Source organism: Syngnathus typhle, linkage group LG14 (genome assembly GCF_033458585.1).
Source record: "Syngnathus typhle isolate RoL2023-S1 ecotype Sweden linkage group LG14, RoL_Styp_1.0, whole genome shotgun sequence".
Taxonomy (NCBI): Eukaryota; Metazoa; Chordata; class Actinopteri; order Syngnathiformes; family Syngnathidae; genus Syngnathus; species Syngnathus typhle.
The window spans coordinates 8,062,575-8,206,753 of NC_083751.1; the positions used below are offsets into that span (position 1 = coordinate 8,062,575).

Sequence of the window (144,179 nt, forward strand, 5' to 3'; positions counted from 1 at the left end):
AATGGAGACCAGTGACACACTTAGGCCCCTGACATGAGTCAGCCTTCCCCAGTTATATAAGTAATGATTTCTGTCATTTCATCAATTGCAATCCGCTGCGGTCTACCCAGCCGCTAGCTCACCTGCTGGCTCACTGACCGGTGGACACAGTGGTGGTGGAACAATCCAATTCACCACTGCCTTGTTTCGTGAATCACCTTGATATTTCAGGGAAAGTTAACTGTTTGTCAAACGCAATGGCGCACCTAATCTAAAATTGGCGCTCACACTACAGACATAATGTATGTGACTACAGACATTTGAGCACACACTGTGAGAATGTACTATTTGAGTGACAGATAAGAATGGAGTGATGTGGGTCTCTAGACAATACAACGTCTGACAGCTCAGGGAATGACTCATTTTTCATCGATTTGAAGCCTGATTTCATGTATTTGGTCTTTTTTCTTCTCTGGTGTGCCAAATTTATTAAACTTTTTTTTTTCTACTTTACTGGGTCTTTCAATAATTGCGATTATTTTTTAGAGCCCATTTGCTTTGCCTTGATGACACTAATTTCCCATCCCTTGAGAAAGTATTGAAAATGGGTTATGATAGGAATTAAAATGCTAACTAGTTAATTGGCAAATTAACAAAATAAGCTTGCAAAAGGTATGTAAACACCTGATAAATTATTTCTTATCCTCCTTAGTTCCAACATTTTCCATCCATTCAGTTTAGCCTCCACCTCCTAAACAGTACATTGGTGTCGTGCTTGAGTGAAGCATTATAATAGCTCAAGGAAATGGCCCTTCTTGAGAAACTTTCAGGGAGCTGTCGAGGGGAGAAGATTAATGCCTGCCCAGGCTCTCTCCAGGGGATGGAACCCCCCTTTCTTCCCTCTTTACCCCTTTTCTTATACCCCCCACCCCACCTTACAAACTTTGCACCATCCCCAGAAAGCCAACAACGATATGTCTCATGTAAACGTAAGAATGGCTCTAAATGCCAAGCATTTAGTTCATTCTCACTTTAGTGGAAGAACATTGCTATTTTCTCCAGGGACAACAAATTGCTTTGAGGACAAAGGAGCATTGATAGGCTCATTATCATCTGCTTAATGTCTTCTTATGTCTAAAGTTAACATGATGTGCACAAACATTTACCGGGCATCATTAAAATACAAAAAGATAACCTTTTAATTGTTTAAAAGACAGGTATTATTATTTGGAGCCTTACGTGTTACAGGGATAATTAATCTAATGTTCTTTCATCCCATTTACTTTTGACAAAGTCACACCATTCATCCATTAATGACTCCGTTTTTGCCTTTCATCAAAACTTTACTTCCTGCATTTGGCAATGTTGACATGAAGGCCTCCTTCTCATTGCCTCAAATTGACATGCCCTTTATTCAACCCTCACAGTGTCCCCCTTTCCGTCCTTTGTTTTCATTCACCCATCCATTCCTAAACTGTCTGTCTCTTGTCAATTCTACCTGTAAACCAAATTGTATATGCCAGTTGATCTGTTTCTTTCTTTTGGTTCAATGTCTGCTTACACTCCAAACCTCTGGAGCTTAAGAAGAAATGTGGTAACACTAATAAAACAGGTTTCAAAATATACATTTGCTATGAAATACTTAGCTGTGAAAGAAAAAAAAAGAAAAAGTGCAAAATATATGCGCCTCAAGTACTCACAGCCTCATCAACCTTTAACCTCCCTTGTATCCATCAGTCTAATTATTAAATATTTTCTTATAAGCCACTATAACTTTAGAAATGTGAATCAAGAACAGTAAGAGTATTTGTAAGTAATTTACATTGCATTTATTTTTGACATTACACATTGTTCATTTGCATATACCACACATGTGTAATGTCAATGTACAAGTGGAAAAAACACTTTATCTGCAAAGACCTCAGCTTGCTTTGACCATGACAGACAGAAATTCTGAGTACACAAAGAAAGATCTGATAACAATTAACTCTTTTACAAACGGTAAATTTTTTTCTTGAAATCCTAGTATTGCACAACAGGCAATTTTGAACTTGTTTTAATGCAACTTTAGGCCCTTACACACAAGTCATTTATGGCCAGATTTTCTTCTGCCAGCTTGCTGTCCTGTGTGTGTGATGCAAGATGGGTAAGGAAGCCTGTCCCTTTGCACAGCTGTTGAGAAGATGGGAGATGATCGACTATTCTAGCATTCCTCTACAGCCCCCACCTCCTGCTTATTCTACAGTTTTTAGAACCGCATGGGAAGCTTCGGCAGGTCACCCTCCATCTCAGCTCTGTTGTGGAGTCAGCCATACTCCCCTGGGAGTGCTGGTTTGAACTTTCTCAACGAGAATTTGTAATGATTTAGAAACGCATGCATCAGACCACCACGGGGATGGATTCCATATACCGCACGGAAAGCAAAGATGCCTCATCCAATAAAGTGTGGCTGCATGTGTGAGCAGCATTTCCATAACCAAAGCAGCATAAACTGGCTTGTTAGTTGTCTGGCATTACCCTGTTCACCCATTGACCCCTTGCATTGGCAACTCTGAGAGAATTGGACCCTTGGGCCGCTTGAAGTTTTTCAGCTGTACACCCTATGAATAAAGAAAGCAGACTGTTCCTACCAGGATTTTACAAGATTGTTTTTAGCTAATTTTCCTCTGAATATTTCTGTTGGTGCAGCTGTAGTGGCTGTGCAACAGAGATGACAAAGCTAATTACCCAACTTGGAAAATGTGCATAATTAAACCGTCATGTTTTTGTGAATACAATGATGAAACAGACAACCAGTGGCACTTACCCTAATATCACACCATATTTATTCATTTGAAAGAAACCAGTGCCTCTGAACAGCTTTTGCCATGGGGACTTGTCTGCATTTCTGAGTTTCTGCTGTTTTCAAGCTCTCTCAAGACCAAACAAACTCCACACTCCCATTTAAAAAATTAATTCTGTTATACCTGTTTTGAATTTTATTCTGTTTGTATTAGGGTTTCAGAGGCAGGCTATTGTTAAATCTAGTACAGCACTGGCATTCTAGCCAGGGCAGGACAATGTAGTATATGTGGTTACCACGTTTGTCTTAAAGTTTTGGGGTTTAAATCTTAACACCTGCCTTGCTTTGTGGAGTTTTTCTCTCTGTGATCATGTGCGTTTCCTCCAGATAGTTTTGACAAAGACTCTGAAACTTACGTAGACCCTAGTGACAAACACACACACACTTTGAGCAGCACCATCTGAATTAACGTGGATGTGTCTCTTAAACACTAATACTGAGCACTTATCTGTCTCAGAATGCTAAACTTTTATTTTTTATGCGAATAATCCTCATAAACTGTTTCAATGCGCTTACAGGGGTGGTTTCTTTTAAAGAATGATGTAAACAAAAACCAGTTTCTCACGGGTATCTTTTAAATCTTTGTTTCTACCAAGCAGCGTGGTGTCGGCAGATGTTTTCTCTCCAACGTTTGCATTTTGAAGAGTTTTTAAAAATGACACTGTACTAGACCAATGTTTTCCCATGCTGTGACTTTTAACTAACTTTTAATTGTTTAAAGAGTGTGTTTTTTTTTTTTTACCTGCAGTAGCTCTGTCTGATCTCCGCAACACAGCTGTGCTTCCTTTAACAAATGGGGTCACAGCTTACCTCGCCTTGTGACCAGTAGGGGTCACAGGGGAGAGGTTAAAAGATCAAGTCCACTTCCAGAGAGGCCAATGTTTTGGGGAATAGCATGGTTAATGCAGTTATAGGATTACGGGGCTAATGATTAAGCTGCTGTAATGCTCTACAAACAGCACATGGCAGTTTTACACAAAACATTTTTCAGTTTATACTTCAGAGATCCACATTTGATCTTAATTGTTATACCAAAACTTAGTCTGTCCATGGCCCAACTGATTTTTTTGCTCTAGACCTGCTCTGTGCACGGTATTGATGTGTCCAGAGACCTACTACATGTATGTACTTTTTTCTTCTCACCTCAGTGACGATTGCAGGCAAACGGAATGCCATTCACATTTGATTTGGGAGTTTAATGGAATCCTGAAATTACAGTTGAGGAAATTAAATTGGTGTCAAAAGAGACGCTGTGAACGACAATTGCCTGTGAAGACATCCTGGTGTAAACATTCTTTTCGTAGGCCAGGTGCAATAGGGTTCAAATACTTAAACACACAGGAAATGAATTTCATACGAGTGTAATCTTTTTTTTTTAATTTAGTTTTAGAAGCACTTAATTTTCTTACATAACGATGCCATGATAGAGCCTGTAATGCATGCAAATATTGAAGAACAGCGGGAAAGAGAAGAATATTTGACCAAGTTACTACTACAATACCTCACACAAATACGTCAGATTTTAAGAGCTGCCAAATATATTATTCATGCTAATTTCAAAGAAGATTTTGTTCGTATTGTCAACATCAGTAATATCCTTGATCTAAATTTGTCTATGATAATGAAGAACATGCAGGCACCCGGTCTGGACATGTGTGTCTGTCACAACCAACAAAAATCATGGAAAACTACATTTCAATGAAACCGCGTAAATTAAAAGAATTGCCATGACAACGGATTTTTTTTTAAATCTATCCACAGACGGCACCTCACTGATAACCTCTGTCCTCACATCTTACTTGAATTCACTGGCTCTTAAAATGTTTTACATTAGTATGATTCTTCAAACGTTTTTTTCTGCATCGGAGTAACAAATTATGGTACCCATTTACATACAAGTGGAGCAATGAGCAATTTTAAGGGCAGATTATAATGTATACGAAATAATGAGCCTAGTTTATGAAAAATGTATTGAGGTTAGGTAAAGTGGGATCAGACACATAGGTTGTAACTGTCACCCCTGGCTGAACAGATATTGCAGCTGAGCAAACACACACATTCACACTCCTGTCTCCCGTACCGCTCTCTTTTTTGTCACCTCACTTCCACGCTCTGAGAATACATTATGTCCCTGTCCGCCAAATCCAAACACACACTGGCTAATTTCCTTGCCTCATTGATCACTTGGTGCGACTTCTCACAAAAAAGGAGGCCCCAACACCAGCTGTCTCCCACTGGGTCCATCCCTTCCCTATAAACCTATTGGACATGCAGGATGTTACTCACAAAGGGGCATCTTCTCACATACACTTTTTATATACAGAAGTTAATTTCACATTTCAAGTGGGACATATTTTCCAAATTGATCTCTATTGAATTCACGTCTCAGGAAAAACTCCACGGTTTGTTATGTATATGAGAAGTAATATGTACATATCTCCCGACAAACCTTTTTTTTTTTTAACTTGCATGTAAATGTTGGTGTGAAATTTGTCAAGGATTACTCCCGTCGTTGGATTATTTCTCGTCTTGACAGCCTTGTAGGAATGGTATGACTTTGAAGTGAGTGTGTACGCAATTTCAGAGGCACCTCTGGAAATAATAAAAGAAAATCTATCAAGAAATTCATTACTGAGATGTTTCTTCCCCCCCCCCCCCCCCAATCATAAAGACGACTTCAATGGAATTATCCTGAATCCCACTCATCTTGGCAACATTTCTTTTTTTCTTCTACACCAAGGCCTTTTCCGGTATAAAAAATCATGCAGAGCAAAGATCACTTGTAATCTTTCAAATAACTTTTACACACACAAAATGTGTCTGGAATGTGTAGTCTCGCTATGACAAATAAGCACAAATGGTCAACTGCTGGAGGTTTTACAATGGCACATATCCTTTGTACTGTGAACCAGACAGAGAGAGACTGTGTGGGCCTTTTAAAACTTAGGCGACAGATGACCCAGGAAGTGTGAAGGCATCCTGTGTGAGTTGTTTTTAAAGGGACATTGGCCAAGGTGTTTCTCGATGGTCACAGTGGAGAAAAAAAACACTTGACTGCTTTAGAAACTTTGTAGTAGTATGAGAAAATAATTAATTACCTGAGTATTATGAAAACCTTCATTATTAGATGTAATGATTTTTCAGAAGTGTTATCAGTAACAATCTCTCATATTAGCATGTGAGGTGTTATTAGCGTATTGAGTAGGCGTTATGTGATTACTTTTTTTATTTATAATCTTTTTAGCATTAAAAGACTCCTCACCAGACTCTCACTCTCAAACCTGACTCTGAATGTAGCAGGCAAAATGCACATATACGTAAACATGAATAATGAATGACTGCATAGTAAATAAGTACATGTTCAATCTCAGCACGTCTGCTGAAAAAGCATTGGTTTTATGCGTTGGAAATCAAAATATATGGTAATTTTCATCCCTTGGTTGAGGGCGCTGTAAGGAAAATGGTTTGCATGTCAATGACAAATTTGCTGTGAGCCTCCACTTTTAAATCTGCAGCTCACATTTAATTTGGTGACTTCATCTACTCTACCAGGGTTTCTCCATTTGACTGATGTCCACTCTTAATCAAAGTGGTTTCATCACTGGGATGGGTGGGCTTTATACGTAAAAAACACTCCATGGTATGTACTCCTGGCAATCCCAAAATTATAATAAACTGTGGACTCATTCATATCTAGATATTTGCTCCAGAGAAGCCATTTTCTTTCTCAAAATCCTTAATAAATGACCTAACAATAAATAGTTGTGTCTCTGAACATGTCAGTGCCTTCAGAATGACAAGTTTGTGTATAGATAAAATATTCATGGATGGATGGATGGAACTGTAACATCATGCTCTTTGAACATTGGATTTAGTTACTCTTTAATATACTACCATGCCAAAAGGAAACAAGGATACAAACAAAATAAACAAAAAGACGTTTAAGGTGTATAAAATTGTCATATGGTATCGCATGTACGTATATATCAATCCGGCGGTATGAGCATACATGAATCTAAAATAAATAAACATACGCAGTAAAAACGGTATTTATTTAAAGAAACACTCCACTGCACTGCAGTCAAATCAGCCACCCTAAAACAATTAAGACCATACACATTCTGATCTGGGAGATAAAGAATGATGGTAAACTAAGTGACTTGAAAGCAGAAACAGTGCAATATGAGAAGAGGCTTTCCAAACATTCTACTGGCCAAATGCCATCATAGCCAATGTCTGTTAGGCATTCTGTTAATAAGAATAGGATGCCTCTAGGTTGACTGTCCTGGTAAAAATGCATTTTGTACTTTCACAACTTGATCGCATGCAAGGCTTGCGTGTACATTGCAATTTTATCAATGGGCGGAAGAAACGCGATTGAATCCGAGGAGCCGAGAATTAATTTATTTTTCTACATTTGATGCATTAAAAGCCACATGGCACACCTGTACCCCCACAGCTTTGTGAGAGTACCTTTCAATTTGCCAGATTACCTCCCCCACAGTACCTCTGGCATGTTCCGGAGATATGCAAAGGGACTATTGATTGATATCTTTATTTCGAGCATCCAAAACAAAAAAGAAAAACAAAAAAGAAAACTATGACCCAATAAAAAAAAAAAAATCAACATCTTTTTTTCCCAAACAGTCCCTATCTCCCAAGTCTTATTAAGCTAATTAACTTGTCCTCCCTTCTCCAATTTAATTCCATCTAAATTAGTTCCATCGACAATTCCATTCTTAATCATTTCTAAAGGTACTCACTGTAGCTCTGCCGAAAACGGGAGCAAAAGAGAAGACTTTAAACAGTGGCTTGCAAAAAGGCAAATAATAATGAGGTTAGTAGCTGGGATAAGCTCCTTCTCATTCATGACCCCAATAACGACAAACAGTATAGAAAATTGATGGACAGAAAACAACAACTCACAATGGACTCTCATTGAAGAAAGAGAACAGCATGACTTTGACTTCGGACTGATTTTTTCTCTTCAGCCTTGGTGACGTAAGACTTTTCCACTGAAGGGTCTGGTATTAGGTCTCGGGGTCATATTCTAAGATAGCAAATCCAGTCTCATTGGTCTCATCACTCACTACTCATTTCTTGACGACCTGACACAGACGCTATGCGAAGCATGGGGAAAAAAATCTCACTGGTTGCAGAGAGCTGAGGTCATAGTTATATACTCAAGGGAGATATTTCATTGAAGGGGAACAATTCAGACTTTGCTGTTTGTGTTTGAAATGTATCTTTTGTGACAGCTGGAACTTTTCTGGCACACCTCATAATTTTAATTATTTTTGCTGTGCTCAGGAAAGCATATTTTTCTGCAACTCCCCTGATAAACAACAACTTCAATTCAACTGTTTTACAATCATTGGTTATAAACATATCATGGGCTACAGCGCTAAAAAAACAAAATAGAAAAGCAAGTCTGAGGTAGCTTTAATCTTGTCTGTCTTGGCATGCATTGACACATGAGCACACAGGGAAGAGAAAGCAACACTATCACCTTCCTTGGAGCACGTGTCTCACTACAGGAAAGGATGTGGCCTTTCCTTTTCAGGAAGGAACTCATATCTGTGATGAAAGATGTTTTATGACAGTAGTAGTCAAGGGAGTACTACACATGCCCTACTTTTGAACAACAATTGTGTTTTGGATTATTTACTCTATGCTTTATTTTTTTGACATTGGATTAACAAATCGGTACAATTATCTTCCATTTACTGACCTGTGTGGGATTGAAGGGTAATTTGCAGAGGATTTTTTTCTTAATCTGAGACTGTCATGGCTGCTGTTTTACATGAGAACTGCTTTTTGTGCCTGAAAATGACATTGAAAGCAAGCATTGTTTGACAACGTTGTGGTCAAAAAGATTCCTGTTTAAATGGAGCTGCAAAAATGCCAATTACACTATAATTTGCATACTGGGTATTTTTTAAGTAATGGTTCCACGGTCAACATTAAAAGAACACTTGACTGGAGAAATTTTGCAAAGCATATCTTTAGGTACATACACACATAATAGCCCAGTGTTATTCCTCTATTGATTTATGATGTTACAGTATAGCATGCATTAGCTGCTAAATTCCCTAATTTTTCAATGGGAGAAGGCAGGTGGCCCAAAAAAAAACCCAGTATTTCGGTCCAGTGAAAAGGACTGCCAAGTCCTTAAGGGTAACCGCAGGATGTGGCAAAAATAAAAGGTTTTCTGAATTCTACCATCTTCCTCAAACATCAAACTGCAATCATAAACTTTACATGAGCAGATTAGCTTGACCTTTGACCATGTTATGTTTTCAACATCAAGTGAACAACAATGTCCTCTCTCAACTAAACCAACAGACCATCTCAAAAATTGAAGCGCCACCTTGAGCGCACATGCCCTGACTCATGATCAGCCATCCGGACCCCTGACTTTTCCTTTAACACCGTAAAGAAGTCCCATGATGAATTAAGAAAGGTCTGGAAAGAGACGGAAGGAAGGATGTTTAAGGCTCCCTGAGCGGCAGCTGACAGAAGGCACATTGTCAGTAGGGTGTGAAATTCCTGCTGGGACGAGACCACTATCTGGTAAATGGCTTAAAGCACAACAAGACAGAGGAAACACGTCAGCCTGTCTGCCCCATGAGCCTTTCTATCCAGCCCTGGGAGAGCAAGGACTGTTTTAACCTCCCCATTCACCTCTTATGGCAACCAGCAGCATGAAGACCAGAAACAGCAAAGAGCTGACATCATGCTAATACAATAAAGTACAAGAAAACAATTTATTGCACAAATTAGTCCCACAGCTCCAATTAATTGCCTCAAATTTTCACTCAAAATTGAGATTGATGCAAGGCTATGAAACATTATTTGTTGATAAAGACAAGACACAAAACAAATAAGATAAGCAAATGTGATTATCTACAATAAAACAATCACAATGTAATCTGAATCATGCAATGAGTTGATAGATATTTCAGTGTAACAATAATAATAATAATAGTAATAATAATAAATAATACTAATACTAATAATAATAATAATCATTATAATTATTATAATAATAGTAAATTAGAACATGCTTCACCTACTAGTTCATCCCCTAGCTATTAGCATGAACTGTGACTTTTTTGGACCAGGGTCACACTACTCTATACGACCTCGCTTCAAACTCAATGACACATTTCCCCAATTACAGCCCAGTAATTAGTTTAATACATTACACAGTTCAGAGGTAGGACAGTTCTTTGCCTGCAGCTGGTCACCCCCATCTCAGACGGATAGATTCATGCAAATTTGTTTGTTTCGTCAAGTGTGAATTCAATTTGCAATTTTCTTTTTAATCTAGAGTACCTTGGCCCCCAGCACTTAGGGGGACACCACAGAGCTCCAAATGTGGCAAAGTTTTAAAGAACAGCAGAAGAGGAAATGGCAAGGGGGAAGTCAAAGCATCCTGATTTTGCTAATATTTTGATGTCAAGAACAGTTCAAATTTTAAATAATAAAATAAAATAAAATAAAATATTTGAAATAAAAAATATTACATTTTAAATCACAACATTTAAAAATGTCATACGTCTGTAAAAAAAGACCAACTGACTAATTTCAACTAATGACAGCAACGGAAGTAAGTGCTTTATTGATGATAAAATTCTGCTATTCATGAAGACTTCAAAAATATCACTAACACTTATTTTGTTCACACAGGAATCACAACATAACATTTCCAGTAAAGTGAGCCTATCATTATGGCGTCTTACGAGTTTACAGAACTTATCAACGTCAGCCTGTGGATAAATACAGAGCGAACACTACTAAGCAAAGTCATATGGCATTTTGCAACAGAGGCGTTTCAACACGTTTATTGTTTTGAATGATCTGCTCAGATATTCCAACTGCCCCATTTACGCTTGCATCAACACAGCTTTGTTACTGTCGTGGCAACCTAATAGGCAGGACTCTTTGTTTAGTTTCCAAGGAGCTGGCAGGTGCATTTATAGCTCAGAAATCCCTCATCTAAAGCAATCGCGTAAAAGTAACTAAAGACTTGATCGTCAAAATACTTTTGGAGTCCCTCATTTGTGCTGTCAACCACAACTGCATACATACATACAAACTATACGCAGAACATACTTCTACTGACTGTGGATTTGGACGATTGTGTATCATGGAATGTGTTTCGGAATCCAAAGGAGCTCCTTGACTTTCAACCAATGAGGCCACAGTCAGGTTTGAGAGGGTGTGGGCCAGGAAGTGTCAGTGCGCCCTGCTGACAGACAGCCAGTGTTCTCTCCGCTCACTGTTAAAGATGAGGCATGCAGTAGCATGACAGACTGTTATCACATGAATGTGAATCAGTCCCAAAAGCAACAGACCACAAATCACAACACTGACGGCAACATGACCACATTTTCCATTTTAGGGAGACGTAAGGGGTGATGAGTAAAAGACTCCCTGCGCCAACTGGTGATGTTCTCTCTGGGATATTTCTTATCTGCAGTTCTGTGACAACAGTGATTACTTTTATGAGTGTGCTTATAAAAGCTGAGTTAGACCTCCTGAATCTTGACACTCTTGAGCTTACCAAGACATTTTGGACAATTCCATGCTCCAATTATGTGGGAACAATGAAAATGCCCTTTATTGTTCAAGTGAGTCTACTACTACAGTGCACAAAGCATGTCTGGTTAAATTTAATGTGGATCAACTTGATTGGACCCTTTCCTAAAGCATGGAAGCTGTTTATATCTACAAAATATTTTATCACACTGAAATAGTGAATAGTGAAATAGTCTAATGTCACAATTTTCCACATTGGTTTTCCTCATACTGCCCCAAAAAGAAAAACTGTACGACCCCCAATTTATTTCTCACATTATGAGAAGGAAGGTTTGGAATCTGGCTCATCTCTTGCTAAATGTTTTGATGGCAAAGCCCAACCAGCCCATTGGGACAAAGACAGAAAGTCGCGACATGTACTCACTGTAATGTAGTGCAGATGAATCCAAGTAATCCTACCATATACCATTACATTTCATATGGACTAAACACAAGAAAAGGTGAGAGAATGATAAAGTGTGTGCTTTTGTGCATGTGCAATCTGAATATACCAATGACCATGTTTTGATGGCGGGGCGTTCAACTACTTGCGTGAATGTGCGACATGTGCATGTGTGGGCCTGCTGGCCAGTCTCACTCGTGTGCCCCCACCCCTTCCCGTGATAAGTTTGGTGGTAAAAAAAATTGGCGAGTGTGCAACAGTCTGTTTGTGTGGAAGTCTACATAATGCTGAACAGCTTTGCCCCCACCTCAACATGAAAAAAAGTCCACTTTGAAATACCAGGTGCTCATTTGGCAAATACAGGCAACTGGGGTGTTTACATTTCAGCAACTGAGAGGGGAAAAAGACCAGATGCCCCCCTTGTGCACCTCAGCAGCGTCCATACAGAGATCACTCACATCGCCATGGGTGACAGACTCGCGTGTGCATGTGTGTGTGTGCGTGTCAGTCCAGAGGGATGTAGGCAACGCTGGGTAAAGTCACTAAACACCCAATGATTACTTTCAGCAGGCAAACATGAAATATTGCAATTATAGTGTAAATTAGCAACTGGGGATGTCTATTAACTGCACAGCGTCAATTTTGTGTACCACCAAAAATGTTTAAAATGATGTGTATGCAACAGCATGAAATATTTCCCTATTGCAAGCAAAAATGGCGAGCAAAAATAGCTACAGTATGCCTTTGATATTGTGTGGTGTTCAAACTAAAGACTTTGATTAAGCTTTTCCTAACAAGTGTACATTTATTGTTTACTAAAATTCTCAAACTGAGCATATACAGGGTAGAGTACGAATTATTATTTTTTTAAAATAGGACAAGCGACTGATGGTCAAACAACTGTGCAGGCGTGCGAGTATGCTATTCAAAAAAGAATATATTCAGGCTATTTTGCAGCTGTGTTTAATGGGGTTGGTTTTAACAATTTTGTGGTTTGATAGACCTTTTGAAATCGTGGCCTAAGTCTCCAAGCTTTTTGATGTCTTTCTCTGTTTATGAATAGCACCATTGTCTTCACAGATGTTGACGCACACTTCAAGTGCTTCATTCGTCAGGAAAAAAAAAGTCGATCTAGTTGGTACATTACACACATACAAAGTCAAACAAATGAAACAATTGTTCAGTGTGGCAGCGCAACGCAGACATTTTTATCGTTACTGGCAGCCGGGACTAGTTTTTATTTGTTTTCAAGAATTTGCAAAAACTTCTCTGTGCTACAAGACACAGTGAGGTATGGGCCAAGGAAGAGCCCATTAAATTTTGATGCCGAAGCAGATGCAGGAATATATGAATGTTAATAACAAAATGCAGTATGGAGGTGATCACATTCCACTGGAATTATTTTGGCTTGCCTGTAAGACATGGTGACATTCTCGTTTCATTAGGTCTGAAACCACCAAGGCAATTTCAAATGTACCATGCCTGATCAAATCCTCACAGAATATCATTTGAATAAATATCCATGTATGCATCCTTCCTTCTGAGTGGATCACGACAAACTACTTGAACCTGCTATTTTGTAACGCCGCAGATATCATTTAGAAAGTACAGTAATTCTTGTAACCCCGTGTGTGTTTCCATCTGTCAAATTCCTGCTGTACACTGTCACTTGTGAATGTCATTCTAACTGCCATGTGAACACCATATAAGCTTGTCCGGACATGACACTCTCTACCAGGGGTGCTGCCGATTAGGTTACGAAAATTGAGATGGTTTGAGACCAAAAACAGAAAAGAAGAGAAACAACAAATGGTGGCAAATTGAAGAAAAAAAAAAATTCTGTCACTTTAAAGAAAAAAAACTCCATTATCACTAGGTGAGTTGCATCTTAGTAACATGAGTTCCACCTGGTTCTCTAAACACAGATGATGTCATCATCATAAATTGTAATGCACAGGCATGTCAGAGCCCTGCAGCAAACTAATGAATCTGCTGGTTCCAACTACTGAATCAGGATGAGGATCTGGCAACTATTTAACCATGAAACCATAACACCATTGTGCATAGTAACCTTCTTTACTTGTCGGGCTTTAACAATGGCAGCATTTTATTAATTACAGTAAAAGTATGAATATTTTAGCAACTATTTTGTCACCACCCGTGAATGTCCTTCAACGTACCTGTAAATTGTTTTCTAAGTGAATAGAACAGTAAAAATTTGCACTTGACTGCATCAGCAGGACTTCAACACAAAGTAAACAAAGCACACAAAGCGGAAATTATCTTCCGTACCTCTAGCTGGGGTTGGTTTGTATTCATCATGTAGGCTATTGTGTATGTATGAATTCATCATTCAGGAAAAACAAGACTGAATGTAGCTGTTGGCCAATATACAAGCAAAACACACTCTGCCCAACATTTTAACACTATTCCGACATTCTCTAGAAAGGTCACAATGAATGAATTACATTTTCTGAATTGATTTTTTTTTTTTTTTTACTGTTTTACTTTTGTTTATGTCTCTTTTTGCTTGGTATGCGTGATGTCTTGAATCTTGATACAGGCAGAGTCCATTTCTGCTCCTCGGGGTAAAATCGATACACAACCCATCTGGCTAATTATCAGCTTTCAATGAAACTGCTCGTAGCGTTTCAGGGCTATAAAGTTGCTCTTATTCTCCAAAGGTGTAATTGTTTTACGTAGTGTGTAATGCACAATTTCATTCTTATCTTTGACCACCCAAGAGACAAAATATTGGACCCCTAAAACAGAAACCTGAGTGAAAAATGTAATTATGCTGCAAAACCCAAACTGCAACATAGGTCCTTATTTCAATTGTTCTTAATTTTCTGCATATGGTCATTTTGTATTTTCTGGACTTTATTAAAGGACGACAACACTTGGATAAACACTGATTCTTCTTAATGTTTTTAACAGCCCTGATCTGGTTCCACTACGTTCTGTTCCTTTCATGCAAGCTCGTGATCACAGGGAGTCATCTGGTATCGAGGAAGAAGCTGATACGGACGACGCACGCACACACAACACAATGCCAAGGTAATAAGCTCTTTGGTGCATTACACATACTCCTGGTAATAAAAACTTTGCATGCAAGCACACAGGCTACACTACACAGACCAATGCACACAGGTAATAACAGCTTGTCACACACACGCACGCACACACACACATTGAATGAAATCTTGCCAGGCGCGTGTGTGCTCGCACCATGTGTTCACTTGCTGAATCATGTAACTATCTCATTTGGTGGCCTTTGTTTTGGCTTGACATCAGTAGTTAGCCATTCATCCTGGGATAAGGGAGACATTTCCTTATTCTTGTGCATATATTTGGGTTGAAAGTGGGGTAAAATTACTATTTTTCCCCATTACACAGCATTTGGTTCATTGTGCCTTGCACCAGAAAGAGTGGGCAGATGGGAGCCATGTTGAATGGTAGCCAGTGCTCAAATAAAACCATTTTAAGGCTAGCCACAAATAACCATCTCTGGGATAATTGGTGGAGGTTGGGGACTTGAACTCATTTTAACCTGACTGTCAATATGGGGAGAGACTATTTGCTGCTGCAATTTTTTCCTCATAAGAAGGAGGCACCAACGTGTTAACCTGCACTTCACTGTGTGTCCTCAAATAAGTCACCCGTATGAGAATAAAGATTACCAATACACAATGCTTGATGATTGTTCAAAATGAAGTAAATTCCTGCGCGGTTCTTTCATCAGTAAATGTTTTTGTTTTTTGTTACGAGGATACTGACAGAGAACCTCGGTGACCTACAGTAAACAGCATGTGCCACCATTTGCCACTGTTGCCTGCCCTTGAGGTTATGCAGACTGCAGGGAGCGTTGTATTTTGCAGTTGAACATGCTGAATGGTCAAAGGCCAACATACAATTTCTGGGTGCAGAGCGCGAACAGGGGCCCCACGAGGGAGACGCCGTGTTGACATTGTGTTTGAACACTTTGAGCTATGTTATCTCAGACAGTGTGAGGCTGAGGGACAATCAATCATTATGTTATTGGAGCAGTGCTGGTGATTATTCATCCCGGACCTTTGATTCCGGGCGAGGGCTTAAGGCATCCTGCATGAACCTCTTTCCTTCACACTGGACTCCATCCGTCCATCCATTTTCTATACCGATTATCCTGTTCGACACCACGGAGAGAGCTGGAGCCCATCCCAGCTGAACCAGAACAAGAGGCAGACACGGACCAATCCTCAATCAATCACTTGAAGATGGATGGCAGTTGGGAAATTGGTCCAAGGCTACTTGCGCAGATGGTAGCTTTGTTATTGTGTTGTAGGTTTAATTCCGGCTCCGGCTTTCCTGTATGGAGTTTGCATGTTATCCCCGTGCTTGCGGTTTCCTCCCACAATCAAAAGACATGTATGGTAGGGTGATTGATGACTCCAAATTATCCATAGGTGTGATTGTCAGTGTAAATGCTATACCCCGCCTACTACCGGAAGTCAGCTGGGATCGGTTCCACAACGCCCACAACTCTCATGAGGATGAAGCAGTTCTGAAAATGGATGGATGAATGTTTATTCAGAATTATTCTTTGTTGAACTATGAAAGTCTCCATTGTGTCTAGCTCCACCATTTTTGTAATATACTTTACAGTTACTAGTGTGGTGCCAGAATGACACATACCGTAGGATGTGAATCACTTTAATTAGACCTTGTATTTACAGTGGCATTGGTCGTTTAAACAGAATGCCTTCAAATATGTTCCAAAGTGTTGTATTGCGCAGATTGTGCTGGCTATCCTGTATATGAACTTGACCCCACCCGTTTAGACACTCAACAGTACAGCCAAGAAAGCCGCGTTTCATATATTATCGCCAATTAACGATCCCCTGTTCACCAAAGGTTTCTACTTTCCATATCACACTATGGAATATTGGACCGTGTTGGACGTCTAAATTAGGTTGGATGTCACAGATCTGCTTTATACTTGCACCTTCAACTTTCCACCAGTTTTAAGACTGTTTCATAGTGCCAAAGTCTGCACATACATCATCCGCACAGTGATAGTTTTAAACAAAGACAACTTGAAATGTTCACCTTCTTGTTTTTCTTGTTCTGATCTCAACTGTAGCCCACCCTACACCCAGTTAAATCTTTGCTGGAGTATTTCCCCTATAAACACATTAATTTTTAATGGCATAAGAAATGGCTTGTTGACAAAGTAAAGAACTGAATTTCACTCTTCCAAAACCCTCTCTGGAAACTCAAATCACAGTTCAATACTTCTTAGGAGGGAAATAACTACATGCCATTTGAGTTGGGAGCAAATGTAATCACTTGTCTGCCACCTCAGCCGCAACACTCCCATTTCCCATCCAAGTAGCGTGCAGACAACTGCGTGATTCTTCCAATGTTCCTAACATAATCCTGTGCTAGTGAGGATAGATTGATTCTTTCATCGCAGGTCCCCAGTATGGGTAATTACTTGGTGCACAGACTCCTCTGTATGCATACAATGTATGACTGACTATGAGTGTGTGTCTGTCAGTCAGAGTGTCATTCTGACTGGACGATGACTCATATAGTCATTCTGTTTAGAAAATGAATTTGTGGAGAAGGTGCTCTTAGGTTATAAGGATTATTCCGTAAGGTCGGGCATATACTAAACAATCGATTACAAAACACATTACATAAATAAATTGCTTGGAATGGAAAGTCAAAGGAACTTATTGAAGGGCTCAATATCCACAAGGCTGTCACATACTGTGAATTGCATTGCATTGTGACACAAACATTTGCCCGGTTCAAGTTTTTGTTTCACCTGGTTTGGTACATTGCATAGTGTTGCGCTTTAGCTCTGTTTACCCTCAAACCTTTATATTACGTGACTATTGGCAAACTCAATTTGAAGTGGTGGTGGGAGCAAGAAGCAGTATACAAAGCGCCACTTCATGACAATAAATATAGATTCGAACGCACATTGCATAAACCTGTACTTTGTATATATGCACTATATTATGTGTTTTTTTTCCAGATCTGATCATGTGTTTGTTGTGTTGATATGATGTCAAGGTATTTACTCAGCTGGTGTGTAGTAGTGTAGTAGTATTGCGTGTTCCAAACTGTACTGTGGTGAACAAAATGGAAATATACCCTTTGCTGGAAACATGATTCTGGTCAACAATGTCAGACGGTAGCTGTTCTGCTGTAGACTTTAGGGTGTTGGAGAGGAAGAATTGAGCAGTTAGCACAGAGGTGCTGATGTGCAATGTGGGGACGGGAACAAGAGGTGAGACCTCGAAAGTGCATGCGGTGTTCGGTGTGTTTGTTTGCACGTGTGTTTGCGGTGCTGCGTTTAGAAGTTGATGGCAGTCCTCAGGGGGGTTCAGTTCGAGCTGCATTTGTGATCCTGTGTTAAGTGCTCGGTCAGTGGTGAAGGCCTGAAGGATTAGGCTAACCCCCACCCAACCCCCAACCAGCAACAAAACTTCTGTGAACCGCCCTCCCACCTCCGACACATGCACATATTGAGACTCTCCAGAGCCACCCACCAGCCATTCCTATACCACCAGCACTACTACCAGCAGCACTCAACGCCTGTTCACACACACACACACGCATGCACACGCACACACATGTCAAAAGACACTCTAACATAACCAGCAGTACCATTCCCTTAATATTGCTGGAGTAAAGCGATCCGCTAACACTCACATCACATTAGTACTGCTATTAGACCAAATCCAGACATGAGAGCTAGTGTACGCGTGTGTGTCTGTAGATCTGTAAATGTTTTATACGTGCAATATCGTCAGGGTTAGTGCGTGTGTGTTTGAGCGCAGGCACTTGATTTGTAAGGGCGGAAGAGAAGTAAAAGTTTTCTGTGTTTCGGAAAAAAGGCCAATGGTCTTTGTGTGTGTGTATGAAATCGAGAACGTACGGAGACACCGATATCCTGGCACAAGATGAGTGGGAGGAACAACGGCTGAGGTCTGTGAGTGTCTGCTGAGGGCCCAGTAGGTGTAAGCATGAAAAATTTCCATATGGCAGTTAAATGTCTACCACTTTGTGAACGGTGTTCCTAATATGTGCCAGGTGCCGTGAAACGTTCCCCGGATCACATTGTGATCGCTAATCTGTGCATGTGTATATGTCTTTTCACTATATTGCTGTTTACATACGGTGACATAATCGAAAGCAGATAAGACCAAAATTGATTTGTTATGGGTCTAAATTATTAAGTGCGTTTTTGTTATTGCAGTTAGAAGATAGGATAAAGAATACGGTGAAGTACAGTATACTGTAATAATTCGCCTTTGTTCCCACGATAACAATGCAATTTTGTTGTGTTACGGCCATTAACCAAGGGAAATGTAGAAAGTTTTACTATAGCAATTTATATTAGGAACACCCTCAAACAAGCCCACAATTTATCTACTCTATAAACTAAAAAAAAACCTGGACCAAATGTAGTATTATAAAACTCAGAAGCATCAATTTATTAATGCGGATGCTTTTTTTTTTTGTTTCAAGACAGATATTTTATGCGCTTTAATATTTTTATCTTTCCAGTAGGGAATTGGATTTGACGTCATAAAATGTTACTATTTTGTATCATTGAAACAAATACTCAAAATCCAATTATAAATAAAGGCAAAAATCTAACGCTGCACTTTTGGAAGCTTGTTTTTGTTACGAGTCAGTGCAAGTTAGAAGTTTGTTGAAATGACAGGGGTGGCACTTGTAATCCGGGCCTCTAATGTCGGCCAGGCAGCCGAGACCGGGTTTCGGTGACTATAGATGGTGTGCTTTGAAGCGGCCACAGATCCTCTTACCAATAAGACACATTAAGAAAACTCTGTTTATGTTTCTACCCCTATCTAATCATAATATAGGAATCCTTTTATATGTATTTGCTCTCAATTGTTTTGTTTAAATAAATGAAAAAATCACAATTAACTAGAAGTGCATTATTATGAATAAAACTAACTATATAATTGTTGTTGTTAATTTATTATTAGTGGCCAGAGCACCTGAATATAAGGTTATAAATTCAGAATTTTTATCTTTTATTTTTAAAAACTAAAGTAAAGATTGTAAAAAAAACGGAAAACATCAAGACGAATTTGGACTTGTACTAACATTACAACTTTAAGAAAATCATGCCCCGATGTTGCATTATTTTGGTGCATAAAAAAAAAATCTCAAAATTCTATTATACAGTTTTAAGTTTCATTGGAGTTTTATTGACATGAAAGTTTTATCGCCCAACAATTTTTTTGCGACCTTTTGAATATAGCCTGAAAATAAACCACGCAAATGTTGGTTTTCGCTTCCAAATATTTTTCAGCAGTTCGTGTTAAGGCGACACACAACAGACTACATGGTTACGTTTGTCTGCTTGCACCTCCCAGGAAATGACATCCAATCGCCTTTTAACTTTACACCGACAGAGCAGTCATTTGGCCTCGCTGCAACATTTCACAGGTCTGCTTTCCTTGCAAATGCCTGAACTCTTTATATTCATTCCTTGAAATACTTCCAGGCAATGCATTCCCTTGAATCGACACCAATGCTGGCTCATGTAAACAGAAAAAAAGTTAAGAAAGAAAAGGTGGCCTGCATTCTGTAATTTGCTTGAATTAACTTTGACGTTGCTTTATGAGCAGAGTATGAGTCTCCTTTCAACTTCACTCTTGCATTCACATAGAGCAGAGAACACATTAATATTAAATATAATTAGTAATGATGGCAGCATGTGCAATTTGTTACCTCATTATTAAGACGACTACGCCAAGTTAAACCCAGCTCTAAGAGGGCAAGATCATTCAAACTATGTCAATGGTGATGAAATATTCTCTATAAACGGGAATATGCCTTAGCCATTTAGGTTTTTGTTTTAACATGATCATATCTACTAATGACTGCAAAAAGAAAATAGAAGATAAACTCCCAGGAATATGGTTTAGCACACTTTTGAGAAGGGGTCCCCCAAGCACTTAGTGATACAACAAAACAACTTGGCGAAGCGAATGAGGAGAACGGCTGTAAAGTTCAGGCCGTGGCAGATACCCTCTCACCTCCTGCTGTCAGCTTTAGCAGAAAAGGAAAACACTTTGCAGCTATATGGCCCACGGAAGAAAAAATAACGATTTTGTTATGCTTATTGAGCTGAATAACTCTGCGTGCACCCAAGGGCAGTGGTGAATGTACATTATATGTAGTTGCCAACAAAACAAAATCTGAGCATTCTCTGATACTAATATACGTATAGAAAACGTGTTTGACTTTTATTCCATTGTGTTGATTATTCATTGAGGATTATGTTTGATTTAGTAATGTCACTATCACACTCGGATAAACTCAAACAGTAACCATCACAATGTTTGCATAATATTTTTTCTTGCACGGAAACTCTCCCTTCTGCCTTTCTCCTTCGCTCTCCTTCTCTCTCTCTCTCTCACAGAGGCGATCCGCAGGGGGCGCTGTGTGTCCATGCCTGTGGACAACAGCGCGTGTGTTTGAATCTCTCAAACAGAAAGCAAAAAGCAGCGCCACTCTGCAAAATGTTAACAAAGCGTTACAATCATGTTGCAAAACATTAACATAAAAACACTCTACTGGTACTGGTCTGCTGTTGTGATTCTTTAAAAATCTTTTTGTATTATTGCATCTGAGTGCCTTTTGGTTTGTCCAAAAACAAAACGCACCGTGACTGTCCTGATTCCACATGCAGATTAATTGGATTAATTGCGGGACAGCAGTTTTGGGGATTCATTGAGAAGTAAACTTAATTTTGGCAATAATCAAGAGAACAATATGATGATGAGACTGACAGTCAGTGCCCCCCCCCCCTCTCTCTCTCTCTCTCTCTCTCTCTCTCTCTCTCTCTCTCTCTCTCTCTCTCTCTCTCTCTCTCTCTCTCTCTTTCTCTCTCTCTCCTTATTCCTCCACGGCTGTATGGCTCATTCCAGTGCACAGAGCGAGGCAGACGGTCCACAGCAGCAACCAGCGCTGATCAATCCGCTCAGGGAATAAATACCGTACCAATTAAAACCCATCTTCTGAGGTATCGTATGTCAGTGGACGCAGGCGGGTTCTCAGTTGTTTTTTTTCTTCTTGCGTGGACTACACGCACTGTAATGGTGGTGTCACAAGTGCGTCTTTCTCTTTTGTTGTGACCCAACAGAAAGTGGTTTTAGGATATTCCTCGCAGTGTGCGTTGTATATTTTTGGGGGGTTCTCGGTGACTTCAGGAGGGAAATCCTGATTGTGGAACGACTGCGCCAATGGTGTGGTCCCGGACTGGACTCCCTGCTCGCAGCTGATCCGCTCCGTGCGCAGAGGAGGACACCAGAGGAGTTCTGCTACCGGTTCCTCTGGTTCTATTAAAAGGCGCGTTGGAGATAAAGAGAAGACGACGGCTTCTATGTTTTTCCCTACCTGCATGGTGTCATTTCTTCCCATAAACGCGCACCTTTTGGCTTTTTGCTGAATGGTTCCGTGGGCATAACAAGGTTGGAACTGTGGAAAGAGCGGACTGTGCGTGGAGTGTGACCAGCTCGGGATTGTACACCGTCCCTCTCGTGGTTCTGTTTACATGAGCGCCTTATGACAATGGATTACATTCTGCTCTTGTGCAGCTTCTTGCTGCCCGTAGCCACTGCAGTTGAAGGTAAGAAATTCATCTATCCATCCACCCATTTTCCGAATCGCACAAATCCAGATTCGATGCAGGATATTTAATTTCGTTTTCAAATGAGTTACAATAAACACCTCCACTGGCCAAGTTATGTATTGAGTTGTCAAATTGCAATTAAAAACCAGGTTGAACTGAAAAGAGTGGACATCTGTTTTAGGGCAGGAGGTCTAACTTTTAGTGCGCAATTGTTTTGCGTCACAATGGGAGTTGCGTATTCTCTTTTTTGCACCATTAGCCATCGCCTGCTGCTGCTTTCTTGCTCTTTTAGAGAAAATTAGCGCCACACTGTATCTCACTGGGGTGTCGAGGTGCTGCTGGTGGTGGTCGAACGCACCCACCCCCCACTTAAAAAAACACTTTTCTTCTGAGGTTAACTGCGCGTCTTTTAGAGTTGTGTGGCCTTTTGACGTGTAGATCGTCACACATTGAAAGTGGGTCGTTGAACTATAGAAAAAAAAAATCAACTCAACATTTGGTTTCCAAATATTAATATTATTATTTAGTTTTCATTATTGTAGTGAAAGATAAAATGATAACTGAGACATAAAATCAATTTTGCGGCACTTTTCACAGATTTTTTTTAATTCGGGGATTACTTGATTAGTCGTTTTTAACCCTTGCTCTTTGGAACAAAATGTGGAAAATAAGTCTGGGAGAGCCATGAAGCGTGCTTCGTGAATGACATGAATGCTGCATTCTAGGGTGTATTGTGGTGCTGTTAAAAGTGGGACATATAGAGCTGCTGGCGAGTGCGGGTTGCCTGCATGATTGACTGACGCGCAATTTTTGTTTTGTATAATTGAAAAAGGTTAAACTCGACGTATCTAACGCAATTAAACTCAGTTGTTTTACCGAAACATAATACACAAAACACATAAAGAAACGACACCCAAATTTAATGTATTGCCTCATAATTGAAAATTGTAGATTAAACCCCCGCCGCATATAGCGGTGTGTTTTTCTCGTTTAAATTACATTTTGTGCTGTGGTAAAGCGAAAGGTACATTTTTATTGTATGCAAGATGAGAAAGTGAAATAAAACTGATACGTGTTGTCTTTATTGCTCTGTTGATATCCCTGTGCTGTAAAACTTTTTGAACTTCCAGAACACGCCCAACATATATTTTAACAATTATTTTAAATATAAAAAAAAACTATAAATAAAGGCTTTTGCAAATAAACATCTCTTATTTTTTTAAATAGTTGTTTCTTTGCAAAAGACCAACCAAGGACCTCCGAGTGATCCAGTAAAGATCAGCGGACACCAGTTGGACACCAGTGCTTTAAAACGCATGGTTTGAATGGATGAATTAAGGCTTGCTGTGCTCAAGTTAGCTCCAGATGTAGACAGAATGAGGCTGAAAAGATCTACAAAAGTATTTTTCCCCCTGACACCAGAAAGAGTGAGTTGCGTCTCTGCTTTGCAAACGGATGGATTTCACTGAACAATATATTTCGCTACAAGTGATGTCATAAATTGTGTCCCGCCGACCGGGCGTAGGGTTTACCTACAAGCTTTTAATACAGCACAGTGATTTATGGTGAACACTCTGGCTCTGTTTTCTTGTACTTTGAGAAAAAAAGAATACACTGAGACTTGCGGGGGAAGTTCAGCAGGCCCCATGCGAGACTCCCCGGGTCCTGAGGTCACACAGGCTCGGGAATAATTAATGGATTCATCTCTCCCTCTTTCGGTCTCCCTCTCCTTCTTTCCCTTATTCTTCCCAGGCCGACTTCCATTTAAGGTTTTAAGTTTCAAGTTGTCTTGTGGGCTTCCCCATTCACAGGCAGCTAAACAATAATTTACATCCACTCTTAGGTTATGGCTCGTTCAGGGTGGCTAATTTTTAGTGACCCGGGTCCCTAGGAGAAGTGGGTTTGACATTTTATCTTTTAAATAAAAATACGAAGTGAGTTTAACGAGGCATATAACAGATATTGTAAGTTGTATTTGACTTAGGAAAATATTTAGCAAAAAATATTATTATTTGAATATTATTTCAAGTTGATGGATACTATTTCTGATGGTGGGGTCTGAGTAGTGAGTTTTTGAGTTTTTAATGTTCAGCTCCGAGATGTTTTGCTACAAACAAATATACTTTTTTTTTCGTTAAAATGTAAAGGTTACAGGCCAGCGAAAAGCGAATCCAGATGATTTTAAGTGTTTCTTGATGCTACATCCAATGTTTAAATCCCTCTAATTTACAGTGGCAGTGGTATTTCTGTGTTACTTTTATGTGTTTTTATTTTATCATAATGGGCATATAGTGGGATTCAGTATCTCTTCTTCCAGGCAGCCTTTGACTACGGCAATTATTCATTTTTGAAAATCACATTTTCGCTTCATATAAATTAGACAAATGGGCGTTCAATTGTCTTTTGTAACAGCGAGGATGTATTTACGGCGCAATATGGAGTGATTGTGCACAAACAGGGAGCTTTGATGCACACGTTTATGTGTTTACGTGGGTGAGATCACACCTCTACGGGAGCCTTCCTCGGCCCGTTTACACTTGGCGAATGATTTATACTGTGTGTAAGTGTATGTGTGACAGCGGGGGTCCTTGTCAGTGTCACCATTTTTATGTTATTACAATTATCACGGTTTGAGCCAAGCATAAGCAGTGCTTCTAAATCACATTCCCATCAAGTGGAATTAAACAAAAGCGGTGAGGCAGTGCGAGTATGGAAGCATGTAATATGTAAATATATGAACAAATGAATGAATAAACAATGAATAAATAAATAAATAAATGAGCATCTATCTATCTATCTATCTATCTATCTATCTATCTATCTATCTATCTATCTATCTATCTATCTATCTATCTATCTATCTATCTATCTATCTATCTATCTATCTATCTATCTATCTATCTATCTATCTATCTATCTATCTATCTATCTATCTATCTATCTATCTATCTATCTATCTATCTATCTATCTATCTATCTATCTATCTATCTATCTATCTATCTATCTATCTATCTATCTATCTATCTATCTATCTATCTATCTATCTATCTATCTATCTATCTATCTATCTATCTATCTATCTATCTATCTATCTATCTATCTATCTATCTATCTATTCCATGTTATGAAAGAGCATATAGGCGTTGGCACGGGTGTAATTGTCACATGGAGGCTTCAACAAAGTGTCAATTGATGTGCTCCATATCGATTGAGGCGATCGATGTAGCTCAGCCTTTTAAAAAGGCAGAACTAGATGCAGGGAGGGAGACTTGCAGTGCTCTTGCAAGGAGCAATTACCAATTCATAAGGCTATTCATCACTGGTTCTGAATCAATTGGAGGGACCATTTAGCCTCATTGTTCAGCAGTCCCCCCCTCCCAAAAAAAATAGTTAATACAAGCTCAAAACCATTTAACAACAATAAAAGCAACACTAATGATAAAATGCTCCCCCTTCTTCTCGCTAATTTCCAATTTTTAATTCTTTGAGAATAATAACAATATAATACTAATAATACTACAACTGCTACTATTACTACTACTACTACTACTACTACTATTAATAATAATAATACTACAAATGTATTAATATTATTATTATTATAATGATTATTATTAATAATAATTACAATTTTTGTTTACCATGTAGTTTACTGTTTGCATTGCAGTTGGTTTCTTACCATTGTGCAAAGAAGCCTCAAATGATTTCACCAATTGGGCCAGAAAAGGGCCTGTCTAATTTCACAGTGAGTAAAATGCATCTTGAGTTGATAAAAAAATTGATGGGCATCTTTCAGGAGCACAATTTGGTGCTGATCCAAATTAGTATTGTCTAGCCACAGAAGAGGACTCGTGGTCAATTTTGTGCCATTGCTGTTTTTATTTTTCTATTGTTTATCTGCATTTGTTTTGATGATCCTCTTAAATACCAGCCAGTAGACGTGAGCTATATAGAGGTCAACTATGGGAGTGAGAGCCCTTAGTATTTAGTGTCTTCCATCCGATATGTCGCTCATTTTTCTGACAGCAGCTCTATTGAACAGATGTACGTTGATTTAGATTTGATCGGGCATGAGACGCTCAGGAAGAATGGCGGCGGGTCAGACAGCAATGTATAAGAACGGGATGATGATGTGGAGGGTATTGTGTCGTTGTAGTATTGCAATGTGGGTCAGAACTGGACCCCAAAGCAATGCTGTTGATATGCTTCAAGCTATCCGGGTGTGCAGGAGTGCTCATGTGCACAGGGCTTTACTTCATGACTAAAATGGTGGCGTGGAAAGATTTACCGAGCTGGAATTTCACATGAAGTCAGGCAACGGCCATCTTTGGCCAGCTGGTGCCTTCACACACCATGCTGGATGATAGACAGGGCACACTTTATTTTACAACTTTACTTTATTCATGCAAATTTGTTTAGGTTGTCTATTAATTAGTTTTAGTGTTATAGTTTGAAACATGATCAGTGGCATGTAAAAGTAGCTGCAATATGATATTGTTGGATAATTAAACACACTAGTGCCTATATTATTAAAACCAAGTGTAGCATGTCGCCAGCACTTGCAAAGTGTCTTTCTTTTTTTTTTTTTACATACATTTTGAGATATAAATCCAGTGACTGTGGGGAACAGCAATAAATCTTCTAATTAACTGATGAATGACTTAAAACAATTAAAAATATTCAGTACACCCTGGACTGATCACCACTCAATCACAGGGGACAAATCACAGAATGTAAATTATTATTGAGGTAATTGCATCAAAATTATACATATAATAAATATACAGTGTACATATAATAAATGTGTAATTAAGGTAGATAGTTATCAAAAGATTGTTCAAAAAATAAAAAACAGAAAATGATATTTTTCCTAATGTAATAGAATAAAATTGTCACTTTTAAGCATTGTGCATAACGAAAAACACATTGTGATTTATTCCGTCCTCTATGAGGGAGAGCAAGAAACAACTATAATGTGTTATTCATTTAAAAAGTTGAGAGTGGGTTTAACGCCACAGTCATGGTTGTGAGCATTTGGAGCACTTCTTGATATGAACTGTCCCCCAAAAAAGTTGGCCAAGCTATCCGTCTGCTACCGTCTGATGAATACAGTCCTTAATCTTTGTTCACCGGATTTAAAAAGACATCTCCTACCTTGATCATTACATCTCATGTCAAGTGTGTGTGTGTTCGTGTCGCCAAACCGCAGTTTGCTGAGAGACCTTTGCTGTGCATGCTCTTTTCCAAGACAGCCTATGCTGCGTGTGTGTGTGTGTGTGTTGACTCACTTCGTGCTGGCATCACATGGAGCCCAGGGGCCTTGCGGGATGGCACGTCTTTGACACCCACGGTAGAGCCCAAGCTCGAGAGGCCAAATGTGTCTGAGCCTGCCTACCATTGCTGCTGTCTGGAGTCACCTGAGCAGAACGTCTCTCACACACACAAACACACACGCATGCACACACGCGCTCACAATTGTCGCAGGGGAAAAAGACTGAACGCAAGCAAGCTGGGTGACACAGCATGTGTGTCAGGGGGGCTTAATAGTGGTGGGTTGTTTGAGAGAATAAATCAGTTTAGTTAATTACTTAGGTAGTTAACATATGAACTGGTTTAGTCAGAGAGCAGAATATGAAAGTTCATTGGTGATTATGGTTATAAGTGGGATATTCCCCTTTTTGATTGTACAAGCTACTTTCCAAATATCAACGGACACCTTTGACATGGTATTACGCGTTAGAGTTGACGTTTTCAAAGCGGCAATGGGCTAGCTGTACCTAAAGTGCGTGCTTAATGACCATGTGTCAAAAAAAATACACAATTTAGTAGGGTTAGTACCTGTTGTTTTTTCATCTCCTCACTACCCATGCCGTGTGACCCTCAATCAGAGGTCATAAGTGGTCCATGTTCGAACCACTGCGAGAGGGGGGGACTATGTTCTTTTTAAACATACTTGTCAAGCTCCCGGGGCTATCGTGTTCCAGTTGTGAATAAAAATACAGTGAAAGAGGATGTGTATATTTAAATAGGCTGACTGTGCAGCTTGTTGATACATACTGTGTGAAGTCACACCAGAAACACGGACAAGCGTCTGACACGGAAGTCACTTTATCATCCTAAAGCTGTTGTTTGGAATTATATAAATGGAATGATGCATACATTTTACTCTAGCTTGCACTTACTTAAGTATATGGAATTGGACCAGGAATTTTTAAACACATGTGATGTCCATTACTTTTTTTTTTTTAACTTTGTGGACAGTTGAAGCAATGCAGGAGGTTGGCGGGGTTGAGTTAGACAGGAACAGGTCCGCCTTCGGGCTCACTTCCACGGTTTCATTGCCACCCTCAGACTTCTCTAACAAATTTAACTGGCAATGCAGGGGGAAAAAAGGTCTTTGATATATTGCATTTCTTTTCAACATTGACAGTTACAGCTGTCTGGAGAGTGGCTGAAGCCATGTTACTGAGTGCCTTCAGGCGGCAAAAAAGCCACTTTACCTGGTTTCAGTTTGGCAGGGCTTGTTAAATATATCACAGGCATCGGGCCGGAACCTACAATGTCACAATTTGGTAAATTGAATATTTTTCAGAAATCTATACAATACTCTTAGTCCACATGTGTGGGTGTTATTTTACAAATTACGCTGAACAACATTTTTTTTTTTTTTTTACAAAATCTTAAATCAGGGATGTAAGTATAATTTCCAGGTTTTTTTTGTTTTGTTTTTCTCTGATTACAAATCTGGTCTTTTTTAACACATCATTTTAATAATAATAATAGTAATAATAATATGACGCGATTATGTTTCATAATATTTATGAATTAAGGGTCAGGATCATAAAAACAAATATTTTTTGTTTTGAAATGTCATCGCTATAAACTACAACACATAGTAAAATCTGTATTGTGAAAACTTTTATAGGTCTAATTAAACTAAAAAGATAATATCTAAAAAAAAATGATGAAATAGAAAAAAGCAAATACATTTTTAAATCAGGAGGAACACATTCTATTAATAGTGTGAGGCCGGTGTTAATTTGGTAGGATTCACTAAAGGATAATTAATCAGACTAAATTTGGGAAGGCACAAGCGTGCGTTTTGCGCTTTTGTGAGGAAATCAGTAGGCCTACTCATGTTAATAAGTGCACCTCACTGGTTCCTGTCACGTTTTTTCCACTTCTCATGTGCGCTGTCAAAACCATTCATCACCTGTACTTCGAAAAGGCTCACAAACTCAATGAGACCTCGTCTTCTATTATAAATGGAGGACACAAACAGCAGCAGCTTAAAAGACTCATGTTTTCAGCAATGCAATGTGTTTACTAGCAGATCTTTAACACTCACTCCAGCACATTTCAGTTGAAGCGGTACCAATCACACGTGACCTTTTGGCGTGATATTTACATAATCCCGACGGTCCTGTGGCGTTGCCTCCTGCGGACACTGCCAGCTGCGGCGGCATTTATTTAACCTTACTTCAAGTTAGACCTGAGTCTCCCTGACATGCAGACTTTAATGTTTAGGGGAGTGCAATACTTAAGAGACAATAAAAAGACTAGAAAGCCTGAATCCCCACTTACATCACATTCATTGGGCAATTGAGCAAATGTGGAAGTGCTACTTTTTTTTTTTTTTTTGCTTTGGGTGTTTAATGACTCTGCCAGTCATCACACCTGTCCATTTGGTAACAGCAGGACAGTTGTTAAACAGAAGGTGTGACACCAGTTGTTTGGACATAAACATCTTTGTCCAGATTTATACTGAATTTAGAGTTTGGAAAATGTGAAAAAAATAAATAAATAAAATATCACTTCACTATTGCATTTTTGAGAGTATTACAAGGACTATTGCATTTTTGAGAGTATTACAAGGAGTAAGAAGGATCATTTTAATTATATTTATTTTATTGTTATTTTTTTTAATTAATCAATTTGATTAGTAGTGTGATGTGTATTGAAGCCACCTTTTGGAGTGCAAAATCTTCATGCCATACATGGCCGCTTGACCATCATAAATGAGCACAAGTAAATTAACTATTACATTTATTTTTCCATCAACAACTGCAAATAACCTCAGATTGAATTCCCATCCACTCCAATTGTATGTTACGGAAGCATTTTTCAGTCGTTCATTTCAATGCTTGTGACGCGGGGATTGTCAGCATCACTTTTAACAGGGTTTCAACAATGAAGTCTAATTGCAGAGCACCAAATAAAATTGCTGCACAATACCATCTGACCCCTGCCTCAGTGCCAAGTCCAGCCACAAACAGCTTCCCTTTCTCCTTTCACACCCAACCAAAATCCCCTCTAACCTTTCATTTCTCCTCACAGACACACACATTCTCGCATATGTACATACACACACACAGAAGTGGCAGTTGCTTAATAAGGTGGCAATGACCATCCACATGTGCACATTACCTTCACTCAATGCACATGCACCAATCACTGTCCAAATTCACACCCACCTGCTTCTTAGGGTCACACTTTGTGTCCACTTCCATCCATTCCACCACTAATGAATCAATCAGCTGGTACCATTCGTTTCATTGCTGTCAGACCCCATCGATCAGCCCATTTCTCACAGTCGCAACAGAGCAGCAGGGGAGCTTGGAGATTGAGAGTGAAGAAGGGCTTTGAAATATACAGACAGTTCAAAGACTTGAGACTTTCTTATATGCTATACTCCTCCTGAATTATGGCATTGGGATGTTGGGTAGCAATGTGTATGCGTGTTTGAATTTGATGAGAGGAAAGAAGGGAGCTTTCTGGAGTTTGTTCATGGTGTCTGACCTTGTGTTTTTACTTTGGCAAAAGTTGTGGTTGCAAACTTTCAACTTAATGGGTGGCAAGAGAAAACAGGAGGAACTTAGAGAATAAAGTTCACAGCCAGGTATTCTTATTATTTGACATATATATCTACACATTTGTTTCATTACTTTTATACTTGCTGGTTGAATAAAAATAATGGAATTTTATGGCAATGGTTTATGGTTTATGACACCACGATATTGAAAGGGACCTAATTTTGCTGAATTATTATTAATTAATTTGATTTTATGTTTTGCAGCGTGCGTGTCAAATAATCAAATATAGTACAACCCTCATTTAATGTTGATAATTCAGTTAAAAAAATGAAAGCCATGAATTATGTTGATTCACTACACAGCGTAATGTCCCATAATTTTAAGCCAATAAAAATCCACTAAAATAATTTTAATTATTACATTATAAATAAAAAATATTACTTTTTAATATAAAAATTATGGTAGAAATTGGCCCTCTGAAGAGTGTTTTTGTTTATTAATCTTTATGCGTTTTATCTTTTGAATTGATTCTACCTTTTTGTGTAATGGTTTCAAAACACGATCTCTGGGTAAGTAGTGATTGCAAGTGTAACAGTAGTCAAAGTCAAAGTCTGCTTTATTGTCAATCCCTTCATATGTCAAGACACACAAAGAAACCGAAATTCCGTTTCCTCTATCCCACGGTGAAGCTTCTATATAATATGCAAAATGCTCTATTTCCCCCATTATCAAAACTGTGTTCAGCAAAAAGTGAAAAACATTATTTTGTTTAATACATAATTAATTTTTAATCGTGAGGCGGCGTTTGGTTGACGTGCAGCACGGCAGACGAGCAAAAAAATGGGCTCATCCAGAAATAAAGCTTCCTTTCATTTGCTTCACCTTTCATTCATTTTATTTGGCTTCTCTTCCTCTGAGTCTTGCCTCAAGCTGTTGTTTCCATTTTTCCTCACCACTCTTCTGCTGCAACCACTCGTCATTTCTGCCTCATCTTGTCACAAATACAGTGGGCCCTAATTATAGTATTATTGTCCTCTCCCTGTTATCTCATGCCTGTTTGATGTATTTGAGGTAAAAATTCTAGAGAGTACATGAGACAGATGCTACAGTATTTATTGTTCACTGTGTAGAGGTGCCTACTACTGATAACGGGATTCTGACTATTGCAAAACCTCTGTAATTGTAAATTGAACAACGGCAGACTGTCAATAAAAAGCAAAAGCAAATTAAATCCCCACAATTCAACATTTCCCCCTGCATCCACTGAAGGCATCACAAATGCAGGTGTACACAAATCAAATCAACTTACATCTTGGATATACGTTCTTTTCGCAAGGTTGCCCCCCCCACCCCCACCAATACATGTTCGATGTCTGTCAACATGAGCCGTGCAAAGTTTTGACTAAGTGGGGTGGAATGCAAAAAGAATGCACCTCCACACAGCAGGACAAATTGCCACAGGAGGTGTCAAGAAGTGGTATGCGGGGTCTAGTTTTTAAATGCCTAAGAGAAAAAGTGTGAAAAGAAGCAGAAGAAAGTTGTAAGTGTGAAGGGGAACACGCACTCACAGGAGTCAAATAACCCCTAGCCAGATGAGGGTCTGGGGGTCAAGTGGAGGGGGGGGGGGGTCTGGGGTGTGGTTGGGGGAGAGTTGTGGAGAATTATAATGTTTAAGCCTCCAGTGTCAAGAAGGGGATACAAAAGCATTACCTCCATTGCCACTTTTGGCCTTTCCCAATCCCCAAAGGGAGGGGTGGTGGTGGTGGATAGGAGGGTTGTGATGATTAGCGATTCAATTTGGTTTACCATCAATCAATGCCTCAAAGATAGACAGGATTGCTGCGATATTCCATCCTTGCAAACAGATTGGCTCAGCCCCTCTTGAGATTCAAACACACACACACACACACACACACACATACACTTTGTTAATTAAGCACCCACCCTGACCTTGCTTTTACTTATTTATGAATCTTTGCTACGACCAGGGCTGGAAATCCTTTGCTCCCCCCCCAATTAGTCCGTTGCTAATGGTGCTTCTTTCAGACAATCCATACAGTCCCAGTAATGGCTGCTGACCCCAGTTTTTTTTTCTATGTAAAGCACCACCCTGACCTTGATGTTTCATAAAACACTTTCTAGCGATATGTTCCTGTGATACTAAGTGCTCCACATAATGAAAAATCTATCTAAACAATTCCTCACCTATTTATTAGCCTAAGAATAGAGCAACTCATGTTATACTTGGCTGTCATTGGTGTTTGTGAAATATTAACACTTTCCCAGGGCAGCAAAAGCGCTGGAGAAGTAACACACTTTATCTACTTTGTCATCTCTTTATAGCTCAGTTATTGCAATACTTTCAAAGCTCAGGACAAGAGATTTTAGAATACATTAAGTTACTTCTCAATCACAGAATCATCAGGAAGTTTCTGATGCCGCCGCCTGTTTTGTGCCCACTACTGAGGAGGGAGATTTGTAGTTTATGGGTTAAACAAGAATTGGCTGCAAGAATGGAAACAACAGTTACTGTTATAGCCTTGAGTGAGCCACACCAGTAGATAAAGTCATACGGGTAACTTAAATCCAATAATTACTGTAGCTACAAATCTACCAACACAAACATCCTCTGCCCAAAAAAAGCCTTTTCCTCTGCTTTCAATGACGATGCCAATGCCCGGGGTCAGTTGGTCCAATCTGTTGTGGCCTTGGTGTAGTGAAAGGAGAATCCCATTAACAGTTGTCCCAAGTGGACCAGCATCCCTGGGGAGCCATTTTTAACCTCGCCACTTTGATTGGTTCACTGTCAGGGCCAATGACTAATCGGCCCAATGCTGATCCACACCCAAGAGTTGAAGCGTTTCAGACTCCACCTAACTTACTATCGAGACCTCCCAAGAGGATTAGGGTTGTGCAGGGATGTACGTGGAAGAGAAGTGATGAATGGAAAGTCATATGTTTTCCTTTTCCAGTAAGAGAGAGACAAAAAGGTTGTTGTTCACGCTCTTAAGATTGCTTCGGTTGTCTCACATACTGCTTTTGTTAATGGGCCAGTTTAGGCATAAACAGGAAGATTGTTATTTTTTAACTTATTATATGCTAGAAGGGGTGGGCAGGTGAGGTAAACCCCTTGGTGACTAATAAAGTTATTAAAGTTAATTATTTTCTTTTAACACATTTCTCTTTGTGGAAGAATTTGAACTTGTGTTAATCTTATCCACTGCATTTAAAAAAAATGAATATATCTGACTGATTTACCTATTTCATAGATCCTGTTTAACGTGAATAAAAATGACAAAATATGTCAAATACCTTCAGACTCTGCAGCACTGTAAAATATTCAGTGTAAATGTTATATATATTATATTACTGACGTTAGTTGGTTCCCCGAATGACCTTATCGGTAGTGCTCTATGCAAACATTCATGAAAATCTGTGCTTTGACTATTCAGGATAACCTGTGGCAATGACTCGTGCATAAACTCAAACGTGGATTGTGCGCTCCATAAATCCATCAGTCGATGCCTTTTGGCCTTGTGTGCCTGTGAAAGTGGGTGAAGTGTGAGGAATGATGGGTCATATCCTTCTCCTCCCAAGTTGTCAGCTGTAGTAGCACATTATTGGAGGGTGAATAATACATTAGCCTACAGCATAGCCCACAAAATATGTTGAGGTCTGGTATAGGTGACTACATAAAAAAAAAGTGTATCTTCAGGGCAATCAGGTTCAAAGAGGGATGACATTCAACTCTAAGGTTAATAATTGTATCACCTCAAAGGGTCGCGTGGGGAAACGGGAAGGGAAGGATGTTGAAATTTCACAGTTTAGGATTTTTCCTTCAAGGTGAGAAACTTCAACATAGGTACCTCACTTAAGGTTTAGTGTGTAATGTTCTTGATATTTTGCCAATGATGTACAAGGAGTTTTTTTCTTCTGAGATTTATGCTACCTCAAGGTAGCTTTGAGGACAACAGAACACCTCCAGATTAAAGAACCATAAAGCAGACAAACACCTGGCCGCTTGGCTGCTTTGAATCTAATCGAGTCACCATACACTGAGAGAGTCTTGTGCATGGGTCAGTGATGCAAGAGGTTCTGGAATTTTGATGGGATTATTTAGACATCCATCTTGCGAGGATGATGGTCTTATGAGTTTGTTTGTGCCTTTGGTTGAGAAAGATGGATTGCCTAGTTTCAAAGTGTGGAGTATCCAAAGCCAGTCTGTTTTTGTGTCTCATGCCAATGCTCAGAGGTCTTTATGTAATTGAAACGGGCCTGTGAAAACCCCCTCGCCATATGGACCCCAGAAGAATTGGTTGTCTGTCCATCCGTCAATTTCTTTCAATTGCCCAGAACATGTGCCCGGGTTATCTATCCAGTGGTTTCTCCATGTCTTAAATACATTAATATCTAATAGGCCTTGGGACCACACCAGTCCCTGACCGTCAGACTGACCAGATAATGCAGTCAACCTCAGCACATCAACATCTTGCACTGTCCTCAAATATTCTTTTTATCAAATGGAGTTTTACTGTGAGATAGTAGAATATTCAAATTTCTTGAGTCTTCACAAAACATAAAATAACGTAACTGCATCAGACTAATTCTCAGTAGATTGTTACATCAAGTAAGTCAGAATCAGAATGAATATTATTGTCGAGTCAAATCCTTTCATACTGTCCCCAAGCTTGCCAACAGTTGAATATAGTATCGTCCATTTTACTAAATATCTGATGTTCCCATTTCTGTGTCTAGTCTTGGATTTGCCAAAATAATTTCCTTGCTTTATTTTAATGCACGGTGCCACGTTGGAAACGGATGTGACGTCAGGTGGTTGACTGGGCCGTGCCTCACCCATAAAATTGAAACTTTTTTGAAGAAAGGTGAAGAAACATAATGCCAACAATAATAGTTTTTATTTGTTTATTCATTTATAAACAGGCATCTACAGCTACATTATCACTCATTGATGGCAAAACACAAATGAGAACACTTATGAGACAATGCAGGGGGAACTGGAAGATCAAACAAGCAAGACGGTAATTGTCGTGTATGCCTAGCGCCATTTTTAAATTGTCAAAGAAATTGGCAGTAACAGTGCAGATGAAAACCCTTGTTGGCTGTAGTAAAACAAGGTGAACGCAACTAAACCTGACAGTATACATAATAGGCTATATTAAAACTTGAAGGCAGGTTATAGCGGGATGGGAAGCCTATGTATTTCCCAGCATCTCTAATACTTAATAGCCGCCTACAACTCTTCTAAAACTAAGCCTTGTGTTTAATTTACCCACAATGCCTGCCGTGTGTGTGTGTGTGTGTGTGTGTGCGTGTGTGTGTGTGTGTGCGTGCGTGCGTGTGTGAGAGCGACAGAGAGAATATAAATTCACTGTGCAGTGTGTATGGGAATAACAGATTTCTATGTATGTTTTGGTACAAGCAATGGATTAGTATATGGATTGTTGACAGAAAACTTCAATTGTCAATCATTTATTGAGCCGCATTAGGCAGTACTCCCCATGCTGTTGCTGACTGGAGCTTCATTTTTGGGGTCACAAACAAGCTGCCCAGGCCATCATAGATACTCTGATAGACGAATACAGAGAAAAATATATATATTCCAGGGTGCTCTACATTTCGAGGTAAAGGTGACTGCCTGGTACAAGTGTAAACATAGCCTGAGTCTATTGTGGTAGGATTCATGTCAATCATAAGTGCAGTGATTCAATTAATTATGTGGTAAAATTATAACAGTGTAATGAGAAGTAACACCTACGGCGGTTCATTTTTTCTTTTTCTTTTTAAATTCTATGCAGCTCTACTGGATTTAATGGACAAACAGATATGAATTAGCACTGGATTTAATGGACAATATTAAGAAGGTCAAACAGATATTAATTAGCACTGCCGTAACAATGTCTGTATATATATATATTTTTTACTTCACTGCTCAGTCAGTCTGTCGGTTGGTCTGTCTGTCTGTCTGTCTCTCTCTCTCTCTTTCTCTCTCTCTCCCTCTCTCTTCACAGTTTCTATCCACGCTGGTTCATTAGCGGCCGTTTTTCGCTGCTCAAGAGGTGATTTCCATTTACGCAGTAGAGGTCTAACAAGTCAAGTTATTACAGCAGCGAAGTGTGGGATTAATTAACTTGATGGCGATTAAAAATCAGGGTCCAATAATATCTTGCAGTAGGAGAGTGGAAAGTGGGGGAGAGAGACATAGTGTGGTCAGTCACTTGTATTTACGCAAACATTTAAGGGTGGCACCCTGAAACAAAACAAAACAATTGACTCATAAATAATTATAATCTCTGCAGTATGTCACTTACTTAATGTCATTTATGCCGAACAAAGGACATTTATCTGCCAGTACTTCGAAAATGAAATCCAATTGCCTGGATAAATACATGAACTCATTTTAGTTGCCTCTTCTTTGTCATAATGGACCATAAACAATTGCTTAAGTGCAATTAACAAACACAAGCAAACTGAAATGAGATCATTTCGTAACAGTGGGTTACCATGCTGCTGCCAAACTTTTTATGGGGCAAAAATAAAGGACAAACACAGATTACCTGCCTAGTGTTTCCTGTAAATAACTTCTCTAAAAGTCCATGTGTGCAGTTATTCCTCATTGCATAACTGGATTCTAACTGGAGTGTCCCAATGGTTTAAGTGACACTCCTTTGCTTCTTTGTACTTACGAGTAAATAGAAATAGATATCTGTACATAAATATGATCTTGGCGGATGTGAATTTGAATGCCTTACATAGAAAAAACGTTTTGTGTGTCGATGCTTGTCATTCACACACGCCCTCAGAGCCCTGACTTGCCAGGTTACATTCCACACCTTCAACCTCCCTTTTGTTCTCACAGTTTTTGGCTTGAGTGCCTAATCACTGGGCAGTCAGGTAAGCTGTAACAAGCCACCTACCTTCTTTTTATTGAACCGTTGTGAGAAGATAAAATTCCACATCTCCTTAGCTTTTGTTTTGTGCCTTTTTTTTGGCCTGTAGCTGAAGTGTAATTACTCATCAGCTAAAATTCCCCACCTGCATTCATTTCCTCATTTTAATTTAATAAATGTTCTTCCTTACAGGTAACAAGGGCATACCTGGGAAATTAATGAGACATTAATAATGGAATTGATAATTACCGTACAACATCTCAATACACCACATAATTAGTCAAGAGACATCTTTTTTTTTTCCACGTCAAGCCTGTGCAAATTGGTCCAATTTTAATTCAACTCTTTGTTTATTCTATACATTTCCATTGAGAAGCAGAAAAGAAACAAGCAAACCTCAAAGACTTTTGGTTTTTGCCACCGCAGTGTTTTTCAAACTGTGTTAAAGTAATTGGAAGCCACTGGTATGTGGAACATGTAGACCGCACTGGGGTTTTGCCCCTTATTGCAGACTCGCAGGCAGCTGTTCCGGGTGGAACAGGAAGTGGAAATCTTTAATTAGATTCAACATTTCATTACTTGATGTTCTGGAAGTGTATTTGAAAGTGATCCGATACGATGGCAGATGACGGTATTAGGAAAAAAATGCATGAAGGCGAATCCACGAAAAAGAAAGCCTGAGTAAGAGAAAGAGACGAAGCTTGGTGTGCTCAGCCTTTTTCTTGTGGGGTTGAGCCATTCAAAAAGCTGTGGCTTTCATTCAATAGCCGTGTTCCAGTTCTTTCTAGAGTTCAGCCCAATGAATAAAAAGGATTTGTGTGTTCGTGCGAAAAAGAGACAGACAGACAAAGAAAGAAAGAAAATAAGAGAGCCATACATGCTATTATTTTTCATACTCTTTCTACTTGTGATAATGTTTACATTAGTAATACACTGTGCACATTAGCATATGCATATGAGCTCCAGCTCCCATGTCGAAGGCTTCGCTCAAAATCTTCTTGACTGGGCAGCACAACACTACCCCCCACCACTGTATAAAAATATGTGAGTGTTTATGGATTTGTGTTGGAGAATTATTAGAACCACAGCGGGACAATCAAATAACCATAAACCTTGAACAAAAGGGGTATTTAATTTACTCACATCCATTCTGATTATTGGATTCACACAAACACTGCAGCAAAGTGTTTATATTAAAATTCATGCAAGAACATGCTGCTTGGATATCCCATTGCCCCTTTTGTCAGCGCTGGATGTATAGGGGGGTTTTCTGATTGTGGATATTGAAGTTGGCACAGAAATAGAGTAAACAAAAAAAAAGGCGCATGTCATAGAAGCGACCACAGGGAGGAAGGTAGTGAAGTAGATGATGGCTCCCTAGGCTACGGTAATGCAATGAGAAGAAAACAGGCCCCGTCAGGCTGCATGTGAGATACTTGAGGGAACATATTGTAGATGTCTGAGCACAAACACACAGGATCTCTCTGAAGGTCTATGTATGTCAGTGTGCCAAAAACATTGTGGCAATGAAAGCCGATGATGCTTTAGGGAATAGTGAACACCTCTTGTTGTCTTATGTCTCCTTTGTCAACTTTACACGCACCTTCACCTCCCATGTTCTCTATTTCTCTTTCATTGTTTGGTCTTCTTTCTTTATTTGTCTCTTGCTTGGAACATCTCTTTTCTCCCATACTTACAAAATAAATTGTGTTTGATAGCATAAAAAAATTGCTTCCACTTTGTAACTGCGCTGCTTGGTGGTAACCAGGCAGAGGAACCAGGTAATTGTTTTGTGTCTCTCAAAGATGAAATAGAGAGATAGCTTTTACAGTCTGTCTTATAAATAGGAATGGTTGAATGGTGGTAATGATAAAGTTGGGAGTTTAGATGAGTGTTGGTTGCTTGTTATTTTGGTTTGTTTCAAGTCTTTTTATAGCAGCTTGAGATGTGCTCTGCCTGTGCATGCTGTGTGTTTGCCTCTCATCTCCGCAACGGTCTCATAAATCAATCAGAGCTTGCTGAGGTTGCACTTATTCCACATTGGGGTTTAAATATGAGTCTTATATCAGGTAATACAGCCTCCATAGGGGGGGGCTGAGGTGAAATCAACAGCTTTAGATTTTCAAACCAACACACACACAGTCTGGATTACTCAGTCTCGCTTCCTTTCTTACACTGACTAATACAAACGCATACACGCGAACGCACGCAAAATTCGACAAGATCAGTATTTCCATATGCAGATCCGCCGGGTGCAGGCGAACGTGCTCCCTGCCCGCTTGTTTACATTTTTCAGTCGCAGACAACTGAGTCATGCACCAGAAAATCAGATGATGGCATCAAGGAATCTCACGCAAAGGCAAACATTATTCAAGTCAGCCGGTGTTTGCTCACAGCAATCCAATTGCTGACTCAAATAGTATTTACTATCTGTTGAATTAGAACTTGAAGCTGAAATAAATTGCTAAGTATAAAATATGAAACTGGGGGTGGAGAAATTACTTCAAGGGTAAAAACTGCTTCATTTTGTTCCATGGAATGTCATGTAAACATCCCATGCCCGCTGAGAAAGCTGGCCCTGTGATGATATCCTGCATGTGGTTAAATACAGACCTGATGCCCTTAACTTTTACAAATGAGTAAGGCACCTTTCCAAAGTATGACGTGAACTCTTGTGAAACCTTTGATGCCGGTTGAGTGTAATTTATTGTCCAGAATATATTTTTCTTATTGTTGAGAGAAAATCAAACAGAGGATGACAACATCTGTACTTTTTGATGATGTCAGCATTAGACGATGCGATTAGTGTTCTATTAGAAATCCTCATTTTACCTAACAAGATGACAGTGTCAGACAACCTCTCATGAATCAGCACAGCGGGAATGACTCCTTTTACGCAAAAGCCTCAAAGTTTTGCGTCAACCTATGAAGCAGAATTGTACAAAATGTCATCGTCAGCCAACACATGAGAACTCTGTTATTTAGTCATGAGTGAGCAATCTTGTGAGACCAGCGCACGCATGAAGATAAGATCCCGTATGTTCAATGAAAAGGCACGCTCAGACAGGAAGACAAATGTGGAATGTCAAGGATAGAACATGAAACCTTTTACATTACCTTATCAGATTTTAAATGTTAGCAACTAAAAAAGTTGAACGTTCAAAGCAATCAAATAAGTCAAATGTTTCATTTATACTTAGACAATAAGAAAACACCCCCAAATGACAGAAATAAATCACATGGACTATATCCTGAGATGGATTTTCAACACATTTCCATCAATAGACCAATGAATGAAGGCGAGTGCAGTGGCCATTAAAACAACTGGTAATGCTTCACCTCCAGCTCTGTTTGTATATTCCCTAGTTAAACTGTCTCTAGTTATGATGAGTTATTAAACTGTATTCAAACAATGTCATTAATAGAACTGCTGGGATAATATACATATGTTAACGATCAGTTATCGTGAGCATGAAGAGACTTTTGGTTTCTTCCCATAAGAATGCAAACCCTATTGTAATTTCATTATATTGATTTGAAAACTAACATTTTGTTTGTTAATATTTTCCCCCATATCATTTTATTTTTGTATTAATAAATCACATTTAGTTATGACTAACAACAAATGTATACTAAACAGGCCCAGTCTCATTACTTAATTGGCATGATTAAATTGGAAAAGTGATTAGTGTTGCAGACAGTGGAACAATGAGGCTCTAGTTGTATTCATCTACACTCTACAGTATGAATATGTACATCCAAACTGCAAAAGGGCAGCTTATAATGAGTTAACATAAGTACACAGTCTTGCACATGGCACATCCTGACACGCATATACAGTACTCACATATACATGGAGAGGCACACCTGGTTTACAGACAGCTGGCCCCGGGGCTACCTGTTCGTCAGATCCTCTTTTCTTTGTAATTAGGGGAGTTAGTGAGAGAAGGGGATGGGGAGACCGACTAGCAGCGGGCTTAGGGGAACGAGATGAAAGATGGGGGTGGAGGCAGAGACAAAGAGGCTCATTCCATCAGCAATACAGGAAATAGGATAGACTTCATTGGAAAAAGCAATTGCATGAGTGCTTGTAATAACACAAACATATGAAAGCAATTTGCACGGTGCAGTACGTCACAAATTACCTCTATTGATTCAAGCATTTAAATTTAAACCGAGAGGGACGCTGTTGCGACTGGAGCGGTGAAGAGTTTGACAAGGGAGGAAATAATTGAGGGCAAGAGTCTTGTGACTGAATTCAAAGGGGCAAAAACAGTTGATCAGACTTCTCAACTGAGAGCACTGATACACGAGGAAGACCGAGACAACAAGGTAAGCAGGGAGCTTATTTGCTTGGCTTCAGGAGTGTAACCCTGTTAGCACAAACACGCCGCAAACGTCTTGTGTGACAGCCATTGTGGCATGACTGACAGAGAGCGCTAGTGGGTTGAAGTGTGAGTGTGTACGTGTGTTTGTAGACAGACGAAGGGGGGCATTTGTCATGGGAGGCAAGTCTGTTCAGGAATTCCACAGAGGAATCACCTCCTTGGCCCGTCTATGTCGCAGCAACCAATTACCGTCCCTCCTGTGTGTGTGTGTGTGTGTGCGTGTGTGTGTGTGCGTGTGCGTGTGTGTGTGTGTGTGTGTGTGCTACTAAATGGGAGGTTTTGCTTAAAAAAAGGCGGATTTCAGGGGGGGCGTGGACTCCTAATCATGGCTCTCTGGCCCCGTACAAAGGCAAAAAGACTGCTTGAACAATTTGAATTTCAATAGCAACTCCTCTCCTGCTCTCTTTTTGTCCCTCCTCTTCCTCTTTCTGTGCAACAACTCCTCCGTGGATGACAAAAGGCGAGCCAACAAAGATGGCACACAAAGCAATCAGGCTAATAGCGCTAATAAGTTGAGCGTGGGGTCCTCACACTCTATGTTGACACATTTCACTGTTTCTGTGGCTAAACAGAGGCTCAAGTGTTTGGCAACCAGGCGCTGCAGTATTTTAATGGAGTGGCCACCCCATGCCAGGTTACCATGTGCTCATCATGTTTGACTGCGGACCCAATTTAACAAAAGCAATCCAGAGAAAAAAAAGGCCAGGGTAAGATAATGAAGCAATGGAGGATGACGCACAAATGAAAATATTTCATGGAGTGATTATAGGTTTAAAGCCCTTTAATATGTCTTTTTTTTGTACTCATCTTGCAACTTTCATTTTTTACTCGTATTACAACTGACTAAATAAAGATGAGCCATAGTGTTGTGCCCCAGGAAAGCAGAGGGGCATCGGTAGAAATTTTAGAGGATCACATTTATTTATCACCTTGTTGGATCACATTTGTTGTTTATGTGCTTGTTAGTCCGCATACTACTTCCTGGTTCATGGAGGACGACAAGCAGATAACCAGTTCTATTCTGATTTTGAAAGTGGAATGTTCCATTGATGCCTTCGTAACTCGACCAATTTGCTGTATCTGCAGATTTAACCACAGACGTTCAAGACAGCTTCCTCACCTGTCCTCTGCAACATCCCCTTCCCTCAATTATAGTCTTTCTATTGTTTATTTATTTAGTGTCTTGTTTTAACAAAGAAATGTTTTAAGAAGCTTTGTAAATCCAAGTGCTGTCTGTTGAATCTGTATGTGATTGAGCGTGTGTGGATCTGACCATAGGGATGAATGCTTCACTGCCCTCCACTGTTATTAGCCCAGCCCTGTCATTACAGGATTAAAGAGATAGTAAAGGGGTACCTTACCTTTGTGTGTGGGTGCGTGCATGTATATACCACTGTTCTGATCTTTCCAATTTGTAGTCCTACATTTTTTCCCTTGCACAATCGCACCATGCAGCGAAGACAAATGTCACCACCATGTTTGTTCCGCTAATCCCAAGTGCTTTTGACCTCAATCATTAATAATGCTTAACTAAAGCATTCCCCAGATTACTCAAACATAGGCGTGCTAATTGAATAGGTTCTGTGAGCAGTAGGAGTTTGAAAAACATTTTCATTTATCATGCAAACACACATTGACGAAGGGAGACATTTTGAGAAGGGGTCATGTCAGAGAAAGTAAACAACAGGTGGTAAGAAGTCTAGGATAGCCCATTTGTGTGTTTTATAGTTTTGCATGATTATTCACATGATTTACTTTGTTTGCGTTTCCATGTCCTCTTAGCTACAATCACCCCACGTCTCAGTTTACAGATGCCAGATTTGGAGCAGGTTTAGTGAAATGATGGTAATATAGGCAAGCCAGAAGGTAAAGCGTACCATTTCTGGTGTACTGATGGTCTCATATTGACTTTGGGCTCCCCCCTCCCCTCAACCTGTCTTTCTGGTTCTTTGGACACACTGATAGCATGGTTTTAAAAGATTTCCAACAACTTAAACAACTCCTCTGTAACAGTGCAGGTGGCTTTGGTTTTGATAAGTCATGAATATTTACTAATAGTCTACACAGGAGCTTTTTTTGTTTGATTTATCATTCAAACCAAAATAGAAAGAAGATTATATACACTGACTCGTGGGGAGTGGCCAGGTTAGAGAGTGGTCAGCCAGGGTTTGGTTTTGCCCCATTGACTCAGAATTAGTGCTCCACTTTAGGCACAATACAGGGCTTTGCACCAAACACACATACACACTCCCGGTTGCATGCAAGCTCAGGCCTGGTGAGCTTCAACAATGCAGATGCATCAGGAAAGATGGTGGGGATGGTGTATGCATACTCCCGAATGATCCAAACCACAAAGTCAAATTGCACAGGTGTATACTTTGAATACCCCCCTTTCATTTCCCCACCACTCATTCTTGCTCCCTCGTTGTTACCTCTTTTTTGTACCATACTGTTCTGCTGTGTGTGTAATTCTCAGCAAGGTCAGCTATAATGATAAGCCTGGCAAGACGTACATAATAGTAATAATAAAACACAACAGTCAGCGGAGGTGTATCATTTCCGCCACTCAGCTTACTTACGACCTGCATAGCGATGAGTAACATGCCTCAGATCACCGATTGTCATAAAATGAGTCATGGGAAATTCTGCACATAATATCCATTGACACTGTGAGATGAAAACACACATTTGCGTTTGTTTGGGACAAATGCTGCCATGATACAAAGGGAGAGCATCAACAAAAGCAAACTGCTTTTGTGATTTCTTTTTTTGTTTTCTCTAAAGCATTTTCAGCATCAGCACAGAGGCACCGAAAGGTTGACAAAGCAAGCGGGCTTTGACTTTGTACAGCTGCGCGTACATTCTATTCACGTCAGCTCCTGGTGCCCCGCCCATAGAGACAGTTGTCAGTAACTTCACAGTTCCAGGACATTAGGCCCGAGAGGGGCAAACTAAAGCGACACACACAATCAGATTTTATGTTACTTTTTGTCATAAACCTTGTTAACTCTTGCACTCCACAGTCTAACAGCCACACATCCATATCTGTAACATTAACCCGAGGCACATGGGGGCTGTAATTCACAAGGAATTCTCAGCTGCACACACATGCTAAATTTACAGTCGTAATTCACAAGAAACTATGACTTGAATGACGTTTGTCACTTTCCTTGCTCTTCAATGCTGCAACGGGCCTTGAAGTAATTGGAAGGTCTGTTGACGGCCACTGAACATGACTTGACATGCTGTTGCACTTACCGGTTTGTTTATACAAGGAAATACATTATTAAAAGCTTGATCACTTAATCAATCTTTGATCGGCATCTTTATCTCGATTTGTATTTAATAGGTGACCACTGATTGCTTATGCCCATATCGTGTAATTTGTTGGACACCAGTGTCACATTAAAAAGATACAAAATGAGAGAAAGATAAAGGATTGGTTATACTGCTATCAGTGACCAAAAGTAGCACAAGCCCAAAAATCCATCACCGCCATTTCATCATTTTATGCTATCCTGTAGCACAGCACAGTGATAGAAATAATAACAGTAGCTTCATGCCGTGCCTTGAGCACCAGGTAATAAAAGATTCCAAATGTATTTTCCTTCTTCCCTGCTAGCACAACGCTGGCAGCATGGAAGCAGAAAAAGCAGAAGAAGCATGAAATCGGTAAATGGAGGTTGAGAGTCGAAAAGAGGATTTTCAGCAGTGTGCATTGCCTCGCCATATTGTGCTTGAGAACCGTTGTGTTTATTTGCTAGTCAAGATGTCGTTTTATCAGCGAAACCAATTGAAGCGTGTTGACTTTTGTTGCAGTCTAGAGCGGCTCCTTTGTGTCCCCCAACTTTATCACCCCTTATACAAGCCTTCTGTCGGCTTATATATCATGTCAACTTTTACAACCGGTTACTGTAAGTTTGTGTGACAGTTCCTTGTGAAAAGCAGAACCTTTCTCTACTTGGTGCTAACCACAGTTGTGTTTTTGTCCCACTCCTTTTGGTCTAATTAAGGCTTATTAGTTTAACAAGGAGGTGCAATAACATGGGCCACATTGCCCCACTGATCTGCCAGTGAGATCTCTTCTGCTCACAAACACATACAGTGCTTCATTGTCTGGACCCTTTGTGTCGTTAAAATATTAGCGTTATCTCTAACAGTTTATGACGGACCTCTTTCTGTTTTATGACGATGGTTGTAAATCGAGTGAAATTTCGATTGATCTTAACGTTTCTTTGATCTGGATATTCTGCTTTCATTTCCAGAGACACTGATGGACACCAAGTGGGCCACTACAGAATTAGCCTGGACTTCGCACCCTGAGACTGGGGTGAGTTTATTGCGCAGTCTGTTTGATGTGTACAAAGATTTATACATGTAACACAGATCGAGTCTTCTCAGTGGATCGGTCACCAATCTGTTATAGGGGCAGTGTGAGCACTTACAAATTGATTCAGCTTCGTCAAGAACCACATAACCAAACTGTAATATGCACTACAAAAATGTTATGTGGACTAATCACAGCAAAAGGACACTGTAAAATGTGACGTTTATTTGAAAGTAACTGAAATAAAGACCCACATTGCTTTAACTGCCATGGAAGCCAACATACAGTAATTCAACCTATGCATATTTGTAGGAGATCAGGTTTTTGACTGTCTAATGGATAATTGATCCACTTTCGGATGGGTTTACAAATTCGTCAAACCAGTGTAGCTCACCTGTCAGATAGATGGATCATTTGATCAGTCATTTTAACCAATTTAGTGACTTTGAGGTATGAATATGTACTATGCAGCAGATGTTTAGCTCAACATGCGTCAATATACTTAAACTATATAAATCTGTTCTTCTCTCAAGTTTAAACTGTCTTGGTATTGAACCATTGTACGCACTGGAATCTGCCAATACCAGTGACAGTTTAATTTTGTTTTTCCATGTGATTTCCACAATGGGTTAAGGAGCCAAGGAAAATGCATCAAGATACTTAAAATATAAAAGTCTGTTATTCCCTCAAGTTTAAACTGTCTTGGTATTGAACCATTGTACGCACTGGAATCTGCCACCCACAAAGTACCAGTGACGGTTTCATTTTGTTTTCCCATGTGATTTCCACAATGGCTTAAGGAGAAGGCCAAAAAAGAGTCTTGACCTCTTCTCAACCATACTTCAAAGTCTACCAACACTCCTCCCAATGCCTTTGTGTGGCCCTCTCACTGTGGCCTCCGTGCTCTGAAAGGCGAGGGCCCCCATTTCTATATTTTGTTTACACCCCAACACACTGACAGGGAAAGTCGACCCCAGCTGTTCCAAGTCAACCACCCTTCCCTTTTCTTTTACAATAAGTAACTCGCCCTTAATGAAGCCAAATTACTCAAACTGCAACAATAAAATGGCCAACCCCCTTACTATAGTCTTTGCCTCTTCACAGCCGTCCATCTTCTGCTCACTCACTCTGACCCCCTCCCCATCAATGGCAGCAAAGAGACAGCATACAAATTCAGAAACACCTCCCTGAGCAACAGATGCTCCTTTTAAAATGATCGACAGTCTCTAGAGAGACTCTAGATTTTCAAAAACATCAAAATGTTAGTTATTTGTTTATCAAATGTGCATGTTGCTCTTATTGATATGTGATTATTTACATTTGCTACTTTTTAATTATATCATTATGTTCTTGAAGTGCCAGTACAGTGGCTGAGTTGACAGTGAAATACTGAGACCAGGAAGCAAGATAGAGAAAGGTTGAGTCCGGAACTCTAAAAGAAAATCCTCAAAATAGACTCACTCACATAATACAGTACGCTATCCCGAGAGGCTCTCCTGGCTTGTCTGAGTCACAATGTCTCTGTCTTGTTTGATGGTGTTGCACAAAACAACAACAAAAAGGCTACTACTCTAAATTCCTCTTGCCCACTTCCAGCATTACAGATCCAAGACATATATAAGATTTTGTTGTTAGGAAATGTGCTATATAAATAAAGCAGTATAAATGTAAATAAATAAATGAGTGAGTAAATAAACAAATGAATGAATGAATGAATTGTAATAGCATCTTGCATGCATGAAAATATATTTGGCATTAAAAAGTGCTTTAAATGCATATATCTGTGATGTTTTTTACAGCAATATTAAGATAGTACAAATAACAGTTGCAATAATGCTAAATATTCTCTTTTTTGTAAACACATTAAATACAGTATTTTGCACTTGAGTCTCCATTGGCGCTTCCTGCTTTTAGTCATTCGATTGACCTGTCAGGTGTTTATGGCGTCATTCTTCTGCCAGACCATAGTATTAATAATCCCAGGGCCGAGCTATGTCCATCTAGTCCCCCTCCTTCACAGCCACTCAGGCCTTAGATGAATAGTCCCTTCCCACACGCATCCATATTTTACCCTTAATTAACATGCTCAGCACTTAAAAGGAAACAACTGGTGTGTGGTTGTGTCATAGTTCTAAATGTTCTTACGTGAACCTCATTGCTAAGTGCTTTTCATTTAGCCGCAGACCTTACTTTATTTATTCTTACCAGGCACAAAAAAATCCTTCTGTAAACAGAAGGTCAATGATGCTTTAGATAATGTATAATGAGAGCAACATTATTTCATCTAGAAGGATTAACTACTAAATCATAACATGAGCACGTAAAACATTTGTAGTGGTTTAAATGCACACTGCAAACAAACGACGGCTAAGCTTACTAAATAAACACGCACTGTTGAAAACAGAGCAGGTCCCCCAGCACATACACCCACCCAGACACACTCTACTCACGGGAATCGCTGTTTGAAGTGAGACCGTTTAATTGTGGTGTCCTCATTCCGCGACTGAAAATTGCATTCGATTACAGTGTCTCACACAAAGCTTTTTATAGCCTGGTTTGTGTTCATTCGTTTAATGAAGCTGGTAATCAAAGTTTAGGAAATTTGAATCCAGTTTTGTCCTTAGTAATGCATCCTTTGGGTACTGCAATAGCATCCAAAGATGGAGAGAAACGAAGAAGAAGAAAAAACAGAAAAGCATGAAGGTTAAGCAGTTGTTGGAGAATTTCAAAATATTTTCACTTCAGTTCAAGTGTAATTAGTTATGAAGCAATGTGTGTGTTCCCTCCAAACAGGTAATGTGATTATTATGGGTTAAGAAGGTGTCAGGCTGCTCTAATTGTGATAAATCTGCAGTTCTTGTCTTTTTTTATTTTTATTTTATTTTTTTTATGCTCACTATAGGACACACACTCAGTCACGGACCATTTCATTAGATACACTTGCACATCCAATCCAAGAAAGATAGTAATGTGGTTTTGATTGGCAATGAAAGTAAGACTTTGACAATATTTTTTTTTGTTTTGTAGAACTCCCTTGCTTCGGTGTTTCAAATAGATAACCTCCTTCCATTTGCAACATTTTCGTCTAACCTGTTTTGTTTTTTTCTTTCTAGTGGGAAGAAGTGAGTGGCTATGATGATGCCATGAATCCCATCCGGACTTATCAAGTATGTAACGTAAGAGAGCTCAACCAGAATAACTGGCTACGCAGTGACTTTATCCCGAGGAAGGATGTGCTGCGCGTATATGTGGAGATGAAATTCACAGTGCGTGACTGCAACAGCATCCCAAACATCCCAGGCTCCTGCAAAGAGACCTTCAACCTCTTCTACTATGAATCCGACTCAGACTCAGCCACAGCAACCAGCCCCTTCTGGATGGAAAACCCATATGTGAAAGTGGACACCATTGCCCCGGATACAAGCTTTTCCAAGCTCGATTCCGGACTGGTTAACACTAAAGTCAGAAGTTTTGGGCCACTGTCCAAAGCCGGGTTCTACTTGGCCTTCCAGGACCTTGGGGCTTGCATGTCACTCATCTCAGTGAGGGTGTTTTATAAGAAGTGCTCCACCACGATTGCAAACTTTGCAGTTTTTCCAGAAACAGCAACTGGAGCCGAGGCAACCTCTCTGGTGATTGCACCTGGAACTTGTGTCCCCAATGCCTTGGAGGTCTCTGTGCCTCTCAAGCTGTACTGCAATGGAGATGGGGAATGGATGGTTCCTGTGGGTGCCTGCACCTGCTCGGCTGGCTTTGAACCAGCCATGACGGATACGCAGTGCCAAGGTGAGTTTTACAACGTGCCAATTTGAACCGACCGAACAGTTGTTGTCGAAACACCAAAATCTGCATAACAGTCGTTAGATAAACGAACTAAATAAAAATGCTTTTCCTGTCTAATAATGCGCGACACTGTTTGGTATGAAAACTCCAAATAAAAAATACTAGTCACAACGAACTGGCCATTCTGAAAAATGATGCAACATTAATCCAATGTCTGCAAGATAGAACAATACATTTTACATGACACCATCAGCAAGCGTTTGCCCTTCTGACCTTGGTTTAAGCCAGTACACCTGGCTGCTAAATAAATGGAAATGCAGCAGAGGCTGCCTATTTATGAAAGCAAGGAGGTCCCTGATGATAGTTTCAAGGCTGATGGAGAACATAGCGAGTTCACAGAGGTTGAGAGCAAGGTGAATTTAGCCAGCCAAGGTCTCAGCTGAAATGGAGTGCAGGTGACAGCAGGAGAGGGTAGGATGAATGGAAAGTGTGTTTTGAGAGGCATGGGGGCGTAAAATTAGGCTCAGGTTGTGTAGGACAAATAGAGACAGCAGGATGAGATAAGGGGGGGAGCTGGCAAAGTTATTGATGAGGAGAGGTGATGGAGACTTGCCTGTGTATGCACACTTTGTGCATTTTCAGCACATCAGCCTCGCTGTTAGGGTTCAGAAGATGCCTTTTTGCAGAGACACAAGTGAACAAGCATTTTTCTTGCTTTACATTGAACAATCACTACAGTCAGCACATAAGGGACACTGACACAATCTAATGGAATCCAATAGGGCTGTATTATAAATTATACATTTTGAAGTTTTTATAGACACGGTGAGAGAGGTATACCTTTAAAAATATGTTTGGTCCTCTGTTGGGAGTTCAAAACTTATAGGGCTTCTTGCATCTGAAGGCAAAACTTTAACGATTTGCTCTAAATCAGTGGTTCTTAACCTGGGTTCGATTGAACCCCAGGGGTTCGGTGAGTCGGTCTCAGGGGTTCGACAGAGCCTCCACTGAGGAGGTCCAAACAAACCAGATTTCCTGTGTAAATTCTGATTTGCCAGTATGTGAATTATCGTAAATTCATGCATTGTGTTGGTTCTGTTCTTTGAACAAGGTGATGTTCATGCAAGGCTCATTTTGTGCACCAGAAAAAAACATCTATGTCTTGAATTTAAAAAAAAATATTTTCTGTGAATGCGCATATGAAAGTGGTGGGGTTCGTTACTTCCAACAAGGTTAAGAACCACTGGTCTAATTAATAGTTCACCAATTCAAGCAGGGCTTTCAAGTGAATTAGACATTAAAACTCCAAACCTTGCACTTGTGAACTAGCTCTTTATCAGGTATCGTTTACAGAAAAAAGTGACCAGTCATTGCTATTACGTTGCTCTGTAAACCAATTTATTCCTGTTAGCATATGGTCAAGGCCCTGATGACAAGGACTCAAGCATCACTGGTCCAGTCATTTTTGTGTACTCAATTTTTATTTTACCTTATAATACTCTCTTCCCGTTCTCATCTAAAGGACAGTAGCTCTCTTAGCTTCCCAATTTTTCTTCAGCGCACTTTCTACTACCCCCACCCCTCCGACACCTCATTCCATTCTAATCTGAAGGCCATTTCTCTCATTAATACACCACCCGATTTCCAGTAAGGACACGCGTGCATCGCTATTAATCGATGAGCCTCGCCTTTCCTTTCCACTCATTTGCTTTGCTATTTCTTTTTCTCTTTGCACCACACTTCCCAATTTCCCCATTCATTTTAATCAGCTTCTTAAACTCTATGTTCTGCATGAGAGGATAAGACACAGGAGAGTGAGGAAGGGGGGGGGGGGGGGGGGGTGGCGCTTGCAGGATTAACATTTTCACTGCCTCCACATCTCTCTCTCCCTTCCTTTTTTCTACCCTCTTGTCTCTTTCTCATTCTTTAGTCGTTTCCTTAGGGGAAAATGGATAAAAGGCAGAGTATGACCTCTTTTCTCGCAAGAAGTGATTGATCAGCACTTTAGAACACGGGGAAAAAAGCTTAATTTAATGGGGAAGCTTCCTCAACCTCTTTGATTTGGCTAACATGTTGAAAATCCTGCACGTCTAATTCTCTTGAGTTGAGAAATTGCTTATGATTTTCTTTGTATTGGGTTGAACTGAAATGAACCTCAATGGGCCAACCTATGGCTATGCAAGAAGCCGCCTGCTCTATGTCAAGGTTATTTTTATGTGTTTATCTAGCGCTACTTCCTTTTAACCAGTGGTGTGGATAACTTTGATTAATGATTGAAGAACAAACACACTCAGTGCTAATGTATACGACAGCCAACTGGCGGCCATGTGCTAATATTGAATTTGGGTGAAAAAGAACGCTGCAGCAGGAGCAATAAGTGGTCCGCTGCTGCGACCTCCAACCTTTTAACAGGAAGACTAAACCAAAATAAATCAAAGTCAGAAGCCGTGGTGAGAGAAAAAAAAATGCAGCTGGATCCATGAGCAACAATGAGTTGCATTCTTATTTTTGCTATTTTATATATTATTTTGAAGTCACACATATGTTAATGAGACATTTCCGCAAAGATACATAGCTTTGAAATGCCACTTCCAGTTTATGTGATTGTTTGTAATACACAGTCTAGTTTGTTTTAAAATTATGTTTAAACAATTATGCAAAACAAAAATCAATCACCAATTCACCAGTACAATCTTTGGTTCTGTCGGTCATAGTTTCTTCTATATATATATATATATTATTAAAAATGCATGTGAAATTAGTCCATGTTTGGTTCCTAGGATTACGTGATAAGTTTTCTTGGCATACCTTGAAAGACCTGTCCTCTCCCATACATCATTCCTTATCTATCATATGTGGGTTGTTGAGCCTTGAGTCGTGTGAAAGTAGGCTGTAAAAATTATTAACCACAAACTCAACCGCCGACTGTAGATAAGATGCAAGTCATGCAATCTCAGACAATATTTCCAATGTAGCCCACATAGTAAAGCATAGTTATGGAATTAAATTCTCACTAATCCTTTCAAAATGTTGTTTTTGTTCAAGGAAGATAGTGATCCATATTTCCTATTTGGAAAATGGGACATATGTTCGACCAAAAATGATTATGCATAATCCGGCAATATTCAAATTCTTTTCGGGATCAGTAAATCAGGATTAGTCACACTTTTGGTTTCCATCTTTCTTCTTTTCCATGTCAGCTTGCAGTCCCGGCACCTTCAAGTACAAGCAAGGGGAAGGCTTCTGCTTGCCTTGTCCCGCAAACAGCCGTGCCAGTGCTGGAGCGGCAAGCATTTGCTCCTGTCGAAACGGTTACTACCGCTCAGACACAGACACACCAGACTCCCCATGCACAAGTAAGTGACGATTGCTTATAATTTCATATGTAATCTTCTGTCCTTTTCTCCATGTCCCAACAACCGTTCTTTCAAAAGTAAACCTGCTGTGAGAAGTAGTCGAGGCAGCTCAATTAATTTTAAACTCAATGGATATAAGGCCTAACCTTCCCTTGTGGATTTTAGGCCATCAGTAAGTGTTATCACCGCTCGGAACAGGAGTTTGTTCCCACCAGGGCACACAGAAGGCAAACACTTCTGCTTGTTTTCCCACTGTGATCTGAAACGTTATCATCCTGGCACAGCTGCCTTCAAAGAGAAGTCTATCTTTCCTCAGTGTTTTTTACAGACTCTAACTGTGGTTTTATTAAATGCAAACATGCACACATACATTCACTGGAGACTTGGGAAGAATCTACATTTGCTAGTGTGAGCTGGTTAATGGGGGTGGTGTGTGGGGATGAGTGCCCCCCCCCCCCCCCCCCCCCAGTACAATGAGAGATAAGGTTTTGGTAATTGGATAAGAATTGCCAATGGATTCTCTCACTCACACGCCATCCCAAATTACACACACACGCACACAATTACACGCACGCACTCACAGGCCGGCAGGGAGTGGAAGTGAGTATGCAACTGAAAATTGAAACATTTTTTTCCTCACTGATTGGGTGGAACAGACTCATTAAGAGGAAAAGAAATCGGTTCCAATTAATGTGTGAAAACAATAGCACAACAAAAGGGAACATTTGTGGGTCACAAGTTGTTGATTGCAGATGTGATTGAATACATTTTAAATTAAAGTGTAATGAAGCAATTGGAAGTTTTATTGTCTCGTACATGACTGTACTGTCAAAAAGACAGATTTGGATGCACCTATTATGCACGGAGATTTAATTCGGACACATTCCCAACCCATTTTCCTCATGCCATCACGTCTTTTGCAGCTGTTCCCTCCGCCCCTCGCAATGTCATCTCCAGTGTGAATGAAACCTCACTTGTGCTGGAATGGAGTGAACCACGGGATCGGGGCGGCCGCGATGATACCTTCTACAACGTCATTTGTAAGAAGTGCCTGCCCGAACGGGGACTGTGTTCCCGCTGCGATGACAACGTGGATATCTCGCCACGTCACCTGGGTTTGACCCAGCGTAGAGTGGCGGTGCGCAACCTGCAAGCCCATACCCAGTACAGCTTTGAGATCCAGGCTGTGAATGGAGTTTCCAACAAAAGCCCTTACACACCTCAGTTTTCTGCTGTGAACATCACCACCAATCAAGCCGGTAGGTGCAGCTTTGCACTTGTCAGCCCACTCAATCCATTTATTTATAAAACATGTTTGATATAAAAACACAAAAAAATAAAAGCTGAATAAAAATTTAAATATAAAACTAATATCCTGTTGACAAATAAACACAGATGTCAAGACATGCCACAATTCCATAAGTGGAAAATCTAAAATTGTGGTATTAACAATAAAGATTTATATCATATTAAGTATGATCTATACGACAGTAGCCTGAGCTGTATTGGACATGGGCTTTGTTCAAAATATACTTAGTAAACGACGTTTCTCACACATCCAGCATTTCCTTTGTTCGATCACCACCCCAAGAAGCAATAAGGGGTCTGTTCAATATGTTGAAGCCTCATTATTCTAGCAACCAACTGTTCCTAATTCACTGTTCCACCAGCCTACAGCAACACCAGTAACTAGGTCAATGTAATCAGTGATTCTTTTGTTTTGTTTGTGCATTTGAAATGCATTTGAAGATTTATATTATCATATTTTTTGATGATTTCATCAGCTATTATTATTATTAGTACTATTATTTATTAAAATGGATGAGTTTGGCTTCTTAATGGTGAGAGACAAGTATTGGCTTTTGTTAAGGTTTTCTTTCTGCTATATTTGGTTGCTTTGTTAAATTTGGTCTTCCCATTGGCTTAGACAACATAAAGGATTAGTTGTTCCCCCATCCCCCAAATCATCTTCACTCTGTGGTCTCGTCCTTTCCCTTGTGTCTCTGATCTTCTCTGAGATGCTGTGGGAATGCCTGCTCTTTTTGGCTCATGGACTTCTATAGTCTACTATGATAGAGCCTCCTTGTTTTATGAGGGGTGGTGCCCTACAAGGGCAGAGACCAGTGTCTATTCATGGCCTGGGTCAGAGGAGAGCAGGAGGAGAGGAAAAGAGGGGCAAGAGTGCATCATATGTGATTAGATTACTACCGGTATAGACCCAAGACCTTCCCCACATGTGCATTCAACGTTAAGAACCAAAATAAATACAAGGGTGGTGATAAGCCGCAAAGGCCAACCTCCATGGCTACTTCTACATCTGCTCCTGCCGGACAGAGCCTAATCCCCCGGCAGAAGTAAGCAGGGGATCTATCCTGGAAGCATTGTCTTTTGAAAAAGAAAGAGGTGTGGTGGAGGTCTGGAATAGGCTGGGTTTGCAGGGGAGGGTGACAGAAAAACAGAAAAAAAGCTTTTGGGCGCAAAAGAGAAAGAACAGAAGGATTCCTGGGCCCAGACACAAGCAGGATTTGGAATAGAAAATGCAAGGGGCGGGGGATCAAAGAACAAAAAATGGAGTTTCCATCCTCAGTTTTAACAAGAATGGGGAGCCTGCAGGGCTTGTGTCTTGTTAAAGAAAGTGAGACAATTGGGTGATAGAACTGCAATGGCAATAAAATGTTAAAATGTCAAAGAATGGTTTTAAGTAAGGAAGAATGGGGAAGTTTTGAGCTCAAATTATGAAACAAAGGCCTATATGTAGGAGAGAGTGAGTCAGGTCTGACCTGAGAAGAGAGGAAGGAGAAACCGAGAGAGAGATCACTTGACTCGAAAAGATAAATAAAGCCTGAAAACTCATGTTGGTGGTTTACGCCCGTGTTCCATTAATCCTCAATTTCTTTGACAATCTGAGAATTGAATCCCCCCAGATAAAAAAAAAAACAGAACTATTATGTTTTGTCTTTTATTTTTTCTAGCGCCGTCTGCAGTACCCACAGTTCACCTAATGGCAGCCACAGCGAGCACCATGAGCCTGTCCTGGCTCCCTCCAGAAAAACCCAACGGAATCATTTTGGATTATGAGATTAAGTACCATGAGAAGGTAAGAACTAATGTAAGTCCTCTAATTCAATCGAATTTTACTGACACTCATGGTCACCGTGTCGTTTGTGCATTTGTAAATGAGGAAGACAATGCCGCTACTGATAAACACATGGTGGCAGCAAAGCAAGTCACCATTTCCAATCGTTGTTTGCGTAATCCTCCCTAAATTAGTCGCCTCTTTCATTCTCTCCCGGCCATAGTATTTACTACATTGCCATTTTGCTTTGGATTTCTGTACACCCCTGATTCTTCTCCCTCTTTGCCTTCCACATTACCCCTTGTCTTCTCGCCATCCTTCCATTAGAAATTATTTTTCAGGGATGCACAGAACTGTGACTGGAAGTGCCTGAGGGAGTAAACAAAGGCATTGAGTGTATATCTGCTGTTTGTTGTCTTGCCCTCATCCCAATGGATTAGCAAACCAGCTCTAACGCGTCTCACTATTTCTGCTTCTTACTGTTTCATTCCCTTTTCACCAGTTAACAAAGTGGAATTGGTCAGCCGTGCTAGGAACAGTAGCTCATCTGTGTGGGATGAGGATTAATGAGACAAGCCAGGGATCTTGTACAGCATTTCTTATGTTGGTTTTCACCGATTTTTATCATTGGCTGTCTCTCTGCAGGATCAGGGTGAAGCCATTGCTCATACAATGACGGCCCAACGGAGCAATGCCCGCATTGAAGGTCTCAAGGCTGGTACGCCTTATGTGGTGCAGGTTCGAGCACGAACAGTGGCTGGGTATGGCCACTATAGCAGCCCAGCTGACTTCAGTACCAACCTGCAAAGTATGTCACTCTCAAATATTTTGTTATTCTATGGTATATGGGTTTTATAAGCAAAACCTCCATGATGGTAAAAGTAGTATGGATATACCTCTGGTTAAATGGTTTGATGATACTTACACCCATTTTCCATTACAAAAAGAACCTGCATGGTGTGAGATAAAAGTCTATTCATTCATAAGTGTCAATCAATTGGGATTACAAATCTACTTTTTGTTTCATCCTCTAGCTGACCCACCAAAACTATGGCAGGAGCAACTACCCCTCATTGTAGGATCAGCCACTGCAGTATTCGTCTTCATCATTGCTGTTGTGGTCATCGCCATTGTCTGCCTCAGGTATAAAAATGATTCAAGTCTTAAAAATGAAAAAAAAAAGACATGGTGTGTCAAGCAAGGTACAAAGGAAATTCACATTTTCAAAACTCAGTTCTGTTCAAATAGTGGGACTTTTTGCCGAGCATATTTTTAGTTCAACTAGACAGAACAGAGATTGCTTCAAATGTCAACTTTGTTTACATGTCCTCCCAGCCATCCCAGGACGGCGACAGTCGATTACTTGCAGTGTGCCACCAATAAGGCCACTGAATTCCAGACAGTCGTGAATCTTTGAAGACTAAACATCTTTAGTTATAACATGAATTTACACCCTGGACATGGCATGATTGAGCAGCTGTTTGACCTAATCGGCTTGAGCTCCAATTTCAGCACCAAGTGTGCAATTTTCTAACCACAAAGAGCCAAGGTGGGCCCTCGTCTGCCGTTACACTATTTGGAGGATAAAGGCTGTTCCTCTCACCTTTCACAAAATGCAACATCACTTGGGTTTAAACATATTTGTTTGTCCCTACACAACTTATTTGTCAAGCAGACTGCCACATGTACGTGTGAAAGGTTGGCACCAACCACCGACAGGCGCCCACTCGGTTCCCTTCTCAAGCCTGCTCAGGCAGCCGCTGACAAGCGTGGGCATCGGTCACGCAACAATGAATAATAATCTCCCCGGCTCCCTCTCCGCTCACCCCTCCTGCCTCTCTGCTCTCCTCTGTTTTCACACCATTTCATTGTGTCTCATGCAGGGTCTCAGTTTAACTACTGCTCTGACTGCCATAAAAGAACACAGCGAAAATAATAACACAAAAACGCTGGCCTTTGGTATATTCCGGAATCAAATTAGAATTTGAAATAAGATGCAAATCACCACCGGGTATTATTGCCCTGGTTACTGCTTCCACAACAAAGGAAGCACGTAGAGATGTCATTTGGAAAATCCTGCCCTCTTGCTACGCCATCGTATTTATCGTCACCATTCAACTTCCAAATGGGGTAAAATGGAAAATAGGCAACATAAGAGAAAGGATCTGCGGCGAAAAATAAAACTGTGGATTGGATTAAAAAGAGAGCAAGAGATAAAGAATCTGAGAAGTAACTAAGGCAAAGCAAATTAAATACTTTGCTAGAATTGTAAGGAAAGAAAATAAATTGTGTTTGTTTTTCTCCAAGCTGTTTGTGGTGAAAGTACAGAGGGTTGAAGTTTCAAATTTTACTTGCTCATTCAGGCAATGTTGTGGCACCAGCCAGCACTGATGCAATCACATTATCAGATTTTCTTATTCCCAAAGCAGTGTGTGGTCGTGCTGTTCCAGACATCAGTAGTGATCCGTATCTGCACTGTCACCATATTTTCACCTTGTTGTTGCTCACGTGGTTATTTAATTATTATATGCATATGTATTTTTTTTTCAACAGAAAGCAAAGAAATGGTCCAGACTCAGAATACACAGAGAAACTACAGCAATACAGTAAGTATCTCTGCCTGCATGTTTTTCCTTTTTGCGCCATCAATTGAAACAAAACATGTTTTACCCCTGAGAAATGACTACAAGCATCTCAAAACTGTAAAAAGATGCCCTTTGATGCTTTCAGAGCACCACAAAAACATTGCTATGTGGCTTGTCAAAATAACTGACTCATGGCATATCATTATATGGTACCCTGCTCTGAGATACAAGCCATGATAGCTGGAGTGGCTGGGATTCATTTTCTATTAGTGCCATCCTGCCCACACTCTGTGGTTGAAACTTAAGCCCGATCAGCTTTGCGAAAATTTGTACCAAGCAAAATGGACCAGCGCTGCTGGGTGTCATCATGTCCAGCTTTTGAACTGAACTTGGCAACATAGATTCACTTTCCCGTTCTTTCCACTGAATCTCCTATAGTCACTCCTGGAATGAAGGTCTACATTGACCCGTTCACCTACGAGGACCCCAACGAAGCCGTGAGGGAATTTGCCAAAGAGATTGATGTCTCCTGCGTGAAGATCGAGGAGGTCATCGGCGCAGGTAACCCACCAAAGCTCCTGAGCTACAGGGGGAAGACTGCTAGTCACCTCCAGGCCATACCGTTAGAGGACTTCACACCAAGCGGTACTTTCACTCAATTCATCGGTATGCCCTTACCCCTTTCCCCGTCTGACTTGTCATTTCTTAGAAATTCCTCTCTAGTATCTTAGATTTCTTCAAAATCTGACATTTTTATTAGATCTCATTTCCGGAGGCACCCCCCACCACCTCTTGGTCAGATGTAACACCGTTTATCTCAGATGATTGTTTCACTTGTGTTGGTAAAGTTGAACTCAGCTCATGGACTGGTTTCACAAAGTGCTTTCATATACATGCAAAACAGTTTGTTAATATCTACCTAGTCAACAAGTGTCAGTCAAGGCCTGGGGGCCAGATACGGCCCACCACATCATCTTAGGTGGCCCGCGAAGACAAATTGTGCATCGGTTTCATATGTCAATTCCAAAATTTCCAATTGTATTTTTACTTTAAAAAAAACAGAGATCTTGTTAGCAATTTTTATTACCATTCTTTTTTTATAGATATTTTTATTTTAAAATATTTGATTTGATTTCAATATTTCATTTTTAAGTGTTTAAACAATTTTTATTAGTCTCTGTTTTGAAAACTAATTATTCATCAGTTTGTTGTGTAGCCTATAGTATATATATACAATATGAGACGTTCAGACGTTTATTTGGGTTGACAATTTTAATGGCCCTTTGAAGCAAACTATGACTATGATGTGGCCCGCAACAAAATAATCCAAACTGCTTAACTAAAAAAAACAATATTCAGTTACAAGAAATATACCCACATAAGTCGTATAAAAGGATGACATAACGGACAACACACAAAGCTACTTATTATTCCTGAAGCCGATAATTCAGCTTTTTCATTAGTCGTAAGTCATAAAGTTAGCAAAAGTTAAAACTTACAGCCCACAGAGAATTTCCCTAAGAAGATTTTAAGTGAAATCAACATGGTTTGCCCTGTGACCCTTCTATCTATTTGCTAAATCTTTCAGGAATATATACTTTTTTTTTTTTTTTAATGGGTAAGATTAAAGATCATGCTGTGTAACTGACTGGACCATTAAAAAAAGTCAAGTTTGAAGTCAACTAAAATAGTTGTTTAGTTTTGTGAAACCAGTCCAGGGAACCAGAGAGTAGCTGTGCAAGGACAAGGGTATTGTTTTTTGGAAAGGAGTATTACATGGCAACACATTCTTACTGTTTCTTGACTCAACGGAAACCAGAATTTAGGCTGTATGTGACTGTAGTCTCACTATTTCTATGTTAAAAAAAGTTTCAAAAAAACACCTCCAGTCAGATGCTTCTAGTTTGTAAAATGTTGCCCCTTCTCTTGGGACAAATGTGGGCTGTAATACAATCATCATAACTTTTTTAGTTACAGAGTGGCACTGGCTAACATTTCCCGCATATTCCCCTAGAGTAAAAGGTATATTTGAAAAGAGCAGGAAATAATAGTGACCCCATTGGCAAAATTGGTTGGATTCCATTTAAGTAATTTGAGAATACATTCTTCCAATCTAGTTTTGACTCTGACGCACAATCCTTGCACATAATACTTTTTCTGGTTAGTTCTACCCCTGAAGAGCCTTCCCTGGTGTGTGTTTTTCTTGTTTTTTTAATGGTCGCCATTTTCAATATATTTGATATCATTTATAGTTGAATCTCTGCTTAGAATTTTGGAGAAGTGTGCTAAGTGAGCTTGATTTTTCTTATGATTGTATCTGACGCAAAATAGAAGGCGTTGTGATGGCAGAGAAGGGATTTCCTACTACTGCTTCTGCTACTACCATTACTACTGCTACTACTACTACTACGACAGTTCTCCTGCTGCTGAAGCTACTACTTGAAAACCGTTGCTTCCCAGCATTCGCAGTGACAACCCCGTCTTCCATGTCCCCTCCTCTCCTTTATTCCCCTCCTCGATCCTTACATTCCCGCCTCCATTGCCCACAACTTCCTTCACTGTGCCACCTTTTGACTCCTGTTGTTTTGGCCATCACGCTTGGTGTAGAATCGAAACTTAAACCATCCACCGCCCTAAGAACACCCAAACTTCTTTCTCCACCTATCTCCTCCTCCCGTGCCTACTTCTCCGACCTTTCCAAAGATTAGCTCCACTCCCCCTTGTAAATGACACCTTTCCCTAATCACTACCTGATCCACTCCTATCGCCATCACATGCCATTATTTATGTTTTTGCATCAGCTCATATTTTTTAATCAAACGCTTTTAATTCATTGGCATATAATCACTATATGCTCCTTTATCATCACCGTCCTTTGACTATGGCCTAGAGTCCTAGCTTTCTTGTGCAGTTGCCCCTGTCCCACACCTGCTGCCCAACCCCTGGCTCCTTGGTTCTAACCAGTTAATTGTCCCCTCTCCCTTCTTCTCCCCCACTCTCCTCCACTTTTCCATCATACATTTTTCCCGACCCTTTTTCTGTGTCTCTCTGTGTCTCTCTCTGTGTCTCTCTCTGTGTCTCTCTCTCTGTCTCTCTCTCTCTGTCTCTCTCTGTCTGTCTGTCTGTCTGTCTGTCTGTCTCTCTGTCTGTCTGTCTCTCTTTCTCTCTCTCTCTCTCTGTCTCTCTCTCTGTCTCTCTCTCTCTCTCTCTCTCCCGTTTTTTTCTGGCTGTCACCACCTGGGCTCTCGCAGGAGAGTTTGGTGAGGTATGCCGCGGTCGCCTCAAGCTTCCCGGCCGCCGTGAGATCATTGTTGCCATCAAGACTCTCAAAGTGGGCTACACTGACCGACAGAGGAGAGACTTCCTCTCAGAGGCATCAATCATGGGCCAGTTTGACCATCCTAATATCATCCGCTTGGAAGGCGTGGTCACCAAGAGTCGACCAGTGATGATTGTGACAGAGTTCATGGAAAATGGGGCCCTGGATTCGTTCCTAAGGGTGAGGACATACGTACATCCAGATTTTGTTTTGGATCCATAAAATATCCCGTTTGAGTAAACCTTAGACCCTGCTCTGCAAATATTTGCACCAAAATTGGTATTCCACTTACATTATCAAAATTTTAACATGGTGCGAGATGTTGACAATTCCACAGAGAAATTGGAGCTCATGAAGTACATATGCAAGATGCAATAAACCAAATAATGAGAAGATGGAACTAAAAAGTTCATTTCTGATATTTGATCTTTCCCAGCTCAATGACGGGCAGTTCACAGTGATTCAGCTTGTTGGCATGCTGCGTGGCATCGCAGCAGGCATGAAGTACCTGTCAGATATGAATTACGTACACAGAGACTTGGCTGCCCGGAACATCCTCGTCAACAGTAATCTGGTGTGCAAGGTTTCTGACTTCGGCCTGTCTCGTTTCCTTGAGGATGACCCATCAGACCCCACATACACAAGCTCACTGGTAAGCTTCCACAAGGTGTGCATTTGTGTCTGTGCTTGTGCTGCATCTAACCTTCTTACTTGCTTCCTTTACTTTTACATGTATTAATAAATACATTATTAATCTGTGCCCAACTCACCAGATAAATTCATGATACTATAGCTGGTCTACTCCCACTTGACACCATCATTTTCTACCAAGAGACACAGAAAAGGGTCTTGGACTGCAGAACCATGTGATAAAATAGGCTACAACATTTCTCAAGGGAAATTTGGGCCAAATCATAATCATAGTCCAGTAATGTACCCCATTTGCAACGTATCCTACAATCATTGCTGCCGAAAATACTTTTCTAAATGAGAAATGCTTCTCAATTACCTGGTTAAACAAAGAATCAGAAAATATTAAAACATATATTCCAACAAATAAAATAATTGCAATAAAAGCATTGCCTTTTTCCAGTAAACATTAGTTGCCATACATACTACTAACAATTGTTGTTGTCAAAACTTCATATGTTCACTACATATCATTGTTTTGTAACCATGCTACTAACCTTGTGTCGTACGCCTTGCACCCTTGTGTTTGTGCATAAATGTTTCCTCGGATTGCATTTATCTCACACTCTCTTTTCCTCTTGTATGTGTGTGACTGTGTTTGTGCTCCATCCCTCCAGTATTTCATGCTCACCTACTCATTCGCATATCCACAGGGAGGGAAGATTCCTATTCGATGGACGGCACCAGAGGCGATTGCCTACAGGAAGTTTACCTCAGCAAGTGACGTGTGGAGCTATGGCATTGTCATGTGGGAAGTGATGTCATACGGAGAGCGGCCGTATTGGGACATGAGCAATCAAGATGTAAGCTCACATTGCACGTCATACTTTATTTTCCTTGTGTCACATTATTTGGTCTTTTCTGCCTGTTTTCAGAAAGTAGAGGTCACTGTTGTTTGCTTCTTTATTATCATTCCACAGGTGATAAATGCAGTGGAGCAGGACTATCGACTTCCCCCGCCAATGGACTGCCCCACAGCACTACATCAACTCATGTTAGACTGCTGGGTGAAAGAACGCAACCTACGGCCAAAATTCACCCAGATTGTTGCCACCCTGGATAAATTAATCCGCAATGCCGCCAGCCTCAAAGTTGTCACCAACAGCACACAGTCTACTGGGTAAGGAGGGGCGTTGGTTGAGAGATCGCAGGAACGAATGTTTCCTTTGGTTGCTTTGGTCTCTAAAAATTCCAAGGTGTGTACTGGTTCAGACTTAGGAGACATCATGGCTTCCGTCATGCAACTATTTCAAGACTGCAAACAAGGAGCTCAATTATGCTCTATGTACAGTACAGTCCATGACACTGCTGTTATCCTCTATTTCCTCGAAAGAGTTCGGAGAATATTAGGAGGCAGCGTTTGAGTGATTGGGTTTTGGGAGGGGGTGACCTACCTATCTGTTCCTGCATCAGGGTCTTTTTGTCCTGAGGGAGGTCTGCAAACAATCCTGGGTTTTGCTCATGGGGGAAACTAGGGTCTCGGTTGGCCACTGTAGTGCCGTTCTTAGAAGATTAAGCTTGCGGTTAATTAGCTCGATTAAGTCGATGCAAAAGGAAGATGGGAGCGTCTTTTAATTAGCCACTAACAAGATTTAAAACGGGCCAGCAGAGAGGTGGCCTCCTGCCGACAATGCTGGAATAGGGAGAGACTATCGTCCTGTTTGGCATTGAAGGCTAGCTGGGGGCTACCAAACTTAGTTTGGCAAAAAGTTCTTTGTGTCATGTAAAATTGTCATGCATGACAGACATCACAACTGCACCATCAGTGGTCAGAGTAATGAGCGACAATATTTGTAATACTTGTGGCTCACATTGCATTTGGCCAATATGTTTCTTTTTCTTTCAACTGTCAAGATTTACAAACAGACATTCCCAACAGCTACTATTTGCGGTCTTGAAAAAATAATGATCGAAGTTTGGCAAAACTGTATTTTAGTTGTGACTTGCGGTGTCATCACCACTGGAAAAACTCAGACTTTACTCCGCATTCCTACTGTGCTCCTACTGGTTGATTACATGTAGCCAGCAAAATACTGGATCTTTTTGAAGCTAACTTTAGAGAAGGAACACCAACAAAACCCCATTAAAGAAGAGCCCAGTTCTGGCTTTAACGACAGCCCGAGGCCTTGAGCACCGAAGCATAGCTCTTATTAAAAATCACTCAATCTACACCACTCAATGGAGCCTCTGTATCACAGTTATTAGCCACAATTCTTTGCCTGTTCTCTTTTTTTCCACCGTTCTTCATTCCTCTTTTAATTGTTAATGAATCTAATGCCATCAAAAAGGATGACAGGAATCAACGGAGCAGAGCGGAGGGGAGACAGTAGCGTTCTTTCTCTCTGGCTGCTCCTACCTCTTTCTCCCTTCAAACTCTTTCCCTCAACACACCTCCCTCTAATTCTTCTCTCTCTCTTCTGCTTCATCCGCTCCACTTTTCTCAGAGTTGTTACAGTTTTATTAAACTTCCAAGGTGGGCTAACGCTCTGGAGCACTGATCGGCAAAAGGGCTTTGGTTGTTCTTTAAAAGGGGGACCTTCTTTGGCCCATTGTGGAATGCTCTTTTGGTGAGGGATTATGGAAAACATTGCAGGAATGACTCAGCATACACTGCATCGCCATGAAGATAAACAATATATTCACTCGCAAGTATTCCTTAATGGCTATCTGGAAATGTATGTCAAAAGTGGTGAGCATTTTTCACCAGTTTTTTTTTTTTTCAAAGGAACAAAATACCTTACTTTAAGATGTGAAGTGAATAAAAAAAACTTGCAGGTTTCTTATATTTTCAGAAAATGATTATCACACGTGCAAATAAATTCAGGGGACATTCGGTCATGATTTTCAGATAGAGAGATGTCATAGCAGCCGCATTATAATTGATGAATTAATTCCTCATTTAAAGATGATTTCCAGACTCACCCTACCTCTTATTATTCCAATGTCTCCTATACCAAGGATTTCCCCCACCCTTGTATAACAACAAAGACCTTAAAGCACCTTTTACACAACCTTTTAAAGAGAGAGATTTGTCCTGCCAATATTCTGATTTAATAGCTGCAAAGGCCATCTGTCAGACCTACTGTCTGAGTCGTTTTTTTTTTTTATATATATATAATTCCATTGCGAAAATACTTGCTTGCTTCATCATATATCCAAGATTTTATTTGTGAACATTCACTTCCCCTCACCAGCTGCAGCGCCAGCATCCACCAACCAAACCTCCAGCCAGTCTCTCCACTCATTAAAGTGACCCCCACCCCCCCACACACATGCACAACTCATGACATGTGGCGGAGAGGAGAGGAGAGAGGAGGAGAGGTGGAGAGGTGGCGCTCAGCAGGGAGGCATTTCGGGGCTGTTAGGTTGGCCGATAGAGGCAATGGAGTAACCACCTTAACCCTCTCTCTCTTTCTCTCTCCTCCTTACCTGCCTTCCACTACGCAGGGTATCCCAACCCTTGCTTGACCGCTGCGTGCCAGACTATACAACATTCACCACTGTGGGAGATTGGCTGGACGCAATCAAGATGAGCCGCTACCATGACAATTTCATCAATGCTGGATTTGCTTCCTTTGACCTGGTTGCCCAGATGACAGCAGAGTGAGTGGAGTCGTTTTAGCTAATCAGGCCTAAAGCAATTGATTTGAGGTTGATAGAACAATGCGTGGGCTGCAGCTTGACCTTGCCATAATTCTAAGACGGCTCATGGCTAAATTAAACACAATGAGGTGGTGATGATAGTGAAGGAGCAGTCATGGTGTAAATTTAAAACCAATGATGGAACTTAAGCATGAAACTAACGCAGAAAAATGTCTTGGAGATTTACACTTAACTCAGACTCATATTGTTTGTTTCCCAATCCCTCAGCAACTAATTGTTGACCTTGAAAATTCACCTGCCTCCTCCTGCTGTTTACAAAGAGGAAATTATGTAATGGAACTTGTGAAAATAGGAGGCCAGCGATGATCAAGTAAATGAATTAGGATTGTAATGATAAATAAATCCTCCTCATTAGCCACGTAATAGGCACTAGAGGTGGGGGTAATTTGTTTCAATTTGGTCAGGCTGACAGGTGTGGTGTACTGTGGCTCTCTGTTGCCCCAAATGGCCAGTAATTCCTCTAATGGCACCCATTTATTATCATTTCATCTTCTGTCACTGTGCTGATGGGGCTGACAAACTATGAAAAAACAAAAACCTTAATGTATTTGTGCATAATTGCAGCCCTCACTGAGCTTTGGAGAGGATGAACGAGTTGTGTTCGCTCATGGCTGTGCTCTCTTTGCATGTTTGGACTCCGCATTGGGCTCACATGAAGCCAAATGTCTCTCAGTCAAGCACAGTGTTAGGTATCTGAGTGTAATATTAGATTATCCGCTGTTTGTGTGTGATTGAACGGAGAGGACACAGACTGTGGCAGAGCCCCAACAGTAAACTAATCGTTGCCCCCAAGGAATTGAATTAGACCCTCTTAAGTAATGAAGATGGTGCACTTTTCCAGGCCTTATTTACCTGCATGGAAACATCTATATGTCACATCAAACAAAAAAACAACATCCATCCATCCATCAATAGATCTATCCATTCACCCATCCATCCATTCATTCAACCCGACCCCATCCAACGCAACAATTCTCTCTAAATACAGTGAAAAATCAGCCGACAGAAATATTGTGCATCAAAAAGGAAATATGAAATGGAACTGAAGACCTCAATCCATGATATGTTGTCTTCTACAATTTCTCTATTGGGCAAGAAACACAAAAGGAAAGCTTTCAGGCATGTCAGGCTGTTCTACATTTCATCTGCCTAAATGGTAGCTATACTTGCGATTTAATCATTAGCCGCAACTTTCTGGCAGTTTAACTCTTGCTTTTTTTTTGCACACCTGCCGAGCAACGGCAGCATGTTCCCGCGTTCCCCGTGTTGTTGACTTAATCTGAGCGAGGTGTTTTATGGTGATGACAAAGATGGTGAATCATCCTGCCTGTGTTTACTTGGGACTGAAATTAGATTTACAGTTCAGCGTTTGAAATGTGATGTTTGCTTGCTTTTATTTTTTTACGACTACGTCCACCTGCACTCACTTTCCCTTCTTCCTCTTTTGATCTTTCCATTCAGAGACTTGCTGCGGATAGGGGTTACATTGGCCGGCCACCAGAAGAAGATACTCGGTAGCATTCAGGACATGAGATTACAGATGAACCAAACACTTCCTGTCCAGGTGTGAGGAAAAGACATCCACAGTGGTGCCGTCGCAAGACGACCAGTTTGAAGAAGGAAAGGGGGAGGAACCGTGCCAGATCGAGCCATTGGAAAAATCCAAGCTGCCTGACCCATCTCTGCCAATTAGACACTACAAAACTGACTTGCAGTGCCTCAAACGTGTTTACTCTTTGTTTTTCACCACTACCACTTCCCCGTTTTATGTTATTCATCATGTGCATTTTTCTATTCAATCACAATTTGTGCGTGTTCTGAAAGAGGAGTCAGTTTACACATCCCGTTTGCACCTCACAAGCTCTGGTTGTAGGCTGACTTTGCATGATCGTGTGTTTTATGGAGCTTGGCTTTGGTAAGTGAAATGTCAGTGATCCTGATCTGAGAGCCCCCTTCCCTCTGCCCCTCAACCCAGCTTTGATGGAAATAACCAGTAGCAAAGAATTAACATGCTGGAAGGCAAAAGGGGACAGGGGACAATTCTTTCCCAGAAGTTGTTTCACTCTGCATGTGTTTTTCTCCATCTTCATATTGAAGGTGTGTTATCTAAAAGGGCACTTGCTGAGGAAGGGTGAGGTACTATGACGGATTCAAGTAAAACATCAGGGTTCATTATGGAGGTCTGTCAAATGCTTGTTCAAGGACAGTTGCACTCTTGACCTGAAGGAGGGTTTTTATGAGATCAGGATCACATGCTCATCAATTGGTTCATTTTTTTTCCTCTTCTTTTTAGTCCACATTGAACTTTTCCCTTTCTTTTTGACTTTATTACATTTTAGGGAGATTTGTGGTTTTCAAATGGCTGGTCAAACTGAATTACCCCAAGTGGACTCTTTCTGTGAGACGGGGACACAAGGTGTGGGAACACAATAGACAAGACCACTAGGCCTTTTTAGTGTGTGTGTGTGTGTGTGGGCGCGCATGTGTGTGTGTGTGTGTTTGAGAGGACGTGTAATTAAGTGTGCTTGGATGTGCAGATGTGTCACGTTGCACACAAGTATACTGTACAATACAGCTTCCGCTATTTGCCACTGTGGAGAATTAACGCATGAACTGAACCATGACGAGGAGCAATTATATCTGGAACAATTATGCTATATTCTGTGGAAAACTGTTAAAAACATCCCTTTTTTATGGAATCACAAACTTTGGAAAAACATATATATGCATATAAAGTATGCAGAGGAACCCATTATGGACAACTTTCTACTTACTAGTACCTGGATTCAGAAATAATCAAGAATATTGTTTTAATTTGTTGACATCCTTCCCTATGTATTTATTTGTTCCCCCATCCCCTCTCCTACACTTCCCTACCACCACTTACCAGATGGCTTCCAAGACCATTTCATTTGGAAAAGTGGACTTGAAACAATCAGATGGAAACGCAAAGAGGGTTCAGCTGATGATGATGATGATGATGATTAAATAAATGACATACGTATACAGTACATTGCATATTGTATTTTTGTTGTCGTTCCAGACCGCCAGTTCGTGTTTTGTAAGACCCGTAAGATAAGTAGTAGTGAAATAACAGATTTTATAGCATTGTGAAATAACGAGTGTGTATAGTCAGACGAAATAATTAAAACTACAACTTCATGTTAGTTAGAGAAAATTCACCTTCCATATTCTTAATATACTGACTTAGAAGCAGTGCTTAGTCAAATGATAAATAACCCCCTTGTCAAGCTACTTTTAAAAATCAACTTATATCATGTATGTAGAAGCATACAGTAAGTGGTAGTAGGATTTCCATACAAGGATCCTCCATAAACTTCAAAAGAGGGTCTTCAGCGCTGTCAGAAGAGAAACCCATTGGTCTTGTCTGTCTGGTCCATTAATACTTCTAACCAGTCTGACTTTGCTGGGACACAGTGAACACAGACATATGGCAGGCTGACCTATCATTATCTCTCTTCATTTCCTGTCTGGCCTGCAATCATCCTGTCTCGGCTCAGTCTTCTGCAGATCAACAGCCCTGGCATGCAAACTACCAAAACCTGCAGGGTCTGCCGTACTAAAAAATTGTGTCAATCTCATACAGACCATTCGGGGAGTCATGGTTGTCAATTTCCAGACAGTGTGTTCTGGGTGAATGCATTTGTATGTGCATTGTCTGTCCTGTATAGATTGTTGTTAATAGCCACAAAGGAAATTATGCAAATCAACCATGTGGTTCCTACTTTCCATAACTTCATCTTCCAAATCCTGCCACACTAGTGCACTTCAGGGCTTTTCCAAATATGTTGCACCACAAAACGATATTATCAGTTGACATTATAACACTACTCAATCAGGTTCAATGCTACAAATATAAAACCAGTGTACAGATTTTCAGCTAGTGCTTCCATGGTGGAAAAGGTACCAAATTATTTCTTCATATCATACTACTGCAAGTGAGACGAATACAGTCCATCGATTGGATAACAGATTTGTCAAGTGTAAACGGGAATTGAATGGAATCCCGAAATGCGCCTTTTGTTGTCAAACAGCCACATACAAATGTGAAAGAACACAAACTGCTGGATATCTTCTATATGGTATTTGTGTTGTGCTTAGGTGTACGTTTTCTACCTTTTTGGTGCATTGGAAAGATGGCCAATGCTGTTATAACAAGAGAAAAATCAGGATTTAAAATTCTAAATTGTGGTTTGGCAGTCTGAACTGTTCTATGGTAGAAACATGGCTCTTTACTGTGTGTGTAATCTAATAAGACAAAATGGACAATAATTAAGGGAGGCAAAAACACAGCAGCAGACATGCTCTGGAGTTTGCATTACTCACATTAACTCACTTCCACCAGAGATCATTTGGATTCTGTTATTTTCATAGGCAGTGCTTATAAGATTTAACATTGACAGATTTTTTTCTCTCTTTTTGGTAACAATTCTGCCTGCTGAAAAAAAGATGGGCCTGTGTCTGAGATTATTTATACCTTAAATTGAGTGAAGATTTTCAGCATAGCCTTAGGTCAGATTCTGATGACTACAAGTCCTTTTCTTTTTGTCCTGTATTTCATTTAACACATACCGCAAATGTCTCAAACCTTTTCATGTTCCACTTTGCTGTCTTTGCTTCAATTGTTGGTTTTAACACGCAGTATATGTTCCAAACTTTGTTTTTTTAATTTCCATATAAACGTTTTGGTACAAACCATAGGAAGATGGGATATATTATAAAAGTGTTGGAGATAAATGTCCTCTTTGAGATTACTTAGATGATGCAGACAAATGGGAAAAAAAGGTGATGCATTCTTGTAGAAATATTTTTAAATTACTCTTTTGTTATTAAATTATTTTAAGAAACATGACTTGCTTTCCTGACTATTCTTGCAAAACTGATAAAAATATATTTGTGTTTTTTATAGGCGTAATTTGAATAACTCGCAAAGCACTTGAGTTTCACTCATTTTACTTGACTTGAAATTCACGGCATTGTGTCGTCAATTAACCTGATGACATTTACAGTCAAATGAGCTGTACATATAAACACATACAGCATATAGTTCAATAATACAACAGGCACCTTCTGCGTAGGTAATCAATCTCGGCAGTAGTTCGATGAGGTAGATGGCCAAGACGACTTTCTCAAGCTGTGGCAAAAATGGAATTTTTTTTTGTTTGTTTGAAATCCACAGTCTGCCAATAAAGTGCAACACAGGCTTTCCCGGTATTGTATTTCCTACCCACCAATTAATACGAGCTGGTCTCCGAGGGCACTGAGCCAACGGTTTTGTTTCTCAGCTAATAAGAGAAAGATGCTCAGATCATAGATTCTTCTTCATCCAATCCTCGCCTTGTCCCCAGGCTCCTGTCTTCTTCCTCTCCCTGGCCAATTACAGAAAATATAGCACATTGCAACTTTTGGCCTCAACACATTCTAGCTCTTGATGTACAACGTAGATTCTTTTTTTGTGTGTAGCATTTGGCAGAAAGAAAAATACCATATTTGAGAGTTTCACAATCCCAACGTGATGGATTGTACTTCTTTGGAGGAATTGATTCATTTCAAGTTACTATGATTTTTCAAGCAACATTATGTATTTTGGCAGCTACTATCTTGTGTCCTGACAGACAATAACATGCACATTGAGATTTCCAAAGTACTCTATTCTTTCTTGCTAATATGTCACCTTGCAGTAAATATATTGCAGGATGGTGCAATGTTCATCTATTGACATAGTGTCACAGTATAGATTCCAAGATGGAAATGATTGATTGTGTGTTTCATTAAAATATGTCATATACTGCAGGATAAAATGACTGGGATGTCAATAAGGATTCATTTCTAATCCTCGCTCAATCAGAGGGACAGTATTAGCATAAATATCAGTGTGCATGAACATGCCTAAGCCATATGCCGGTCAGGATGATGATCAATGTGAAACAGACACACGGTGGAGATGCACACCACTACACACTCCTAATCATCTCTAAAGCCACTTTGCCTCATCCTCCCCCTTACAAGCTTCACACAACAAGCTACGTTTTCTTCCCCTCTTTGCACTTTTGCAGTAATCCCTCTCTTTCATTGGAGTTGGGCACAGCTAATTGGTCACGTCTGTACGGTGACACAGGGACCCGACATAATTGCCGGACAAATAGCAAGGTGTTTAGCGTCGGACCGCTCTTGGCTGAGCTGAGCACAGACTCCAGTCGACTGGAAAACCCAATTACCGCTCCGACTGCACAATTTGCTAATTGGCAGGAAGTCCCAACAAAGATTTACTGAGTGCATATCTTTGTTTTCATTCATTATTAAAGAACTCCCAAACTGCTGAAAAAGAAAGTATAAATGAATTTAATACCATGAAAAATAACACTAAACAAATGCATCTTAGCCTGACAGCTCGTGCCAATACACTTTCAAATTTTGCATTGTAATGAATAATAATTTACTCACACACATGCAGGCATATACACAGAAAAATACACAAGAACAGGGCTGTAATGTGAAAATGTCACAAAGACAACATTGAACACATTTATTAATTCTAAATCTCCCCCAAAAATAAATCTACCTGGCTTTCTTAGCCTTAATTGTAATTTGCATAATCAATGTTGACAGATCAGCAAATGCATATGACTGGCTTTCTTCACTAGTTTGATTTTAAAAGGTCCCACTTTGGGGTTGAAAGCATTTGGATTTATTATTTCAAAACTTAAGTGAAGAATTTTGAGTGTGTGAGTGTGTGTGTGTGTGTGTGTGTGTGTGTGTGTGTGCGCGTGTGCGTCTGCGTGTGTGTGCGCGTTCAACACGAAAACATTTTAGCCAACAACCACTACACCTTCCCACCCACGCACTTAAATTGTTTGTTTTGTACCCTCTCCATCTTTGACTTTGGTAACCATTTGAAAATAAATGTGTGGTGCTTTAAAAAATTCCATCCGTATAGCAAGAATTAAAGCATTACAAATACTTAACATTTGACGGGAATTATATAGGACAAACATCTTGTGAAACCCTGTAATATTTATACTCCACCATCCAAAAGGGCAGCAGACCTTTGCTGGTCCACATAAGCCTCCTATTGTTGATTGTTTGGGTGCAGCTGCATGTTCTTTCTGCGAGATGGGTGATTACTATGTCTGCCAGAGCAGGGGGACAACAGTCAACACGGTCTCAAGCACATACCAAGCAGGTGACCTGAAGTTCACGGTTGAAGCTCGACAGGTGGTAAGAATGTGTCACACGGTTGAGGTACGATAGCCTCCAGGTACAACACGGGGACAGCAGGCCAACAGGCACATTAAAATGCTGCTGTGAGGAGATAAGACATCCTTGGGGCCCATTATTAAGATTAAAGACTTAATTTCCAGTAAACGTATTTCCAGTTAACGAAATACCAAGTATGACTAACAAATCATATGGCCTAACATGGAAACTCATTGACAATGGACAAACATGCATTTTACTTTACTTTACTTATGCTCTGTTGTAAGGATTTAATGTAATAAGATAATTATTGTGTAATTCATCTGAGCAGAATGGAAACAAGTTATCCAAGTGGATATATTAATCTGTTTCTACTGGAGTTTAATCATTTGTTTAGGATTCTTCATTTCAGGATGAAAAAACAAACAAGGGAAGGTGTTTCATATGTGGGCACATATTAGAAAAGCAACCAAATTCAGCTCTGAATTTGGAATTCGTTGTACCTTACTATGAGGCATGTTTTTTTTCCTTCAAAGCCAAACAGCAAAAAAAAAACCCCATCAGATTCCTTATGAAATGCATTACCATGTAGACACCTTCGCCACACAAATGCTTTGTTTCTACTCTGGAATTTAAAAATGTATAATTTATGTAAGCAAGAGATAATTGCCAGGCAATAACCCAAATATATAAAAAGTATTTGTGAGGTAAAAGACAGTGTTTATTATTAATTAGTATAATAACTTTTCTTCATTACCTTTTTTATTAGTAATTAGAATAACTTTTCTTCATTACCTTTTTTATTAGTAATTAGGATATTAATTAGTGTATTAGTCAACAGTATTTGGGGTTTTAAAGTTAAATCAAAATGACAATTAAAAGTGTACTAATTAGCTTAATGTTTGAGGAAGCTTTAATTATAATAATTACGTGAAGTGGCCTGTAAATTGTTAAGGCTTTTGTGCATTGACAATTAATTAGAAACAACAACATTTTAGGGTAAGTGTTAAATTAAATGTTAGTACAGTAAATAGCCTGATCTACTCACACTTCAGAAAGACATTGGGGAGATTGCCATCTCAAGGTCAGTTTTCCTCTCCATTGGTGCCATCGGTAGGCATGAAGGTAAGGGCCTTGTTCCTGCTTGACATCTCATTAACTGCTCGTCGATATTTATCAGTCTTAATCAGAGCGGTGGCAGCTCCACTGTGATTACTTCCTGGGTGGGAAAGCAATCATACCTCATCCTCCCTGCTGTCCTTGATTTGTGGTGTGTTAAACTGTCCAGTATGGCTGAAAAAGAGAGTGGCGTTTAGTTTTAGTTTTACAATGACCTTATAATGTCTAGGATGGATGGATGGATGGATGGATGGATGGATGGATGGATGGATGGATGGATGGATGGATGGATGGATGGATGGATGGATGGATGGATGGATGGATTGGATGGATTGGATGGATTGGATGGATTGGATGGATTGGATGGATTGGATTGGATTGGATTGGATTGGATGGATTGGATTGGATTGGATTGGATGGATTGGATGGATGGATGGATGGATTGGATGGATCCATTCTTCCATGTACGTAGTATGTCTACATACACACATTCACACATACACGTACATACATACATACATACATACTACATACATATGGTACATCACAGATTATGCACGTATTTTATAAATTAAGAATTAACTGGCAACTATTAAAAATATGAGTCACACACTGATGCTAACACATAAACCAGCCATGCACGTCTTTTGTCAGGTGTCCAGTTTTGCCCCTTGAACCCACTAAAGACCTCGAATAAGGCCAAAGAAAAGCAGCCTAATGTCAAGTGGCAGCCAAACAAAGGTGCGTCCACGGGGGGCATCGGCTAATGTGCTAACATTCTTCTGGGTTTCACAGCTGTGTGGGTTCTGAGGCCAGAGTGGTGGGGTTTTTTTGGTAGCAGGTGTCGGCTCATTATAGTCTCAACCTCACTTTTCAGCACTGTCGCTGACCTGCAAACAGTAGTTGCTTGGAGCTGCCATGAAAAAAAAAGCAGTGACAAAAATGAATGTGATGCAAATACAGAGGCAAACCCAATTCTTTCAATAGGAAAAGACGATACTTGATGAAAAGTAGGATATTGTGGATTTTTTTTTTTTCATATACTGTCTGCACTTGCTCTCATGCACTCAGTCCAATCACATCCTTGGAGTCAGATGCTGGACCACTCACAGCCATTTGGTAACGGCAGAGGTTTCCGATTGGATAAAAATGTGACACCGCCCTCAACCAGATATTGGCGTCATGGTGAATGGGGTCATACACAGGCCACATCATGATGCATTTTGGGTAGACCTCTTTTTTTATTTTAGGAAGGATGGGTAGGGTTGTGAAATAAAAAGTAGGACAGTTAGTAAACAGAGAACACATCATTCTACTGAAACGAGGCACAGATTTGAATAATGTTATTAGACATTCACGCTTTAATGGTAGTTGTTGGCCTCATGCTACACAAGTGAGTTTTGTCGTTAATCGCTATAGCAAAACGAGCCTAAACACACAGAGCTCGCATAGCGCACATTAGCAAAGATTTGCATCAAGCCTAATTTAGCAGAGTGCACTATCAGGATGTTAATGGTGTCCAATAAAGAACAATAAAGGCTTTCGATAGTTGTGTAGTTACAGCCAGCAATTACCGCTCATTACATTCTACATCATTAGAGCCATCATAATAAACACATGGCAAGTGCTGGAAAAAAAAGATATGCACCACATATCTATACGTAGCTACATGTGTTTTATTTTTCAATTCATTCTGAGCTTTTCCACATTATTAATTATATATTAATAATTAGACTGTGTAGGCCTTTATTCGGCACCACGCCAATAGCAATAAACAAAGATAAATATTAAAAATGTATATCACAATAACTAAAACTTGAGCAAATTATTAATGTGCTTTGCATATTTGTACGCATTTATTCATTTATTTATTTTTAGGTAAATTATAAAGTTCCTTCTACTGATGCATTTGCCATTACGACAAAATGTCTAGGTAACAAATTTACTAGGATAGTTGAAGTATCAAACTTATATTGGGTGGTGGTCTAAGAAATCTGTGCATGTATTCCAAATAAGCGAAAAAAAGATAATATTATGTAACCACTAAAAGCAAAATGTTTTTGCAGCTCACTCCAGAATACTGAACATATACGTACGTAGGACCTACGTCGTAGGTACATGTAAGATTGCATGTACATGTGCAATGTTGGTTGAATACTCGACTGAAACTTGCATTTCTTGCAAGCATGTCTTCACAGGTGTTACTTTGCTGTGTGACACAAAACGGGTGACAGGTTTGGATGGGTGGGGGTGGTGGGGTGGATTCAGCCAACCTTGACAAGAATTCAGGCAGCCTCTACTACACAAGCTACATTACATATGATAAAAACTGAGGCCGGGTGGCCCTTGACCAAATTAGGGCCTCGTGCAAAGATGTGATTGTGACAAAAATATTTATGTATTTTTTTTTTTTACATTTCATTTTTCAAATGACATCATTGTTGGTGTTTATACAAACCTATTTTATGTTGCTTCTGCCTAACCCTATGGACTAGGCCGTAACAAGAGCAAATTGGCTCGGAAAGGTGGCAAAAGTTTTTTAGAATAGGATGTGCTCATCTTTGTTACATTCATCATGAATAAAATCATTAAATATACACTTAATCCATGCTGTGCCCTGTTGTACTAAAGTGCATCCATATACCACTTAACGGGTCACGTCTCATACCTCGAGGGCAGATGAATAGTACTGACATGGCAAACTGACATACCTTCCTGTTTAGACCTTCTAAATTGGTTTGAACTGTCGACCCTCTGGTCAACAGCTCAATTCTATCACTCTTAACTTGCCTCTATGCGTAGTTGCCATCATGTGGTTGTGTTTACTGGGGTGCTTTTCTTTCCCCAGGACATGCATCCCTCTCAGTGGGCTGGTAATAATCTTCAGACTTTATTGACTTTACCACGGATCATCATCGTCGCACACACAGACACGCACACACACGAACGAGTGCACACGTTTGCATCCCCTAACATAAGGTATGCACTAAATTGTCTATGCCTGTGTACATGATTCACCTTGAACACACTGCCATTGGTCCTTGAGAAGCAAAGAAGAAAATTCGATCAGTTTGATGGTAGCGGAGAGAAGCTGTCATTAAGATGATATGCCCTTGGTGTGGTTTATACATGAAAAATACACAAATGAGCACTTGAAGAAGTGTTCATTTCTTATAACACTTATCTGGTGTTGTTTTATGCTTTGAGCACTCCTTCATTCAATACCAATTTCTTAATCTATCTCCATCTGCCTCTCTTTTCTGAACGAAAGGTCAAATAGAGGTCATGTTCAGAAAGATCAGGTCTTGTTGGGTCATTTATATACCCTTGATCGAGATCCTCCAGCTACACAGTCTCTCTCTCTGTCTGCCCATCCTGCTTGCACGTGGCTTAATTTATTTAACGAAGACTACACGTTATTAGGATGGCAAATAAACAACACGGGATTCTACTCAATCTAAGCCACTTTGAGATACACAGTTATTAGCGGATTTTTTCTTGTCCGTGTGTACTGCCGTAGTGCAGCGCATGCTCCGCTCATATTAATTCATGAAGGCATCTTATAATTATCCGCTGAGTATTTATTGTTTATTTTACATTAAAAAAATAATCTATTGAGTGTAACAAGCATTTAGAAGGGTGAGAATCAAGTCTTGTTCACCTATATGAGGGCAGGAAATCTATCAATACAGGCAACAGTGTTATTGTATTTATTCACATTCAAAATGGTCTTCCCTTGTTGACTGAGATGTAGCACCAAAGGGAGGAGAATTCTGACTGTGATGAATAGCTTTCAATCAAGCTGCAAAATGGGTTCACACACCTCTTGGAGTGGGCCTCGTCGGATAATTGCCATTAGCAAGAAAGGGTACTCAGATTTTTTTTGTCAGGAAATCATTTCACTCTAATAGGATTTGTCTGTCCTACACATAAAAAAAACATTTAACCTTGTAAAAGATTAAAAGTCTTTTTCAACATATTTAAAGATGATTAATGTGCACCAGAGACTTTAGCAGAAGCTAATCTTAATTTGTGTGAGATTCCAAAATTGTTGGAGTTACAGAACGTTGCTGACTAAGAATTTGGCAACAAGACATTTTAACATCAATCTGTGGAATTTAATCAAAGTAAAATGATACAACAGGTCAATTTGTTTTATTACACCATTGTATCAAGAATGAATGACATTTATGAGTCATTGGTGTCATTTTGAACAGCGTTGTCTGGATTTACAAAGACAACAAATCCGTGAACAGCAATTTGCGAGCAATATTCTAGTGCACGGATGTCAATATGCAATTCATCACCCTCTCTCAATGAATACACAAGTGGAATCATCTGCTTTGTTTAAAGCACCTACCATGCATGCATTTACATCATCTGGTCACAAAGTGCTTTCAATTGGTTCACGAGTGCTTCAAAGGAACAACCAGTACAGAACACGAAACCATTCAGCAATTAGTAGGAAAATATTTCCTGAAAGTTATCTCGCACATGTTTGCTTTCAGTAAATAAATCAGTAAGCACATGCTCAACTGAGTTCAATTATCTGACGGATGCATTGAGAATATTCCGCTCTATTTGTGAGATTTAGTGCTTATGTTAAATGATTCAATTAAATGTAATCAAATTGGTATAAATATGAATAGCTACGAATGATTGCTTCTTTTCTTTTACTACATCAAAGTAGTGAATTCAGCGTATATAAAAATGCATTTAGGGCTATCAGTGTGTATTTCAAGGTGTCTGAGATCAGAATGAGGATAAATTCAAACGATAAATCAATGGTTTTGATATGATTGCATAATGTTCTATTCCACCTTTGAAACGCAATCGTGTATGGAACTCAATTTTGCGTCACACACTTTGCACAAACACTGGAGCGCAGTCCATACGAGCCTCCTCGCAAGTGAAGCTTACTTTGCCCCAAAGTGGAATAAAACACGATAAATGATTTCAATTACTCTGACCCAGCATGCCATTTATGGTGCCTGGAGTCTGAGCAGAAGGAGACTTACTGCATCAAAAAAAAAAGGCGGTGGTGAAGGACATTTCCTGGGAGAATGATTCAGAGCGGAGGTTGGCCATTTTTGCTGGCTCATCATTGGAGGAACAAAACTTCTCATTGTATTGTCGTTTTCTCATTAAGCTTGGGAAACACATTCCAGGTTGGAGCTATTGATGCAGTAGCCTACTTGCGCTCTTGTGCTTCTCAGGTAACTTGGCTTTAAATGTAAATAACTTGCCTGGAGTCTTTCAAACAAAAGTCGTATTTCCCATTCATAGATCTTCCTCCAAAAAACATAAATAAATGATAAGCGCTGTATAGTTATTTAGGTTGGATGTTTACAGGTGTCAGGAAAGATATACTTTGACTTTAAAGGTGTATTCGTCAAATAACCTCGCAAACGTCCAAGACACATTGACGCTGTGCAAACACTGAATGTTTGAAGAGGTTGCTTCACAGGAGCTACTATTTCATTAACTATTTCTCACAAGGCTTACGAAATCTCATGATATAGGAGGCAGGCCAAGAAGATGTGTTGAGATATCAGATCCTATTTAAGCACTGTTTTTATGTCACCAAACCCACATTAGCTAATTAAGAGCCATCTGCAAATATTGTTCATTTATATTTGCATACTTAGACATTTTGTGACTGAGTTGCTGATAGTGTATAGTGATCATCTCCTTGCCTGACTTCTTTGCAGGCAGCATGGATTCAATCCCCACTTTGTAAAAGTGTGAGTGTGAACTTTTGTGTGTGTCTATGTGCCCTGTGATTGACTGGTGACCGTTTGAGGGTGTAATCCGCCTTTTGCTGGGATAGGCTCCAACCCCCTGTGACCCTAAACAGGATAAGCGCTATAGAGAAAGGACAGATGGATTCTCTGACCAACACAAATCCCAGATTGCAAGCTTGGCTCAAGCACAGGTGTTGAGTGTAAGTGTGACCGACATTTTTTTTACGTGAACGATACAGGTGTTGCTGGTCACGCTAAACCTCAAAGCCATGCCGCAGCCTTAGATGTCAAGGCGTGCCAATACCCGGGCGCAATACACAGGCACAAATCCCATTTACCAATAATTCCTCCTTTTCATGCAACCGACATCAAGCAAATAGAAGAAAAGATAAAAAATACAAAACAAAATGTGTTAAGTGGATTCTTTCGACGCCTGTAATCTTCTCTCCTCGTCTGTGAAAATCAGCAGTGAGGTCGGACAGTAACAATGTCCTTTTCAGCAGCCGATGAAAGCGTTTCAAGTCATTCCCTATTCTGTGGGGGCCCTTTGTGCTACTTATCCACTTATTCAAATTTGTATAAATGGCAACGTGTCCTATTAGCAAGCTAAAAAAAGGAACTGAAAATGCTTTGATATCATAGTAACAAAAGTAAAACTCTCCCTTTCATAACACGCAAAATATCCTACACTGAAAAAGACAATCAAGTTTTTACAACGACTCAAATCTCTGAAAACCTTCTCAAAATTTTGTCCTAAAAGGCCAATGGCGTCTGTCAAACAGAGACACCTTCCTTCAGATACAAGGAAAGGAATTCTTGCAGTATCAGCAAGACAGTAGCTCGATTTGACATGGTGGATGCGGAGTGACAGATGATATGAGAAGAGAGCAAGGCTGACCTGCCCGGTGGGAGGGCAGCATCAGGAGTCTGAGCATGTCAGCACCATATCCATCATCCCCCACATATTAGTGAATGCAAAAACTATGAAGTATAATTGCTAATTAGGTGAGGGCATGAACTCGCCTTGAAAGAAACTCCGAACATTCCTTGGTCCTCCCGATGGTGCCCTTCCACCCACGCCATTGGCCCAATCCCTCCTTTGACACCACTGAAGATAACTGCCTTCACCACCAGCTAGAGAATCCAAGGAGAGGGAATGAGGGACGGGGGTGTTTAAATTGTGAGACAGGGATAAGCCATTCAGAGATCTTAGAAAGTTGCTAAACAAGATTAGAATTGGTCGGACTAGGGGTAAAAAGTAGCATTTTGCATGGATTGAGTTTGCTTGCAAGGGACTAGGAAAGGAAGACAATAGTTAGATTAGCCATCTGCTGCCTGTTATCATTAACTGGCTTAGGGCACCACGGTAACACCAGACGCTCTCCTCCCCACCCGCACTTTAAGCGAAACTTGTGTCACAGGGTGATGGAACTGAAGATAGCACTCGTGCTTCGAAACATGAGTATTTTATGTGGATCCTTTGCCAGCCAACACACACTAATTTTGCATAAACTCCCCATGACACCAATATTACCCCGCCACCTCCAGCATCACTAGTCCCAATTCAGGGACACACAGTGTGACGTGTTCTTTGTCTGCCCTTTTTGTTGAGAAGATCAGGAATTTTGCATATCACTGGGCGCCAGTTGGAGGAGACACATGGCCAACACTGGGATCTAATTCAAGTATTTTAGCGGTTCTCAATGCTCGGAGAGGGGAGGTAGGAGAACAAAGAGGGCAATGTATTCAGTTCACTTGGGAGTGATGTTATCGTTGCTAATGCTGTTTTGATTTTTTATGGGGGTATGTGATGAGGAACCAGAATGAGGAACCAAATTGTACATTAGGTCAAGTAGATACCACGCTAGTTGGGTTAATTATTCACATTTTGGACCACACATAAACACTTCTTCATGATATTTGTGTAAAACATTTTTTGAATGGATTTTTGATATCTAGAGCAGTAGAAATAGACTTGCATAACTGGTAATGTTTCATGACATGTGTAACAGCTCTCCATACTTATTCTTTACAGCCAGCCCCGTGTCAATTGTGCATGAATGTGAAATGAATGTCATTATAGAAGGTGGAATAAAGTGCATTGCAACGATAACATCACTCTGTCAAGTTAATTTAGAAAGCCTGATGATTAATAGTAATATTTTGTCACAATGAACAATGACATTTGCTAATGAAAGTAGGATAGGGAAATGATGATGATTAAAGTTTTACATTTATCTACGAATGGAAACACATGACCATTACTCCAGTTGGAGCATGAAATAAAAAGTGTTTACCCTAACTGTTGTGCTTAGGATTTTCTTTTGGGTGCATTCATCGAGAGGAGCATTTGTGAAGTCAGAAATCAGTGATGTTTGATTATTTGTGCTTTTCTACACATTTGAGCGTAACTGGTTTCCTGCAGCTTTTTTTTTTAATAATTATATTTGTAGCATTTATTATGACTGTGGGTTTGGTGCAATATTCCTTTCTATCCATATCTGAGACTGAATGCAGAAACCCCAATGCATAATACTATGTAATTTGTTAACAAAAGCCATTTCTCTTTATTTTTTACCCTTGAATACCTAGCAGATTTTCTAAATGAAACTATCCATGTCACTGAGAGAATTATTTCAAGCTGTCACTTAATTGGCTATTTCCATCGTCTCATTACAATTTCTGATGGCACCACAGAGACTCAAGCGCTACATTTTGATGGTGGCTATGTGCAAATGAGAGCCAGATTAATGGATCATAGAATTGTTTATTAGCACTCCAACTGTCTGAGTGGTACTTGCTAATGCTAATTGCTTGTTGCCCCCCCCCCCCCCCTCCCCAAACCCCAACATCACCTTTTGAGTGCTATTTGAAGTGAAGCCGTGCTATTACAGCGGCAACATTTGGGTACGGATAACTGCATTTGGGGTGGAGATGCATCTCAAATCCACTTCCACAGAAAGGTCCTTGTTCCAATAAAAACAGACTCCCCACTCCGCCTCTGACCAGTCACTTTAACAGATGTTTAAACCAAAGGAATGTGTTTTGATGTCCTTCAGAAGAAGCCAATTGAGTTATTACCGGTATATGCCCGTCCTTGCCCAACATATCTGATTCAGTATTGGAGGCATGACTAAACAAGCTTCATATTCAGACAAATGTATTATTTATTGTTAAACTGCCTCCACACCCTTTTCAGCCCGCAAATGTATGGGAAAGTCAAGGTTATGGGTCAAGGGCACACTTTTGAACTTCGACTGAGTTATGAACAGGAAACTGCTGAACAACCACAATTAGAGACCTTAGTGGAAACAGCAACGTCTTGTGAATGGGTTGTTACAGCTGAAACAACATTAAATCATATCTTTACAAAGTTTGTAAGAAATATAGCCACATGTATCCTGCATTATAGGATACTGGTAATTTAACACACAACAACATGAAACAGAAATTTATTTCTCTTGTTTATATTGAACAAAAGGTGAGTCTCTAATAAAAGCCATCGTAATTAAATATAATTAAACAAATAAATCAGTGACAACTGCATTATCGGGGATGGCAGTGCCCCACCGGAGTTAATTTCTTTGTATTTTATATCTACTATATACCAGTCAGTCAACTAGGAAAGTAATTCGAGTGAATAAACTTAATTGCCCAGTGAAATTTTTCGAGTAATTTTCTTGTGCAAGTCTGTGTGTCTACCAGATGTTTGGTTAGTTGGTTCAACCGTATTTTTCTCATTATCAACGCGTTTCTACTTATTAAGGCAAGTAATAACGGGTGCTGTTTCCAGTCAAGCAGATTCGTAATTTCACGAAAACAGACAAAAACTGAACCTACAACATACATGTACATAAGTTAGGTCTGATCATAATACTACAGTATTATGTTAGTCCATAGTCTCCACTTTGCTGCAGCAGGGTTTAGGATTGGGGTTATGTCCAGTCACTAAAGAAGCAAAATGGTGAAAAAAACAAAATGGCCTAGATTGTCACTTTTAAAAATCCAATGATTCCTCACTATAATCAAATATGCACAGTGACACGTAATAAATGCATGCATCCAGTCTAAAAATTGCAAATATTTTCTGCACTCATCTTGTCATAGCAGCACTTCAAGAATTATTACTAGCTATCAGAGAGTGATGGCGACATATCTGTTGGAGATTGTGAAGATTAGGTGTCCTTCTAGATTAGGGTTGACAGGGTGGCTCAGCTCATCTGCTTTCTCCCCTGGGTATTTACACAGCACTTGGCTTGCCCACAGGTGGCTAATATGCTGTTAGCTGGCCCTCTGTCACCCCGAAAAGGCTTGTGTGCACATGTGTAAGCTAGGGTGGGCGTGCAGGAGGAGCAAGCGATAGATGTGGTAGTGTAAAGGTGCTGAAAGGCAGCTGGGTAATCAATCAAACAGCTAAACCTCTCATGGGTGTGTGCACATTGCAAGCTTACAGTACACAATGGAATGCAACTCATACACGTGTTCACTTTCAATAAAATCTGACAGGTTTCCTTTATACGTCAAATGCATAGTGATCCAAGGCTCCAAATGTCTGCAGATGGAGTTCAACCACAGTCTACCACAGTTCTAATTTGCAAATAATCCAACATAGTTTGACTGTAAATATCTAAAAATATATATTTTTCTGTTGCACTTTCAGTCCAACTAAATACAATAGGTGGCTGTCATGTAGCTTGAATTTAATTTATTCTTACTTGACCACAGCAGCACAGTCAATATATATTATATATAATTATGAATAATATATATTATATAGTGTTTAGTGAGACATTTTTATTCAGATGGCCCACAAAAAATTCATTTAAATTCTGTGCAATAAAATAAAATACCATCTGGTAAGATCAGATCCGACAGCAGCGATTATTATTAGTAATGTACATACAAGTATTTGGCAAAACAAAAAGTAAGAACAGCAAGAGTAAATTCTGTCTTTTACATATTTTTGTTGTAATATTAGTACACTATTTCATGCATTTATGTTTTGCGTTTTTCTGTCCTATGTGCAGTTGAGTGTTTCATCACTTACGCTTGCGATTTTACTTACAATCTTCAGCAAAAGCACCAAAATGTATTTATGTGTTCAGTCACAAAAGACCAAAATGAACAACGCCTGCCTCCATTCGTAATATGACGCAATGGGAGGGAATCTGAATTTTTTGCTTTTCTAATGTTTACTAATAGCACCTAGTTCTCAATGACCCCGTTTTGAACTGGTAGGTTAGTGTCACTGATTATTCATAATAGTACAACTAAAAGCAGTCACAAGATATTTTATACCTGCCTCAGTTTTTGACAGCAAGTACAGTAAATTATGTTATATAAGTTATGCACTATTTTGGTAATAATTGGCCATTTGTAAAAAATTAATTGGCTTCCATGAATCAGCTCCTGCACAATCTGACTGTAGACATTTTAGCAGGTAAAAGGACGAAACCTACATCTGGAATGATGATTAATTACATGAATGATGGCTCAACTCCAGTTTTACGGGGTTGCTATTGTGCTTGTTCACTGACTGACATGAATTTGCAGCGCCACTTAATGGACTTGGGTATTATTATTTTCACCTGTGCATTTTATGCCCATGACAAGGCAAAATGCCTGCTATAAAAAAAAACGAAGGCAGCTTGGCTGGGATGGTGGCACACAGCCAAGTCGAAATAGCGTCTAGGCACCGTAACCGGAGACCTCACAAGCTGAGACGTTGACGGAGCGAGACAGCAAATACCGTGAGAGCAAGCAATTGAGAACAACTGACAAACGCCCATAGCACTTGTGAATATTTTCTTTAAAGACTACTGCAAAATGATCTCCTCTGATAAATCACCAACATTGTTTTTGCTATAAAATATATGCATTCACACGCATACCGAGTAACTTATTAATTATGTCAACGTTTCTATTTCATGGAGTCTATTTACACATGAAAAAAAAAATGAACTGAACTGCAGATGCACCATTATAATGATGCCATTAAAGATCAAACCACAACTATCATTATATGGTTCATGTGGCCCAAAACATTGTATTTCAGTGCTCCTTTGGGCACATTAGCTGATCATATATAAAGTCATTTAAATGTTCATGTTTATATCATGTACAATATCACCATCTAGAGAATCTTTACCCAGCATCTGGAGAAAAGGTTCACTGTGAGTAAATAGAAGGGAAAACCTTGACGGCTGTATACATAGTTATGTGTGGATAACGATGCAGACGGGAATCTCATCAGTTCTTTCAAATTTCAGTTACAAAACATGTCTCAGAGTGGAAGCAGTGTAAAGTTACTTCGAGAAAATCTGTAAATATGGTATTAAAATGTAGGCTCTCTGATCAAGTGCATGTAATTGAGATACTGTTACTCATAAGGATTGAAAAAAAAAAAATACTAAAAATGCATCTTCAGTGATCTGGGATCTAAGGATATCCTCACCTGAGCACTTCACGGGTCACCAACTACGGTCTGTGAGGGCACCCATCCTACATAATTTACATGACTCCCTCCTCCATTATCATGCTTCTGCAGAGCTTGCAGATGAGCTGATGATTTGAATTTATGTATAATGATTACTAAACATTTGCTGCAGCATTAAGAGCTTTGTAATGGAAAGTATACAATTTACTACTCTGTGTACTTTGATGATATGCAATAATTATTAAAAATGCAAATGATTCTCCTTAATACTAATGCATGGATAAACCAGATTAGACTTTTCTATAAAACAAAAAAAGAGTTGTTTAGTATAGAGAAAAAACCCAAGACCAAGTCAGAAGTCAGAGTTATGTGTGGAGGAGGAGAAGAACTCATGAAGGCATACCACACAATAAACATGATGTAAGTTTGTCATTTATTTGCCCTACATTGCTGATTGTCTTAAAAGCCAAAACAACAATTTTATTCACCGCAGTCAATTTTTTTTTTAAAAACAGCAACTAATACTGGATTGTGATTTATAGTTTCCAAATTATGGTAGTTTCTAGCTTTGTGAGCTCTGTTTTTGCTCAGTGTCTTTCAGTTATCCATCAATCTGCCGACTATCACCTTTGTCTTCCATTGCATTCTTTTCAAATGTACCTTTTCATCGGCCTAATCACAAAGCTCTCCTGAACCTTCTTTCACCTCGTAGAAAGTTGAACTTACCCTATTCCTTATGCTTACTAGCCACCACATCAGATTAGTGGTGCAGAATCTCACTGCATCACACTAAAAGGTGAACATGATGTTAAATGAATCCTTGTATTACTTTTATAAAGGTGGAATTATGGGAAGCTCTTCTGATATTCGATCCTATGGCTACGAAAGTGTATGTTACAAAAAGTCAATAAAACTTGAGAATTGAGAACAAAGACTGCTGTGTTGCAAGTACTGTATATCTGGCCAGGCTGTTTAATTTATCTGAGGCCCACCATTGAGGTACACACACTGGAGAGAGCGAGCAGAGGTCAATGTAATTGTGGTGCCCTTGGTCAATATACTCATGTGCCGCTGTGGCAGACAGCCACCACTGAACCATTACGTTGTGTATCATACATATTGTTTTAAGACAATCATCTCAGCAGCCCCGATGATTCCTAACCCTCTGGGCCAAGGTTGGCCCCTCAGAGTCCTGATGTTGATGATTGATGCGCTGTCCGGTTTGCTTGCTTGCATTCTTGACAAAGTACCTATTTGCCACTGATGGTTAACAGGAACTAACTATCAACACACAAGTATGAAGTATGTCAGGTTGGACGGACCAAGGTCTAAAAATAACCAGGATGTGTAATACCGCCTACTCAACGTTGAAGAAAAGGAAGTCACAGGCAGCCATCTTTGCCACTCGCAAATAAAGTGGCTCACTGTTGGGTTTGTCGACTATCTCGTTCTTTAGCGAAATGGTAACAAATTTAGATACAATACTAATGGAAATTTAAATATTTTCACCCAAGAATGTTCACAGTGTCAAAAAAATTGAATGTTAACCGGTTTATCGTCTTTATGGGACTCCCAGAGAACGTACGTCTTATATACAGTATTTAACAAAGATTTTATTTTGCCAACAGTTTGACATTTCCATTACTTAATGGTACCAAATGTGAGTTCAACTAGCATCCCACCAAGTATTGAGTTCTCCCTCAGAGGTTCTACTGTTCTACTCAATGTCTTCTTCATTAAACTATTCATTATAAAGGCTTTAATGATGGCGGTAGGAAAAGACAGGAAATTCTCGTGACATGGCCTTGAACAATAAAAATATGGAAATACAGAAAGCAGACACGGGAAATGGGATCTCCCTGCTCTTTGCCACTGATGTCGAGTTTGCAGATTATTATCTCATTATCCATCGTTTGCAACACAGGAAATCAAAACATCGTCCCCTTTTTTCCCCTTTCTTTTATTCCTTCCTTCTCAGCTTACCCCCAAGACCAGTATGTCAACGTTGAGGCAAGTAAAGAGACGGGTAATTATGGAAGCATTATGCAAATCACTGCCGCTTGTGGGAATCGTGTGTATTTAAACCTTCATGCTGTTCCCTTGTTTTGCCTCTGTGTGCGCTTGCTCATTAGTGAGGGAAATGCTCTAAATTGGGTCGCACAGGAAGGGGTAACAACATTTGCAACATCAGTTGGCTTGTTGGCTTTTTATTTTTGTTTTTTGAAATCTATCGCTGTCCTTGGTCAGGCTACCAAAACTGTGGGGCACTGCTTTTACCGTAATGGAGGGTCCCTGTGCATGGCACATGTGTAGCTCTAATGAAAGGTAGAATCTTTTAGAGGAGAAATAGACATGGAAAAAAGCTCTCCTGTAAAGGTGCTACACCAAAAGTTAAAATTGGTATGTGTGCACAGGTCTTGTAGCTCAGATACACTTCTCTGTTTCTCCTTGGTACACCTTCGCCATCACCTCATCTTGCTTTTGATCACTGCCCTTTTTATTCACAGGATTCACTCCTGTGATTTTACACACCCACGCAAACACAGAAGCACAGTGTTTTCTCTTCTTTCTTTTTTCCTTACTCCTGGGTATTAGACTTTGATCTTCATCACAGACCAAGACATCTTTCCCCTCTTTCTTGATGCCCCTATGTTATTCATGGTCTGCGATATATCACATGAACTCTGGAGTTCCTCTGACTCTTGTGTTGTATAGTTTTACTTCATAAACAGTTTTGATGATCGCGGTGAGTCAAACTACAGCATCACATACAGTAGCTGAACCTTTAGGTTTTGGATCTAATCACATAAATCTAACTACAATCACGATCCAATCTAAGAACAAGGTACACTTGCACATTTAATTTACTTTTAAGTGTCCTTATGAGTCTCCGTCCCAGCAAGTTTACAAGTAACCATTTAAATTCATCCAAAGGGAGAGGAAAATTTGAATGAATGAATTTGATTTGCTTCAAACATGTAAACTATACATCATCATTTAAATAAAGAGAAAAATAAAAAGCAAAAACCGGGTGAAAGTAATTTAAATGATGACTTTGTATAAATACTAGGGATAAACTTTGCAAACTGAAATATTTACCGCTGTTAGAGGAAGCCTCTGAAAACTTGTGAATATATGTATATTAAGAAGAAAGAAAAAAAAAACAAGGCTGTGAATAAGATCCAGATTCCAGCTAATCTTGCCATTGCAGATTTAAATATTCACATTTTGCACTGTTGCAACTTTGTGTGTACATGCAGCGCTCCTTCCTTAATTAGGAAACGCTTATCATTTTAGCCGCTGAGGGATCACTGCAGGTACCTGACACATACACTATGCATTGTGCATTTATTTATCCTCTTATCTAACAAGCAAAACACAGCTTTGGATCAGAGTCAAGGGTGGATAAAGTCCTCCCAGATACGATGTAGGCATGATTTGCATAATAATATGAACTTCGATTGTGATGTTTTCGATTTCCATGCATTGATTCGATTCAAAATATGTGCACGTTAAGAGGTCATACTTTCAATATCACTGGCTGAGAAAATTACAACGACAGGCTTTGTACTACTTTTCAGAAAGTTGAATAACCGACTGGAGGTCACCAAAAACACATGATTTTATTTTTAAATTCTTCCCAACATGAGAGACGTCTGCCTTTGAATTAGCGCTGCCAAACGCCTGTGCTGCTTTACTTGATTGGAAACAATCAATGAAGAAATAGAGTGAATCTGCCACAAGCTCAAATGACTTTCCTTTAGCAGCATTTAAATGAGCCCTAAAAAAAGTTAAGGAATTAAGAGGTGAGCAAGCAGGATGGAGATGAATGGAACGAATATCACAGGGTGCTGTGTTTTACATCAGTCCCTCTAATTCCCCAAAGCGTTAGACATTGCCAGTAACCATGGTAACAATGACAAGGCAGGGCAGAGCAAGAAGTGCATATAAAAGTGAGCTGTGGGCAAGAATGAAAAATGAGTTGAAGGTATGAAGACAGAGGCAAACCTTTTCAGACAAAAAGGAGAGGGGAATGACCCAAAGAGAAACGGTCTGAGAAGGCAGGCGTAAACAAACAGAGGCATGACACAGACGGGTAATCATCTCAAAGGCCTGACCCAGAGCTAACACCGGGTTTTTCCGGCTGTGGGGAAACTTGAGCCCTATGAGGACACTTGAATGTGTCAAGTCTGAAGGGAAGCAGTTTCACAGACACCCCTGAGCTGCGGAAAGGTCCTCTATTTGACAAATTTGCCTCTCTTGGATGCAAAAAGGGATCTCCAAGTACCCACTTCACAGCATAGATATGCTTCTGCCATGGCAAGACTATGGTGCGTGACATATATTGAAAGGGGATGAAACAAGCCGCTTTAATTAGACTTGACTGAAGTCGAATGTGACAACTACTGTGGCACAGGCCTTGCTCTAGCAGATCGAAATTGCCAACATCCGGTCTGCGCATCCATGGCTGACATCAGCAAGTATACAGTGCACGCCTATCCATGCACTGTTTCTCTGGTCATTGTAATTTACCATAGTAAACGTCACAGACACATTCCATTTACATTTGAAGCAATAAATGGAAATAAATATTTATTTGAAATCCAATCACTCCTGCTTTGACGTTCCTGCTTCCCTGTGTTTAGTTCCAACTATCTCATAGGTGTCAAACTCAAGGGTCGGGGGCCAGATACGGCCCGGCACATCATTTTATGTGGCCCCCAAAGACAAATATGAAAATTACAAATTGCCTTTACTTTTAAGGGAAAAGATATTGCTTGAAATTTTTGTTAACATTCATCTTTTAAAAGTTTCTGAACAGTTTTAGTCTCCAGTTTCAAACCTAGTTATTTATCAGTTTGTTGTGTAGCCTATACTGTTTATAATAAAAGGCGTTGACGGTCATAATGGCCCGCCGAAGAAAATTAGGACTACGATGCAGCCCGCGACAAAAATGAGTTTGACACCCCTGAACTATCTGCACCCCAAAACCACCCACCCACCCCGTGTTATAGACAGTCTTGACAAAATTACCATGGGATGAGCTTCTGAATGACAATGGGAAAAAAAAATGTTTTCATAAGGTCTTTACAACATCAGGAAGCCTTTGATATACAAACTAGCACAAGTGATGCTGCTTGTATTCTTATGGAGGGACAAATAACCATAAAAGCTTGTGAAACTACAAACTTTCCTGAGTTTTGTTTAACTGAAGGTCATCTGTGATAGCTGGAAGGCTCATTATGGATCCTGGATAAGTTCTATATGCAGAAAGAGTAAGCCTTGCTTCTAGCCCTTGCCGATAGATTTTCTGACTCTTTGACTCTAGTCATCCAAAACTTATTTCTGGACCTAAATTAACGAATAAATCAAATTATTATAATGTTGATCACTTTGTTCTAACATGTCACCGAATGACCTCATTGCTTAACAATGATTCCATTTTACAAGGGCTAACATAATGATGGTTTCCATAGTGTGACGCCAGTGTGACTGCAAAAGCCAGATAAATCAGTGGAATGGAGAAGGCTGGAGACAGATTAGGATAAGTGTATTTAATGATGAGCACCTAAAGCATGCTCTCTTCCTCACACACACATACACACACATACAGATGCATGCGTTGACACACACGTTTTGTGCAGGCCTGGTGAATGCGCCCAGGGCTGTCAAATACTTGCTTAACAGTTTGCTGCTAACTTCCTTCTCCAGCTCTTAATCCTCTCCTTTCCTCATCTGGCAGGACTGGGATCTTTCAATAATTCGTCTGCAGTATTTTCCAGTAAGGTGTGTACTCTTGCATGCGCTTGTGTGTGTGTTTGAATACATTCATTTTTTTAACCACATTCAGAGACACTGTAAAAAAGAATGCACATTTGTTTCTAGGTACTTCTAAATGCTGCAGAACTGAACAATCTGACTCATTTAACTGAATGCAGTCATATGCCACTGCATTCATTTACATTATGGACATAACGAGGGTGCCAACAGCCACATAGAAAACAAATTGTTTTTTTCCTAATGCAGATGAAGGTTTAGTGCCCCACTTGACCCTGATTGGATTGGTCGTGCACACTCTCCTGCTCAACTGAGGTGATAGTAAATATTTTAGACAATGAATCTACTTTATTTTTCTTTTGTTTCATTTATTGAAGTTTGATCGTAAATAAAAGTATTTTTTTAAATATTATTTACCAGTGATCTGCAGTTAGTGTGAGTAAAATAATCCTACTGTGCATTTGTCTGAAAAGGAGGATGGACAGTATCTCAGTGGCCTAGTGGTAGAGTGTCCGCCCTGAGGCTGGAAGGTTGTGGGTTCAAACCCCGGCCGGGTCATACCAAAGACTATAAAAATGGGACCCATTGCCTCCCTGCTTGGCACTCAGCATTAAGGGTTGGAATTGGGGGGTTAGATCACCAACTGATTCCCGAGCGCGGCACCGCTGCTGCTCACTGCTCCCCTCTCCCCCAGGGGATGGATTAAAATCACACGGGGATGGGTTAAATGCAGAGGACAAATTTCACCACACCCAGGTGTGTGTGTGACGATCATTGGGACTTTAATCTTTTTTAATCTTTAATCTTACATTGCCATTCAAATTTCCATTAGAGCGACAATCGATGTGTTCCATTTAATGGTTTGACGGCTCATAAGTAAAATGAGTCCAGATTATAATTAGTATCATATGGAAGACCTAGTAATGTTGAGTAACTGCTGTGACATGCCTTTGAGCCACATATCCTAAACACTTTGATGGACACAGAGAGCCTGTCAGCTTGACAAACAGATGTGTCTTTGTCAAATCACTCACTCACAATCACAGGATCACACTCTTTGAACGACTGCCCTTTTGAAAAATACATCAGTCAGCAGACAGTCCATTTTTAAGCTGCTTGTCATTGATTTATTTAAAAAAAAAAAAAAGGTTGCTCTCATTTATGGTAGCTCAATTAGTTAGTACTAATCATAGTTTCAATACAAAAATACTGTATAATGTTTAAAGTATCTTGATCCGATTACAACACTCTTCCAGTAAGAAATAAAATTTATTGGGTGTTTGAAAATAGCAAAAGCATATTTTCTTAGACATTTCAGTCATATGTGCCAGATTCTTCAAGGTCCAAGGTTCCAGTGTGCAATCCACTACATCTAATCATTTTCAATAGCCGGGTGCATTACACTGATCGTTGATGTCCATTTCAAATCCACTTGGGACAAGTGTGAAGGTAATTTAACTGTGCCACCACATGCAAGTAGGCTGCTAACAATGAATATATGAGAGGTGGCGTTAAGGGTTGGAAATGCTTTAACACAAATTTAAGTCTTTATGCAGTTTGCTTTGTGTACTCGAGAATCATAGATAGAATTAGAAATAGAATTAGCCCAGTTGTTTTGGTATGATTGATCCCTGTGGCATGCTTTATTTATTAATTCAAGATAACGTTAATGTACATCTAATGTAGCTGTGACTATGCCAATGATTGTCATCGACTCCAGATTACAATCATTAATGCGTTCTCTTATGCGGGTCACTCTATATGCGGCTGATGTTAGTCATTTAATTCTCGAGTGAAGACGACTGAGTGATATGGGAATAGTCCACGCTCATCTCCATACCTCTCATGCCTGTAGCGGATGATTACCTTTCTCACTCTCCCCCCATGTTCAGCCTCTTTCGATGTCAAGTTGTCAGTGGGAAACTCTCAAGGGAGATGTATCGCTCAAGGCGGTACAAGAAGCGATGTATAATACTCAGTGTCTCGTTCTCACTCCCCTCATCTCTTGTTCTGTTGTTGTCAATTTTCCTCTCAATGAGAACAATGGCTATCGGACTGATAGGAGTGCCACTGAACTGGGAGTTTACACTGATAACGATTTTATGTTCATGCTGTTTGCCGGATTTGCTAAGCTCCTCTATTTAGTAAGGAGCGTTTAAATCAGCAAATCAAGAATATGCTTCATAACATATTGTATAACAGAGGACAGTACAATAGAAATATACAAAGATTAAGCACAACCATCAGAAGCATTGAGGGTTGTAATTTCTAGATATTCTCCAAAACAACGATACACAAAAACAATGTATGAAGGTGTTAACCAAAAAACGAGTGACGAGTAGACAACAAAATTCAACAATCGGCAAAACAGAGCGAAGCACTTTTTTTTCGGCTCAGAAATGCCTAGACTATAATAACCGGGGATATTTTAGTTGAGGGAGGAGGGTGCGTTAAGGCTCATTAGAAAGTGTTACCAAAATAAATTTTGAATAAGTCAAGGATGTTGAATTTATCTTGACTCAAGATTGTAGACAACAAAAAACAAGTGAAATCAACCACAGCACCAACAAGATTGGATTCCATTTCTCAACCCTTGCATTATATGTTTTTCTTTGCTCTCTTTCTTTCACAAGGCTTCTGGCTTTTTTTGTCACTGGCTATTGTGCTGTGCTACAATGAAACATTTGCAGATACTGTACTGTGTTCAAAGAAATGGTGAAAGGGAGGGGGGGGGTTGAAGCAAGACTCAGTGATTGCTTGATAGAGGAATGTTGATGCACCAACAAATTCCACGCTTAATGCCAAATAAAACAAGTAATCAATCCCTTTGATTTTTTTATCCCTTAGACAGTTTTGGGACTTTGAAATTGTTTATGTACTTGACCCTGTGATGATATGGGTCATTTAAGTTTAATTAATTTATTATCTAAAGTGTTTCTGTGATATGTCAACATGACATACAAAAACAAGCACAATGCCCATGGGGAAACTAAAAGAAGTGCTTTTCTGAGAAATGCTACAGACTTTTTTACCTTAAGATTTTATAAAGATTTAGGTCAAATTAATAAAGAACATATGGTCATCAGATTTTCTGCTGAAGTGAATGCCATTGGTAATAACATAAAGCTCACATTAGAGCTGTATATTCTCAAAATCCCATAAACAGATGGCGACTGGAGTGAGTGCAGTCATTAACACATAGCTGGAACTTTCACTGTTGGAAAAAGAGGAACTCGGTTATAAATAAAATGAATGTGAATCTGTACTAGGTCCGTTTTCCAACCTGAGAAGCAGTTGAATCATGGAATATATAGTGATCCAATGGACCTACTTAATTTTATAGGGAAAAAAATCTCGGATTTTCTTCTTGTAGACACATCAACCATTGAAACACATGAATTGTTTTAGATTTCATTTTATAAAGACTTAATGCTTCCCTGCACATTGTGTTTTTCCGACCGAGACCTCTCCAGCTGACAATAAAGACAATCCTAAAGACAACTGCAGCTCAGCAGCACATCTTATTTTGGATTTTCATGTAGAAAACCTTTACATTTGTTATGCTTATTTGCAGATGTGGGCATGACAGTAAATTTGTCTGCGGCCAGACTACCTGTTTGTCATCTTCAGTTCATTATTTAAAGCGTATTTACGTGATCACCAAATTCGTCAAGACCATCCGATTTTCCTCTTCTTCGCCGGCGGAGCTTCAGCGTTCGAGAATCAGGGAGGAGTATGTTTCGACACTGGAATGCAGCTGACTGATTTACTAAATGTTGCAGACAACTGACCTAGAGAAGGTTCACAAACCATTTTTGCAACAGTTTGGTACAGAAAAGGTAAATGTTTTTTCCTACTGGTTTACAATATTACATTTTATCGGCAATGATGATGCAAAATAACATTTTCGGCATGATCGCTTGACATTTTGTCATGAAGAGCAAAAATGATAGTGACAATGGCCAGCTATATATCATGTTGCAAAATTCTTGATGATAGCGATGTTCTCGTCAGTCGGCCAAGTCAAACAGAGCAATTTGGGGCCTGGAGCGTACAGATAGCTCCAGCATTGCTCCAGTCTATAACCTCACATCATTATTCCTCCCTTTCCTCACTGCCTGTCTGATGTATCACCCTCATAGCTGGAGTCACAAGAACTGGGGAGTGTCCCATAGCTAGAGATGACACCAGATAAGCTGAAATCATAGCCTCCCTATATATTAGGGAGTCATACTGGGCTTATTCTGAGGTTTAAATTTGCGTTTTAAATTAAACAGACCAACATGGACTAGTGAGACGTGAAAGGCTTAAAACAAGGATATATTAATCAAGATGAAAGGGGGAACTACTGTCATGCATATTGGTGTTTTAGACTTGGAACACAGAAACAAACTGGCTACTACCTTAGAGAAATATGCTTATGCATTATGCAGTATTTGGACGAGTCAGTGATTTCCCTCGCTGTATAATGAAGTAGCAAGGCAGAAAAACTAGGAAGCCATACTACAATGTTTCAAACAGGTACTGTATTTAATCTCACTTGTATTGAAATAATTTGTCAGTCCTATGGTCATATTTTTCTTCTGTAGTTTACATCATTGAATGTTTTTTTTTTAATGTCTAATGCAGTTTTAGTGTTGAGCAAATACAGAGTCATTTTACAAGTGAGTCACTGATGGTGCAGTGGTCGACTGTGCCTGTGCCCTTTCTATGGACAAGCTAGTATCACAGCAAAGAAAGAAAAACAAATCCAGCACAAGCTTTGTGTCCCTTCTGAAATACAGTGCTAGTTCTAAGGAGTTTGCCTTAACTCTTTCACCGTAAAAAAAGACTTCCGTCATGATTACTCAAGATGTTCATGGGTATTTAACATGCATCTCAGTGATATGCTTTGGGCTCTATGTCAAATTTGAACATGAATGCAGATTTAAAAAAATAAACAAACACGGTGCTAACGCAACCTCCAGTGGCATTGAAGCAGTCTATCATAATGCTTCTGGTATTTTTATGGAATAAGAAGAAACTGTTGCACATCATTTATTCCTTTAAAAGAAGGCAAAGTGTGGTTCTGAATTCCCCCCCCCCCGGAGATCAATTAAGGATCCATCCATCCATCCATCCATCCATCCATCCATCCATCCATCCATCCATCCATCCATCCATCCATCTTGAACATTCATAAAAAGAAGACATCGTGTCAAGGTATAGTACATGACATTTGGTGGCAATAGTGTGATATGAAGTTATAATATTTAATTTAATTATACTGGATTTTGTTTTGCATATATTCACCCACAGTTTATTTTCTTTCAATGTGAACGCATCTGTTCTGTTGAAAGCGTGATGTACTGTGCAATTGTTTTCAAAGGATATGTTTGAACTATTCAATTTCTTTGTTGATTCTAACTTCTATTCATGTGGGTTGGGACACTAGTAAAATGCAGACTCCAGCTTGACAACAGCTGAGAACCACTCAAACCAAATGACACTATTGTTAAGATGATGAAAGGATTCTGAAGAAGTTGACGCACCATTTTTTTCCATGTCAAGCTTTTTGTAGTTTTTTTTCCCCCTAATATTTTTATTTGTGACGATCTAATATTCTCTCGATTAAATCGTGGTCATTATCTAAATAACGCTGTGTTCTGGTAAAACACAAAGCTACTTTTCTTGACCCTTTTCAAGCATCAAGGGCCATTACGGCTTTTTTGCCTGTGTCTGAAAATGTGGGAGGAAACAAACAAATTCAAGTTAACTTGCTGTTTATATTCTTGGCATTGTGTTTAACTAATAACTACGACATTCATAATGTAGTCTGACAACTCTGTCTTTCATAAGTGGTGCAAATCGTGACGGTGTAAATCTGTTAGACACGGTCAGTTACGTGATACTGCATTTACCATATTTCATCAGGATTTTTTTGATGTATTTTATGCACAATACATCCATCCATTACTGGGAACATTTTTGAGAAACCCATAAGGTATAACCTTCATATATATATATATATATATATATATATATATATATATATATATATATATATATATATATATATATATATATATATATATATATAGGTATAACCTAATGAAGGCAATAAATTGCTTCTAAAAAGACAAAAATTCCAACAGTATGTGACCCAGAGTTGAGTTGAAGATTAACTCCAAAAACAATTGCTTCAGTTCCAACAGAAACTATAGCACATGAGGTTTCCTCATAGACTGGCTTCCTCATGTCCCTCTGGTTTCCTGTCCTCATGACGATAAACTATTAAATTGCAAAATGGATATAAATCTTTGAACTCGAAAGGAAATGTTACATTTATTTCACGTTGAGCAGATATAGTTCCTAACAGTGATCTGCAGACAGACTTGCGGGTTATATTATATTTAGGAGCTAGACTATCACAGCAATAACTATATGTGGACATGATTGTTTCTACATGTGTTGGTTTTACCATTTATGCAGAGAGTAGAGGACTGACTGGTTTGATGGGACATTTGTCATCTACTAATGCTATCCACCTGTAGACAGTAGTGTGGGGGACTGACGAGCTATCGATCACATTCCGGAGCAGGACAGAGGAAACGCAGTCAAGGCTGTCAGATGAGTGGGCGAGGAGACAGATAGGCCTTCTTGACATATTGCAGACCATTAAGGCATGCTGATAATGTGAGAAAAGTTTCTACAGATATGGTCAGAGCCATGAGAGACAATGTGGGGTGACGCTGAAAAAGCGGGAAGATCAGAGAAGCTACTTTGTTAACTTTCAGGTTCTCAATCTCAAAGGGATGAAAAAAAAAATAGCAGTGGGACATGAAATGATGAATTGGAAGGGGTTTGGGGAGCTGGTTGGTTTTTTTCTTTTGAAAACAGTGTCAGTTCAAACGGAATGCGGAATAAAAGAGACTTTCTGCTGGCTTACATTGTGGGATGTTTCATACTTTCAGTTACTGGACATCAATAAAAGATAATACGATAAGACATTGAGGGCACACTGATTGGGATCATATGGTGATATGACATTTTCTCATTTAATTTCTTCGAAAAAATGTATACACTTGGGAGTTATCGTACGTACAGAGGTCCACATGGAAAGACGGCGTAAATGGTAGTCCAATTCAATGAAGGCTTTGGTGGCCGGATCTTATGTGGGGTTTGCCTGGCTCTTTTTATCAAGCACCTCCTACAAACAGCACAAAAATCACTTTCAGAATTGATTGGTTGTCAACATGCAGAGTAATAGCTCTGATGCATTTGCGGCTGAAATACATATTTTTGTCCTCTTTGCGCAGTGAGACCGATGCAGAGATGAGGCTGAGCACAGTGATCGATGACTTTGAACCTCTCTAAGGATGAATGTAGAGTGTGAGGATGGAGCATTGATTCTCACATTAACTCCTCTGGGGATATTTGGTGCACCTTCAGTAAAGCGTGCAACCAGCTAATGTCCAATCCTTCAGTAAGTTTAAGACCTTGAACAATAATGGATATTTGATGAAATATGCAGCTAAGATGAGGTGGGAAAACGAGTATGGTCACACTTCTCAGGTAATTTCAGCAAGTACCGCACTTTATTATCTCCATTTACCAGTCAATTAAACTTCATGATTCTATAAGTCCTAGTGCTGTTTTTTTGCAACTATCCTGCAGTCAAAAGATGCTTCATATTCATCCCGCAACACAATTTCCTTCATGATGATCGCACAAATTAAAGTGGTGCTCAGTTCATTACTGGCTGGGGCAACAAAACATAAAAAAAACATTACGGCTGTAGGCAAAATTTTGTCAAAATTCCTAAAGCCTAAAAAGTTCAGATTACTATATTGTTGTCGTGTAATTCCCCTCATAAATTCTACTCTTGTCCTCAATATAGTATTGGGGCACAACAGGCAAACAGATATCTAAAGATGCACTTAAAACTCTTTCTGTGGTTACTGGAGTATGACTAAGCCACGCAGAGCCAAATAATTATTAGCAGAATAGTGTCTGGTGCCGAATATTGGACAGATTTGCGACTTCAAAGTGGAGTTCTCATAGTGTGTATACCCACACGAAAAAACTTCTTCACAGACAATGTTGAAATAATTAGCTTCCTATTGTTGCGTGAGAAACAGAGACAGTGTCTTTAAACATGTTTTTTCATAAACCCTGCGAGTGAATTGGCTTGTTATTAGTGACGTGCAGAATGCTTTTATGTGTTTGTGTACAGTCGAAAAATGATCATTAGTAGCCAAGTAAAAAGTGCAGGGGAGTAAAGCAATCATGGCTTGCTCAAGACTTAAATGCTATTGAAGTTACTTTGAGGAAAGCTATTAACTGCAGGGACTGAGGCCGCTTGGAGTGATATATATTTTGATGTTAGGGGCCCTATTTCCATGCCCAGCTGATTGCCCAAAGCGCAGTCTAACTGTGTGCGTGAGTGGCATTTATTTTCTTTCAGTATTTTTGTACACATGCGCAGGTTGTGCTTCCTAATTGGAGTGAATACAGCCAACTTTCTTCCTGGCAAAAAGTTCCTGTATGATATATTATATATGATATCTTTGGTTGTGTCACTTGAGACCGCACATCACAAAAGTGTCCACTGATGGTGTCCTCGTGGAACAGTGAGATGATGACATAGACCGTATGCTGATGGAAATACTATTGAGGCCCCTTCCTGGCAGAGCTCAGAGGCTAATTGTGAATAATCTTCACCAATAGCGAGGGCAAGTATTTTTGGGTCATTTTCAAAGAAAAACTGCTGGGCAATTTGCTTTTGAATAAGGGAAGACAGAAGAATTTATCAGATGTCAAGGAGAACACGAAGGGTAAGGCATGGAAGTCATTATATGGAGGAAACGTAAGATACTACTTGTCCTAGAGCACAGTACAAGCTAAAATAGGCAAATGCACTAACGTCCTTGTCATTATTGTTTTTTAGCCTCAAGAATAAGTTTGTATTAGTTCTGAAGAATTTACAAACTAACTTTTTTATTGATTTTAGACTGCATTATAAGTCAAACAAAGTTGATAATTGAACTGCCTTGTTATTCACTGTTCAGCAACCACAAAATATTTTCCAACTTCAAAATGAATTGCACCAGTGACTCAGTCACATCCAATACAACGGAAACACGCAGATCGAATGAAAAATCCAGTTTAACTAGCGTACTGTACTTTTCTACTTACTGCCAAATGAAATATACTGCAGCTGTAATGAGTTCGTGAAGTGTTGTCAATGAGAAATTTATCCTGCAGCCACACTCCTCAGAGAGATGGCCAGCACATTGCTGCTGTCATCCTCTTGGAAGAAGTTAAAGACAATGGCCAGACTTTCTTATTCCAATCTGAACATTCATTCCCATGAGGGGTGACTTTTCGTTCTCTAATTTACTCTGCAGATATTGTCCCATTTTCCATTGATTTTTTTCCACCAACACCTCTTAATCTCATCTAAGAAATTTCAACTGATTTTGTGACCTAATACACTATTACTATAAAAGTTATAATACTCTATTTTCATACCATATAATATGTACACATGATTTACATAATCATTAGTTGTGTGAAAGCTCAGTCAAAAAATATCTCCTTTTATCATTGTGTTTACTGTTGATTCAACGCTAGAGATTTTAAATGCACAAGACAAATGTCATTGACTCGGATTTCCTCAGCTCTATTTTCTTCCCGCTAATTAAAGTCTTTAAGCTTTGGCCTAAAATAATCACATTTCTAGCACCGACTGGGAAAAGGTGTGTTTGTCTCTTCAATCTGTCTCTGCCAGGAACGCCTGACAAGTTAGAACAGCTCTGCAGCTTCCAGTTGACTTCCCTTTCTCAGAAAGAGTGACTAAATAACTCGGGTGCTTTCTTAGGTCTGGCTGAGTAATTATTTTTCACACCTCTATGGAACTCAGTGGGTCATATCTACTTAAGATCCACATTACACGGTTGGATTCATACACAAAGTGACATAATTATCGCCTGTGTTGTTATCATTTTTTACTAGGCATTTCTTTCCTTGGAAGCGAGGAGTGATTACATTAATTTGATTTTTTTTATGTCTAAATTGTACGTAATGGGGATTTTACCATCCAGATGCAATGACAATAAAGATTCTAATTCGGTCTGGTCATGGAATTCTAGTCACCTTGTTTATATGCCAAATCGACCTTTGTTTTTATTTGTTATGACTATAACTGAATTGCTCATCTCCTCTCTGTCTGAGACACATTGTTGGCCTCTGTGAATGCCCAAGGTATGTGTGCCTGCTTGGTCTGGGCTTGCCTTGTGCAGACTTTGAAAAGAGTATCCTCTTTTTCTTTATATATAAAAGACAAAGGGATTCCTTTGTCTCCATTATAACAGTTGCAGATGAATTAAGCCAGACTAAGGTCACAGTTTTTTCCCCGAGAAGTTAACGGTCTAAAAACAACAATCTCAATAATAACATTAGATAAATGATATAACAGGAACACTTAACTGAGGCAATAGGCACCATTATCATTCATCATTGCCTCAGGGCGGTGTCCCCCTAACAGCTTGCAGGTAAGGGCTGCATTAGAGGGGGCCATTCTACCTGGCCACCTCTCAGTCTAGAGGATGGTTACTTTAAGAGGTTAACGATGAGACTAACTATACACATGTCAAGGATGATTGAAGTCGTAATAAACCATTCTGTCCATTAGGTGGTTGTTTATGCTATTAACTGGAGCAGGAACCGCTTTTTAGTCTGTCAGTGCCATCAGCAATCTCATATTGCCACAATGAATTGATGGGTGGGAGGAAATTGCTGGATCCGCGGAGTTAAAAAATGCACAAGGGGGTGATTTGGAGTTTAGTTGGGGGGTGAATCTCGTCCGTCTTTCCTTCTGACATGGGGTATTGAAGGAGAAGAGGACAGGATGCAAACAAACGCCACTAAACGTCCTGTGTGTGTTGTGTTATCCTCCACCACCGCCTTGGTGATCTGTCTCCCCTGTGTCAAACTGAGTTGAGATGACTCCCAGGCCATGTTGACCCACAGGGATGCTTCCCCACAGCATGCGGACAAACACACACGCGTACACACAAATGCACAAACACTCTCACAACACTCCCAAACTTCCAGAAAAACACAATTAAATGACCCCACCCTCCGTTGTCAGTGTTATCTTATCTTACCCTCTAACCTTAAACTCCCCCCTTCTACATACTACACCCTAGAATAGGCCCTGAGGTGGTAGCCCCTGAATCATCACCTTCCTCCAGACACACAGACAGCCAAAGCTAAATTATTACCCCTTAGTCACTGAACTCCTGAAATGTTTTCTATCTTCCTTTTCCTCAAAGTACATGTTTTTCTTTCAATAGAGAGTAATAGCTGTTGGCAATCTACCGTGTGAACAGTTTACAAGTTTAGAAAGTATGTCTGCTGGACATTTTCATACATATATCCAGAACATTTGTGAGGTCAGAGGTCACTGAAAAGCACGTGGAAAGTTCTAGTTTATCGTAAAGGTGTTTAATGGTATTGCGATCGGGATGCTGGCCAGGCCTCTCAAGTTCTTCAAATGCACACATCCAGCAGGAGACAACACAGACACAAAACAACTTCCCTTTTGACACCCTTACAAAAAGCTTTAGTGTAGATCACTTTTTAGTTTCTTACAGGAATTGCTACATTACCCACTTGTGAATAATTGTGTGTTGCATGCGTTTCTGAAAAGTAGACTTGCACTATGCATTTCTATCCTCTTGGGTTTACCCATGTTTGGGTCATGAAAATGTAACCGAATGCTGCTAATGACAGTCAAATTGCTTGTTCAGTTTGTTACCTTTCTGGTTGGTCAAGCTAGACAGGAGTTCAAGGCTTTCTATGTGACACTCTTTATGTCTCTGTTGAACAAAGACTCCTTATCTGCTGGTGGCTTTCCATTTCCTTCGTCCTCAGGCTCCCCAGACACTACCGAGACGAAAGAGTGTAAATCACCCACTGTATAACGTCTCTTCTCGTTTTCATTTCTTCTTTTAAATCTTTCCCTCCCTCCGTAGCACTCTGGGGGAAATAGCCAGAAATTTCAAGCTGTTCATGCGCCCTTTTGTCAAAACAATGCATCATTTCCGACTTGGTATCTTCTCAATTACTTTTGCTCTGTTGATACGCCCATGTTGCCTCTTCCTTGTTTTTCTTGGCCTGCTTCCTGTCCCTTTGCTTCCTTACTATAATGGTTTAATTGGAGGCTATGACACTGGTTGCGTTAGATATGGACACTTGGGGTAATAGGCTGTTGCTGATGCCACTGCTGCTGCTGGGATATCCATTCTAGCGTGGTGTGGCCAGACAGAGATAAAGCAACACTATGTTTATCTGAGAGAGCAGCAATTAGTAGCCACTGCAATACAGAGAATAAGTGCAGACGTCACCTGATGTTCAACCACATTGGTTCGAGAGTAATGGCAGGATGTTCACTCTGAAAAAGGAATACATAGCTAGAGAGAGGAAAGGACATGACATATTCACAAACGTGAATGTTCCCTCTTTTAGAAAATGTGTGGCTTTGTGGTGGAGCCAGTGATCTTGTCACACATGAGCATACTTTGGGTTGTGAAGAAAAGAGCCACCAGTTAGGTCCATCCAAAGACAGCTCCAGCTTTCCCGTGACACTGAAAAAGTAGCTGTCTAGTGCAGAGTCAGGTATGAAACAAAGTAGTAACAGGTGGAAAAGAAAGAGGAGCTCCAGCAAACTTCCAAATGGAAACATAAATCTGACAGATAGACAGGAAGTTAACATGTAATGATGCATAAGATATGCACGCATTTGCTGTGGCTGGATTCCTACCCCATTGAAAAACAAAACTTGCCTTAAAAATACAATTCCTACAATATGCTTAGAAAATGTATTTGGATATAGATACGTACATACTTGCATAGCTATAATAGTAGCTTACAAATAATTAGAAAAGTAGGGCAAGACCAATAAAAGAGGAAGCAATATTAATATACATATGCTAACTTAATTTACTTTCACTCCTCTGGGTCGTACAAAACAAAGTCTCAAGATGGCTGATCACATTCTCTCTGAAGTAAACATCTGCTTAGGCCACCATGACACATAACACGCCATCTGTTCTTTTTCTCACCTTCTCTCCCTTATGTCCCTTGATCCCTTTTCCATCTTCTGAAATTCAGTAACTGACAGCTTTTTGTAAAAATGTCTGCAGAGACTGGAATATGTGTGAAAATAATTGAGCTACAAGGATATAATGTTGCTGTCACACTGAGATTGCATCCTGGATGTTGCTAAGTAGTGGGTTACCCCAAAATGAGTTAGTGTAGATTTGGATAGCAGTTTGAACACTTGGTGGAAAATGTGGACAATTGCAAATCTGCAAAGCAAAGCCTACTTCAGATTTTTAGCTGTGAGTAAACTTGAATTAACACCTCCTTGTGTCTCCTATGCACTCCCATTTGTTAGTCACCTTCACTGCTGGCTGAAAGAAGAAGAGGTGGGCCGACAGAGACAGGATATGTTGTTTGTCAGCCAGCAGCGGACGTTGCTGACAGAGCTCTGCTTTCGGCTGAGGTGTCAAACAAAGAGTGAGCCAGGCCAGGAACTGTAGGACAAGCTGTGAGTTTGTCCACCCTCCTGCCACCTTTTTCAGCTCTGTGATCGCTTATGCTTTCACTCTCCATGCCGTCGCCTTTTTATCCATTGCTGGCCCGAATCCAGGAAGTCCAACAACAAGGCATACCATCAAATACTGCGAGGCAGTGAAAATGAAAATGAATAGAACAGTGTCGTTTTTGCTTTTTGCTGTCATGTCAACTATATCTTTGGATACTCAAAAGTGCAGATTTGATAGCTCACAGTAATGTAAAAAAAAAATGTTGATCTTTGAATAGTAATGAAGAAAAAACATCAAAAACACACTAAACAATCAACGCTACACCAGTTTATCGGAATATTGGGCTCAACACATATTGCAGCAACTTTTAATGTATGTTTTGTTTTCTAAATGGCATGCTAAAAAAACTGTACATAAGATTCAATTAAAGGGCATTAGTCAATGCCTCACTTTTGAGATTTTAAAACAAATTTTAAGCAAGGAAAATGATAATTAGGTTCAGGGTTAAACTGCTCATCCCTAAAAATTATTTATATATTATAGTGGTTCAGAAAATTGATGTATTATTATTATTATTATTATTATTATTATTATTATTATTATTATTATTATTATTATTATTATTATTATTATTATTATTATTATTATTATTATTGTAAGGCTCAGTTTTAATTAAGTGCAAATGTAATGGCTGTTACATGTTCACCTCACCTTTTTAACCTTTTGTCACACAAGTGTAAAGCTAGAGTGTGCAAAATGCAAACATTCCACCTCAACTTGCATAACAAGTGGTAACTTGTATGGTAACGCTGGCATCCGTGTTTATAAACACCTGGCTGAACACAGCTGAGTATGCGGCTGCACGTGCAAGTACACATCAATGGAGCCTCAGCCCTCATTAGTTTCACACCACTCATGTTTGTTGAAGCTTTGACAGCAACACCAGCATGGATATCAGAACTGTCACAAAAGGAAGCAAATCATTGTCATGTTGACCGAACACTGGCGCAATAACTACAAAAGAGCAGCATCAACATATCAACGCTGTACCGGGTCATTGTGTCATAGGGTTTAAAGACACACGCCTGCAGAGCTGACTCCTTTTTACAGTTCTGTCAACACAAGCTATAGAAGTGTAGAGTGGGAGTTGGGGATGACTTTCTACCACCTGGTATCTTTTTAACCTAGTCAATTTGCAGTCAGCAATGAATCATTGCATTGTTATACAAGCAAAAGGGGAGTCTCACGAATTCTGGGACACCCCCTCCACTTGTGCATTCCTTGCTAAATTCCTCAATTGTTGGACTACAGTAGACTGTTTAATCCCCACATCTTGGACAGATTAATTTATATAACATAGCAAAAATGGCAGAAAAAGTGTTCATGTTTAAGCAATTAGAGGTGTTTAGTGCCTTGCTCAAGGGCACCTCAATAATTTCTATACCCATTAGGAAAATCAGACCAGAGGTTTTTTGATCGCACTCCTCCATTCTTAACTACATGGGGTCCCCCAATGATTTCTAGGCCCATGGTAGAATTCTTTGGAATGTTATTGTAAAAAGTGAACAAATGCATTTTCAAATGTTTTCATTGTCTGCCTCCGAAATACTGCTGTCATTTAAAACAAAGGCAAAAACCACTGAATGTAAAATAATAGAAATGCTTTGCATTACCTTGTGCCTCTCTCTTCTGGATATGGTGAGAACAGACACCTGTAGGAGGCACAAAAGACGGCAGACGAGGGCAATGATTGTGCAAGTAAACATTGCACACTAACAAAACAATGTTACACACCCTGCTAAAAAAAACATTCCTCATGTGTCCACAGATTTCTGCAGTAAACAGTCGCCCTGTGGGGAATCCTTCTTAGATTTCAGGACAAGTTGCACAACATACACGCAAAATGTCAATTAAAACAATCAAAGAATAAAAATCTCGCTCTCTTAGGAAAAGAAAACAAGAAATAAATCTAAATGTAATGTAGACATATACAAATCATGACAGTTTGTCTATTAATTTTAAAGATTTACTTTCCATTTCAAGTCAGATCATTTAAATTATGTTAATTAAAAATCTTAAATACATATTATTAAAATGTTAAAAACAACTGACTGACAGTTGGATTTTACACATCATTCAAATTTGAGTATGGAAAGCTGATGTTTCGACGCTGACAGAGGAGTGTTAAGGCTTAGAAGTGCTGGACAACCAAATCGGTTTTATGCAATGGGGTTAGGGATTTCTAAAGTGGGTGCTGGCAGGGACCAACCAGATTAACATTCCTGGTGGAATTTTAACACTCTGGGTGACAATTTCTGCAACCCTGTGGCCTTATGCTCCTCTTGTGTGTTAAGGCCAGGACCTCAAGTTAAGAATATGTCATCTGGAAAGTGAGCACGACCTTGTCTTCAAGGAGTATCAATGGACTGCGTGATGGTAGTGTGTGTGTGTGTGTGTGTGTGCGCATGTGTGTGCATGTGTGTGTGTGTGTGTCTGTGTGTGCGCGCGTGTGTAGTGGGCAGGAAATAATCACTATTGAGGGAGGGGATATTTTTCTGCCTCACTGTTCCCACTGACTGAAACTGAGCCTCCTTGTGGAGGTGGCTCCTTCATTGTGCCAGAAAGTAAAAAAATAATACCGCTCAAAAATTTCACTTCATACTCCTCAAAACCCCATTATATCAACTTTTTCAGTAAAAACTAACCTTGAAATATTTACTCTCAGCTATGAAACGGCTGTGCTCACAGTGGAACATGTCAGGCTGGTCTTCCAAGTAGAAAAGAACTCTGCAGGTCCCCCACTGCTTATCTGTTAGCAGCTCCTGTGTGAGTCTGGGCAGGGCAGGCGTGGGAGGCGAGACCCGGTAGTGTCATCAATCCACACCGGAAAATGCAGGTATCTAAATAAAGCACAAAGAGAAACGTTGGCATGTGTATAGATAGGCACCCACATGTACTGCAGTCCATATTGGGAGGTCAAACATTCAAAGGACAAAACAACGTTCAGAATATGTTCTTCCAACAAGATATGCAGTAACTGTTTGGATCGATATAGTTATTTTATAAGTCACAATTATTAAGAGAAAACTCATTATGCCATATTTTGTTTGTTTCATAAAACTGCAATTGCAATTTCAAATTCACATCAATAATGCCATGTTTTAGGAAAGACTTTTCTATCGTGGGCGGGATCATTTAGTAAAAGTGCTCGCTTAATGGTGGTAAAATGCAATCTTTCACACGCGGTGATTAGGGAGCTTCAATTACATAAAAATGGCGATAAAAATGTTTCACACCATGCCCTCCTGCTCCAACTCATATAGTCCTCATTTTCTACTTTTGCATTTAAGTTATTCATTAGTCAGGGAACTTATCACCTGCAAGTTCTCGGGTTCAGTGTTATTCGCTAAGCTGACTTTATTGCGTCTCGAACAAGAGGACCTTGCGTTGAAAATCAGATTTTGAAATGCCCATCATATATCTGAAGAGCAAAATGACCTGCTGTAGCACAAAAAATGATGAAAGCTTGTCTGCTAACAGAGGAAAACACACACACACCTGTATAAACATGGGGTATTTCAGAACGGTGTGCAGACCAATGACTGATGGGTCATTCATTGCCAGATGCAGACAGTAAACTAGAATGAGGAAAACTGCAATGAATGACATTCATACACCACACCGTCTAAACTTTTGATTGCTAATTTACATAAAACCTAGAGTTGCCAACAAATAAACTAAACCCCAAAAATATTTGAAACACCAATTATAATGAAATGGATCATTTATTGAAAATGTTCATATTAATGTACCATCATAACTACAAGCCACTACTTTTGCAAAAGCTTCGAACCCTGCATTTTATAATCCAGTGCATCTTATGTGTCAATGGAGTTTTCATTATTTTTATGATGTTGTAAAAGGATTTGTTTTGGTATTACAGGTTATAGAAATGAGGACATATCATTTAAAACCCTTGGATCTTATATATGAACAAAACAGGATTTCCCCCTAGTTTTAGCTGGTGCTTGTAGTCCGGAAATTACGGTAATTTGCAATAGCGAGTGCAACTCTACATAGTATGATGATCCAGAAGAAAACCTACAGAAATTAAGTTCACTTATCACCATTCAAATATCAATTGGAAAACTAAAATATCAGGGGCAGCAAGGTGGTGTATCTCCTTTGCATATGATTGATCTTAGAGTGAAAATAAATAAGTTCATGCTCACATTACGACAAAAAGCTTCTTCAAGATTCCTTATGAAAAATAATAAGAGCATACTAATTCATTTTGCCCTCAAGGAAAATCAAGGGCACTGGTTTTGTATTTAAGAATCGGAATGGATTAAATTTACATTCTTTGCTAGCTGAAGTCAAAATCAGGTACTTGAGGCTTTGAAAGGAAATGAAAGCGGGTTATAGAAAGGAAATATGTCCATTGACTTTATATCATAATTACTGTATTAAAAGAAACAACAGATGTAGCAGAACTAAGTTGGTCTGTTTAATGCATCATGGAAATAGAAGAACCATGATTTCACATAATCCACATGACCTAGAATAGTTTTACAAGGTATAAAAGACACAATCGCAGTAAGTGAAGAATACTGATAGTGTCTTGAAGCTGCCCATCTTTGATTGAGTCATCAATACCACTTTAGCTCTCACCACCATTATCATAGCACTAACGTTATTAATTCATAAGCCGTGGCTCTATCCATTAATCAACGGAGCCAAGGGAAGATAAATAAACGTATTTGGGGACACAGGTAGAAGACGATACTGCAACTGTTGAAATGGGGTCTGACAGCAGGATCTTCATGACTCATTATATTTTCCTTTATTCTAATTTAATTTTTCATTTTCTATTCATTCTTGCCCAATCATTGTGGGAAAACGTGATCTCTTACAGTCTTTTTTTTTTTTTTGTCTCAACTGGCTCCTGAAGCTGCTCAAAACTTAACAACCGCCAAAATGTCAACCACTCCCTTAACTTGCAACTCTGCAGATACTCTTTCCCACCGAAGCACATGCGTAACAGAATACCAGCACATAAAATAAAGGTTAACTCTGGAGACAATGGTGTGACACAGTCCAGAGTCAGAGTCTTTATAGTATACTGGAGAAAGACCAAGGCTACATGTGGCCCTTTGAACTTAACACCCCCTGTAGTTTGGTGCTTGGTTCTGAACAGCCAAAGACAAGTTTGTATCCGCCCTTAGCTGTAAATACGTTAGAATATTGGGAAACTGTCGAAAAGAGTTACTAAATTTAATTAATGGTGTGTGTGTGTTATGGCCAAAATACGTGTTGTTTTAAAAAGATGTCCACACTCTAGTCTGAATGTTTCATGTGCACTTGCAAAATTGCACACGAGTTTGTTTTAAAACAAACATTTTTAGTTAATTAACGGTCACTCTGAAAATGTCCTTAATGTAATGCAAAAGTTGTTGCCTGTTCTCACAGTAGTAGTGGTTGAGGAAGATTCCCATATGGTAGGTGCTCTACATTTTAGACTCCTTGAAAAATGACTGTTAAATTATTGAATATGTCTCAAAAAACATATGAATTGAAAGCATTCCACAATACGACCAATATAGTCTCTTATGACCAGTATGTCTACCATGTTTGTGGAATATGTTGCAGGTAATTAATAATACTCGACTGGGCTACAGAAGCAGACAATGCAATTGAATTCTTAATTCAGAAAACCATGATTTATTGTTAACGTGTTGAACTGCACTTGAAATATGGAGGTGATTTATTTCTATTGTTTCCCTTTACAGGTTACTTTTAGGCCAGACCAATTTATTTCAAGTCTAAGTTTGAGAATCTTACATTTCATACGTACCTGTACGAAACTTTTAATTGACAGGCCACTCGACCAGGGTTATATAAGTTTCAAATGAAAACATACCCACTCTCGAAAAAGTGGACTGGATACAAGGCCAATAAAAGAGTCAGTGATATATTTCTGTCTTTGTTCCTCCATTCTGTTTGTTATTTCCGTAAATAGAACTGTTGCACGGTGCTGTGTAGCCTGACTTGCAACAAGCACTTCAACCTGACGGTTAAGCCGGTCAGTAAGTCGCTCCCCGGCCCCCTTTGCCATTAACATGCACTTAGTCATACAAGTTTACGACCACTTTATTTAGGACAGCCTCTCTCTGACAAATAAAGTCCAGACACGCTATAAGACCGTCAAAGTTTTATGTTGTAATAAACCATGTTTACATGTTTTTTTGCCTGTTTGCAACCCAAGGGCCCGAGGGTGAAAGGGTTATCACGGAGCCACCATCTTTGCCTTACTTCAAAAGGAATCTTTTTGTTTCACATACTAGTTGCTTAGGGCCATTTTGATTTCCTCTATTTCTACGTCCTTTCGATTTTCATCCCAATTTGTTCGCGGAAATTATCTTTAGGGCTCATTTCAAACTGTTCAAGTGTTTTTGAGGAAAGCAGAAGATTTTAACTAATTCTTAAACAAAATAATATTTATATTACAAGGGATAATGATTAGAAATTCAAGGCAGTCCATCTTTCAAGCGAAAAAAAAAATTGGTATGGCAAATGAGTAGAGAATCTATTTGCCTGAGTTTGTTTTAGCTTCTTTCTAATTTTCTATCCTTAACCTGTTCCCCCCTTGTGTGTCAGTAAATTGCTAACATTCTCCAATTACCTCTCCCCTCCATGTTCTGCACACTTTTCTAAATTTGCAAAGATATTAGTTAATCTACGTGGTGTTTGACCACACTATAGTCCGTCATAATTCAACACCACATTAACTCTGCATTATACTGAATACAAAATGAGCAAAGGAGAAGGAATATCACCTGAGTTGTTGAATAAAAAAGATTATTATACAAAATTAAGCATACACATTCATTGGAAAATAGATATAATTAGAGGTTTCATTTCAACTAATTGTCAGCCCATTTCACAAGTTTTAAGTACAAAACCAATTTCATTGTAATTAGTAAATCTGTTGTTGCAAATATCTACAAGTGATTTGTTTTTACCCTTTCAATTGTCATCTTTATGCCCATTTCAAAGTAATATTACAACAGTTCCCTAATTTTTATTTGAAGCTGTTTGGAGGCATATTTGGAGGGGGGGGGGGGGGGGGGGTGATTAAATATGTACATGGCTAATCTAGATGCAAAGTTAAAACTTCTAAGTATTTGATATCTGAAAATTGTAGAGAATAAATGCATTTCACATATAAAATATCATCGGATGGCACTTCACATATAAAATCTGTTCTTAAAGTTGACAATATCGTTATTTTCCTTTTTCTCATGTGGCCACTCGTTCGACAAGATATCAAGAAAGTATGCAAATCCAGCATTTCTGCCTGATTGCATTCTCAGACACTAATGTGGGAATGACAGTTTTAATCTGTGCTACTGGCTGAAGACATAACTTCACCAAAGGCCCATTCACTTCTGCAATCTACCTGACATCTCAATTATATAGACAGATGCACAGGGATTGACAGATGAGATGTTTTTACTTTTGCTTGAAAAACAATACACATTTTCCCACTCCTCCTATATATCCTTTGCACTCACATCGTTTGACAGTTGGTGTGTTCAACTACATTCACATTGCTTAGTGTAGCGCTAAATTTAACCCGAAAAAAAAACCTCCCGTTGGTTTGTTGATTTCTGTAATTGCTTAACCCAGTGTATTTCCTAGCTGCATATTAGAATTTATGTCAAAACAAATTGCTTTCACCTCATTCACCTTGACTTGACTGCCAAGTTTCAAGGTGCCCTTAGGCTCCAAACAATGTTCACATTTGGCTGCAAAATTGAGATAAAAATTGATTTGAGCCCAGCACAGGTTTCAATCCCAGAACCTCCATGTTTGAAGAGAATTCAGAAATTTTGCTCAAATTTCTGCCACTGTGACCCCTCTGTCACCTTTCCTACATATGCTGACTTCTGATATCTTCTTGTGCACCAAGAGGATTTTGGTTCGTGATAATTCTGCAGGCCTCTATCATGGCCACACATGTGCACCCTCACAATATATCCACCCACTAACATCATCCTTCTTTCTCTTCCTCTCCCATGTGTAATGCTGTCCCCAAGCCGGAATGAGGTCAGGAGAGTAATAGCAAGACGTATTGTGCATTTTGGCTGTCGGCAAATGGTCCATCAATAATGAAAAGCCGTGCAGTAAAGGATGTATTGTGTCTTTTCATTTTCACCAAAATTGATTGTGTTGTCTACTTAGAACAAAAACACAATATATTAAGACTGTTACTACCATCATCGAATGTCAGCCAAAATTAACTTGCACTTGCCAATTAAAAAAAAGACCAAAATCATTACATATCCATACATTGTTGTGCCAGACAAGTGGAAGCGTATGGCACTTGACAAATTGGTTGTTTTTTCTGCAGTTAAAGTGATGAAGTGCCACATCTCTGCCGGGAGACTGTTTGACCCCCACTGTTGGCACATCAACAACACAACTTGTCATCAAAGTTCGTTTCAGCCCAAAGAGTTGCAGTTAACCTCTGACCTCTCACCTCCTCTGCCCTGTTGTAAAGTGGGTGCCCTTAACTTTGGGAGCCTGACAGCTTTCTAAAAGCGTATTTGCGGCCGGTGGTTCTGGGTCACCGATATTCTGAATGTGTGGGAGTTGGGGGAAGGGGTGGATGAGGGTGGGGGTGTTTTATGGTGACTCGCTTTTGTGGTTCAAGTCCTAATTATTCCCTCCAGAAATTTCTTGCTCTGTGCTCTTTTACAGACCACTGATTTAAATATTTACAAACAAGCCAGCACTGCAGCTTCATGTTAGTCCATTTGCTAGTAATTAGAAAGTGCTTGTTTGTGACACAAAACGTCGCTTAGAGTGAAACCTTCCTCCCCAATTCCCCTTACCAATCTCAGTTTGTGCCCAAGTCACATTCCTTTTTTTATCACCTCTGCAATTATCTCTCCTTTCAGCATTTGACCCCCATGGAGACAGGCAAACATCAAAATTAAACCTAAGCACAACTCCAGAGTTAACGCATTAACAACTTTTCAAATGATTCAACAAAGTTCAACCGTCTCCTCCAGACAACCCTGACCATAAGTACACAACTGATTAAAAGTTGTAAAAACCGCAGAGCTTCCAGGCTGAGATGGAATGAAAGATGGCATTCGAGACATCAATGAGCGTGGCGGGCCTCTAACAGGAGTGCAGTCTGGGGCTGTTACACAGCAAGATGACGCTCCTTCAAATAGCATGTGATCTGGTTCTGCTTCCCTGACCAAGCTCAGCCAATCAATATTATTCATTTCAAGGCATGTCTTGCCTCTTGCATGCACCAACAAGTACTGAGGGATGGTTTTATCCATCAGTGTGTGTGTTACATCAACACAACTGTTGTGTGTGCAATACAAAGCAGAAACAAACCAAGGTAGAACCTCTGTGGTATGCATATCAGTGAAGCTGTAGTTATAGCTGGTTCTGAATGTCAATCCAGCCATCTGGGTGATTCCAACTATGCTGCGCCGGAACTACTCACACACTTGTGCACGTTCTCTACTAAAGAGATAAAATGTTTCACATCCCTAAAGCTAACCTCTGCAGTCGAGGATTGGATTGCAAGGTCATGCTGCACTAGATTCTCTCCAGCACTTCCCGCAACCGGTGAGCATATTAAGGTGAAAATTGTTTTGGGCTTTTTTATTATTACGTTTTTTTTTTTCTAAATTAATTTTAATTTCGTTATATTTTGGAGAAGGTCATCTTATTTTATGCTTAGCACAGTTTTCATTTCTCTTAGTCTTTTTGTAATGTGTTTTTTGTCAGGTATCGCATTAAAAAAACGTCTCATTATTCTACCTGAACAAAACGTAGGCTGGATAAAAAAAAAGATTCACCTTGGAAGGTAAACAGCTATCTAAGCCCAAACATTAGAGTCCACACAATAGAAAAATTAAGTGCAATATGAGTTTAAAACTTGTAAAGTGTGTTTTGCAGTTTCGACCCTGAGGTCGTACACAACTTTTGGGAAACCAGCAAACTCACATTAAATAAATTAAAAAGTAAAAACTGCAGAATAGGCAGCAGCAGGAACTTTCTTTTCTTCTAATCAGTTTCCTTTATTCTTGACTGCGTAATAGACCAAACACAGTTATTTTCCAGCATTTACGCTTATATTTTTTAGGAGAGAATTAATGTGTCCTGCAAGAATAATCTTGTTTCAATTTGTCTGTTCAGCAAGTTCCAAGTGTACGTTAATGACTGTGCTCAAAAATCGAATTAGAACTGACCTACTTCAAGCACAAATAAGCAACGAGGATTGTTTTCAGAAGCCTGCTGTTAGCCAAGCATGACTGAATCAAGATAACTACTATGGATCATTATGACTAATCGTGCTTTACTTCAGTTTTGCACATTAGAAGCCCGAGCTGCATCATACGTAACAGTAGGTGCCTTGCTGAGCTAAGACAGCTGTCAAACTTTCATCATCTGATTGAAAGTCTGTTTTGCTTCAAAAAGAACTGCACATAACAAGGAAAAATCCCCTCAACATCATAAATGGTGATTGGATCACATCTTAACTTGTAGTTATTTTTCTATATTCCTGGTTAGGGGGTGTTTCTATGCTAGTGTAATCCCTAAAGTCAAGTCACAATTAATTTTGGGATGCTGGTGGACCAATATTTCTGTGATTGGCTGGCGGCCCAGGCCAGGATGTTCCCCGCATCTCGCTCAATGTCAGCTAGGTTAGCCTCTAACTCACTCACATGATAAAAAATGGACAGGTGGGCGGACAGACGGATGACACTATGTTTCAAATACAAATAGCAATGTTAATCATTGCAAAACAGATACACACCAAAAAAAAACGTTATTAAGAATTGACATGTAACGGGACTGCAGCAAGCCAGTCAACCTTCTGCTTTCAGGTTTGCACATTTTGGGAGAAATGAGGTTGCCCGTTTCAACTGCTATATTTTGTGCAACTGAAGATGGTTATTCCACTTCCACCTTTTGATTTTATTATATTCAGTTTTGTGACCATCAGTAAATCTGCTGAGCATACTATATGATTTGATTCTACTGAGATAATAAAGTCATTTTCACCAGAATACCAACATCTATCGGTGCATCAAATTTACTCACTAAAGCCAGACATGAAAATGCAAAGAGGGAGAAAATGTGTTTCTCTTATCTTTCTGCTCACTTGATTTCTTTCACACAGAAAGAGGCCTGTACACAGTGCATGTCCAAGATGTGCTGTTGTTCAGAGAGTCTCAGGAACACAGGTGGGTTATAATGAGGCATCTGTCCACACGCATGATGCTCAATTTTAAGTGTTAGGGTTAATCATGGATGTTGGTGTTTATGGATGTTGGTGTATGTGACTGTGTGTCAGTTTAGGTTTGGGCGATATGTGAAGTAGTATACATGTATTCTGCTGGCCAAAAATTTAGTAAATAATGAGGCAGAAGAACAGCTGGCATCGAGAGGTCAACATCAAGTCGATGCCAAATTCTCATCGTTTTTAATCTAATGATTTATTAATTATTATTGTTATTATTATTACTTCACTTTATTTTAAATTTGGGGTGTATTTTTTAATTTCTACAAAAAAAAATAAACAAACTTCTTACTCCTTTCATTACTTGTTTAAATGTTTTATGTTTTTCCAATGGGATAAAAATTAAGATGGGCTGTTTTAGAAATGCACCTTCCACCCCGTCCAGATTTGAAATCTTCTTTGACAACACCCATTTCAAAGATATCACTCGTCCCGTACCTTCTTCTCCCTTGTACACATCACACTATATAAACTGTCTATCCTTGGAGTGAAAAAGAAAGACTACATTCTTTGGAGAGTGCATAACACGATGAATGTTTTCAAAACATGAAACAAATATGTCTGGTTTTAATAATCTTTAACGATATAAATTTATTTATTTTTTGTCTTGCACAAAAATAATAGAATGCAATGTAAACAACTCAGAGCACGTTTTGCTTGAATTTCTAAGGTCAGGTCAATATGACATCACTTGACAATACAAAGGGATTCTTTAGACTGGTAAACCATTTGCATTTGACATTTTCCATACAACATTCAATAGTTCTCTATGACCTTTCACCTAAATCACATTTCAATCAATATTTTATTTTCTTTAATTCATTTATTTTGACAGGGACACATGGACCCTTAGTAAATTAACCCGTGCTCGTTCTCAAAAGAGCGGAAGCGAGACTTCAGATTCCGATTCATTTATTTGAATCTGTTGTGGTGTATTATTGGATTACCTGACTAAGCAAAGGCAGACTGTTCAAAGGATCAAAGATGTTTGTCTTGTATGTATTTTCCCTATTTTCATTTTACTTACGTGTGGATTAATTACTTTTATTTAAATCATGTTTAATTTAAATCATGTTCAATTACGATCATATCATTTACATTTATGAAATTTGACGTTCCAAAACAACACCATAAAACAAGTAAACAAATCAATATTTTATGTCACTGCTGCAGTACCTGTAATGTTAAATTACAGACCCACCAGTTAACAAAAGTAGACATTTTATTTGACCAATAAGCAGCAGCGATTAATGCCCCACTCCAAAAAAATCTTAAAACGGTGTTTTACTCTGTGAAGGACAATCTTCTCTGATGATACCCGAAGTTTGCGTGTTGTGCGGCATCGCTTCACCGCTGCCAAAGAGACTCTTTATTTTCACAGGTCTCAGTGGAGCATAAACTCAGATGGCTGAATGAGGAGAAGCCCATTTTCATGCCAAGTCTGCCAAGTTTTGAAAGCAGCTTCAACCGCATGTTGTTCTCAAACGAAACAAGGTATTCTCTTTGGTCCAGCTCGGATTCACCTCATTTCATGTCAACAAGGCCCTTCAAACACGCAATGGAGGTGTGGGAAAGAAAACAGAAACCTCATGACTCACAGTTGACAAAGGTGCGTCTTCCTCAGAAGGGAAATAGAAAAAACATGATTTGTATTGTAAAAACAAATGGTCTCACTTTTTCCTAGCAATACGTGCTGTCATAGGAAGCTGGGATTTTTATTTGTGACTCGACGATACCAACACATACTATACTACGTGTTGTTCTCATTACCGCCACTAAGCCTGAAGGTATGCGGCATCATTTTCATGCTTGTTGCTCGGCTGGTGTGTTCGTTATCAGAATTACATTCCAACTACACCACCCACTCATTTCCGTGACATTTTGAGACTATAGGTGGCACACCTCAATAGCAAGAGACCAACTTTTTGGACCACATTAGAATACAAATGTGGGAAAGGGAATGAGGTAGACAGATACTTTGCATCAAAACATTAACACTGTCATTCAGATGAAATTAATTGTTAGTTGTAGCTACATTTGCCAACATTGACAATTCCAGGGAGACGTTCATAAGGAGGATACAGTGAAAAATAGTTTAGTTGTGTCATTGCTCAATTTGCTTATATCTTTATGTTGGTCCGACTTTGCTATGTTGAAACAGCAATTTTGTCCAATCATCCTTCACCAGTCATTATTCTTGGCCTGTCAGTCTTAAATGCACAAGCTTGGCTATTGCGCTTTAATCAATCACATGTAAATGGTGGTCTGGTGGGCGGGGTTGTGTACATTGGGAGATAGATGTCAGGGACAGGTGGCCAGGCTCAGTTTCGTTCTCTCACCTTGGCAGCTTGCTTCAATGTATTTCTCCCTGGACAAGGCTCCAGGTACACACATGCACAAATCCTCTCCATATTCACAAACATAGTGTCCCATATTTCTGATTGTCCTTCTGACAAAAATCTAATTTTTGTCCGCTTCTATTATTACCTTTTTTTGTTTTCAGTTCATTAAGAGCACGTCTGGAATTTAAACGTAATTCTAAATCAGGGGTCACCAATCTTTCTTAAACCAAGTGCACTAGTTTGACACACACTTCTGAAATAGCCAATTTGCTCAATTTAGCTTTAACTGTGTGTTATTATTAATTGTCATTTCCAGTTCACTTGTTCGAGTGATTTAAACAAGAATAGCAAAAATAAAATAAAATAAATAGATGCTGCTCACTGATAAGTGTCGCTATTTGAGCTAATTTTGGAACAGCCCTGCGGGCGACTCACACGGTCCCCACGGGCACCGTGTTGGTGACGCCTGTTCTAAATGATGGCCCCATATGCAATATTTGTTAGCTCTCCTTAGAAACTTAAAAAAAACATTACAATAATAATAGTAACCATCATTATATTCACTTGCAGATCAATAATATGTATATACTTAATAATTATGATCATTAATATGATTATTATTATTCAAACTTTTAGGGTTGATGTAACTTGTATTAAATATAACCCTTGTGAGAAATGATTGTAGAAATCATGGTTACATGGAATAATTCATTTTGGTAGCCAAGGTAAGAACCCAGGAGAAGCAGCAGGAGGAAATACAGAACAAAAATGAAATGAGTTGGATGTTCATAATTTTCTACTCAAACTACAGTGCAACAATTGCACCGTAATGCTATTACAATTTTTCATCTACAGTGTATTGATTCGGAGTGTGGTTACCAGTCATCATTTCAAATGAGAATTGGTTCTCAGCTATCTTACCTGGTTAAGTGAGGGTTTAAAACAGGACGTGAACACACAGGCAAGTGTACACTCACGCACACAAACACAGAGTTCACACGGACGCACAAGCAAAAAAGCCTGGGAGGCTTTCGGCTACAGGAATCCCCTGAGGGACCATTCAAAACTATGCAAATGTATGCCAGTCCAACAATTTCGACCAAGACTGTATTCAGTTGCTTGACTGCCTGGGCATGCTTATTTCCCAAGGTTAAAAAGCAATTAGGGATAAGATAGCTATTTCTTTGTGAATGAATCTCCATATCATGAAAGAAAAATCAATAGCTGGAGCAAATAATGTGGCAGATGGAGCCAAATGCATCAGTCGCACAAAATCCACCAGCTGTGTGGCATCTTTTAACTGTGCAAATCAAAGGAATGTGCAATTTATGTACTAATTGCATTTGTACATTTTGATTTTGCTAAAATATGATCTCGGGCATGTATATAGTATTTATAATACATGTACATATATACAAAGAATGGATTGAAAAATGATTCATGTTTAATGTTTATCATATAAGTAGCAAGGACAAAAAAAAGAAAAACATTAAAAATCCGTAGTCCACATACTGCTGCATTTACAGTGTGATTAAAAATGAGATTGCAATTAGACTGAGAGGCAGGAGAGGGCTGAAGTGATTGACACTGACATTCCTTTTTACACTGGAAAAAAAAACGTAATATGGATGTCTGTCTTTTTCCTTACGAGGAACAAATAATCCTCCACCCTACAAGTATTTACTTGACCTGCCATGTTTTTTTTTTTAACTTGAGTTATATGGATTGGCATAGGCTCAAAGGTGCAAGCTGCTATCTTAAATACTGTATTAATTTCCCTACCAATTAAGTCTTAGCTGTATCTTAACCATATCCCCCTGCTATATGCTTTTACTGACATGTCAGCCTATTTTTCATTTTAATTCCCTTCATCAGAGAATTTGTGCATTAAATCCTGCCATCTCCATCTCTATCTCAACATAAGACGTCCCCAACCCAAGACATTAATCACTTTAGCCCTCTGATAGTGGATTTAGTGCCTGTAATGATGCTGAAAATGAGAGTAAGTAGAGAAAGGAGGGGAAAAAAAGAAAAGTTAAAGAGAAAAGCTCCCTGGTTTCGATTCTGCATAAAAATAATGAGCATATGCATAATTTAGCCTTTTAGTTAAGACGTGATAAAATGTCATCAGGAACCTTTTTCTGAATTAAAAAGGACACAAAGGAGAAATACATTTTCAAGTCACAATAATTAAAGACCTAAGCGCATGTGTCAAACCCAAGGCCTGGGGGCCCGATCAAGCCTGCCACAACATTTTACGTAGCCTGTGAAAGCAAATCTTGTCAACTTCTATGATCCTTGTTAAAATCTTTAATTAAATTCAAAATGAGTGATAAATAACCGAGATTTTGCAATAGTTCACCCTGACTTGGATAATGCTTCGAATATTATCCTTTGCAAGGGATTGAGATTGTATACCGTGTCAGTAGTTAGCCTTGAGGTGTGTATACAAAGTCTATCTAAATAGAATAATGCAGCCCACAAAATAACATGATTTATGTTGAAAAAAATTTCACTTTAAAATGTCTAAATCCTGAACTGGAAGCAAAGCAAAGAGCTCCATACTGTAGGTCCATGGGTTGAAACGTTATTTTTATTGTGGAATATGTTACCGTAATGTGAAATTGATGGTTCTAATCCCAGAGATACCGGAGTACATCTTAAACATGGATTACCGCAACCTTTTAGATTCCTGGGGTTTCTCAAACGATTGTTCACTTAGCTTTGACTATTAATCATACGGAATGCAAGAAGACCCTTTGACAACTGCCCTAGTAATTACCGCACTTACTGTACTTAACATTCTCCTTGTGAATATCATGCATAAAGTGACAAATCACAGCATAAGTGGGCCAATTCTCTATTTTTTGCATAAAATTAGAAGTAGTTATTAGCTCAGGAACGCTTCATGATTCCTTCAGCAATTCTGCAGAAAAAAAATCCCAAAGAGAGCAAGTAGTGAATGGACTAGTCTGCATTTAAACCCAGCATGACTCTCATGATTATTTATGAATAAAGTGGTCATCTCAGAACATACTTGCTAATTTACTAACTCAGCCTCACTTATTGTACTATAGATGTTAATTACAGAGCGCCCGAGCAATTAGATGAGGTTTGAGTTTTCATTCTTTCCACACCAAGTGGATGTTCTTTGTGCATGTGTTGAGGTATTAGTTTAGATTGGCACTGTGCCCAACATTTGAAAATGAGCCACTGTTTTCTTTAGAACATGAATGGCAGTTTTTAGGTTTTTCTTTTTTCTTCCATACAGTGATCCAGTCTATCAAAACTGCCTCTCAGTGGCCACAGATTTCTTGTTATAGATGTGGTTGCAGCTTTTAAACTGTAATAGAATTTATGAGAGTGCCGAACTCTTTCAAAGTGAAACAATCTTCAGCTAACAAGTTGTAAAGGTACCACCCCTCTTTTTTTTTTTTTAGGTTTTTTATTAAAATCAAGTCTTAGTAATCATTTTGTTTGCTTTTCCTCACGTTAGTGGGCACCAGCTTTTTGATTTATAATTGTGAAGAAGAAAACAGCCTTCTGTGTAAAAGTATAAATCCTCCAGGGAATCTTCCAAATCATTATTTCTGTGAGCTCCGACTAACCTCAAATCCATATGAGGTTAACATATCGCTGCCAAGGTCAAGATGATTTAGTCGACTTTTTGAGATGCTTTTAGAAGAAAAAAAACTACACTATATAATGGTTTTGTAGAAAAGCTTTTCTCAGCAGTGTTTTGTATGGATTTGATGGTTCAGGTCTACACTACCAATAACAGTTAGGTCAATTGAGGTCTGCCATAGTTGGGTAATACCGGATGTGATGTAGTTATCTACAATAGCTCATTTTGAGGTACTGTACTGTGTAGAGTCGAGTATGCAGCGACTGGTGTAAGGTCAAGGAAAGATTATATAAAGGTGAGGACTCAGCCGCAGGCTGCAGTGGGATATGACGATAAAGGGTTCATAAAGCTTTCAGGGTGTAAAAAAACAAAACTATGTTCCCAACTTAAAGTTTCACTGTGTAATTTATCAGGTAGTAAGTTTTTTTTTTTTTTTTTTAAGTGTAGATGGTGAAAGCAATTAGGATTTAAATCACAGTCAAATGTTTCTAGGTTCAGATATTTGGTTCTGCAAGTTGTACTAAGTTTCGAGTTTAAACAATAGTTGAAAATAAATCAAAAACAACAACTGGGGTTCTTTCTTAGTTTTACCCTTTGCACCAGCTTAAAATATTTTTTGCAAATGTCCAAAAATGGCCTCTGAATCTGAACTCTAGCAGCTAAAGTTACCTGAAGTTTATATTTTTCTCCCCAAACGATTTCTATGTCCAAGTCAGATTGTATTGGAATGCAGTTGCAGCGTGTTCCTTTAGCATGCCTAGTTGACACTGGACTTAAAAATACATTCAATGGGCTTATTTTCATGCAAATGTGAGATGCATTAATGATTTTCCTTCAGGGACTTTTGTCTTTTCTTATGCCAGGGGTGGGCAAGTATTTTTGCAAAGGGGCCACTTGAGAATATGGAACGCTGGCGAATAGCCAAAGCCAACATGCTAACCTCAACTTTTTTTTTTAGAAAATAAATATTGTCTTGCTTTGATAAATTGCTAGATGTGAGGGCAGTGAGTTGTGGAGAACCCAGTAGCTGAGACAGACTGACAGAAAAGGTACCTATTGAACCAATACTGGGGGTGGTTGCAGTGATCCAAACCAGTTCCAGGTCACAGGAATCCAACTAGTAGAAGGGGACAGATCTGCTTCTCAAAGAGCTGGACACTTTCCTGGCAAGCAAGGATGAGGGTATAAAAAAACTCAGGAATGCAGGGAACTAGGCAGATTCAGACAACCAAAAGCTCTTGGCGGAAACACTATAAAACACAACCTCATGGTGGAGTGTGATGATCTGGCAACAAGGTAATGCCTGGGACTAGCTTAAATACCACACTGATGATGATTGTTTGCACCCGGCCCCAGTACCACTCGTTCCACCAATCCTGCAAGATGACAATCCCCACCCAAAGCCCGCCTCCACGAACACAAGAAAGGTGCAGAGCCATGGGACCTGACATAGTAAAATGAGAAGAATGTAAAATGATACAATGGTGACTTATAATGCACCCAGTATGTATCATTGTAATTTGTAATGCAGTGTATCATGCATCATGCATTTGTCATCTTTCCAGTTTTACCTGCATGAGAATAATGGAATTCTAATGCATTCCTTCCGATCCCTTAGCAAAGCATGCATTCATTCAAAGCATCCATCCCACATAAGCTGTTTTATCAGCTTTTTAGCAGCATCCTATGTCATGTGGCGCTGCACAGGCTGCAGCTCTGTCTGTATCCCATCTTTGAACTGTTGTACTCTCGCTAATTCTGGGGCACCAGCTCCCAGCTCTCATTGTCTGAACCCTGCCACTGAAAGTTGGGATGCCAGTTTTAGGCATGTCAGGCCTCTGGGCATTGGGCTTGGGTTTCCCCAGACCTCTTGTTAAAGGATTAGCTTTCACTCCGATCGTCTGGTATGCAAAACCGTTTTCTGCTCTGCTGTTTCTTTGTTTTTTCCAGTTTGGTGAAAATTAGTCAAATGTTTGTGAGAAGTCCTACTTTGTAAAATACATTTCTATATTGGTTTAACCGGACTCTCACACCTCTTTCACTCCTGTCTTCTTTCTCCATCACTTCCTCTCTACTTCAGTCATGTGTTGATTAGCTTCTGCAATGTTTTTTCATTTTTTTTATTTCCCAATGAAGGAAGAGGGATTATGCTAAGCCTTAACTCGGGGAAACCAGTCTTATCTTGCCTGTAGCAGCTCCATGCACCGGAGAAAAACAGTCCGGAAGAGCGTAGCTATAGGGTAGGATGGAACAGTAGAGGATAGAACAAGCAGAAAATGGCCAGTGAAAAGTAACTCCTCCAATGTTTGGTCTATTTGGTCAAAATCATAGCTTTTTTTTTAATGGTGTCTAAATTGTTGCTATTCTCCAAGTCCTTATGGTCTAGTAGGTGTTTTTCCTTTGCCATTATTAGGTGTGTTTTTTTTAGCTGAGTGTTTTCTAATATCGGGCAGCCAATGTCACTCCAGAATGCTTTGATGGTTTTGAGATTTGCACAGATTCAAAACAGGGCTTGTTCATGCAGGTTCTTGCATCTTGCGCTTCATACATTTTGCCTTCTTTAAGTGGATTTTCCAATTATATGCAATTACGGTGCCTCTAATAAAGTCCCAGTCACTGCTTCATTTCCTGACAGAAAGTTTCCTCTTTTATCCCATTTTTTTCCAACAATGGGCTCTGGGACAGAAGGGAACAAGACTCCACTGTAAACAGGCCAGTGGCCTATTCACCTGGCCTAATTACCCTTACCCGATGGGAATGCATGCTCCTGGGAAAGACTCTGACTCTAGGGGATCCCACTCTGAACTCAGATATCACTGCGGGTGCAGATGGGCATTTGCTCAAAGACAAAAACTGGCTTCCAAGACAAAAAGGGCAAGACTTGATTAGTATTACATTGGAAAGGTATATATCTAACACATGGATTAATGTTACAATTTATGAGCGTCTTACATCATATCTAGCTAATTCCTTTTTGTCAGGCTAAAAGTGCTTGAGTGTCAGAGCTGCAGTTCACCAAGAAATCCAAAGCGGCAAGATTAGTGAGCACTTGGGAAGCACTAGAGCTAACAGTAAATAAGCCTCCATAAACCCAAAAACGACATTAGGAAGCCAACTAGGGATTTTGTCTTTCAGACTTTTGAGCAGATGGGAAGAAATCACAATTTGTATAAGCTTAAACATTGTTTCATATGCATTTACAATTGCAAAGACAGAATCACTTCTGATAACTTAATTCCCTCCAATGTTTCGGACCACTGAGTTCTATTGCGGAAAACTGAATTTTGCAGAACAATTACCCATAGGGTCACTCTCTGAGAAATTAAGGAGAACATTAATTTAACTTTTATACTGTTTGAAGTTGAAACATTTGAAAGTACCGCTAATTAGTGAAAGTGTCTTATTTAAGGACATATATTTTTTTAAAAAGGCTTGGAGGGCAAGGCAACAATCTCAAGAGGGCCCATACATAATTGCAGGTTATTAGAGGGCCAGGGTGTGGTATTGGACAGGTACGGTAAAGGGCAACAGAGCTTCTTTCTCCAGTCGTCCTCTCGATCCCATCACTCTATTCCTTGGACATGTGGATGAAAGACTCGTCTGTAACTAGAGAGGACAGAGCAAGTGAAGGTAATGAGAACGTATAAAAGCGGAATGCAAGAGAATGTTTTGGCAGTAGACAGGGGAGAGTGAAAGAAGGAATACCTTTGATTTCCTCAAATTAAGAGAAGAAAAACAGTCCTGGCTCACTTCTCTAACTGGCTTGTTTGATTGACATTGAAGCAATGTGAGGCTCTTGGCTGTAATAACTTGCCTTTGTGAGGAGAATTCAGTTCTTTGTCTTCCTTGGCGGTGGGGCCCGGGGTCCACGGATCAGCCTTGACTTATTATGACTGGCTTTTGTCCTTCAGGATCAGTGGGAAACTTGACTTGCCCTTTGGTCTGTCATCGAAATAGGGCCCCCATACTGGGGTTGTTCCCTAGCAAGGGAATGATGGAATGACAGAAGAAGACAAGGCCAAAGATTGTAGTTGCCTATTATGTTGCGAGGCACATTAACGGACATAATAGATGTTTGTGGTTAGTAGTTCAGTCTTTAAAACCAAACACTGTACTTTTACGTACTCATTTTCATTTGATGGGGGAAAACATTTTGATCGTATTTTTATCGTTACAGTTATTCATTGACATGTATGACGATGATGCTGTTTGGTAAAAATTTACACTAAGGTCAGACGGAGGCCTCTGATTTGATTCATGTGGCGCAATATATGCTGATAAATTTGACTAAGTTAGCGTAATTAGGGTCGATTAAACTGTATCATGTTGCATTGACATTCTGCCAGTTTATTAGGAACATTGTATTTGAGGATGATGCATTTTAATGGTATAAAGGGGTGTTCATTTAATTGCTGTGTTTTCATGTTTTCAGCTGCCGGAAGAGATATTTTCCATCACTCAAAATACATTCATTTACAAATAATGACACGAACCTCAATCAAGTTGTTTTTATCTCTTCAGTCAACCTGCAATTATGTAAGTAGTGAAAATAATATATTCGAATAATTTCGAAGCGAGTCAGCGGAACTGGACCACTCTTCAAAAACTACCCATATAGATGTACACAGGCTGTTGTCAACACTGTTGACTTTGAAAGTGAAATGAGTGGGGAAAACAAAATAAAGCTTCCAACCTGGCTCTCTTCCACTCCACCACTTTTATTTCATTTGCATTCAGGTGTCTTCACATCCTATCAAACTAAACGTTAAGGTGTAATTACCTTTGAAGTGACTATCAAGTGGGGAATGGCAAAGTTACAGGGACAAACACAGAAGCTTGAAACAGCGACAGGTGTTTCCTCCTGGGTCAGACTGAAATGAACATGGAAATGAATGTCTGAAATGCTTTCAGCAGGTAGTGGGGCGAAAACGGCAAGGATTGGCGCTACAGAGGTAATTATTCTGCAACTTCTTCACCTGTGACAAGAGGTGGCCAGTGGGGGTTTGTGCACGGGGAGCTGATTGTCACGTCCTAGAAAGCAACTTCTACTAACCTCCACAATGATTGGATAAGCCCTTCAGCTGTCTATTTTTGACTTTCTAACACATGCATACATTTTTTTTCCCAATATTTTCGTTTTGGCTGTCTCATGCATACAAATACGCAGTCCAGGAGCCATCCGTGTCATAATTATTCAAAGGAGAAAAAGAAACCTGTAGCTTGCTGGTTATAATTAAGTGGCTGGGTTAAAATAGTTAAAACTGTTTTTTTTCACCCAAGTAATTCACAACTGAATGTAATCACATATGCAGCAAAAAGGTTGAGGGTATCTGTATCGAGTCAATGCCGTGTAACATCATATTTATGGAGAGAAGATAATTGGAATAAATGAAAATAAAGTTACTACAAAGAATTACAGTACAGCCCAAACCGTGACCTTGGTCATTAAATTGGAAAACTGACTCAAGTTACACTCAAGCAAAAGAAAAGAACAAAGCTCCGAGACTGAATTTCTACTGGAGGTCCTAATGCCGAATTCCAGTTCATTGCTTATATTGCTTGATTTAATCCAGTTATCCATTTACGTTCAAGTGTTCCAATAACAACATGCTGATATTAATAGAAAACAGAGAATATCTGCATGAGTTCAGCCGGAACGCAAGTAAACAAGTACACAAAGCTACAAACATATTTTATTTATATTGTAATTTGTTACACACATGCATATTATATGATGCTTTACATTTACAGATTCAGAATTAATAATTTTGCATCCACATATTATTCAGACATGCATTCAATTCTATGTAGGGGCGAGAAAGGATTACAAAAACTACTAAACTAGGTCAATTTAAATATACAGCAAAAAAAAAAAAACTACAAACAGACTTTTTAAAACCACTCCATATAATTCTTCCAATTGGAAACGTGAGCAGAATGATCAAGTTAGGTTTAAAGTTCTCAGTGCCCAAAGAAAGGACAGAAGTCCCGTGATGAATTTAATCACCAAATGGAATATGGAGAAACATTATTTAGGGGCAAAGAAGTGAACTCTTGGGGGTGTTTTTCATCCACTTATACAAACACTGAAGGTTTTCAATAACTTGAGTGGATTTGTACTGAAATTGTCACATGAGTGGATTTAATTTCATTTCCCCTCAGCCCAACGCCATGTATGATAAACCAAGTACTTTCTTTTGCCATAGGGAGCTGCATGTTAAGTTAGACAATTACATTGTGAGACAATAGTTATACAAACATTGGCCTTCAAAAAAAAAAAAAAATCTCATGGCAATTATTATTTATGACCATAAGTGCTATATGCATAACAAATACTTTAGGAAGTTTACTCCCTAGCTACCTGACAACCTCTTTTGGTTTTATTGTAATGAATGACCTGCAAACTTAATCTCGGCCCTTCACTGCGTAGAAGTAAAGACCCCTTCTGAGTAAGTGCTGTTGTAAATTCAAACAGTAAGTTGAACAGTAAATCAAATAGTGCAAGTTGTCAGAGCACCTTGGTCGAAGTGTATTATCTATGTAAATTACACTGTCACTCTCGTAGGCAAAAGGGCTTGTGTTACAGCTGTTGACGCCGTATGGAACTTTGTAAGAATACATATAAATGGAGACAGACGGGCACGCAGGGTTGAGACCGAATGTGACCAGAGAGCGAGACACGTGGGGGGGGTCTTAGGCGTTACCTAGCTTCTAGTTAAACTCTAAGTGCGTGAAGGATCTCATAGTTCGCTAGAAGTGAATATATCAGGTCATAAAACAGGAGAGAGAAATTGCTTTGGATTTAAATAATTTCCCTGGTTCTTTTTAAATCATGAACAATTTGTGCCTCAATGCAAAAGCAAATCTTTGACCTCTCACAAGTGTCTGTCTGAAAAGAATTATATGAGGAAGGGGGAAGGGGTTTTGACACCACAATGTGGAGGGGAAAAAGGGATTATTCTCTTACTATGCTTCTGCTTTGTTCCCAAAATCAACAGACTCATGTCTAGCCTAGCTCTGAATCTCAGCCTGCTTGTCTTTGCTGCGGCCAACACCTGATTCATTGGCTCACTGCATTGCATGTGTGCTAACACTGTCACACCAATTTAGCAGAAATTGTAAGTTTCTATTCACATGGAAACCTTTTTTTAGTCTTTATGTCAATACTTTCTTGCTAGGTTGTATTCTTTTCCTCTTCACGTGCAGACTATAAATCAACCTTGGAATTCACTTTAGACAGTCACACGTATGGAAACTGGAAAGGAATCTTGAGAAGAGGGAATTACAAGGCAGAGATGTACGCACACATGCACCTGTGCTGTAGACAGATGTGTGAATTAAAGCCCATCCAATTGCATTAAGCTGATCAGTCTGACGGCGGTGATTACCTCTGATTGGGTACCACAACATTGGCAAAGGGGAGAAACAACTGTTTCCCCTCGATACATCGCACCGCCGACCATTCAATTGCAATTATACCCACCGTATTAGCAGATTAGCAGACAAGCTGACCCCACCATGAATCGGAGCCAAAGCTTCACCCTGACAAGTTACGAGGCAGGTGTTAAAATTCCCCCCTCATTTCTCCTCCCAGGACGCAATGGTGGAGCTGCTGCTGGCCTGCAGCTGTAGCAGTGACACTCCATGTGTTAATGATGCATGGCAGAGAGACTCCAAGAGCTTTTAACAGCTAAAACGGATGCAAAAAGATTCCATCGCTGGTCCACGGCATGTGAGGGAAATAAGAGCCAAAATGTCGATAAACCACTAAATATTCATCCTGACATGGAGAATGAGCACATTATTGAAGTGTAAAAAAAATTAAAGTTGTAAGCATGTCTGGTTGCAAATCTGCTTTCCAGAAATTAAAGTCCGTGTAAACCCAAAATAGATGTCTTGTAAATTTGACACAAAACAGAGAAGAGTGGTGTTAATAACCCTGCCGAATTTGAATGATTTGTAAGATGGGAATTCAAAATTGTGTGTGTGTCAAACACACACACACACAAGGTCTTGGAACCAGTTATCCGCGATAAACAAGGGATTACTGTATATATATATACGGACATATTATATATTTTTTTCCATTACACCAGCTTGGAAAAATATAATGAGGCATTGTTTGTGCTCTGTTTTCTGTTAGGAAGCCATCATAATGAAACTTCACTGTCTTTGTCAGTTTCAAATAATGCATGTACGTATTTCTACATTTCAGAGAGATTCATATCATACAGCAAAATCTAATGGGGTTACAAAAAGCAATTATCTTGCTATTCCTGTTGTGATATAATAAAGGGGCATAGTACTAATACAATACAATATCAACTACATATTTGTATTTGGGAAAATAAGAATGCAAGTAGTATAAAATTAATTTAGTAAATTGATGAAAATAATTTTTGATACATGTTATATATGTCACAATATAATATTGCAGGCAGCAAATTTGATAAATTCATCCAAAAACAAAATTCTGCATTGTTGCAAATGCAAATGTGAATATTCTCTCATGATCATTCTCTTAGCCTCCATTAATATCTCCCTTTGCCTTTTTTTTTTTTTTTTTTTAAAGCATCTTCATTCATCAGCTGATTTTACCTGTGGCTACAGGATTTTTTTTTTTTTTTACAATGGCCTCCTCTTGGTTTTTTATGTTCGCATATGGGGTGTCTATAGCATTCATGAGGCTTCAAGAATACAATTTGGTGTATTTGATCAAACATAATAAACATTCCATTTAATGTTGTCCCTCTGACCCCCCCCTTTTTTTAATACAAAAATCCATCTGTGTTTGCACCCCGTGACTCCACAGCTTTGACCCATCCTTGACAGTTTCACGTTTCACCGATCACAGTTATTTGACAGACTGTTAAAAACACACACACACGCACACACACACACAAACGCTTTGCAATAAGTGCACCATCTCTAGTGTTGCAACAAAATAAATTATTATCGGACAGCAGGTTAAGGCATAACTCGTCTAGTGGTTGGATATTGAAATCCCTTAACAAACAAGTGATTTTATGCTTATTGAATTGTATTCTTAATCTTATCACTTAGTCAACCAATTCTGCCTGAAACTAAACCCATTGCTCAGAGACTGAGATTGCTCTCTAGTAGCACCACCACAGCCCAAAAAATACAGTGTGTGCAGTAGAGCATTTAGAATCATTTTATTGGGCACAAATTCCAGCTTGGCTCTTCCAAGCCTGCTTGCCGGGAATGATTTCAGCTGCTGTTATAGATGCCCATGCGGAGCTGATGTGGTCTGACATGTCTTTCCTGATAACCACCGCCCAACTCACTGAACATCCTGACCTCTAAGATGGAAGTCTGGTATAGGGGCCCCACATTTGAGCCAACATGGGTGACATGTGAAAAGAGCCAGATGCTTGAGCAGAAAGAACCAAGCCAGTGCTGAGCCCGACCGCTTCGTTCATTTAGCGGGTGAACAGCAGGAGGGGATCATTGGGGGGAGCCAAGATCCCAGGTGATGGGCAGCCGAGACAAAATCCCAGTGGTGAGTTCATAGAAAGATGTCGGGTTGTTTTGTGGATACAGTCTACCCCAGGACATGAAAGTAATTAGAACACAGTTGAAAGGTCAAGGCGCTACTGAACTCTGCAAGGGCTTGATGTACTATGGAGAGCGAGACTTACTGGTGCCCAATCAATTCCCTCTGCCTTTATATCAAAAACTACACAATAGAATGTAAAATTATCTTTGTAAGTATGTCACAGCATTGGCTAGAGTAACTTTATATTCATGTGAGTTGTAGAGAACAGATTGTGTGGGAAGCAGGCTAAGTTGACTGGTTAAAGGAATTATTTGACTCCTCCCAATCAAACTGTTGTTGGTATTCTATCATAAATTTAATTCATATTATTACTATCCTCAAAATTTCTGGATGGAAACATGTTGAGAAACAAAATAGTTGAAAATAAAATGTATTTTAAGACAATATGGTTGCAAAAATAAGCCATATTAAAAATGAGCCATATTAAATATGTACTTTGCTCATTAGCACTGTTAGTGCACAAAGTCTTTTTTCCGATGTATGAGATTGGATATTGAGTCACGCAGTGCATCTGCTGGACTGTGACCACAATGGGGGCAGAATAGTAACAACGTATCTTAGTCTTGCATCGAACAATTTGTCAGCTTGAGCATCATTGAAGAACTGGCAAAGAATAGGGCTAATTGCTCAATTTTATCAAATGAGGCAATTACAAAAGATGCCTGAATGGAGTCTGGGCTTCACTGTGTTACTAAGAAATGAGAAAGAGTCAGAGGAGTAGAGAGGTGAGGCTTTTTACACTTCCATTGATTCCTTTCAGACCAAAAGCATTTGAGTCCCTGTGCAAAATCGATCAGCGCAAGAAGCCTTCTTCTACATTGATAAAAGTAAACCGAGATGCTCCCAAAAAAAAAAGAAAACTTTTAAAGACATGAGGGCCAGAAAATTTGACACCATGCAGACATACGCTCATACAACCATGTAAAGAGAGTTTACCAGTGTAATAAAGGATGCCAGCAAATCAAGGGATCATATTACACACAAGTATAGAGAAAGAAAATATTTTTAAGGGTGATTTTGGTGGGATGTATTATACTGGGGTGTGTATTATTCACAGGATTTCACGGTATGTTTTGGATGACATGCTTCATTGATAATGGCAGCAAGTCACCAACAAGACACCTCGGCACAGACTCCTCCATGAAGATGAGTTCTTTTTCTTTGAGGATGACACCTCTGCTGCTGAAAGTCAAGTTACACTGATTTAGTTTAATGCAATGCATTTCAAGCAGTGTTAGATTTGTTTCATGATGCTCAATATTTCATTACATTTTAGGGCTTAAGGAACCAAGTAATACTGTCACAAAAATAGGGTTGGTAAAAAGAGAAGGCTTATAATATTCATATGTATAATAGCCTACAGGCGTCATTAAGCGATTGTAAAAAAAATCAAATCAAATCCAGATTGCAGTTAAATTAGGTTCCAACTTTTTCTTATAAGTTGTGAACTGATAACAACACAAGCATACATATCCTTAATTGAACCTTAAAGAAATGTTCAAACAAATACATCTGTATCTAATGTAGGAACCAGCTGGTTGGCAGCTTGCTGTTGGCTAATCAGTAACACATTTAATTGAGAAGGGTATGATCAGAGATATAATCAGCGACTCTTAAAATAAAGCTTGTTGAGTAGATTGCTGTTTCGTCGTAAAAGCGGTTAACGGCTTGATTTAGAACACTGATATGCCACATTCCAAAACTTATTTCTTCTCTTAGAGTTGTTGAATATTGACTAAAATAGAATATTTTGTGCACATAGAATTTTCTGGTTTATTAATTTATTAAAATAGGCATCATTGCCTCTTGTAAATTATAAATAGTAATCATTTACTATTTAAGAGAAGAATGTTGGGTTTGGGTAGTGGAAACTTACCTATGATACCAAATCATAAAAGGCAATTTGTAGTCAAGATTCAAGAATTTGTATTGGCCATGTTTGAGCATGCCAAACAAGGAATTTGACTTCGGTACGTCTCAGCCTCTGTTCAACATTTATTTATTCAATATTATTTGACCAAGGGATTTTATGTCTCACCCTGAAAGTGTATTGACATTATTTGCAATAGTAGAGTACAAAAAGCTTGTCACTCAGCACATTTTTCTATTTTGAGGAGCAGTAGGTTCTTTCTGTACCAGTGTTTGCAATAATACGTTGTGCTCTCGTCAGTCTGATTTTTTATTATTTGCCGTGAGTAGTCCTGGAGACTCCAGAACTGGTATCTTCTGAACTTCACAACAGTCCAACCTTAGTGATGCACATTGTGTGCCAGAAGCTCATTTTAGCAGCTCTTGGCGCTTGGCAGGTGAATATGTTGGACCTGCATGGCAGGAAATGGCTGATAGCCAAGCGGCTTTGTGTGTGAGAAAGAAGACTCTTGAATTATAATGAAAATCTATTCTCTCCCTCTCTCACTCTTTTTTTTACTTTCTGGTCTGCAAGAAAGAACCAAGGGTGGTTCTGCAAAGAACTGAAAAGCATTCATTTAGATTACCGGGGTTTTGGTGCCGCCACCACAGCGGGAGAACTGTGGACATCCTCCTATCCATCTGAAGGCGTACAGAAAATTAAGCCCATCATCACACCATCACTGTCCAGATGGCATCAAGCCCTCATATTAACACTTATACTACCCAGTCCAGGGTTCTGGCTTGCCCTCACCAATAAGCGGGAGCACGGATTGACCGTGCCAGCAACAGTCAGGACCTAGGATACAAAATAATAGACAAAATCCACTTCCAAATTCCCTCCCGAGCTTTCCCTACCATCACCCATCAACAAAATGAATCCACTTCATGGGGTGCCTTAGCTGAATTTATGGCCGGATAAAGTACACAATCTTGATTTTAAACTTGGTACACTGAAAGGAATATGTTCCTCATAATATGGGAAATGACACAGATATGAATTTCTTATTTCATAGATAGATAGTCACAATAAAAATGAGACTTTAATCAGGTGGTCATGAAAAACACGAATGTAAGTGCTTGTAAAGTAAAGAGCATATTAATGACATAATGGAACAAATCTCTAATGAAATCCAAGTCCAACATTCCCAGTGGTTAAATCAACCTTGGTTACAAGGGAGGGACATTTCAGCCATGGAAGGTGTAACCCAGACTTCCATAAAAAAAGATAATTTGCTCAATAAAATTTCTAGCTGTCTATCACACACTAAATACGTCATCCAATCTTCAAATGCTGAATAAGGCATGAAGTTGATTGGAGAAAATATATGTACTTAATTTTCTTGCAAAAGAAGATGGCTATTTTCACACTGCTTTCAAACTTTGCCTCTATATGTGCGATAGCAAAATGCTTTTAGACAGAACTGCTGAAGCAAGACATGACCTTGTCCAAAATTCATACAGAAATTTAAGCTTACCCTGCTACAATAATTAGATGTGTGTCAAAGTCATCGTGACAGCAATAATTACTTTAAATCCAAAAGAGGAATGAGAAGTGAGTCTCAGGTGTTAATCTTCACACTTTGCATTTCACCTTTTTTTACACCTCTGCAAAAAGATTATGTCGGGTGTCTGTGTGTGTCACCGGGGCAAGTTGTGACAAAGAATGGCAAATTGGGGTGAAGGCTCCCTGCTGCTTGCTACCCATGCCAACAAAGGATCAGAGGAATGGAAGCAGCTGAGAACAGACACTTTCACACCAACTGACACATTCATCTTTGAGGTGTGTCATTTCTCTGTGTTTGATGTACAGTGAATAGAAAACAACCCTCTAAATAAGAAATCGGAAGATCTTATTGATCCATTATGCATTGTATGTTTCCAGAATATTGTACTTTCAATAAGATTGATTGTATAGGCTGCTGCAACATCACCAACATCTTGCTGCACACATTGAGAACGATCTGTGCTTCCTTGGGAAATTACAGTCTGCTCAATTCCTTTCCGTAAACAGCATCCTTGTTAGTTCTCCAATCCATTGTTCAATTGTACTTCCAAGTAGTTGTACTGTTGCGCAATCTCAATCTCCTCACTCCTGATGGGGATAGGCTTAGTGGTAACAGTAGTCCTCGCAAAGTTTAGAACTACCGTATTTTCCGCACTATAAGGCGCACCTAAAAACCTCCAATTTTCTCAAAAGCTGACAGTGCGCCTTATAATCCGGTGCGCTTTATATATGGACCAATATGGATTCGGGGATGAAGACTAATTTATTAAAGTAAGCTTTACGGGTTTATTTTGTGTGTTGTGTGATATTAACGTTTGAGCAACGTTGAGTTATTGATATATTGTTATTGTTTTCACTATTTCGAGTGGTACTATATTGTGATTGCATCAACGTTTGAGCAACGTTGAGTTATTTATTCTATCCGCCTATTAATCCGGTTCGCCTTATATATGAACAACGTTTTCAAATGGGCCATTTATTGAAGGTGCGCCTTATAGTCCGGTGCGCCTTATAGTGCGGAAATTACGGTACCTCTTTAGTTTTGCTACGACCTAACTAGATCCCGAAAAGATGATTCCCTCTACACCAGCCCCCGAGAGTCCACTAGTTCCCTGTACTCCATTTCACAATGTTGATTGAGGCTAGATGAGATGGCTTACTTTGATACCGTATGAGCAGGTTTCAAAGGTTCATTACTCACTTTTAGCTGTTAAAGTGCCTCTTCTGCTCACTGCTTAATGAACGCTGGCATTCCAAAAGCATTAATTGAGATTGTCGGCGGACATCCTTGAATCTGGCAGCGCGTCGGCTGAAAGAAAGACCACTGAGCAATTTAGGATCTCGTACCTCCAGCCTTTGAGGTTGAGTCTGCTGCAAATTGAGTCTTGCTTTTGGTGGTTAAAAAGCAATTAGCCTGAAGGGGTACAGATCTTAGCATTGATCAAAAGCTTGACGCCACTGGAGGAAATTCCATAACCAATCTATCATTGCGAAACGTAATTGGTTTGTGGTCAGAAAAGAATTGTGTCTCTGTGAGGGTAAAATGGTTAATATTCGTTGTTGTCTTTTTAGAGGGGCTATATTTGATGTTTATTTTAGGCTGGAACTCTCAATATGATTTTGTAAAGAGTCATCTTATTATCCCTTTCTATAAGAACATAAGCAACAATATTCATATGCCACACTTCACACTGCTTCAGATTGTTTTGGGTATCTCAAAGTCTTCAAACTAAGAGTCAGTATGAGTTCTCCCACTTTTTATTTTAGTAGATCATAAATATGTTGGCAAACTGAATAGTTGGCCTGCCTATTGTGTTCCAATAAGCTGCCATCATCCATCATTCGTGGAGAGAACCAAATGGATTCGTCAAACAAACGCCTCAAATTCGAAAAACAAATAAGGCCACAATTTTATGTCAACAATAATTTGCTGCAGATCTAAAATACAGCTCTTGACATCTCAAGGTAGGTTCAAGGCTATTTCAAGTGGTGACCTCTCCTGGTCCTTCTTGCTTACTTAAATGGTCACAAGGGGACTGTGAATCTATCTTCGCCTAATGGATATATGAATCTTACTACTCGCCTCAGTGATGAATGACTAAGAATGGATGGCTAAAGTATCACTCTCAGCGGGTTCTGGAGCTTCCTTCGTTCTGATAGGAATCATAAAACCGTGCAGGAATGCTCTGCTTGGGTCAATATCCTGTTCAAGTAGCCATTAAGCCACGTGCTACAATGAGCACTAATATCATCAAGGTGCACTGTCATTGCATTCATTTCAAGGTGAATTATAAATGGTCGTCGAGCTTCCAATCTGTTCATGATCTAGCCTTCAAGACGGATCACGACGACGTGCTAAATCACACCATCCATCATGTTTCAATATGAACATGTGTGATGAGCATACAGTGAAAGTGTAACATTTCATTCTCCCTGACAGATAAAAGAAGCAGCCATTTCGAGTTTCCTATTCACGTGCTAACATCCATTTGTAGTCAAAGGATGTGATGAGATACCTTTTGTCAGTTAGATGTGGACTGCACTAATAAGGATATTTGCTGAACTTTGCAGCTGAAAATATATACGTCCAGTTTAAAAATTTGAGAAATTTAGAGGAACTTAGAGCCCCACCCCGTAGCACTGAAACTAAAAATGATTCCCCCAGCATTTAAGTGGCCCATCGCAGCATAAGAGCAACAAAATTTACTTACTGATGTGCCACCATTCCCAGGGTTGATAAAACCCAAATCCATAAAGCGCCCGGAGGAAACCGTAGCTAATGGTAGGTGGGATTTTGCTCACGATGTGATGAATTAAACTCAGCGGGATCAACCCGGAGGAAAGAGCCGCCCAAAGGAGATTGCTTCATTTCAGATGCTTCACCCTCACCCCTACATTAATGCATCCACCCTGCACCTGATTCGCAATACCCACCCAATTCAGTGGTACTTTAAATTTCACCATGAATACTCTGGGAAATGTATTCACATCCTGAGCCTTTTTGGATAATGGTAAAGTAGAGGTTACCAGAGCAGGGATGGGAAGCAAACCAGCTGTCAAGAATATTGTGAATGACAAGAAATACCAGTCTGCTGGGAACTAGGTCATCTGAGAGCAAACATATGCAACACAATTCAATGCAACCTCTTCAATTTATCGGTAAGTATTACATGGCACATTGCTCGGAAGCTCTAAAGATGGAGAACTCAGACAGACAGGTAACTATGTTTTAGTAATTGTATGCATTTTACCAACATCTTGCATGTTACTTAAAGAATCATGCCTAATATTTCTAGTCAGTGGCAGTTTTTTTAAGTTGTACCCAAAACCTTCCTCCCCTTTCAATTATGGTGCTGAGCTATGGCGCAAGTTCTGAGTTGGATGGACGTTGCAAAATAAAACGTCAGTGTGTACGTATATTCGCTGCCAATCGAGGATGAACACGTATTCAGCAATGCTTTGGGTGCTTGGTCTCCCTGACAAGGACCTTCTTCCCCTCTCGCTTAGGCCAGATTAAAAAAAAAGTAAAGCTTTCAAGATGTGATAACTAAATCTGTATTCAGGTCTCAGTGAATTCACTAAAAATGCAACAGAAGCAGCAGAGGGACAGCAAGGGGATCAGAATCACAGGATAGAAATATTTGATCAAAACCCAAACCAGCATCCAATATGTTGTCTTGATTATATGATTTTAAGATGCTACATAAATACAATATACTTAAATATTCACCCTCTAACAAATGAATGAGGTTAGTAGGCTACTGTCTATATTAAAGTGGCTTGGTATTTACTATATTGCTGAGTTGTGAATATATATCAAAAGATTCTATTCTATATTTTTACAACTTTTTCTGTTACCTTTTTTTTTCTTACCGCAGAGTTAAAAGAAATTAATTGAAAACTAAGATTGCAGCTGACTGTAAAATGCTAAACAGGAATATTGCAGGCAATTTGGAAAACGCTATTTATATTAATGTAATGGGCTCGTTCATAAGCATTACAGAGTATAATTGACAGCTCAGATTTGGTGGTTAACACTCACTGAATTTTAGTATGTTTAGTATAAAATTTGCATTTGCTCAAGGCAAAAAGTGTGCCTGTTGCTAACATTGCAACAGTCAACCCGTTATTGTTGCGAAACTAGTGAACACACAAATTGTCTTTTGTCAATTATGAATGAGGGAATTTCCAGTACATAAGAGAGTAGTTATGTTTGACAATGGAATGAGAGAACTATACAAAATTTATAGCAGTTTGGGGTCAGAGAACACATTTGAGAGAAGCTCTTCTGACTCAGTCTGAGAGCAAGTGTCATCTCAGACACAAGACAGACTCATACCCCTCACAGAATATTACCGGGTGAAGGGCAAATACGTAGATATGGACATAATACAGTGTAAAAGACCAGCTTTTAACTTTATGAGCAGGGAAAGTCATTGCCGGAGGAGCCTCAGAACTTCAGTGGTTCAGCATTTGAAAGAGCACAAAATTAAACCCTAAAAAACCGAGATGGAAACAGAAAAACGATAGGACGGAATAAAATAAGGCAGCTGATGATCCTTGTCCCCCTTACCTCCAGCTCAAGACCAAGTCTTTACGTGCTAATATTTGATACCGCCTTGTCCGAGGTTATTTGTGATTATTGATAAAAAGTTAACGGTGACTTGAAGAAAATGGACGCCGTTTCAATTGGCAGTGTTTGTCAACAATTACCAGTACATACAATATAAGGGGTAACTGTCACTTCTCACTCTCACACATTGCATATTCACATCGCCAAGAGTGATCCTATTTTATCTCTAATGTCAAACATGGATAAAGATGGCCTGTGCTGCTCGGCTGGACAGCAGACAGAGCTTACTGAAGGAGTCTTTTGTTCTGCGAGCAAAGACAAGTTCATAGGAAGTAGTGGGAGGGCAAACGGCAGACATTGGCTGTCCTCTGTCATTAGACACACTCACAGACACACATAAGGCTTACTCAGTGCCGTATTGCATGTCACAACACTTTCCTTTCAAAGGCCCATATTTCCTCCTGTGACAACTGTTATAAGCCTCACCCAAACACACACACATACACAACTATCTGAATTGTGCATAGAACTAAAGAAGGCCCGTTAACTATCATCAGAGGGAGAAAGGTAGAATTTTCCAAGGTGTATGTTGTCATAAGGCTTCATTTTTCATTTAACAATGAACTAATAAGGCTCGGCCAGATAGTGCTGCAAAAGAACAAAGAGCAAACAATTCCCCTTTGTGGGTATTATACTTGTTTTGACATACATGAACTGATTTTTATGTGTAAAACAACGTTGAAATCCGATTAAGATCTCCCTCTCCATTACATCCTGTTAGTGAGGCAATTCCCCGGAGACAAGCTCTCTCATAGCTCTTGCTGCTTTTCATACTGTAGCATCCCAAGAATTTTAATCTCCCCTCTTGCCTGGGAATGCAGTGTCCTGGCACCTCATCTCTCCTGAGAGAATCACACATAGCGATTGAAGTACTTCAGGATGGCTTCACTGATAGCCCCTGTCCTTCGCTTTCTTTCCCACCTTATACTCCAGTGTTCAGCTTAGCGCTCTTTTTCACTACTCTGCAACACAATATGCCCCTCTACATGAGCAGACACTTTTTAAAAATATTGCTTAATAATTCAAACAAATCATATTTGGAGAGATTTTGACCCATAGTCTGACTTTAAAGACAAAAATATGCCACCTTTTGATTTGGTGCTTCATCTGACTCATTTCTTCAATGAGTTTGCTAATTGTGGTCAAATAGGGGAAAGGCAACCTCGTATTAAGAGAAAAGATGCTCTGATGAAGCTGGCTGTTGAAATTGTGTATTCAAGGGAAGGCACATGGAAGAGTCTAATCTTAAAGCCAAGTTTGCTTTTGTATTTTGTTAGTATCCACTGCACCTGAGGAAGAACAATCTTATTGCCACCATCTTCACCAGTTAAGAGCAAACAGAATCAGAGCTACCAGCCCACCCTGTGTTCAAGGCAGTAAATCCCAATTGAGCTGATGAATGCAGATGCTGTCTGTTTAAATATCAGGATTGTCATATAGATTGGCCTTTTCTTTATTTACATCTCTTCTTAAATTGGAATAACAAAACTGAATGTCTCTGCACAACTCTATTGGCCACAATAAGGGGGTACATTTTCTTTTCGAGAAGGCTCATGTCAGCAACAAAACAGATTGCCATTTTAAAGTGGAGTTGATTCAAATAAAGCCGCAATGACCAATCTGGTCACCAAATGAGGAGCCAGCACTGGTTTATGTTACAAATACAAAAACAGCCCACTTGGACTACCAGTTTTTCAGTCTGAATTTGACATATCGCACGTGACATCACTTCATATCACTGGCATTAGGCCGAAACCTCCTATGTCACAACTTTTTTTTTTAATCAAATCTATATTATTCGTCAGTCCACACATGTGGGTGTTATTCATAGAGATTATTGATCTCTAGTGTTGAAAATGACTTGCTCTCTTTGACTACCCAACTTTATTGATTAAACAAATGTGAATTTTTTGGGGCCTCCTAGAAACAGGTAATTTTGGAAGTACAAGAATTCTGCACAACTTGAAAATCCCG

The 144,179-nt window shown here is 39.4% G+C and overlaps 1 protein-coding gene and 1 long non-coding RNA gene across 12 annotated transcripts; one reads left to right on the top strand and one right to left on the bottom strand.

Annotated features, from left to right (window-relative positions):
- The first annotated feature begins 21,745 nt into the window (after window positions 1-21,745).
- LOC133166639 (ephrin type-B receptor 3-like) lies at window positions 21,746-70,396 on the top strand. Of its 11 annotated transcripts, none has more exons than XM_061296707.1 (16): window positions 21,746-22,473; window positions 46,852-46,916; window positions 50,027-50,699; window positions 53,897-54,052; window positions 54,976-55,311; window positions 57,025-57,161; window positions 57,774-57,936; window positions 58,163-58,271; window positions 59,682-59,734; window positions 60,140-60,379; window positions 62,965-63,212; window positions 63,469-63,684; window positions 64,376-64,525; window positions 64,643-64,842; window positions 67,170-67,325; window positions 68,847-70,396. In XM_061296707.1, exons 1-16 carry the CDS (start codon window positions 22,410-22,412, stop codon window positions 68,953-68,955), a joined length of 3,075 nt encoding a protein of 1,024 aa, XP_061152691.1. In that variant the 5' UTR covers window positions 21,746-22,409; the 3' UTR covers window positions 68,956-70,396. The 11 variants fall into 11 exon arrangements, with proteins under 11 accessions (XP_061152691.1, XP_061152694.1, XP_061152698.1 ...); XM_061296710.1 differs by having other exon boundaries at window positions 60,140-60,358; XM_061296714.1 differs by having other exon boundaries at window positions 60,140-60,274.
- Window positions 70,397-73,799: 3,403 nt separating this feature from the next.
- On the bottom strand, window positions 73,800-110,169 carry LOC133167312 (uncharacterized). Its single transcript, XR_009717943.1, has 4 exons — window positions 109,981-110,169; window positions 108,949-108,987; window positions 100,765-100,869; window positions 73,800-75,896 (listed from the first exon to the last, which is right to left on the bottom strand). It is a non-coding gene; the product is annotated as an uncharacterized LOC133167312 (long non-coding RNA).
- Window positions 110,170-144,179: the final 34,010 nt, after the last annotated feature.

Excerpts from the sequence above, each read along its gene's own strand:
- LOC133166639 (XM_061296707.1), top strand. The coding sequence starts at position 22,410 with ATGACAATGGATTACATTCTGCTCTTGTGCAGCTTCTTGCTGCCCGTA. Across the intron at positions 22,474-46,851 it reads CGTAGCCACTGCAGTTGAAG|AGACACTGATGGACACCAAG; the intron begins GTAAGAAATTCA and ends TTTCATTTCCAG. Across the intron at positions 46,917-50,026 it reads CTTCGCACCCTGAGACTGGG|TGGGAAGAAGTGAGTGGCTA; the intron begins GTGAGTTTATTG and ends TTTTCTTTCTAG.